General features: G+C 39.1%; 3 protein-coding genes and 1 long non-coding RNA gene across 4 annotated transcripts; 1 reads left to right on the forward strand and 3 right to left on the reverse strand.

Moving 5' to 3' along the window:
- The first annotated feature begins 52,169 nt into the window (after positions 1-52,169).
- Positions 52,170-59,292, forward strand: SNN (stannin). The gene is made up of 2 exons (XM_082490502.1): positions 52,170-52,195; positions 57,657-59,292. The coding sequence occupies exon 2, from the start codon at positions 57,736-57,738 to the stop codon at positions 57,997-57,999; it is 264 nt and encodes an 87-aa protein (XP_082346628.1). The 5' UTR covers positions 52,170-52,195; positions 57,657-57,735; the 3' UTR covers positions 58,000-59,292.
- Positions 59,293-60,052: 760 nt separating this feature from the next.
- On the reverse strand, positions 60,053-91,312 carry TXNDC11 (thioredoxin domain containing 11). Its single transcript, XM_082490503.1, has 10 exons — positions 91,260-91,312; positions 90,462-90,559; positions 81,000-81,093; positions 78,367-78,479; positions 76,992-77,192; positions 74,085-74,868; positions 71,487-71,632; positions 70,075-70,184; positions 68,093-68,173; positions 60,053-61,133 (listed from the first exon to the last, which is right to left on the reverse strand). The coding sequence occupies exons 2-10, from the start codon at positions 90,516-90,518 to the stop codon at positions 60,509-60,511; spliced, it is 2,211 nt and encodes a 736-aa protein (XP_082346629.1). The 5' UTR covers positions 90,519-90,559; positions 91,260-91,312; the 3' UTR covers positions 60,053-60,508.
- Positions 91,313-91,457: 145 nt separating this feature from the next.
- LOC309677656 lies at positions 91,458-93,138 on the reverse strand. The gene is made up of 3 exons (XR_014269700.1): positions 93,013-93,138; positions 91,763-91,837; positions 91,458-91,476 (listed from the first exon to the last, which is right to left on the reverse strand). It is a non-coding gene; the product is annotated as an uncharacterized lncRNA (long non-coding RNA).
- Positions 93,139-97,631: 4,493 nt separating this feature from the next.
- ZC3H7A (zinc finger CCCH-type containing 7A) lies at positions 97,632-121,118 on the reverse strand. The gene is made up of 23 exons (XM_082490575.1): positions 121,038-121,118; positions 119,711-119,814; positions 118,522-118,561; positions 117,454-117,651; positions 116,745-116,903; positions 115,001-115,081; positions 114,874-114,915; positions 114,004-114,037; positions 113,200-113,480; positions 111,173-111,380; positions 110,151-110,215; positions 109,195-109,387; positions 107,324-107,485; positions 106,509-106,705; positions 106,174-106,271; positions 104,933-105,114; positions 102,978-103,054; positions 102,291-102,424; positions 101,827-101,932; positions 101,150-101,258; positions 100,201-100,334; positions 99,654-99,817; positions 97,632-98,329 (listed from the first exon to the last, which is right to left on the reverse strand). Exons 1-23 carry the CDS (start codon positions 121,077-121,079, stop codon positions 98,140-98,142), a joined length of 3,000 nt encoding a protein of 999 aa, XP_082346701.1. The 5' UTR covers positions 121,080-121,118; the 3' UTR covers positions 97,632-98,139.
- Between the last annotated feature and the right edge of the window lie 16,354 nt (positions 121,119-137,472).

Raw genomic sequence — 137,472 nt, forward strand, 5'->3', positions numbered from 1 at the left:
TTTACTTTTGTGCCTTTTTTTTGCCTACAGCTGTCTGATCACAACACAGATGGCATTAAATTCATAGACTATTCAGAAAAGCTTCTTTCCTCTGGGGTGACAAAAGCCTCATTTCTAGTGCAAGTTTAATGCACTCTGTAGTCTGCAGAAGAGCTGTACGCATTTCCTTGTGCATCCATAAAAGCTGCAGCTAAGAGGCTGAACCGAAAATCCAGAACATGACCAACGAGGTTTGTCTCACTGTCTCCCACTTAGAGTTCTGTGCTTTAGAAATGAGCCATAACAGTACATGAATGGCATATATTTGTTCTGTTTGTAGCCAAGATTTACTGTCCTGGGAGGCGAATAGTATCTTGTGGGCATTTTCTGTGTATGGCCCTACGGCTTATACAATATTGCCATATTGGCACAAAATCTTTTGAAATAGACCCAAAATCACCATATCGAAATGTTTCTCCACACTAATATTCCACGTGACAACTGTTAACCACACCCTTTGACATCATAGATGCATACAGACACTACTGGACACATGCCAGAGACATTAATGAATCACAGGATCATTTAGGTTGAAAAAGACCCTTAAGATCATCGAGTCCAAATGAAGACACTTAGATGCACTGTGGAATATGTAAACATCTCTCAGTCTAAACTCTCTCCTCCAGTCAAATCATAAAACCATTGAAACTCAGGTGGAAGGAAGTAAAAAAGGAAGGATTTTCTCCCTACACATGACACCCCCAGATATTCTTCATTAGGCCCTCTTCTGGGGAGGAATGAACAAAGCAATTGGCGCATAATTGACACACAATTGACATAACTCTAGGAAGTACCAGTCACTAATCTATCATGTTTCTATATATGTGTATGTTTATATGTACATATGTATAAACAATGTATCTGCCCCTCAGTTTTGTTATGCTGACATAGCATGTAGGTACACTAACATAGCAAAACCAAGGGGAGCTATGCTGCCAGAGCACAGATATCCCAGTTACGTGTTAGTTCACTCCTGTATTAAAAAAATCAGCAAAAACATCACAGAAGTTCTAATATTATGTGCCCACACACGGTCTTAGGTCTGTAGTTAAAGCAGCAAAATAGGCTCTGTTGATGTGTAATTATTAAGGACTCACAGTTTCCACTCCAGCTGCTTAGTTTCCACTATGTATTTAATAGAGAAATGACATTTGATTGAGTCTTGGAGTGCTCATACTGCAAATACTAGTTTGGATTCCCTGGCCCCACTACCTCCAAATACATTGGCATGAATTCTTATATAAAAACCCCAAATGCCAAAGTATGGAACAAAAGATGTAACAGGTTTGTATCACGTTTTAAAGATAAAGACAGAATCTATCAGTCAAGAAGGACAATATTAAGTCAAGAAGTCCCTTAAATAATGTGGAGCTCCAGCACAAAATAGTACTATTGCTACTTCATTTCTATTTTGTCCAGGTATCCAAGACAAAGCAGATCACAGGAATCCTTGTGACTTGAAGTATTAGTCATAGCTTTATTCGGGGAAATCACATCTTTGATCTCTGCATGTGAGATGACTATGCTGCACAACTGTTTTTTTCTTGTAACATGGGGGTGGGCGGCTGTTATAATAGCAAATGATCGCTGCCTGAAATAACATGAAGGAAATAGGTCTATGAATCTTTTATTCTCTGCTGTTGGGTCAGAAACTGGTTTTCCTTTTGATGCTTCTTACCAATTGGGAGATAATGCTTAGGGACTTATTTCAAGGTATGTTAATATCTTAGAGTAAGGCACACGTGTCGTCAAACTTGCAGTAAGGTTTACCTCGCGCATAATTCTAACACTGCAAGCACTAACCTGGCGCGGGTGGCAGCCTGAGACGTTTACTTTCATGTGAGAGCACGAACAATGATATTTGCAGAAATCCTGACTGCCTTTAGGCCACAAAAGATTAAGCACCAGCAAGAATGAAGACGTGTTTGCATAGGCCATTCACTGTTAATAACCTGCCATTAAGCAACATACTAACAATAACTCTTTGTCAAGGCGAGAGTCCATCAGGGTTTAATGAGGGTCAGTAACTGCAAATGGTAAAGCCGTGCTGTGGAAGTGGGAGTAGCATTTTAGAGATTATCTCAAAGTTACCACCAAAGTTTCAAAGAAGGGGCTTTCTTTTAATGTGGGATTCTGGAAATTTGTGCCCGAGCAACTAGAAATTTTTGAACGTGAGTATTTTCTACTCCAAAACTTTCCCAAATGCTTCTGGTTAGGGAGAAAGAATGACTTCCCCAGCACACCCACTGTGGAAGTGCAACCAACTGTCCAGCACCTATTGTTCTTTACTATGAATGTGAGAGTGACCTCTCACATGTGAGAGTGAGTAATCTCCACTTATGAAATCCACTGCCCTAGTCCTGCTGGCCACACTATTCTTGATGCAGGCCAGAATGCTGTTGGCCTTCTTGGCCGCCTGGGCACACTGCTGGCTCATATTCAGCCAGCATTGTATGCATTAAAAAAAAAAAAAAAAGTCTGCTTCTGTTAGAACTAGTGTTAGGCCAGGCCTGTTCAAATCCACTATACCGACATGAAAGGCCAGAGCCATGGAGGGGTGACAGAGTACCCAAACGCACAAGTGCAGACAAAGCCAGCTGCTGCCATGCACAGGCAGAGACTGCGGGGTCCCCCGGAGGCAGCAGTTCAGAAGCCAGGAACAATGTCACCGTCACTTAGGGCTAAGGCTAGTCAGTTATGTCCTCCAAGGATACATGGATTAAACCAACACAGCTGTGAGATACTCCCAGAAATAAGTAGCAAGCCAATCTGAAGAAACTCAGAGCATAACTCAGAATCCTAAAGCCTAAACTAAGTGTGCAAGTGGTACAAATTTTCTCTTTTCAGAAAACCTAACTGGAAGCAAACATAGGGATATTTTTATGTGTTCTTACAGACATTAACTTAAATCAGATGATTCTTTATTCCTTCTAGACATGACAGCTGCAAAATATGACTATTTTATAATTCAATTCCATCAGTCAGTCTATGCCTGGTCTCCATTAAGGAATCATAATTCAGGACAGATACCAGAGCTAAGCAAGATTTAGCATTTCTCACAGAGCTCTCAGTCGTTCATATCACAAGGATTTAAGCTGTCTCCTCAATTACTCCTGTGCCCCCTTACAGCACGTAGGAAAATGTTGTTTATTCCAAAATCTTAATTATACAATTTCCAACTTGGTTTGATATAAGCAAAGTTAGCATAAAACTAATAATAAGTGCACAAGAATTTTATTATATCTTTTTATAATTACATAGAAAGATTTTCCTCTGAGATTAGTCATGTAAATATATCTCCAGGGAGAGAAGGTTCTGCAATCAAAATTCCCTCTTACGGGGTAAAAATTTAAGTCTTGCTAAATTATTCCAATTACATATTATTCATCTTTCTCTGAACAGTAGACCAGTGAGTGCTACATTACTACTACTAAGATTTTCTTACTATAATACTGCAGTCTTCTTCAGGTGAATGCCAGAGCCTCTGTGTGCAATACCCCAATTTCATTTTCAAGCCAGAGAAGACAAACTGAGCAGTAATATTAATAGGTTTTTAGGCAAAAGACCTTACAGACTAAGAGTGTTTAGCTGAACCCCTTAGAAGCCTTTAACATACAGTGAGTTCCTCCCAGGATTTTCCTCCACCTGCCATAACTCAGTTTTGTTTCTGTCAGACCAAAAAATCTAGACTCTAATCTCCTTCAGTTGCATAATCAGAATAAGGAGTCTAATTTCCACACTATTACGCTGTTGTTTTTTTTTCTCCCTCATGCCTGCTGCCATTCCTGGTTCAGACTTCAGCTTTGTCACAGCTGCTGCAGCAGGCAGGAGCACTTTCAGAGTCGCGTGGTTCTTGTTGCTGTTGCGGAGGTGCTTCATGACAAAGAGAGTAAGTGGATAACTGAGCAATTCAAATTATACAGAATCACTTTGATTTCTATTCCTATCCCCCCGTTGTATTAAGAAGGCACAACAGCCACCAAGCTTATCTTGATTAAAAGAAGATATTTTTTCTTCTAAAACCATTCTTGATCCTTCTCCAGAAAAGCACTAGCAGCTGCCCTTTCCTAACAGCTTTTGAAAGCAAGATGAGAAAGCAGTAAATTATTTTCAGATTATCTATTTACCATGGGCATTTAAAAGGCACTCACTTCACGCTTGTATATTAAAGACTTCTAATATTATTCTGAGTAATTTATGCATTGTGCAATGCCAATATACAATCACCTATAGTGTGCATGGAGGGCTATTAGACTGGTTACACCCTTGCAATTATTTAATCCATTTTGCATTTTCTGAACCAGATTTTTCTGCTGAAAAACAAATTGTTACAGTGGAAAAAAAAGTGTAGTTGTAGCAGTAAAAACTTTGACCATCTCTGTTCTAGCCCTGGAGGTTTACCTGCTGTAGCACAGAGCAAAACCACTGCGTACCATCCCTGTGTGCAGGTGAGGCAACCAGACCCCATAGGTTTGAAAGGTGACAGTAAACTAAAAAACCCAGAAGCCACTCATTCCCCATTTTAGTGTCTACAAACCACAAGCCCTCATAACACTGCTTTTTACTTTTACCGTCTAATCATTGCTTGCATAGCTGGAAGCTAAGTGTATTTTAATCTGTAAAATCTTTCTTTTAGATGCTTACATACATTATATTAATGAAGGACAAGATAGGAAATGGAATAAAAAATTTAGAAAATGCTAGATATATTATACCATCCCTCTTATGGGATTGCTGGATGTAAATCAAGGCCATTCTTAAGAGTATTTGCAGCATGTTTTTGTTCCTTAAAAAAGTCCTGTGTTGTGCGATTTACGGTCTACATTATTGATTCAATGAAACCACAAACTGCCATCTGTTACGATTCACGTTGCATTCCTGAGGATGACTGAGTAATTGAGACTGACAGAGGTGTTGTCAACACTGGAGTAAAGTATAGCTTGAGCTCTGGTTAGAATAGTATGTCTTACTGAAGTTTCAGATAGTATGTCTGAAAGTGTACCCTCCTGCAAAGGAACTTTTCACTTTTTTCAAAATCAAGATTTTTGTTTCTGGAGGATTTGCCATGGCTCAATTTCCTCCCTCGGTATACTCTGACAGTTATCTAGTTAAGACTTTTCAGAATATTTGGTATTTACAGTACATCCTTCTGTATTTCACACATACTCCAAAACATTTATTCCTAAGGCACTGATACAAAGGTTGAAAAATAACCCTTTCTGTCATTGGCTTTCTGGTAGAAGGTAATTTTGACTATTTTCTTTTCTTTTTTTGTCCTGCATAAAGGAGGCAGATATCTGTGGGCCCTGTAATCTTTGCAGTAACTCTAGAATGTTGATGCAAATATAGGAAGAAGCAACAAACTCAGGGGGCAGAATATCTTAGAAGTGCTAGGAACTAATACCAGAACTTTGCTGTTTTGATTTCAGATATTGTGATGATATGCTGCTCATGGCATTGGTGCAAGTGCCAGACAGCAAAAATATGCGGGACAGAGAAAAAAAAACCAAAACAACAGTCTTCCGGTTGAACAGACAATGCTAGTAGTGCCTTAGGCGGTCAGTATGACTGCAGTGCATGCACGTCAGCCTGGGCTCACAGGGTACTGCAGACTTAAGCTAGTCTCCGTACCGTTTACTATTTATCTTCAAGAATCAGATTTTGGCAATAGTTGTTTTAAGACTTGTTGACTACAGTGGAACATGGACATTAAAAAAGGATGAGGGAAAGCAATTACCATTTAAATTAAAAATCATTGCAATCAGTTCAAGATTTTTAGGAAGAACTAAGACAATTGTTTTACCCAGTCTGAAATGCATGTTTCAAAACGCAAAGGAAGCATCGAATTTTATTCAAAGGCAAATGCTAAATAATTTTTTTGCTGGCTTTACATTTTTGTCCACAGAATAATGGATTAAAAGAAACAAGTGAACTTTGTTCTCCTCCACAGTACAAGATGGCCACAGTGGCATGGGCTGCATACAGATGCTGTACATGGTTCGGTACATGCTTATACCAAAGTTTAGCTTAGCTTTTGGTGCAGATGGAGGACAGACCCAGAAAAGCAAAGAATACCCTTCAAGCAACTGGGCATTTACAGTGTTGCATGTAATCATCTCACAAGAATGTGTACACTGCACTTTATATGAAGAAGATTCAAATGCTCAGCAGCAGAGCTATTACTAGTAATTACATATTCGATGCAGTAGTGGAAAATGTCTATTAGAGTCTTTTTCAACATGATTTGATCTGCCACATTCCTACAAAGGCTTATTCACTGAAGTAAAGCAATGCCAAAAACTTGGTTATTTTAAGCTGTGAGGGTGAATGTTATGCTGTTCAAAAGGGGAAGCACACTTTCATATCCTTTGCCCATCCTTTGTGAGATACCCCAATCTGCTTTACATTATCTGAAATTAGCTGCCACTCGGGAGCCATAAAGAGCTATCAATTACTTTTTCTCTCTTGTATTAAATGAGCCGTGGTTCTTTATATTAGCTGAGGAGTAAGTTTATATCAATGCACCTCTTTCGAGATGGTACATATTTATACCTTATGAACAATAACCTGGCTATGACAGTTTGGATGCAAAAATCTTGCTAGTGTCAAACAAGTTGATACCATAGTGCACCAGCACCTTTGATATCTACTCATCATTTATAGAAGTTTTGTCTGAAATCTGAAGTTCAGCATGGCTTCACACTGATCTTGGACAGTTAGACTGGAGATGAAGGCTCTTCAAACTCAGAGTGTGCATTTATCTGTACTCCAGGTGTACTGATTACACCATGTCCCAAAACAGCCTCCAGATATTTCATACAGTTTTCCACAAGCATTCAAAGCAGAGGACCATTCTGTATCTCTCTTGGCAAGTCCCAAAGTTTATTTGGGGAGCATTTGCACTAGAAGCATCATCACAAGTGTCATGTTCTGTCAAGTTAACTTTTTAAAAGCAATAAACATGATGATGGACCTATGTGCATCATTTAAAAATGGAAGCCTCATTTAAATGAAAATGTACTTTCAAAATTTTGTTAATGGAAAAATGTTGAAAATCTACACAAAAGTGCTTATGCTGTAGATATAATACAGTGGCGTTAATTTTTAATTTTCCTTCCACATCTGGAAAAATTAAACCTCATAAATGAAGCTTCAACAAGCTGAGCAGATCTTTTCTAACCTTTAGAAACAAATTGGCAAGTTGTTTAAAAGCGTTAATTATCCTCGGTCACACCATAAATAGACAGTGAAGGCACTGTCCCTTTAGGCACTGACTGGAAAGCAGAGTGCAGGGCCGACGCTATTTTCCACAGAAAGGAGACTACACAGTGATAGTACCAAAAATATATTTCAAACTTTCCCCGCGGTTTAAGAGACTCTAGATTTCTTTGTAGCATGGCAAAAATAGAACAAATATATTGATTCTACTGCCTAATCCCCTCTGGTGCTAAATTTCTGATTCCTGTACAAAGCAGGGCCAGGCAAGTTCTAGGCACCTTCTGCAGACTGAACACTTTCTTATCAAGTTCTATGGAGCAGAAAATGTAAATCCATTCTGCTGGCTAGGATATTTTAAGCAGTGGACAAGGAGAGGGAGGAGAATAAAAATAGCTTTATTATCACAGCCCTTGAAAGGCCAAAGTGACATGCGGTGGGCTTAAAAGTGTTCTGTAGATAAATTAATAAAATTCAGTCTTTTACTCTTCCACACCTATATTTTTGGTGGGTTTTTGTTTCTGCTGAATATTTTAAGGTTAGTCTGGAAAACAATGCATTTCACAGCAAAGGTAATTCCTTTACACTTGCAGAGTCTAAATTCACATCAATCTGGGGGCTTTTCCAGGAATCCCATGGAAAAGGCAGACTTGTTCATGTGTCTTGTGGACAACATGTCTGCAGTGGACTCCACGTTGTTCCTTCCCCTTCCTTTCTCCCACCCTCCTCTCCCCTCCATCAAGTTTAAAGGTAGTGATGACTGTCTCCAGTCACAGACTGATTAATAACATTTCAGATCTGCTCTTTCCCCATATTAATGCAGATTGTATTTACAGTTCTGATCTGACTTGACTGATTGAGAGCTATACTGTGCAAACAATTTGTCAGCTCTAGTACAGTATTTTAGATACTTATCATCAAGAGAGTCTTCCTTACAAATGTGTAAAATTAGATATTAAATCTACGTGTAGATGCTCCCTAAAGATGCAAATGAATCATTTTTATCATTTTTATGTGAAAATGTCAGCATCTGTTGAGACTGCAAAATTAACGTTTAGTTTGGAACTGGTCCAAGCAAAATAAATCTTTACAACTGAATATGACAGCAGAGGTAAGTCTAAGCATTAGGAACTAAGTACTTCTTTTTCTGGAAATTACACAATTTTAGATCTAATGCAAGTTCTTATACGTCTGGCCTTCTCAATACAATATCTACATTTGGAATTAAACATTATGTAGAAAAGAGAGGAAAGGGAAAAATATAGCTAGTCTTTGAGATATGGTGTTCAAAAAGGCAAAGTCATTATTATATTACCTAAAATACGGAATTAAAAAACACTTTCTTGACAAAAAAAATAGAATTATAGAACAATGCTTGAAATTTGCACTTAAATTACTAGTTTATCTTTAATTACATACCAACTTCCAGAGGCCAGCAAATCATTATAGAGTCGCTTAATTAAAAACCTCTCCATTGATTGAGTGCATGAAGCGCTATGTAACACAATATCTATATTGGTAGAGCCAATATAGTTTGACCTACCATCTCTGTATAGGGTAGATGGAATACAACCAAAAAGCACATTAGAACAACACAGCTCAATAAATATTGGATTCCAAGTCCAATCCAGTCCCTTCTTCTAGCAGGTAGTCTAACAAAACTGAAATTTAATTTGCTTAAAAACAAATAAAATGATGCATTCTAAAGGGGAATATTTTACAAATACAAATCCGCTCCGCTGAGGACTGGACAATCTTCACAACTATTCCTCTAATCACCCTGTTTTTTAATTCCTCCAGGCAGGATTATAATAACAAAGAGCTGATCAATGTAATGCATTTATTCACATCTGCTGGTCATTAAGGAATAAGAGTGTTTTGGAGCTCAGAATAATTTAGGTTATTCACATCTTACATTATGTGGTCATAAAAGCATGTGTCCTTATGATGCCTATAAAGTCAGCATTTCAGTTTCAAGACATTCTTAACATACAGAAGGAACATTGGGCACACGTTTCTTGAAATTACCGATAAAGCAGTAGGAATACACCTTTCACATTTCATGCTTTTGTTACATGGATTGACAAGACGAAAACAGTAAACCTCTACTTAGTACTTTTCATCTGACAGTTTGAAAATAAACATGCTAGTTTATTTTTAATAGAGCACTTTGCACATTTCTAATTGCTGTTTAAACACACACACTAGTTTATTAACACCTCACAATAACTCCAGGAAAGGGGAACACTGGTGAACAACTTGCTTTAAACTGAACCCATGGATGGTCACTTATAGTTTGTGATAGGGACAGAATCAGAAAACTTGTTCTGCCTGAGTGTTAGCCCAGAGCCAAGAGCTATGCCTCCCACAGAACCGAACTGGGGTTCCTTGCCATTTGCCACGCCTATAAGAGAGTCAAGTTAAAACATCTCATTGATGCATCAGAAGTAATTTTGTTGACAGTTATTTGTGGACAAGCCCCATTTAAGCTATACTTTCTGGAAATATTTAATAAGAGAATAATTCGATTGGATGATGTGCAAACTAGTACCCATCCAAATGAAGAGAAGTGACCTACTTTCGCTTTTATTTCAGGCCCCAAGGAAGGATTATAATGTTCTAGCAACAATATGCCATGAACAACTATCTTTCCCCTCTGCTAATACAGTTCTGCTTTTTTTTAGTTGAATTTAATGCTTTCAAAGGTCATGGCTTAGATCCCAGAAGCAAATTTTGTTGCCTCTTACTTTTTCATTCCTGAGGAATCTACGCTCCAAACCATCTCCCTTCCCTCTCACCCACATACTTAACTATTTGTCCTAACTGCACATTAAAGGACTGACTGGCCATTATGTCCGGCTAAGATTCAGAATCCCCGTGCAGTTCAGAGCAATGCCTAATCATCAGCTCCTTGCACATAAATAAAGAACATTACTTCTTTTATCCTGTCCTATCTCCTTCTATCTACTCATACCTACCATAGATTATGTCAGTTAAAGTATGTTCGTAAAGACTGAGCCATCAATTGATTAAGATTCATTCAAGACTGGTCGCCTTAGCAGATCCAGCCACATTGTTCTTTGAGGGTGGCTTAAGTGAAGCCAGATTCATTATTGGCATTATTCTACTGGCTTTGCTAAAGCCACAATGTGGGTTAGTTTAGCTGAATTGAAAAGCATGTTACTAACAAATGTTGAAGAAAACTAATTAATACTGGCACGCACACAGACAGTGCGAAGGTTTACATCATGAGGACATATGGTATCTCCTGTTTGCTTTGGTATAAACAGACACTTTAAAAGAGTCATAGTATTTTCTTCATCAAATAAACATGGAAATTATCTGTCTTGCCACTTTTATTCTTGCTCAACTGTTATATAGATACCACTGTAAAAACAGAGGTGTAAGGTTAGCTAGTGCAAACTAAAACTTTAGAACTTCCAAAGTACTTGTGCTTAGCAAAAGTTTTTCAAGTGGATTTGAGTAGTATCTAATCTAGTTAATCCAGCCTCACATCTTGATATTATTTTGGTTTTGTGGAATTGTGTGAACAGAATTAATTAAGATAATGCAGCACTAAACCTCTCGTTACCATACTTTGGTGTAGAAAAAGTGTCCAGAGAAATCCTAAGTTCTTAGAGGACTCAGACCAGAAATAACACCCAGATACTCTGAGACCTAGTGCATTTTTCTAGCCAAGATTTTCCTGCTCATAATTTAATGCTTCTATAAATTTCTGCCTTTCTGATGATGGTGTACACATTGCAAAGCAGCTGCTTTTCCTAGGGCAAATCAGCTCCCCCTGAAGACTTAACCCCCTCCCCCCCCCGCCTTTTTTTTAAAAAAAAAGCCTTTGCTCTTATTTTAATAAGGACAGAAAAATCCTTCACTGAAAAAGTCTACAGAGGGGAATGAAAAGAGCATATAAGCATTTTTGAAGGATACATTAAACAAAAGAGATACATAGAGCAGTTTTGTGGAAAGAATAAGCGTTTGTTTACTTTTCTATATTAATTTTTCATTCTCTTTTACACCAGAGAGCTTCAATCATGACAAACCGAATCCAGTTGGCACAGCAAAAAGAAACAAGGCATTAATAAATACCAAATCCAGAGGAAAATCTTCTGGCTTTAAAGACAATATTATATTTGTTGGCAGTGAATGCTTTTGTATCAGTCATCCTTTCTTTTTTGCTAAAAGTAGCTAATTTGCTACTAAATCAATTAGATCGCTGGCTATTATTCAGCAGAAAATTACCAAGGCCCTACCAAGGCACAGTGGACTAGTTGGCACTAGCCACCGAGAAGAAAGGTCAAGCTTAAATCGACTTACCTCCTGGGGAAAAAAAAAGGTAAGGAAAGGGAGATGAAATGTTGGTAAACAAGTTTTCCTCAATACTCCCTATACACAACCACTACTCTTTGGACATTCAAGCCCAGACGCTGCCTTTATTCCCTTCAGTGAGCACTGTTACTGCCCCAGAGGAAACTGCACAATATTTTATGTGTATTGATAAAAGAATGAAACTGATTAAAAAGGTCTAGAGGAATGTGTAGGTTTTTTCCTCTAACCCTTTTCTGGACTGACTTGTGCACATTGGTTTTTTTCTATGCAATCAATTTAGTTTTAAATTGCTTCTAGCAGTTATTTTGTTGCTATAGGAGCTTCTGCAGTTTCTCTGAGCTATACTGATGCGTAGTTCATCTGACTATTCAGCTTCTCCTGTTAAACCCATGACATTGAAATCACCTCAGTCCAAATGTTTTCATTTCTCTTACTTTCTTTGCCTGGCCCGTTGCATGCAAGCACTATAAAAACCTCCCATGCACAGTAGTCTTATTACATTCTGGGCTTTTCCTGGTTTATTTACTGAGGTTTTCTTTACTTCTGTTTTTCCCTTATTACATTGGTGGTACAATTAAAACTGCTACTTCAGCCTCTTCACACTATTGACTTCTTTCAATGACACTTTTTACTCTGGTAGCTTTTCATCTAGTCAGTCAAAAACTGTTTCAAACCTCCTTTTCGGGTTTGCCTAGCTGCAATGGATCTTCATTCCCTAAAACCTTTCCTGATCTACCCCTACCTTATTTTGAACTCATATTCTCAAATTGCATGCTCCTACCTCTGAACTGCCAATTGTTCATATTCCATTGTACAGCAAGCTTCACCGTTCACCTCTGCAGCCCGGTGTTTTCCTTGCTTTTGGCCATCATGAACAGGAAGGATTCATACAAAATTCTGCAATGGAATATCGTCAAACATTTACTTAAAATTCTACCGTGTGTCTTTAAAAAACAGCCAATTGATCTATATAGTTGCATTCAGATCATTGCCCATTATGTTGATCTTTCTTTCCTGGTCATCCTCTGCTGTCTTCTGCCTTCAAGAACAAGTTGGGGGCAGCCGTGAGTTTGTCTGTCCAGCACCCAGGATTTATGTCTGAACCTTTTGAAGCCACCAGAAAACCAGTAAATCACGAGCATTGGTACTGTTGGTTGGTGAGTGTGTACCAGCTGGGGACAGTCATATTCTCTTTCTCCTCAAAACAAAGATTTGCTCATTTTCAGAAACGGTTTCCTGATATACATTATCTGTTTAAAAAAAAAATAATCTCTTTTTTCCATGAAAACAAAATCTACCTTTTTTAATTCTAAACCCAATATTTTTGCTCAACATATTTGCAGAAACAATTCAACCAGTTCCAATAATGCTGTACTTAATTAAAGCCTTAAGTATGTAATATAGGGATAATTATGAAACAAAAGATTTTGCTGTAATAAGACCAGCTGAAGTACTTGTCAAGTGCAAACAAAAGCATAAAATCCATTTCATGCCACTTAAAGCTTTTGCAGCTCTTATAACACTGTGACTATTTCCTCATTTTTCCCATTCAGAAGATCTTTCTCTGAGCTAGGAAAATGAGTAAAACTCTATCCTGGTTTGAGGTAAAACAGAATCAATTTTCTTTTCAGTAATTTCAGTTAAGCCTCTTCTAACTAACTGAACTGTCTGAAGTTAACAGCATATTTTTCCAACAGTATCCGCTTCCAGAGTGATAAGACCTGATTGTTCATAGTTTATACCAAGGAATGGTATGCAGAGAGGCTCTTGCTTGTACGTATTGCTATAACAATTGGAGGGTCGGAAGCAGAAAAGCATAGAGGGGTCCCACCTGCGGGGAGGAGTGGACAGGACAGGTGACCCAAAACTGACCAACAGGGTATTCCATCCCATCTGCCTCATGCTCGGTATAAAAGCTGAGGGATCAAAGGGTCAGCCCTCTTTCTTCAATGGCCAGCGTCCAAGTCCATTTGTCTGCCTTGATCCTGGTCCATGCGTTTCTGAATCCAGATCTAGAATCCAGTTCCCGTCCGTTGATGACTCCAGTCTGGGACTTTCCCGGTGCCAGGCGGTGACATGATCGTCATCCTGGGAGCTTGATACAGTTCTGTATACATTGTATATATTCATTATTTTCTTGTTATTATTTTATTTTCATTAAGGTAGTTTAGTTTCTTTTTAAACTCATAAGTGTCTTCCCTCTCTCATCCTGCTCTCCCTGAAGGGAGATGCTCTCCCTTCTCTGAAGGGGAAAGAAGTAAAAGAGAGCATCTGTCATTCATTTTAGCGGCCAGCCCAGCCCAAACCATGACAAACTCAGGCTTTTGGGAAAGGGTATGATGTGCATGCAACTTTCACTACACTATTTAGCAGGACAGAATAACTCTGATACCTCTTGTTACAGAAGAAATTAATATTAGATCAAACAAGACCTGATTTTGAACAGAATCTCAAACCAGTACGACGAAGTCTACAAACAGTTCGTGTTTGAACTCTTGTTCGAACCTGCAAATTACGCACATAAATGTATATTTCAGTTCTAAAGAGGGAGCCAAATCAGTTAAATGCTTAGTAATAAATGCAGAGTTATTGACAACATTAGTGTTTGTATACATGTGGCTTGACGGGGCCTTTTACAGGTGCATGCAAAGGAGGCAGAATAATAAACAGCAATATTTACAGACAGAACATGTGCCATATTGAACTACCAGTATTTCAACCTTGACTTATTTCCTGTACAAAGGAACAGAAAACATGATTCTCCCTTCCTCTCTTGAGGTGGTCAGCACACTATTAGCCTGAGAATCTTTTAAAATGAGCAATCAAATGGTTAGTCTAGAACAAAACAAGGAAACATCTGTCAAAATAACATCTGCAATACCCACTCTTTGAAATTAATTAGCAGACTTCTGGAAACCTAATGAGTTCATTATTCCCTGCTGTTCTGCATTCTTCTAAAGGATCACAGTAAGTAAGTTTAATCAAAATTTAAGGCTCTGCAGTGGATATACTAACTGGTGTTAGGCTGCTTGCTAGGTATGGAGCTCTGACATGCAACTGAGGTAAAACACATCATGCAACTGTGAGAGTGGCCAAAAACTACAGAAGCACAAGAATCAACATTCACAAGTTGCAAAAAGGAAAATTTCTGTTAAATCATTAAAAATAACTCTTCACGGTGAGGGTGAAACACTGGAACATATTGCTAACGGAGGCTGTGCGATCTTCAGCCTGGAAGATATTAAAAACTCAACTGGAAAAGGCCTTGAGCAATCTGCTCTGATCTTGAAATAAGCCCTGCTTTCAGAGGTGGGTTGGACTAGAAACCTTCCAAGCTGGTTGTATGTCTGTTATTGAGTAAAGGAACCACCTCCTCTGTTTGAGTTATGATATTCTTTTATATGCTCTAGACTGAAATTTGTCTTTGTAATCACTTCTTATTGTCTGTTCTCTCAGCCAGTGATAGACTATAGACCCATCTCCCTTTTCTGCAGTTCTGTTGCCTCTTAGATGCTTCCTATTTGCACATGTTTATAAGCAAAGTTTTTAAACTACTGTGACAGATGTCTTGATTTCTACCACTTACACAAGTGAACAGAAGCTGAATTCATTTTATTGGAATAACAGAGATAAGATTGTCATAAGAAAGGTGAAGATATATTCACATTCCTGGGGGCTATTCACACACTGAACAAGGACTCAAGTATTAAAAGCCCTGTATTTGCACAAGGACTGTCTCAACTGTCTCAGGAGTATAATTCAGTCTCTTTGTCTATTTAGTCTATACATTCTTTGCTGACATTATTACAAGTATGGGAATTAATGCCCACTGTAATGCAGTGCTTCTTTTCCGGTTATAATTTAGTTAACTTCAGGATCCTCCTGAGTGAAGGAATAGCATCCTTCACAATAACAGAATGCTGTATGGGCAGCCAGTTCTGGAGCTGCTGAGATCCCTGGCTAGAAGGCACTAATTAGCATTGTTCATTTGATTTCAACTTGAAGCCAATCCTGCAGCATTTTCCTTAATACCAGTTCAAAACAAACTGTCTGTATGACTCCAAATGTAGCTGCATGAAAACTCCTCACCCTTTGTACTCTCTATAATAATTCTGAAAATGTCACTATATGCACAGTGCAGGAAGTGAATGACACCACTTTCCCCTTGCTTGGCTTAGAGAGGAGGCAATTATTGCTAATAAATTTCTCTCACTTTTCAAGTTTTTAATGTCATTTTTTACTTTGTTCTTCTGCAAGACTAAACGCTTGATATTGCAAGGGTCTGGGTGACCACTTACCTCTGGTCAGTGAAAAATGGTAGCTAAAGTAGGGCCACAGCGCAGTAACCATAGGAATGTCTCAATCATATAGATTGGCCAGTGATTTTCAAGTAATTATTTCTTGCCTTTCATACACAGAATGCCCTAGTAGCACTAAATGATTAGAAGGTGGCAACTGCAGGTGTTTATGTGGCAGGGAAACAACAATACAAAGAATTCTCATGAACAGGTTACTGGATGGGGATTACAGACTAAAGCAGGAATATGTGGAGGGCTGGCCTGTTGGAAGGGTTTGGGCAAAGGAGAGCAGGAGTGAGAAGAAAGAATGAGAAAAGCGCTTCCTAGACCTACCAAGATGACATTGGTAGCGCCCATTTACTGGTTGAAAATAGTGAACTTTATAGAGTTTTATCCCAGCTATCTCCCTTCAGGCACACATTCCATTTGTCAACTGTTAACTTTGCACTGAAGAAGCAGGAGCTTGCTTTCTTGCCCACAAAGTGCTGTCACATTATTCAGAATTCCAACACAAAACACAAAAGTGCCAAGATTTCCCCTTACAAAGGTCTCCTTAGGCTGGCACACTGTTGCCCATGGAAAGCTGCAGCAGGGCGGAGGGCACTAGAAATCAGATGCATGTGAGAGAGGATGTTTTAACCATTGCTAGAAATAGTGGTGAGATTCCAAAGCTCATATTCGCCAAAAAGGAAGGCAGCAGTGCAATGATCAATGATTGCTGCTAGCCTCCTGCTAAGTGAGTATAACTCACTGGGGGAGACAGCAGGACTGCTTGTCAGCAGCCTACGGTGAAAATGTATGTCATCATCCTAGCTAATAGGCAGAGTCACTGTCTGTCTGTTGAATTTAACAATGAAGAGGTTTGTTTTTCACTTTTCAAATGGTTACCTTTCACATCCTGTGCTAGTAAGCACTCATTTTTCCTAATACGTAGGGGTTTTTAAAAAAAAAAAAAAAATTTCAGCCTTGACAACTTATTACACACATAAAGGATGAAAACACCTCTCCTTGAACAGTCCCTTCCATTGGTTGTCAGCCTAGTCATTTGAAACTCTTGCAGCTTACATTACCTTAGTGAGCTTAATTGTTCTGGCATAGTTAGCTTTAATGTGGATAGGAAATAAGATCTGACAGCCATCAAAACCACCAGGATATCTGCATTACCAATAAAGGACTGAAAAACCCAGCTCTGTTCATTGTGGAAGGCTATGACATTCCAGGGTATCATACAATGCTGCCACAGTACATCCGCATAGCCTCTTGCCTGGTTGAATTGCACAGCCATTCACTGAATTATCATAGAATCATAGAATCATAGAATCATAGAATGGTTTAGGTTGGAAAGGACCATGAAGATCATCGAGTTCCAACCCCCCTGCCATAGGCAGGGACACCTCCCACTAGACCAGGTTGCCCAAGACCACGTCCAGCCTGGCCTTGAACACCTCCAGGGATGGGGCCTCAACAACCTCTCTGGGCAACCTGTTCCAGTGCCTTACCACCCTCAGAGTGAAAAACTTCTTCCTAATGTTCAATCTGAACCTGCCCTCTTCCAGTTTAAAGCCATTCCCCCTCGTCCTATCACCACATGCCCTAGTAAAAAGTCCTTCCCCAGCTCTCCTGTAGGCCCCCTTTAGGTACTGGGAGGCTGCAATAAGATCTCCCTGGAGCCTTCTCTTCTCCAGGCTGAGCAGCCCCAACTCTTTCAGCCTCTCCTCATAGGAGAGGTGCTCCAGCCCTCAGATCATCCTCGTGTCTCTCCTCTGGACACGCTCCAGCAGGTCCATGTCCTTCTTATGTTGGGGACTCCAGAGCTGGATACAGTACTCATCCTCCAACTGCCGTATCCCACTTCAGAGCCTTGGGAATAATTTAATCACTGTCTCTGCCCACTGAGGGCCCAACATCAATGAAAATGCAAAAGCAAATACTAAAGAATAAAAGGGCAAGTCAGCTAAAGATGACTCACAGACAGGAAAGGCAATGCTAATCTTTCCTTAGGAATTGTCAGTGTATCATCTCCCTTTCTGCCAGTGGCAGTATTTTACGCCTTTCTTCAAAAGGGTGCTCTGAGTATGAAAATCCTCACGCTATTATCAATTTCTTTGTCATTAACTGAATGCCTATTTGAGCAGTTTCTTGCAAGTGCGGAATCAGACATTGGACTATAATCACAGGGGCACAAGATTGTCTGGCTCACTGCACACTGTTGATCCAACACAGAATAGTCACCTTAAAGGTTTCTGGAAATATCACTAGACAACTACTATTTTTAACCTAATTACATCCTCTACTCCATGTAGTTACTAATGCAGGTAATAAGAATATAAGATGAGGGCCTTGGTATTTCCTTAAAATAAATAGCCTATTTAAACGTGATTATAATTTGGTTTTATGAAGCTATACAAACAGCTTCTGGACAACCTTGGGATAAAAGTGAAACCAGTTAGTTTGTTTAGTGCCAAAATGCAGAGATGTATGGTTAGGGTTGCCATGCCATCCTCAAAAGGTACCAGCTGCAGAAATATACAGGGTTAGGTTGGTGTGTGCATTCTCTTTTTAGGGAAGCTGGCAGATAGCAATTTTTCCGCTCCTGCATGTGAATTTCTTCACTTGATAGATAATAGAACTGCTTTTTTAGTTTAAGAAGCAGCAGCCCGTATGCTGAATTTAATGCTACGTAATCTCTTCCCAGTGCCCGTTTAGGTACGCAGTTATCCAAGGCAGCCATGAGTCATTGCAGGTAGTCAAGAGTTAAGAGACTTAGCAGAGCTGAGTACAGAACAGTCTAGAGAAAATCAAGTAAATCCAGATGCTCAACTTCTAACATTTAAAATGAAAATACCGGTATTGTGTTATTGTAGCAATACTTAAACTCTTCATTATTTTCAGAGAACTTTAAGTTCAGTTCCTTCCAGTTAGGTCATTCCAGTAACATTTATGTCAGCATTTCTATTCTAGTAGCCTCCTATTTTAGAGGTTTTATAACTCACCTACCTATAAAAATATACTTCAGACTCAAGAAGTACAGTCTCCTTCTCCTGCGATTACTTATGAACATGGCACAAATTTTATTTTAACCCAATTCCACGTTAGTTAACAGGTGAGTTACAAAAGCAGAAGTCTTTAAGATGGCATTGAAACAGTATCAGTTGAATAGAGAGGGAAAAACAAGCAATGGAAAAAAGGAATGAAAAGGAAAGTAATATCAAATTAGGATGGAACAGACATAAAAATAAGTGGAAAGGAAAAAGCTAGTAGATGAAATATTGTTCTCTACATCTTCAAAAGTAGGGGTTTTTTTTTAATCATTAACTAGTCTTCCCAGTGTCCTCATGCAACAGATCATTATTCCCCAAGGCAGAAGAGAGAGAGGGCTTTCTGTGTGTTATGAACAGTGTGGAACAGTCAGTATTGTGTTGGCAAAGTGGTTGGTTCCTAAGTCCTCGCCATGCATTAAAGGAAGTGTACACTGCAAGACTTCCCAGAAAGAGCCTGCATTGCATCCTGCTGCCTGAAGGGCAATTAGGCTTAGCTTTCTACCTGGCAAAGATTTAAACACACTGATTGTCTGTTACAAGTGGCTGAGGATGCTCTAATAACAACAAATCACTTTATGGAACTCGAAACGATGTAGAGAAAAGTCTGTGCATCAACATGGTGTACTAGTTGTGTAGAAAAGAAGTAAAGAACTTGCAAAATCCACAAATTACAGAAACTTGACTAAATGAGGGCACTTGAGGCTTCCAAAAGCACTTGCCTAGTACTGAGAAGAAACAGAAATCCAGGCCTAGCAGCAAGGCACCAAAAAATTTGGAAGCCACACATGAAGTGAGAATAAAATAAGAAAATAAAGTACTATTCCAACCATTGGGGTTTTTTGGCTGACCTATTCAGAAAAAAAAAAAAACCAAAAACAAAAACAAAAAAAAAAGGCAAAAAAGAAAAAGCATAATTTTATCCTGCTACAAGGAACAGTACACCTTCTGGGAACAGACGTATTAAAAGGAGCAAAATGTATCAACCCAGATTCTTTCTCACTGTTTCTGGACTTTCTGGACATTGGTGTCCTCCAGGACACAGATCTTTGCCAATTTGGTCTAAAGGGCTTTTTCTTTTTTTTTTTTTTTTTTTAAGAGACTAATTCCTGTAGGAAGGTCCATATAAAATATTCCCATCTATCAGCTTTGGCTATACTCCAAACATCATCTGGAATGCAGAATTTGTATCCCCATTCTGCCTAACTCTAACATGCCTTTTTCGTCTCGCTCTATTTTTACTTTTCATGGTATAGCTTAGCCAGGCAAAACTGTGTGCTGTTCTTGTTTTCCTCCAACAGTCAGAGTGCAAGTGTGAAATATAAAATACCTAACCCTCATAAACACAACAGAAAGAAACTATGTTTTCAGTCTTTGCCTTTTTACTGTGTTTAACTGCATCTTAAAACATGTCAAAGAGCAGGTTTTATACAAAAAACCTATAAATCTTTTTTCCAGCTTAAGGAAAACATTGTTAAAGTGGGATATTATGAAATCATTAAGAGAGATGCTGCTGACATGAAACCCTCACTTCATACTTCCCATTTTAGACTTCTCACCCATTGTTCTTTACTCTGCATTTATAGGACAAAGTTTAAAATATTTGTTACAGTGGCTTTTTTTACCCTGAAACTAAATAGTCAGAAATTTCTGTACTTGAAGCACCAAATCTGAAAATGAATGAAGTTTACAGTAACATGATAATGACAATATCTCTCTCTGACCTGTCCCTGAAATGAACATGAAACATTCTTTGGACTTTCAATTAGTCTGTTATGATGCCAGTAACACACATTCTTCGTGAGGTCTGGGGCTCTGGGCTATCCCGGAATGCAGCCTGCCTGTTGGCTCCTGTGCCATCTTGCAAGCCAGCTGACTCAGCAATCTGCTAGCTATAGTCCCTTGGTCACAGCAGACTAAGCTGTCCCTGTTGTTTCATTGCCTGGGAAACTGGAAATAAACAGTGAGTATTTTAACTGACATTAGAAGGTGCCCTACTGTTATACTGCTTTCATCTGAAAATACATTCAATCTAAACCAAGTCCAAACATTACAAATTTTCTAAAATCTGTCATTTTGTTATGTAGTAGACATAAAGCATTAAGAAAAAATCCCTTTACTTCTCATCACATGGAAGATAATCTGCCTGTATGTTCCACTGTCTGGACTAGGTTATTCAAAGATGTTGTCCTGCGAAGGAGGCCTCAGATTGCAAAACAACGAGAGAAACCTCACACAGAAGCAGGATACTGAGTCCTATGTTTATAATACCATAGATTTAGCCACATTTCAGAACCATGTATATTCTTATTAATAACACAGATTGCCTATTCAGGCAAGAATTGTATGGGTCTTTCAAAAAACAAAAAATCGAGGGTGGTCAATGATAAAAGGTGCCATCAGCTAGCGTTTTGTTTCTCCTAGAAGCTTGGAAAGGCGAGTGTGCATGCTGACAAGGAATATATCTCTATGTTAACTAACAAATGCCTTTTATTTCAGCCCCTCCACCCCCTCAAATACTACCGGCTACTGATATTAAGGGCAAACTTTAGTCCGTGATCCCAGTTCCTTTCTTCTGTAATGAATGAAAGTGAAATCTCTGCCAGTCTTTGAAGAACTTCCTCCCCTCATTTTAAATTGTTTTTCAGCCAATAGGAATTTGACAAATTAGTCAATAGATCACACTGAAAAAGTCTTCATTATGTAAAAGGCATGATAAGGGTAGAGACATATTTTAGATAAGGATGATAAATATTTCACACTTGAATTGTCAAGGAAAACAATTTTAAGTAAAACTCCTTAGGTCTACGTATGAAAAGATCCTAAGCTTATTAGTGGTGTTTTGGGGCATTGTGTTGTCTAAGGCTGCGCTATAAAAGACGTCAAATTAGATGGTGACGTGGTCCCACTGGTATTAAAAATAATAACCTACGAACATTTCTCTATAAACATCTATCTAACAAACAATCTACAAATGGCTTTGAGGATGATCTGCTGCTTTCTGCTTTAGGGCAACACATTCTTTCCCTGAGTACAAGAACAGACATGAACAAGTAGTTCCCTCCCTTCGTCCTCAGCCAGTGCCGCTGCACCCTGAGAGTCAGGCTAAGGTGAGTACCACTGGAGCAGGGGATAAGGAGTGAACTCTGCCTGACAAAAGACTGAATGGAAAACTAAATATGGATGGGTTTGGTTTTTTACTTGCTGCAATCATCCTCAACTGTAGCCCCTTAGGGAGACTTATTTCATAGAGTTTAGCATTCTGCAGTGTCCATTAAGCAAAATTATTTGAGCAGCAATTTATTTTCCAAGTTCCCTACGCAGGAGATTATCAGTACAAGTGAACTGAACACACAACTTGTTTAAATACACATCCTTGATACTTCTGTATCTTCCTAGCCTTTATGACTCACTAAATCTAGAAAGAAAGTTACCAAGCAGGATTGTCAGCTTTTGCCCATTTCTTTTCATGGAATCATGGAATCACGGAGTTTCAGAGTTGGAAGGGACCTCTAGAGATCATCTAGTCCAACTCCCCTGCCAAAGCAGGATTGCCCAGAGCACATTACTCAGGACTGCATCCAGGCGGGTCTTGAAAATCTCCAGAGAAGGGGACTCCACAACCTCCCTGGGCAGCCTCTGCCAGTGCTCTGTCACCCGAACTGTAAAGAAGTTTTTCCGTGTATTTGAACAGAACTTCCTGTGTTCTAACTTTCTTTTTTGATCAGTTGAAATTATGCTAGTTAGAGATGCGTATAATCTGAAGGGAAAGCAAACAAGTTACATCTCTGCCTCAGGCGACTGTTCAGAGTGACACCAGCACTTCTAGATAGGCTCTCCTCAATCTCCTCAATGGAAGGAATTCCAGTTCATCTAACTAGCTAACCTAATCAGTACACTTTGAAAGTCCAGGATCCACAAACCGCTACCCCGAACTTCTTTCTCTGTTTCAAAACTCAAAAAGATGTCATATCCATGGCCAAGCACGTTTAAAAATATAATTAACAACCTAATCAGTGTTGATCTGGCTCAAGCAATACTCAACTGTTAGTTAACCGAAGGTATGGTTCCTCTATACTTCAACTCTTAGGAGCTTTTTAAAGCACACTATCGAGTCCAGGATATAGATTAAAGTTTTTATAAACTTAGTGCTTGTCACTTTATTTTCAAAATGTTTATTGGTGGGTCATGGTGATCGGGCAAGCCACACATTGGCTTATCATCTGAAACTGATACCCAGTTATTCAAAATAAAATCTCCATTTTCTTTTGTTTTAAAATTAGACTTGCCAAACACATAAATAATTCTTTGTATGCATATTATTCATGAATATACAAAAAATATTTTCTAGTGCTTCTACTAGATATGTCACATGCCAGCCAGGTTTTTGTTTACTAACTCCATAAAAAAATAGCATTCTAACAGAGTCTTCTAACATAGATTTACTAACTCAGGACTCAGATTCAGGTGACAGTGTACAACACTCAGTACAGAATTGTTGCACACATATCAATGAAATGGCTTGCTGATATAATCCCACAGAACCAAACCCTCTCCATTTCTGGAGTTGCTGAGCCCTCTCAGCTCCCCAGGCAGCCACTGAGATCTCCAGGTGCTCAGATTTTCTAGAAATCCACCCCACTGCAATGTGACTCCAAACCACAACACACCCCTGTTCTGCATGATATCAGACACAGATTCCAGTTACTTGATCCCAATTAGAAGAGTATGCATAAAATCATCCCAGCCGTTACCACTTTCTACTTCTTGAAAGGAAGTTATTTTTCTTCTTTGTTTCTAACACAGAGCATAAAAATAACTCTGAACCCTCTCTACTACTAAAATGACTGAAAGAGAATGGTTAAATTTATGGAAAGTAATTGGCTCCATAGGAAATGTATGTTGATTTCTGCAACATGATAGGCCTGAATGCTTGCAGAATTAGGAAAGCAAATACTAACATAAACAGGAAGGAAATTCAAAGATCAGTATTTTGTGGAGGGGAGGGAAACACAACTTTTTATTTTCACCACAGTTGTTCAAACAAAATTGAAACACAAAGAAACCGTGAAATTTGTTTCTTTCTAAAATGTGCAATAAGATACAAATGAATAGCGTCAGATTACTATCACAGGGAATGAACTTGTGTACTGCTGTGCCTAACAGATATGGTAGACTGCTGACATCAAAAGAAAAAACACAGTAAAATCATAGCACTTATGTGCTGGATGAAAAATGATTAATTTACGACTCTGCAGCTTTGAACTTCCTGACTCTCTTTGAACTGTCAGTTTTCAAAATGCTTTCCAGAGTGCTGCTTTTATTTAGGCTACCCTCTCTGCTCTGAACACCGAGTGCAGAAGTGCTTTGACTTTTCTCCGAAACATGCCTCTGCTGGGAGGTATGGGGACATGAGAGAAGTAGAACTGTTCTAAAGGGTCTGTACCAGCTAAGGAAATGCCAAAAGGCCACTTCAGACAGTTCTGCAGCCTTTTCATCCTGACAAGCCCAAGAAGAAAGGCTAATTCAGGAACCTTAAATTCAAACTTTTCTTTCTAGCTTTCTCTTCATGGGAATAATCGTTTTTTCTCACCACTACTCACTAGTCTGTAGTTGCCTGTACTTCAATTCTTTTCTCAGATGTAGCCACTTTGTAGTACATAAATTCTTTGGAGCAGGGGCTATATTTACAGCATAATTTGTACAATGCTTAGCATGCTGGTCAATGACACTTCACATTAACTTTTTACACACATCATACCTAATAGTTGAGATATCAAATTTAACTCCCTTAGAATCCCAAAGTATTTTTTTTCCACTTAAATAGCTAAAATTACTTGTTCATATTGAAATTTCTAAAACATTTCACTTAAAACCTGGGTATGATTTCTATGAAAACCAATGGGCTTCTCTGTATTTTGCATTCGTAAGGTAGCTTACAAACAGTTCATTTATGACTGCCTTTACCACTTTTAAGTTATATTATTCTTAGGGGAAATCTGGGACCATCTAAGTTTGGACTAATACCCAATTATTTTCACTAGCAGTAACTCCCCTGAGTAGTTGTGCTGAATTTCACAGTTAATATGCACAATCAAGGATGTTCATGTTCTTTAAACGTTATATGTGTTGCACGTTGAAAACAATTAGTTGGTTTGTGTTTTTTTAAAAGTTGGTGCTTATATTTTTTTCAATCTACAGCTTGTCTGGAAATTTCACAGAAATGGTATAAAGTTCTTAGAATTTACACTTCCTACAAGAAAGGTACAGTGTGATTTCTTCTTTGAGTGACTGCTATGAAATAAATGTTTAAAATTTAACATGTTACCAGGTCCAAAATGTAGATGCAGTTACCCTGGGAAAGTCTTACTAAGACCATGGCATGTTTTGCGTATGTGGTAAATTTGCTTTTCCTCACTAATGATGCACACTGAAAAGATTATTTAAAGAGTCGCATATCAATACCTCACATATGTCACCAGACAGTATCACAGACAAACAGGGATCTGCTTTCAGTATGACGCCCTTGAAGAGAGAGGTTATCAAAAGGGATATTTCAGACCATGACATTAATTTACACTTCAGTTTCCCTTTATAAAATCCCTCATTTTTGATTTATAACCATGTTTACCTCCAATTTCCTACAGCAAAATCTAGAAAATTTATCCCTGATGCTTTCCTGAAGGAAGTAAAAGAAACAGAGTTACACTCATACTGTAATAATCACTTCAAAAAAGGGAAAAAGCTAGCTAGTGCTAGTGCTGTAGCTTTCTGTTGAATTGTACCTATGGCCACACAGTTCTGCTGTATTTAATATAATCATGATGAGAAACAGTGTCAACCAGTTTTGCTCATTTGGCATTTCCTGCCATCATCTTCCTGTCTCCTCCCCAGAGAACGGGGGATTAAATGATGACCAAAGGCTCTTGATGAATATAACACACTTGAATCTAATCTCTTGGAACAGAAATATTAATTACTAATACATTTTATGCTGACATGCAGATGGTATTATAAATACACTATTTTGTAAAGCTATGAAAATTATCTTCCTAAATGAATAATTAATTATTCTTATGTGTTCTAGTAGTGAAAATTGTGGAAAAGTCTGACTTCATTCCCACATAGTTATAATTCACTGTTCATACGTCAGATAATCACGGCATTGGTCTCGTTCCTATTCCAAACATAAAAATGCACATATTTCTCATTATTTAAGCTACTGCTTTTGAACCTCTCCATGTTTAGTCACATATAGCAGTCATTACCTTATTTGCTTAACTCATCAAACTGGAAGTCTGGACAAACTAGCACATGGTATATGAATATAAAGAGATATTCATTACGCGTTTTAAACATTTCCTATATCAAAGAATATGATGGAGTTACAGCCCCATTTCCCAGAAAAATCAGTCTAAAGATCCTGTAGAAGTTCTCTCTTCTGTGTAGCCTATAGAGATTAACAATTCATTGGAACAAGATAGTTTGACTAAAATTTTCATAAACTCTTGTTAAAAAGCCAAGTTGCCATTTAGCTAAAACTACTTTAAGTTTAGCACATTTGAAAAAAAAAAAAAAAAGTGTTATGGTAATGTGTGTTTACAAGTGATTAAAAGTACCCCCACAGATTGTGCTGCTGCAGGCTATTTTTAGGTAGAAATTTAAGACTTAGAACACTCAAAAAAGCAGAAAGACTGTGACTCATTTCAATATATAATGAACCTTGCCTGCCTATAGAGAGGTCAGCAGGAATCAACCCAGAACTTTCAACATGGAAATTGCAGGGTTCTCCCATTAAAGTTAAAACAAAATGCATGTTGTTACAGTCACTATGGCCAGATTATAGAAGGAGACTCAGGATTGCTGACTGACCACAAGAGTTCTAAAATCATGAGTTTTTAAATGCAAAATGATAGAATTCTAAAAGTTATAATCCATTTAACTTTTTTATTCATCTATGTGCACCAATGGAATTCCTGCCTTCCTTTCAATCTTTCTTTGAAAAACATGACATCCAACAACCTGCTTTGCATTTATTACCTGAGTTTTAAAGATACACTAAATGTTGCAAGAGTGGCAACAATCACAAGGAATTGGTACAGCTGTCTCTTTTTACATCCAAATGGGGTCTAACTAATTTTGGTATAAATCCAAAACCATTCCTAAACCAGGGTGTAGCACATACAAATTCAGCTATTTTTCTGGTGACACACACAAAAACAAACTGCTGAATGCACTTGAATAGCAAAAATGGAGGCAAGATTCCCCTCTAGATCCAGTCATGCCAAATGAGTACCAAATTATCTGCAGAGAGAATCCTTTACCTGGCTTTAGTTAATTGTCCTGTTCACTGGAGTTTGAATCTCCTGCTACCTGTAAGCAATTCACGTTCTCTTCTTTTTCCCGTCTTTTTTTTCTGAAAATTGATCCAAGCAAATGGCTACCTCCAAGCAAGTGTGAGCAATAGTCGGAGCGAAGGGCTGGAAAAGAAGTCAATAAACAATTTAAGCCATAGATAAGGACTGCAACAACTTGCTGCTTGCCCAGTATACTAGAAGGGTCATAAAGAGTGCTCGCATATCCTGTAGCTTAATTCAGCCTAATGATTATAAGCAAGACCTTTTCACTGTTGCAGACATGACTTGGTTTGTTTTGAAAACAGATTCACAAAACCAGGAGATCTATCACACGTCTGATAGGCGATGTGGGACCTTCTCTTACAGTTCCCAGACCATGGTAGCAGTGGATCCCAAAGGGAGCTCCACTACACTTAGTCCTATGATAGCTTCTTCTCTTGAACGTCTTCATTCCTGGATATGTCACCGTTTCGAAAACTGGTGAAATGCAGAGATAGCTGGAAATAGATGAGTTATTTCAAGTTCCTGTAGCAGCACAGAGCTAAAGCTTCCCACAGAGAAGCTTGGACACCTCTAACACTCGGAACAAAGTAGAGGCAAGCTTGCTGTTATGGGAGATGGCAGTTAGGAATCTCATGTTAAGCTATATTATGTAAAAAACCCACTCATCTATATTTGCATGCATCATGTCGTACACTGTCTCTCATGCAGTGAGGAGAAATTACTAGCTTCACTTTTCAGACTAAGGCACAGAAATGAAACCCCCATGGGACTTAGCGGCAGTTAGGCGCCTGAAAACTCTTTGGGGTAATGAAATACTTCAGTGACTGTGTGCAAAGTCACACTGAGGCAGAACAGAGAAATGAGTGTCCATGCCCTGACCCCAGTTTCTGAAGTTATTGGCACACTCTGTGTTTCTACAGGTTCATGTTCCAGTGAAGTACTTTTTATAAAAGACTCATTGATAGTATAGATTATTACAACCATTTGAAATGGTACTTCAGGACACATCTTTTGTCATGTAACATACACAGATCTTCTGTTTATATCCATAATTTACCCCCCCCCCCAACCTATCCGAATTACAAATGGACCCAAACAGGACTTTCAGATATGAAACCCTGTAACTCAGTAAATCCAAATAAGGACTGCGACCTTACTGCAGTAGGGAACTGCAGATTCTGTTCATGTCTGTAGCTAAACACAATCTGTCTTAATACTTGCCTATGCCATGCCCATATGTTGCAGAACTCTTACTCCAACTTCAGTGACATTATATTATTTGTATTATACCATGACCAGTTCTCTGCCTGCTTCACAGGCTTGTGTATGTATTTAATTTTATTTCTACACACATAAGGAAACATTTTCTTCTAAAAATCCTTCTCACAGTTTTGCCTTTAGTCACACTTAAAGGAAAAGCATCTTAGCAGACATATACTGATTAATTGTATTAATCTTTCAAGTGGACAAATTAAAACATTTAATTTACATTTTATATTAAATTCTGTGTTTCTGCTTCAAGAACTAAAGTGAATCACTCAGCAGCTGAACTGTTTTAACAGAAGCTACAGAAATATATTAAATGTCTAATCTCAAACAGAGTGATATTTACAGGCTTCTACTCCACTATTCGTTGTTCTTCTGCATCCCTCTGTGTGTAAGTTTAAAAGCCAGTATTCGTTCCTCTTCAGTATATTAACATATGGCAATTCCATTTCTGTAAGTGCTGGTGCATAAATAATTCATCTGCCATTAAAACATAAGCTCTCCCAGAAGAACTGTGTATTTTATTGAGACTTTGTACACAAAAAGAAATGCAGCAGCAGAGAAAGACATCTCATTCTGACTTACAGGCTGGAAAAATATCCATAGTCACCAGACACATCTGGTCAAGTATTGTTTGGCTACAGGTGTCTTCAAGAAGGGCTTTTTCAGCGTATTAGAGAGACAACATTTTATCTAATCTGATAAAAGTTATTAACTTCTCATAGAAACAAGGTTAATAAATATAAATGTGAATTTTCCTAACAAAGACACAAAACCTGTCCCTGAATAAAATCTGAAGATAATGAATAAAGGATCAGGTAACTTGTCTTACACTTACAATTTCACAACTTGAAAAAAGTTTCATTTATCTTTATTTACACAATATCCAAACAAGATGAAGACATGTTTACCATAATAGCAAATTGATTTGTTCTGTAAAGTGTTGTGCTATGGAGAGGAGTGATGGAACAGGTCAGAAAAAAATACTCTAATTAGGCATGCAGGAACACCTGTGTCTTTTCAGACAGTTTGCAAACACTGAACATAAAGAACAGGAAACAGAAGAAAGTTTTATAGCTATATAGGTAATATTGCCTCATTAGCTTGTGAAAAAGTGACAAGTTAAAAAAATAGCACTGTAAAAAATTCCATTATTTTGCCAAAAAGATTTTCTTGCTGTTTGTTGCAGGCTCTGTTCAGTCCAAAAAGGTCTCTCTGGTCATATTAACCTTCCTCACAGCTATTTCTTACTGCAGGGAGTAGGTCCCATTTAGAAGCCTTGGTAGCATCACCAGTAATTTAACTTTCAGAAAGTCTCCTAAACATGCCCCATTTCCAGACGTATGTTCTCTGGTCTGCCTTGAAAGCACCACTAAAAGGATATGCTTTGGGAAGCTTACACTTTTGTGTGTGTTTTATTGAGGAATTCGTACTGCTACAAAAATTCTCTGTGCAGTTGTCCAATGTCAGAAACTGCAGGTGGAACACAAGAAATGAATGCAGTTTCAGCTGGCCAGTTTCTCTTCCTCTGAAGATCATATTCAACATGAATTGCACTGCAACAGCTTCTATGGCTGCAACCACAACTTTCCAAAGAAAATGCTGGCAAAACTCTTCAAATGCTAAGTATAGTTTTGAACATAAATATTTTCCAAAAATAAGTAGTGGACTGATGATACAATTTCTGTCAATGCATCAGTTCTAATATTCGTTCCAAAGATTGGAATCGTCTTGTGCAAAGACTGGGAAGTTCCCAATCTAGCCTAGCAAGCATTCCTCGACTTTGCCCTGCAAAGATTCAAAGCAGGATAAGCTATTTTTATTCATTCTACATAATAGCATTTTCAATAGTACTTAAATATTTTGGTCTTCTAGGCCAATTAATTTGTCAGATTGACAGTTACTCATCTGCAGCTGCAGGTGTATACATAATGTGGCTGAGGGCTAGATATTTTCTTCTCAGTATGTATCACATCCTGAATAACAGGGAAAGATCTCTGCAGGATTAGACCTTTGAGGTCGCTCAATGAAATATTGCTCTGGCAGCCAGTCCATATGGCAGGGAATGCAAAGATCCTTCCCCCGAGACAGCAGATACCAGGTTTGTCATCAAACTATGAAGCTACTTTAAATAACATTATGCTGCAGCAGTGTTTCTACACCTTCACTTTTTGACATTGTGTTGTTGGCTCTTTGTAGTCTCTCTTTGCACTGATTCTTTACCCTTGTTTCACTCATTGCATATGTGTAGTAATCTCTGCATTGGTATAGTTCATGCGATTCCTTTATCTCACATACTAAACTGTTCATAAGGAACACATCAACAGCAGAAAATGGAGGTATCATATAAGGTATTTTCCAGAAGAGATGGGGTCTTTGAGGGGAACCCTCAAATGAAGAGCCTAACAAAAGCTTCCACTTATAATAAAAGGGCTGAAGATCCGATTTTAAAACTGCCCTAAGATGATTCAGCAACAACTAAAAAAGCTGAGCCAAGATGGACTTAAGGTGCCAAGTTCTTGATCTCTGAATCTGCTGTTAAATGTACCTAGTAATTTGGTGTCCTAATTACAGCTCTTTCTCTTTTTTTACAGGCTCCTCTGCCTATTAAAAAAAGAAAGACGATGCAAAGACTAGGAGGAGAGGGACGTGTAGAGTCTACGAAGAATAAAAACTGCTTAGGTTCATTGGCATGATTAAGTCACTTCAGAATTTACTGGGTAATTAAAAAGGGCAACCAAACCACATTTAACACAGGAATATGTTTAGCCTGCCGTGGAAAGAGTAGAACAGAGCAGGGTCAAGACTCCTCCTACAAAAGAGCTCAATTGTACTAAAAAGAGTTCAATTGCACCATTTGATAAATGTGCTATAAAGAAATATAAATCAGTGATAATTATTACTGGAACGACCATGGAATGACTGGTTCCATTATGGTCCATTACTGGAACGACCATAATTTTTACTGCAGCGACCATGAGATGGTGGAGTTCATGATCTCGGCTGGTGGAAGCAGAATAGCAAGCAGAATTGCAACCCTGGACTTCAGCAGGGCAAACTTTGGCCTTTTCAAACAATTACTAGGGGAAATCCCGTGGACAAAGCTGTTTGAAGGTAAAGGTGCCCAGGATAGCTGGTCAGCATTCAGGGACTGCTTCTACCAAGCTCAAGATCAGAGCATCCCGACACGTAGGAAGTCAAGGAAGGGAGCCAGGAGACCTGTGTGGCTAAACAGGGAACTGCTTGGCAAGCTCAAGTGGAAGAAGAGAGTTTATAGATCATGGAAGGAGGGGCTGACCACTTGGGAAGAGTACAGGGCTGCTGTCAGGGGATGTAGAGAGGCAACTAGGAAAGCTAAGGCCTCCTTAGAGTTAAACCTGGCAAGAGGGGTCAAGGACAACAGGAAGAGCTTTTTCAAATACATGGCAGATAAAACTAACACCAGAGGCAATGCAGGCCCACTACTGAATGGGGTGGGTGCCCTGGTGACATAAGATACAGAGAAGGCAGAACTACTGAATGCCTTCTTTGTCTCTGTCTACTCTGTCGGGGGCTGTCCTGAGGAGTCCTGTTCCGCTGAGACCCCAGATGAAGATGAAGTCAAGTCAATGGATGAGTTTGCCTTAGTCGATGAGGACTGGGTCAGAGACCAGTTAAGCAACCTGGACATCCATAAATCCATGGGTCCAGATGGGATGCACCCGTGGGTGCTGAAGGAGCTGTCTGAAGTCATTGCTGGACCACTCTCCACCATCTTTACCAAGTCTTGGGAAACGGGCAAGGTGCCTGAGGACTGGAGGAAAGCAAATGTCACTCCAGTCTTCAAAAAGGGCAAGAAGGAGGACACGGGTAACTATAGACCGGTCAGCCTCACCTCCATCCCTGGGAAACTGATGGAACAGCTTATCCTTGGTGCCCTCTCAAGGCATATCAAGGATAAGAGGGTTATTAGGGGCAGTCAGCATGGCTTTTCCAAGGGGAAGTCATGCTTGACCAACCTCATAGCCTTTTATGAGGAAATAACGAGGTGGATGGATGATGGCAGAGCGGTAGATGTGGTCTACCTTGACTTCAGTAAAGCATTTGACACGGTCTCCCACAGCATCCTCATGGCTAAACTGAGGAAGCGTGGACTGGATGATCAGATAGTTAGGTGGACTGCGAACTGGCTGAAGGAGAGAAGCCAGAGAGTCGTAGTCAATGGGGCAGAGTCCAGTTGGAAGCCGGTAACCAGTAGAGTGCCTCAAGGGTCGGTACTGGGGCCCATATTATTCAATATATTCATCAATGATTTAGATGAGGGAATTGAGTGTACTATCAGCAAGTTTGCTGATGACACTAAGCTAGGAGGAGTGGCTGACACGCCAGAGGGCTGTGCTGCCATCCAGAGAGACTTGGACAGGCTGGAGATTTGGGCAGGGAATAACTTAATGAAATACAACAAGGGAAAGTGTAGGGTCCTACATCTGGGCAGAAACAACCCCAGGTTCCAGTATAGGATGGGGAGCTACCTGTTAGAGAGCAGTGTAGAGGAAAGGGACCTGGGGGTCCTGGTGGACAGCAGGATGACCATGAGCCAGCACTGTGCCCTTGTGGCCAAGAAGGCCAATGGCATCCTGGGCTGTATTAGAAGGGGGATGGTTAGTAGATCGAGAGAGGTCCTCCTTCCCCTCTACTCTGCCCTGGTGAGACCGCATCTGGAATATTGTGTCCAGTTCTGGGCCCCTCAGTTCAAGGACAGAGAGCTGCTGGAGAGAGTCCAGCGTAGGGCAACTAAGATGATTAAGGGAGTGGAGCATCTCCCTTATGAGGAAAGACTGAGGGAGCTGGTTCTCTTCAGTTTGGAGAAGAGGAGACTGAGGGGCGATCTTATTAGCGTTTATAAATATATAAAAGGGGAATGTCATGAGGATGGAGCCAGGCTCTTCTCAGTAGCAACCAATGATAGGACAAGGGGTAATGGATTCAAGCTGGAACACAAGAGGTTCCACTTAAATTTGAGAAGAAACTTCTTCTCAGTGAGGGTGACAGAGCACTGGAACAGGCTGCCCAGGGAGGTTGTGGAGTCTCCTTCTCTGGAGACATTCAAAACTTGCCTGGACGCCTTCCTGTGCAACCTCATCTAGGTGTTCCTGCTCCAACAGGGGGATTGGACTATATGACCTTTTGAGGTCCCTTCCAATCCCTAGCATACTGTGATACTGTGAACTGCATAGCATCTACTTTATGGCATTGCAAGCTATAATAGTATATAATCATACACTCTATGATCCCCACTTCGTTTCCCTCCTGCCTTCCACTATGAAACAGAAGTGACAGCACTTAGCGGACCATAAAACGTGTGGTGAAACTACATATTATCTCAAATACAACAGTCTCACAGAACACTTGTGCCCTTACCAAGCATCCCTCTAGGGCCCCATCTGCCCAGGGCATTGCTCCACAGCCAGGTGCAGGCTGGTCTTCTCACGCTCCAGGGCTCCCAGCCAGTTCTGACTGTGCTGGCCTGTTTGTGTGCAGAAATAGTTTCCTGACCAGAAGTCCGTCATGATTCACAAGCTCAGAACCTAAGTAAGTCTAGTAATATGTGACTGTCTCTGCTTGGCACTATAAACATGTCTTCAGCCAGCTTTACTTCTCAAGTCTTGAAAGGCTTAAATAGGTGAATTGCTCAAAAGTTTCTGTCCACACCAGGGTAGGATGGCTTGCTGCCTTGCAGGGGGAGGTAAGTGTTTAAAGCTGACTCTTCCATGCTGCTAAGGAATCTCTTTGCTGCACCTTTACTTAAACATAGCTCCAAGCTTTCAATTTGCTGTTTGGATTTGTAGAGCACTGCACATGCCATCTGAAGAAGCATCATGTCAAAGTATCTTTACCTGAACAAAACTGTGCTGAATGGGAGCAAGCAGTGACCTGGAAGATGCAAAACTGAGTAAAAAAACCCATTGCTCCTCAGTTAGACAAGCTTTGAATCTTTTCTACTGGTTGCATGGACACCATCACCTTAGCCTCATAAAGTCATAGCAAAGGTTCTGGCTAAGGAAAGGGAAAAAGAAAAAAAAAAAAAAAGAAAAAGAAAGAAAAAACAGATTTATACTAGCTCACTTTAAATGTGGCCTTCACTGGAAGACACTCACATGACTTCCACTTACTGATTTGCCTTTTCAGTACAGTAAATTAATTAACATAAGAGTGTGGGCCACGGTTTCTGTCACTGGCGGCTGCTATGTAGACAGAGACAGGCGGTGGTGTTTATTTTTACTAGGCTATGTATTATGTAATCAGAAAATGAATGTAGATTTGTTTTTGCTTAAGTGAAAGGATAGGTTTGGAGAAGAGGAGAAGAAAAAATTAAAATCCCTAATACTACATATATGATCAATGGTCATCTAATACAATAGGAATAGGGGATTCTAAAAAAATCTTATTTGTGGGTTTGCATTCATCAGTTTGGCTGCAAAAACAGGATTCTGTCTAATTCTAGGGTTGACTAATTATGGTAAAACTGCATGCTGATGCACACAGAAAAGGGAGCTTGAACGCAGAGTCGAGTATTGTCCAGCTGGTGCCAAAACTTGCTGCTTTGCCAATTTTTAGTGTGAACACAGGATGTGCCTGGCTCAACACAGTCCACCATTGCAGTGCTATCTTAGAAGAAGTGAATATAAGTGTTGGGTTTTAACACAGCCTGAACGTGAGTGTGAACTGTTAACGTTTTGTGGCTGCAATCTAACATGGTGCGGCTGCTGGGCACAAATGCAGGAACTGCACCAAGCCCAGCCGTACACAGCTAATGTCAAGCAGGAGGTGCTACTTCCACTATAAATCCATCTGTATTCACACATTTTACAAAACAGACTAGCAAAATTATTTTGACAGCTACCAGAACATGTGAAGATGTTTTGCAATCTTGCTGTTAATCTTCCAAAAGTGTGACAATCACTGCTTTATTTAAAATCAGTGCAGGCAAGGATTCCACTTTTCTCACCTTTCTGACACATGCAGAATTGTTTGCAAGGCAAAAAGTCAGCTTATTCCAGGGAACACAACCAGCCTGCACTGGAACAAAAGTGTTTCTGGCAGGAACATACAGGTCTGCAGAGAACAGCCTAAGGAAAAAATGAACGGCCTTTCTAGAAGTTACCAGACCATGCCAACAGATCCCTGCACAGATTTGGGTGAGACTTTTGATCACAGTCCAAGGAAATGAGACCAAAACAGACCAGCAATGGAACCAATGTCATCGCCTATTTGCCTAGTAGTGACACAGCTGCTACCTCATCCAAAGTCATTCATGCTACACTTGGGTCAAATACCTGCGAGGACGGAGGCCTGTCTCACCAGAGTAGCCTACTCACTCCCTATCAACAAAAAGGACAAAGCATTATCTGTTGATTGGTTGCAGTTCTTTTTTTTCTTCAGAAAGGTTATCCTCCAGCTACAGTCTAGGCCCAAATCTGCCTGAAGTTAACTATTAACCTTATTTTACAGAATGAGCAGCCTGTAAATAGTGCTGCCAGATCCAGTTAAGAGGAAGGCTTATGTATGAGTCTGATTTGCTGTTCTGCTCTTTCCTTATCTCTTTTTTCAACAGTTTGCCCAATAATTCCTAATATAGACTTGTTCTCTAAGAAGGAAAACCTTAAAGTTGACTGAGACTTAACTCAAGGGTTTTTAGACACCGCTTGAAAAGGTTTTCTGAATTCCCTATGCAAGAGTATACTTAGTAAAATATAATCCTGAACAGAAATTCATTGAGCCTTGAAATTCATTGCAGTAGTTAGATACCAATGCCTGATACTGAAATTGAGAACAACTTGGTCACATTTGATTGAAGACTAGGATCTTTGGGAAAATTTAGTTTAGCAGCTCAATTTAGAATTGTGGTCTCTTGCTACTGTCTTGAGCTCTCTAATACATAGTCTTTTCTTTAAGCCCAAGCCCTCGGAGAAAGAATCTCAGTTTTCATTATTGTTAATGTACTCTTCCAATCTTCCTGGTTACAAAGGAAATTTTGAAAATGTATTCAAGCTAACTCTTTAAATGGAAGGAAATAACCAAATATTTTTTCTATTTTTTTGGCATTTTAATCCCCTCTCTAGCGGCATTTGGCAAGAACACATTGACTCATGGGTTTCAGAGGTTAGTAGTACGAACTGAAATACACTCCTATGGGAATACATACAATAAAGCTGGAGATGGATTGTCTAGTTCCTGGCAACTTTTGAAATTATTTGGAGCAGTACAGGTCAAGCAAATCATTATCTTTCTACAAAGGCAAGTCAGAGTAAAGGGCCTAGATACACATAACAGTAATGGAAGGAAAAGTCAGTGGCTCTGAACAAACTACTTTAACTGTTACATGCTGCAAGTTACTGGCCAAAACAGTGATGTAAAGGCTTTTTGGTCATCTTCGAGTCTAAGAATAGTTTACAGAATCTTGACTCATCTTGACTTTCTGATTCCATCTTCTTCCAACCTACAAGTGTCACTGCTGGCCTCTCAGCCAAGCCTGCAGTGCAGGAAGGCTGGGTCTTAGTACTACTCACACTAGAGGTACCAGAGGTTATAAGACTGGTTGCATTATTACAAGACCTAAAATGCTTATTAATCCACAGCATGAGACAGTTTCCAAAAGGTTTCCAAAATGATGGGAAGAACTGACAGCCATTGAGTGTAGCATCACTGGGAGCATTTCAGCCCTCATTTCCTCAATAAGAGAGTGGGTAGATAAAGCTGTTGGAGAAGGCACTTAACCAAAAAGAGAAGAAAAAAATTGCTGCAAGGTGTTTATAGCTTTTCCCAAACTAAGCCGTCATTTATTTGAGCTCTTAATGGGGCACTACAAATCTCTACGTGAGATTGAGGAATTAAGATGAGGCAAATGCTGAAGCTGAATTTTTCGTGTTAAGTGTCAGTCAAAAAGCTTGCTTGGGCCTGCTGCTCTTACAGGAATATCTTAGATAGTCCATGAACATTTTAATAATAGATTTTGAGGATATTTTCTTCATCAACAATTTGCTAGCATTACCACATTTCTTATGTTGTTCATCTCCTACAACTCAGCATTCAGTAGCACGCACAGTTCTAAAGGATATAAGACTCATAATTACAGTTCAAATAATAAAGGGGAAATAATAGTCTGCATATTTACAGGAAAATAGGAATCAGATTTGGATTCTGTTGCTAGATCTAGCACAGATTTCCTATGTGTCCTAGGACAATTTGCTTATATAAAAATATTCAAGTGTTGCTGGGGAAGTCGTAAACCTACAGTAGGCCTGGTTTCTAGAACCAAACCCCTTAGTACCATATACTTTTTTTCAGAAGGACTGAATACCTACAACTTCTCTTTGTTTCTGCCATCACATTCAGCATCTCTGGCACACAGTCCTACACACCAAGTTGGATTACAAACGATTACAAACACTGATAAGCTTGAATAGTTCTATAGAAATACAGTTTTGATATACCTACATAGGCAGCAGCTATCCATAATGTGGTTAAGCAATTTAAAACCAATTAACTGCCAAATGTACTCTGCACATATGCCTAGGTAATATATTTAACCATACTTTTATAAATTAATTTTTAAAGCAAATAGATGCAGGAAACTGTAACTACCAGGAAAGTAATGCATAAAGAAGCTGAGGTTTTGTATGTTCACATAGTTTACAGGAACATCAACAAAAAGCAAACTACGTAAGATAAATAAATATGGTACCGCTGCACTCCCAAACCCCCATAGAACAACAGATCAGATGATTCAGTTAACTGCAGAAGACAAGGAACCATGAGGAGTCTGGGCATGAGGGAGAGTAATAGAAAATGCATATTCAGTAGACCTAGGTATCTGGGACATCTCACTAACAGCCTTGTCAGGCATCTTCCTATCACAGAATAAACACCTTCCTATTCTTGGCACATCTACACTACGGATATCTACAGGTGACACTCTGGATGTCAGATTTCCATTTACAAGGCTTTTTTTATATTAACTCAGCAGTAAGAAACAGGTGTCTCTAGAACGATCTGTTCACATTTCTGCCCAGCATTGTAAAAAGGAAGACATCAGTTGTGTCTAGGAGGCTTTCTAAGTTTCTTGAAGTTAGCTGGGAACCTGGTCTAAGTGCTGTGTTGGGTCTGTGATAATCTTTCGTGTCACTTCCAATTTGATTCTTTTTGGAACTGGCTGTCGGAGTCTGCTCTGCCACAAGCTAAAGATAAAACCACTGGATTCCCTTGTGTCTTTAGGTAACACACTGATTTCTATTCTAAACAGTTCTTGGGTTTGTTTGTTTGTTTTAAATAAACCCAAATAGCATTTGAATGGCTGAAGAGCTGTATAACACAGATTTCCCCAACAGTTTCTTTTAAGCTTTTCAGCTCTCTGAACTGTACCACCTGCTAGTCAGGAGATCACACTCATATTCTCCAGTGTTTTGACCCACTATCTACATTTCATTCCTATCGGCCATCTGAGAACATTGTACATCTCTCAGCTACAGCTGCTAATCTGTATTTAGTAAATAAGGTCCTATTAAACAATCAGAAAATACATGACTTGGTCACACACCAAAGGGACCACAGAAAGAGCTTTTCAGGCCCATCTGCATCATAAGAGGCTGGAATACCGAGTCCATCAAGGCTGCTAATGTAAATTTTTCCTCTATACTAGTCAAGATTCATAGCTAGGTTAAATGCATTTTTGAAACATGCACTTGAACACCAATGGGTTGAAGGCACTCTGCACTGTTCTACAGCTTGAGTAACAACTAATAATCTGAACAAAACACTGAAAAGCAATTTAGGCTATTAATACAATCTAAGCTATATATGTAGACATGCAGTTTATCTGGGTACACATTGACACTCCAGCAAAGAGAAGTAAGCTGTCACTACTTAAAATGGAATTATGAGATACAAATAATCACACTGGTCATAGCCCTACCCAGACATCTGATAAGAAATAAGCTCCAAGGGAAACCATCCACTATATAAAGCAAAACTGTTCACAGTTATAACTGTGAACAGATGTAAATTGCACCTTAGTAACATTTCATATTTGAATACCTAAAAATTTTGTTGCCTTTTCTGTTAAAAAAATGTGTAACTAATGCCAGAAGACTGTTTCCAGAATCACTTCTTATCTGATACCCTATATCCCACCTGAAGCTACATTCAGAGTGTTTCCATAGTTATGATGCCCCAAGAAGAAGTAAAATGGAAAGGGGCTATAATGTTTGGGATAATCTGCACGAGTCACTGGGGTGGTGATGTCACTGTCTCCCAGTGCTCTGTATTCTTCTTTAGCTTTTTAAGCATTTTTCTTGTCCTTCAGCTTCCCTGTCCTCTATTTTTTCCTGCTAATATTCTCACCATAGAGTTCTTGACTCTTCACAAGCCTAAAGGAATTAAGGGAACTGCCCTGTATTCATAAATAATTGCTCTCTCCAGCAGCACCATTCCCCGTATGCTCTGTTATTCAATTTGCAATATCCTACAAGCCCCAGTACAGCGTGTTGTCTTTGCTAGCACTTAGCCAGTGCCATAGGCCAGCTTCTAGCATGAGAACAGCTCTGGAAATGTCTAGGCTATTCAGACTATCCATTATTAGTATAGCTGCAGTAATGAATAATAGCAGAGAAACTTCACAGCAAAGTCTAGTAGAGACGAAACTCTTCAAGAGAAGCAGAGGTCTCTAAAATGGAGAGCAGGTATTCAGGCAGGGTGTAAGAGCATCTAGGGAACAGACAGGAATAAGAGCAATGTCTTCATTGTATTTAAAGGAGAAGAGACTTTTCAATGTAGTAAATTGATCTGATTTTTTACAGCAATTAATATTAGCTTCAAAGAATATGCATTTCCAGTTTTGGAATTCTGAAATACAGTGGAAGAAAAATGTTCAAATATTTCCTACAAAAGTTGCCTTCCAGGGAACAACTGCTGACTGGAAACCTCACCATAAGGAATCCTATATAGGTTTTCTTTTACAGAAAAATACAATGCTGTTTTGAAATCTTGTGCATTCACCCTGGGGAATCTGCAGGGCACTTTGTATTGTAAGAAAGATATCTTGTCGTTAATGACTGATGACTGGTGGGTAATCCTGCAGCACAGTCCCTTTATCTGACAGGACTGCACACATGGATGATTTGCAGCAAGATTACCCTAGTGTGGTTGCTAGGTGGCGAATGTAGTGCCTAGAAAATATTTGATGCTGACAGCTACTGTAAACTGCTTTGTAGGGAACAGCTTTACCAGGGCATTAATTCTGCTGCAATAAAGGATTTTCTGAACTAGAGCTATTCAAAACAAAAACATCATAAAAATCAAATTTACATTTAACTTTTGACATATACAACTTAACCTGCATTTCCTAAAAGAAAGAGTTATAAAACCAGAATTCTCTAAGAGCTGAGTCAACAAAACAGCTAGGTCACTGGAGAAAAGGCTGTTCTGCTCCTTGCCCACAGATTATAGGCCTGGATCACAGGCACTCACAGGTCTGCCCTCCCTAAATGGAGCTGGCACTGCTCAAATAAGCATCTTAGCTGATGAAATGAGGATGTAAAATTTCACTTGCAAAACAGTCAAGCACAAATGTACGCTTATTGTGCACTGCTCACCGTGCAGGGTTAACATCTTGAATTCCTTTGTCTTCAGACCCCCTCTCCCCTAAGGATTTGCAGATGTTGGTAACTACAGTACAGCACCTGTCTGTCCCTAGATTCCCACGTTGAACTCTGGTAGCCTTGCGGCTTTCTGGCCTTCTTTGGGAGATGTGGTCCTCCACACAGTGACTGGTGCACGCTTTACCACAGCTAACTTCTATTTAACACCCTGCTACCCCTGTCTAAACTGGTCACCGAATACTACCAATAATTATAATGTAGCAAAAGTCACATACTCTGGCATTTAGGATTTAACATAGCATAATGCAGTTACTGCAAAGCAGAATCAGTTCAAATTATGTCCAGCTACAGACTTTCAGAGGGAGAGAACACCTGATCCTAAAAAGGAGTTAAAAATGTCTTTACTTGAGACTTGAAACAATGAAAGTAGAATGAAGATGGGAGAGTTACGGATAGATTAAGTTGCAGGAATGCGAAGCAGAATGAAGGCCTTTGCACAAACAGCATCAAAACAGCTTATGGCTCAGCTTCTACCATAGTGGGTAATTGCTGGTATTCAGGAAATTAATTTGAAGATCTTAATTGCAACTAAAACAATTACTCATAATTGGACTACTATATTTAATAGTCTTTCCTACTAATAGATAAAATAGCTACTTTGTGTATTAAATATTGCCTATGTTGGATGTTCTGATTGTTCTGATGCAATATTCCTGTCCTGGGTTTTATAGGTCATGGGTTGCCTTCCAGGATCCCAGAGGAATAAACAACAATGTCCAGGCAAAACTTACCAGGAAACTTGCAGAAAAAATTGGTGACCAGAGCTATCAAGGGACTAGATGGAAATGTCTGAATTGATTTGTCAATTTGCGTTTAGGTTTCCAGATCATTTCCACCTTCCCTGTTTACATCACTGCAAAACCATTTTGTCTCTAAATCACGTCTAGCTTCTCCGCTAATATCAGGCAGTTGTAATCATTAAGTACAGTAGCAAATGTTTTCATTAACTTTCTATTCTTTTGTAGGTATCAGCCGTATAGTGTTTTCTGGTTTTCTGTAATGGCTGACACTTCCAGTTTGAACTGTTTACTGTGATTTTGTTTCAGGAGTGCTTCTAAAATTCAAAGCAAAATAAGGCAAGTTGGCACAAATGTTGAGATAACAAGGGATTTCTTTGTCTTTTGGCTACAGTGGGGAAGTTCAAACTAGGCTTCATCTGGAGAGATGTTCCACTGCAAGGCACTCTGCCACAATAACTGCAATACACTGGTGTAAACTACGATTTGCATTAGTGCACTTACACTGTTTCAGGAAGTGCTTGCTGTAAAGAACAGAGCCATGGTGATAAAATTGAGTAAGACTGTCAAGAAGTTACTAAATATTTGACTACCCAGCCTCAAAACAATATCACTCCAATCTGAATTTCTAGCTCTATGTGAATATAGCTCAAGTACATTGTGAAACATATGGGCAAAATAGATCATTCTACTCTGTATACTGAAAAGGTAAAAAATGTGTTTTAAACATGCAAACTAGCAGTCTAAACAGATTTTTGGGGGGTTTTCCCCACATTCAATATGTGTCTTGAAGACCAGCCAAGAAATATGGCCCAAGTAGGGGAAGCAGTAAACAAGGATAAGGCTAAAATCCTCATAAATGTTTAAAAACACCTTTTGTTTATTTGATCAAATGCACTTATAGTGGTAAACTTGAGAGGGAAAAGCTTTGGTTCCAGATGGGGTATTTACCTGTCCTTACCTCCAAAACTGGCCAAGGACTTATTATTAACAAGAACCACACATATATACACCAGGACTTCTTTACAATTGGATTTTTTAATACTTGGAAGAAAGAAGAAGATATCAGTAAAATGTAGGGGTCCATAGTCTAGAGGCCTTGGGCTCTTAGTGACAAATGTGTTCATAGCACTGCTCTCCCTGTACTGCTCTCCTCTTTTGGATTCACTTTAGAACGGAAATCTATTGTTCCCTTTCTCCTTTCTCTTCTCACTCATAAAAATAACAGAAAACTTGGAGCCTTTATAATGTGTAAGCGAAAAGGTGGAAAAATGTGACTGCAGCTTGGGTTTGTTGTTTGTTTTTTTTTAATACAGGTAATTTTCTGTGGGTTTTTTTGTATAAGACATTCTGCTATTACTTACAAAATTTTCCTAGGGGAGTCTATGGTGGTCTGGAGAACTGGAAGAGGCGTAACATCTATCTGGGACTTGTGCAAAGCATTTGACTGCACAACATCCTTGTACCTCAATTGGAGAGACATGGATTTGATGGATGGACCACTCGGTGGATAAGGAATTGACTGGATAGCCGTGCTTAAAGAGTTGCGATCAACAGCTTGATGTCCAAGTAGCAACCAGTGATGAGTGGCATTCCTCAAGGGTTGGTACTGGGACCAGCACTGTTTAACATCTTTGTTGGTGGCATGGATTGAGTGCACCCCCAGCAAGTTTGCTGACAACACCAAGCTGTGTGGAGCAGTCAACACACTGGAGGGAAGGGATGCCATCCAGAGGGACCTCGACAGGCTTGAGAAGTGGGCCCATGCGAACCTCAAGAAGTTCAACAAGACAAAGTCCTGCACCTGGGTCGGGGTGACCCCATGCACAAATACAGGCTGGGCGGAGAATGGTTTGAGAGTTGCCCTGAGTAGAAGGACTTGGGGGTACTGGTTGAAGAGCAGCTCAACATGAGCCAGCAATTTGCACTTGCAGGCCAGAAAGCCAACCGCATCCTGGGCTGCATCAAAAGAAGCGTGGCCATCAGTTGGAGAGAGGTGATTCTGCCCCTCTACTCTGCTCTCATGAGGTGCCACCTGGAGTACTGCCTGTGGCTCTGAGGCCCCCAACATAAGAAGGACATGGACCTGTTGGAGCAAGTCCAGAGGAGGCCACAAAGATGATCAGAGGGCTGGAGCACCTCTCCTATGAAGACAGACTGAGAGAGTTGGGGTTGTTCAGCCTGGAGAAGAGAAGGCTCTAGGGAGTTGTTATAGTCCCTTCCAGTACTTATGGGAAAGACTCCAGTGCTTATGGGAAAGGGAGTGTAGTGGTAAGATGAGGGGTTTTAAACTGAAAGAGGATAGATTCAGATTAGATATTAGGAAGAAATTGTTTACTCTGAGGGTGGTGAGACACTGTCCCAGGTTGCCCAGAAAAGTCGTGGATGGCCCATCCCTGGAGGTGTTCAAGGCCAGGTTGGGTGGGGCTTTGATCAACCTGGTCTAGTGGGATGTGTCCCTGCACATGGCAGGGGGGTTGGAACTAGATGATCTTTAAGGTCCCTTCCAACTTGTAACCATTCTACGATTCTATGATTCTACGATCAGAAATAAAACAAACAAATAAACAAACAAACAAACAAACAAACAAACAAAAAAAGAAGCAGAGAGAATGAAAATGGAAGAGATTTACAGCCAAACCATTTTGGTTGTGTTAAAACTGCAATTATCTGATTTGAACAGATTAATACTTTTTTAAACCTATATACCTGCTTCTGTTCTGGAAAGGGTGGGGATAGAAAGAACACAACAAGGAAGTCCTTCAAGAAGATTACCTGGGAAATGTCTGTAGAGAAAAGGAGGAAGAGAAAGCCTGAAGTTCAGAAGTATTGTAAGCCTCTGTAAGCTTTAAAGAGAAAGGAATTAATAGATGAAATTTATGCCCAGATGAATAAGAAGCAAAACCAGAAAAAAAAGTATTTCAATTTCTTGGGAGGGGGGGAGGGGAGGGAGTCACATTTACTGATTTTACAGTCCTGATAAATCCACCATGACATTAATATTGTCTAGTAAAAGGAAGGCAATGTCCTTTCTCTGTACATATTTCCATACTATTGTGCAGTAGTTCACGTGGTCAGCTCTTCTAGAAAGTAGCTCAATCACCTCATTTATCAGGAAATGTTTGTTCATTAAAAAACAACAACAAAAAAAAAACCCAAACCAAAACCAACCAACTAACCAAAACAAAACCAAACCAAAAAACACCCCTACACTTAATGATTAGCAATGTCATTTTTTAAGGCAATTTTTTACTTTTGGTTCCCGCTCTGAGTATCTGCAGGCTGAAGGAGGCTAAGCTCTTGCTGATCTAGTCATACCCATTTTTGCAGTCCTTCAGTTTCATACTAAGAAAACAGTGAGGAGCTGATTGCAGACTGTTTGTCCCCCCCAAAAAAAAAAAAAAAAAAAAAAAAGAGATTGCTTTGCCAAAGTAAAAGTTTATTCTGGGCCACACTACTGATGACAGAAGGAAATAGGAGTGTGCTAGGTTCATCAAGAAGGGGAAAAGGATGCTACTTACAGGAACATAAAATATGTGGTCTTTTTCCACGGGTGAGGGAAGGAATTAAAATGAAAACATTGTGGCTCTGCCTTCAGTCTTGGAACAGGGAATACTTTTGTTGCATATGTCTTTGTGGTAAAGTTAAATTGGAGGAAATGCTGAACAACTCTACCAAATGTGGTTTCCAAATGTATATCAAGTAATTTATTTTTCAGCATAACAGTTACCTGTAGTGCCAAGCAAACACTGTTCCTGCAAAGTGAAGTTTATTATACTGTGAGATCTTTCAACTAGGAAACTGTCACCTCTTATGTCTCCTACAGACAGTTCCTGCAGCCTAATTACAAAGCAACATTTGATTTCGCTAAAACCTGTATGGTGTCATATTTAATATAACATGTTTTAAGATAACTGTTGGATTCAAAGTGGTAACCTGGAAGGATGGGAAATTGTCTATACACCAAGACACACTGAGTGAGCCTGAGATGGTGGCACTATCATCAGAGGCCTTTTCTCAGTAGGCTTCACAACTCTGGTATAGAGCGTTATAAATAACTGCTGCAGAATGCAAATGCTTTGTATCTTGCTCATCAGCCTTCAGATACAAAACTAGCCCCAAAGCGTGGGACAAAGATGTTTCAATACAGCAAAAGACAAGAAATTTTTCTTGTTGCATATTTGGAAGCAGTAGAAGTGGAGATAGCTGTGTTGCAGCAAAATAAAGATGAGACTTTTCTGTGTTAGTATGATATATAGCACTGTTTTCACCTTTCTAATCATCATCTGTGTAATTACATATAAAAGCTGCTCTTTCAAGACAGAAGGCAAGGCGTGCAAGCAGAAACACCTCTTGTCCCAAGTTAGGTTCTATGCCAAAAAGGGCTTCAGCCTTCAGAAGCCTGAGGCCAAGCTTATGCTCAAACGGGTTTTAAGCAATCCTTTTTTCCTGGCCTGGATTCACAGTCTGTTATCCTGAAGTACCACTGACAACACTGATCGGAATAAGAGAATTCATCATTGCTATTACTGCTGCCACATAAGAACTATCTTTTGAGGGTTTTCTTTTAAATATATAAGGTGGGTATTCCTAAAGGTGAAATTAATAAAGTGAATTGATTCTACGACTCAGATATACAGTGAGTCTATTCTTACACTAATCTTAAAAGTGCCTTTACACTTTGTGAGTAACAGCAAAACGAGAGTAAGGTGCAGCACGGACATAGGATATATATATGTGTAATTACGAATGGATAGTCAGAACTTCACAGGATAACCAGTGCTGTTACTTTGTAATGACTGCCAAACACTTTGAAACAAAACAACATGCTCATTCCCCTATTCTCAGGAGTATCAATTGCCTTCATTTTCTTGTCACCGGAGAGCAAACACACCACATTTTCTGAATGCCATGTAAAATCAAAATAGTGGGTTTAGTGGAACCTGCCTTTCTTTTTTCTTTCCTAGAAAATTGGAAATTAGTTTCCTTAACCATGGACAAGTACTCAGCCTTGGACCTCAGAGTTTACCCACTTGCTGTTTAATGCACTAAAGCTGCAATGGCATCACGTCACTCAGTAGCTTTAGCCTTGCAGGCATGAAAAAAATGCCCCAAGTTTAGTGGACTTGATACAGCAAGCAAACATAAACAGACAACTTTCTAATATACTAAAGAGATCAACCAATATTTTGTGTGTCAAACAGCTGAAAGGTAAAAAACAACCTCTGACTTTCAGCCAACAGTTGGAGCTGTGGAGATCTCAGCTTCTTCCATGACTGAGTACAAAAAACAACAGATGCTCTCTTAAGCACAAGGCTATGGAAAACTGGTAGGGTTCCATAGCAGAAGAATGCAAGGACAGCTTCTGGGACATGTACAGCATGCCCTGGTAGAGGAAGCAAGACTTGCTTTAGTATTAACCTGAGAGTTTTATAAAACTTTTGAAAATTAAACTTTGACCTGGACAGACTCTTCATATACTTTAATTCCTCTTCATGTGCAGAGCTGGATCAATAATTTCTCATTCCCTTCTTTCAGGTGAACTAAGAAAAGATAAAACTTACCTGCACAAGCTGCTGAAGAGATTCAGCTTGGTCCATTTCTTCTGTGATATGTGCTCTTCAGTGGGCCTGTAAGTAAAGGTGCAAGTTGTCACTTATACATCCTTCAATAGAGAGAATAGCATTTTGTCCTTTTTAACAATCCCTCTATAGACTTGCAAAACAGCTGTCCCTAAGTAACAGTCAAAACACACATAAGAAAACGTTCTGTGTCATATTTAACATAACATGTTTTAAGGTAACTGCCTAGTTATCTTAAAACTAGTCTGTTTCCCCAATATACTTTCTAGGGTGTAAAGATGATTACTGAACACATTTTGCAGCAAGGAGTGCTATAAAACAACAGAAAATTGAACAGGTATTATAGGTGTAATATATATCTGCTGCATATTTGTTGTCTTTCCAAGTGGGAATGGAGGAAGCAAGTGGTTTGTTTTACTAGTTACCATTTCAGAAGTAACACAATGTATGCCTCTAATTAAAGGAACAAATATTGGCAGTAACTGTTCAAAATTTAAAGTTAATGGATATACAAAGAAAACACTTAAAGGACACAGGGTGTAACTGACAGAAGGAAACTCCAAAAAGAGGTATGTTTAAAATAGCCACATTAGCTCTCTGAAAGCTGTTGAAAGGCAAGGAGAGTGTGATGTGAATTTGCAACAATTTCTTTCTAACAAAATAAAACACAAGCAAATCTTAATCTGATAATTAATTTCTCTGACAGTGGTATAGTCCCTGAAGAAAAACCAAAGAAACTCTATAATTAGTAACTCTTAAAATCAACATTGCTGGAAACTATGCTAGGGATAAGAGTAGCTCCAGCAGAGAGAGGATGACTGTAACAATGATTACAACCGACCCCAGAATTCTTCAGCAGATAATTCCCAGGGAAGTCAATAAGCATATGTAATGGTCTAAAATGTTGAGTGCTGTGATGTGAAAGCATCAAAGCAAGAGGGTATGCTTTAAATGATGGTATAAAATTCAGAAAATTGTTAAATCTGCTTATATACATATATAAGGGGGAAATATCTTATTGATAAACTTTTTTTTTCTAGGAAGAGAAAACTATCTCCTATACTAGCATGTTGCATGTTCACAGTTGTATATTACTTGTGCACAGCTAAGGAGCAATAGTAAATAAATGAGAGGAAACGCTGAATTTTTCATCTCTAGCACAGAGGAAGAGCATGTTACTCGATTGCTTTAACTGAGTCTGCCAGTATGCTTCACAAGCTCCTGGTAAAGTATAAAGTGGGTCCTTTCTGCTTCCCAGCTGTGAGGATCAGAGGTCACTAGGGTCTTGCCCCTCCTATAAGCCTTAGGCATTAACTGGGGACAGGTAAAGGTGGCAAAGTAAGACGAGTTTTTAAGCAATTCTGAAAGATTAACAGCAATACAGCTTTCTGCACAGAAGACTGGAAATTTCCCATGCTATAAGCCTACACAGATCAAGCAGCCCATTTGCAAAGATAAGAAACTTATGTGAATGAACCTGCTTTGTTCTCCGTTTATTTTACTAAATATGACTTACAAAATCACTATAAAAAGTTTCTCAAAGGCAAAAAGTTTTCAAATTATGCCAGAAGAGATTGCTGGTCTTCTCTTAAGGCTGTGCTATTACTGGATGGTTTTTACCAGTCAGCTCTGTTGTAATTGCAGTCATGCTTTTTGTACAAAAGGGCATGACCCTTCTTGCTGAAGTGGATTAGGACAGTCATAGACAGTGGAGTCTACAGCCATGGTTACATAACTAAAACAGGCATCTCCGTAGAGATTCAAATATCTAAATGGGATTCAGACATTTTATTAAAGTACTGGCACAAAGGCTACCTCTGCATCTGGTCACTTGACAGAAAGATAAGTTACTGCCATGGCCAATATTGCTTTGCCAGACAATCCAGACCATTAGCGACTAACAGTGAAAGTAACACGGTGTCAGTGCTTGGTCTTCCATTTCCTTTCAAAAAAGATTCTGAAATTTTAAAGATGTGTTTAGTAGTACTTTATCATCTCTTCTATGGTGGCTAATGCATAACAACAATAGAAACTGATGCTGTGCTACACTCATTAGATCCAAAGTTTAAATAAAACATTAACTTTACATTAAACAATGACTTTTCTAAAATATTCTTAATTGGCTGTGGTATCTCAGGTATTCCATGCCACCATGCATTTTTGATTAAACAAAACTACAAGATGGTGTGCTTAGGGCAGTCTGTAGTATGAGACAGCTTCTCTGCTAATGCTGCAAACTGGCTAGGTAGGATTCAGGAGAAGTCCAGACATACCTGTCATCTGAGGAAGGCCTCTGGAGACACCGAAATGTGTGAGTGGGGCTGTGCAGCTTCCAGGCAAAAGATGGCTCATGTCTGGATGGTTTTGAGGATGAGCAGGGGAGGTGAGACATCCACTTGGGTACTGGGCCATATTTAGCTTTTCACTGGATAAGAATGGAAAGGGACAATGCTCTTAGGATTGTCACAGGCTAAAGGTGGATACTGCATTAATGCAAGGAAAAAATACTTTTACTCCCTAGAAAACTGTGAGTGATATAAACCAGCATCTATATTGTAAAACAGATGTTTGTATAAAGCCGTGGTAACTTCTGAACTTGATCTTCTGTCAGAGTCTATTCCCTCAAAACTCCTTTTGCCAGAAACCTCTTAAGACTTCAGATGAACCTCAAACGAGTTGGGATCTGTTTTGCCAGCAACTATACCACGTCAGAGGAGTTGCAATACTCCATCATCTTGTTGCTGTCTGGCATCAGTAAGGACCAACTTCAGCGGAAAGGTGAAGAAACCCTGTATCGGGCAACTTCCTAATGCATTTACATAGTTGCTGTACCACCACGGGGTGAATTACTAAGGAGGAAGGACAAACTGGGAATGAGATCATACAGGACCACTTTGAGACAGACGACCTCAGTGACAGCCAGGGAGGCCCGTCACGCTGCCTGCATGGAGCCCCCCAGCAAGGCCCGGCCTGGGATGGCCGGCGGCCCCCGGTGTTCTCCGAGCGCCACGGCGGCTCTGTGGGGGCCTCGGTGGTAAGGGCGAGTCTGACAGTGGAGAAAGGGCCTCTTAAGACACCAAGGCGGTAGCTGCGGGGTTTTAGCGCCGCAAAGGCTGGAGAGGGGAGCGCCGGGGCCGGGCCAGAAACCTCCGGCACCCCCTGACCCTTCGCGGGGGCGGCTGCCGGGCTGCCCAGCGCGGGCGGCGCCTGCTCCCTCACGCCCTCGCCTCACCGCGGGCCCTCGCTGAGGCGGCCGAGAGCGGGAAGGGGCGCGCTCCCTCAGAGGAGGCCTTTACCTCAGCTTCGCCTTCCTCGGGCCCCCCGGCCCCGCTCCCCGAGTCCCGCCGACCCCTGGCGGGACGGGCCGCCCACCGCCGCTGTCAGGGGACGGGCGGGGCGGGGAGGGCCCAACCGCCGCCGCCGCCGCCCCGCCCGTCAGCTGTTGCTGGCTGGGCCCTGCGCGCCGGGCGCTGATTGGCCGCCGCGCGGCGCCGCCCGGCCCCCCATATAAGGCGGCGCGGGCGGGGAAGAGGCTGTCGCGCCCCGCGGTGGCGTCGGTGGGTGCGCGCGCGGCGGCGGGACGGTGGTGCGGCGGCGCCGCCGCGGCCGTGACGGACGGTGAGCGGCTGGGGCGGGGGGCGCGGTGGGGCCGGCCTCGGTGGGAGGGCTGGGCGTCGTGTGGGGGCCTGAGAGCTGCGGTGGGGGGGCGGGCGGGCCCGCCATGCTGTGAGCCGCGGCGGCGAGGCGGGGGAGGGTCCCGCCGCGGGAGCAGCGGAGGGGCCGCCTGTGCTTTCCTCCCCCACACACACACCCGGCCGGGGCCACCCCTTCCCGAGCGCCGCCGCAGCGGAGCCCCTCTTTGTGTCTGTGGCGGCCCGGCGGGAGGAGTCCGCTCCCGGGTGCAGCTGGGGGGGCCCGCAGCCCTCGCTGGGCGACCCCCGGCGGGGCCCGGCCCGGGCGGCGGGAGCTCGGCCCCTTTTTCCCGGCGCGGTGGCGGCCGCCGCGCTGCAGTCACAAGGCGATGCCTCACGGCTCGGCGGCGGTTGCTCGGTCTGTGCCGCCCCAGCCGGGCGCCTCTCGGTCGGCGAGGCTGGTCCCCGCTCGCTCGGCGGCGGGAGGTCGGTGCGTGCCGCCGGGCCAGACCGAGCTGAGCGCTGGGCGGGCGGCGCCGGGGGCGCACGGCAATGCGAGTTGCTCAAAGGGAATTCTGTTCCTGCCCCCGCGCAGCGCACCGCGCTGTCCCGCCCTCTTCCTCTTCCTGTCGCGACTGCAGGTGTAGACATCTGTCAGTAGATGTTGCTTTTGAATAGCCCCAGAGAACTCGGAACAACTTCTGAGACTCTTGCCTCGGTTAGCAGGTAGGCAAAACAGTATCGGATCCTCTGTCCCTGCCCGCCTGTGCCAGGAGCCAAGGGTTAGACATCATTGAGTAACTCTGGAGAGCCCAGAGCAAAAGGGGCTTGGGGTGCGGAGCATCTAGAGACCAATGTGATCCCTCTCCACAGGGAAGGAGCAAGGAGGAAGACTTGCCAGACAAGATCCAAAACCACTGTGAGCTTCACTTTGCTAATCTGATTCTAAAACTGAGTAGAGAACTCCTGGCCTGAGCTGCTCGGTGCAGGTATGTGATAGACTCTTGCAGTCTGAAGACTTGAGCTGAGTATGATATTCAGGCAGTTATTAGAAATGTATGGGCACTATCTAGCTGCTGTTAGACAAAGTCATTAAAAAAAAAAAAAACAAAAACCAAAACAAGTGTTTGGAGAACTACCTTGAATGTGTAAATAGAAAGAGGGGATTTTATCAGCAAACTTAATATTGCCATCTCAGCAATTTTTCTAATTTATCAAGAATTAAGCTATGCTACAGGATATACGCAGCATGTTATTTCTGATAACAGGGTCACTTCTGACATTCAGTTATCCTATTAGGACAGACCTCTCAGTAGAGCTCCATGTGGATGCAACACTGATAAGTACAAATCTAGACTGTGGCAGATACTTGAAGCAAACATGGTCTTAACACTAGAAGCCTGCTTCTACTGGCTGACTTGCCTGATAGGCAGTTACCTACTCCACTTGCTATGCTATTAGGAAGGTCTGCCTGCCATTGAAACTGTGTCACTGTCTGGGAAACTTCCTAAACAGCTGCCATCCTCTCTCTTCATCTTACAGTCTTCTGTAAAAGATTAACTTTTGTGTGGTTTAGCATGGTGTAAAGCTTTAAAAGTGATTCTTGATCAGGTGTAAGGTACTACTACACCTCATGTGGAAACTAACTGCTGTTCCAGTTAAGACTGTTGGGTATTGGTTTTCATTCTAGCGTTTGTAACAGTTGCTTGAATATTAAGTTGTTGGAAGACTGTCCATAACTAATGAGCCACCAAATAGCCTTTTTTTAGCTGCCTTCCCTGCTCTTCTGTTCCTCCTCACAAGTATAATAAAGGTTGGGCGGAGAAGCTTTGCATTGAAGGATTCTACTAAATGGCTCCCTGCTTCTAAAATAGCCCCTGGCCAAGCCCCAGTTTGTGCAAGGTAACTTGGCTTTAGCAGAAAGAGGTGGCATTAACTGGAGTTAATTAAGAATAATGGTGTTTTCACTTTTTTTGGAAGTGGTGAAGTCTGAGCACTCTTGTATTGTAAAGGCCTAACTTTCTATGGCTGGGTAGTGTGGCTGCTATATGCGCTTGGGTGCCAATGATAGAATTACAGCTCTAGTTTCCCCAGAGGGTTTTCCCCTCATCTTCCATTGGCAATAAGGAAGTTCTTGTGCTGAGTGTGCAGCATTCCTGGCACATACAGGAAAAAACACTTTTCACAATTAGCAGCTTGCACTACATGCTACTGTTACTTTGTCTCTTAAAGGTCTTACCACGGAGACTTTTTAACCAAGCAGTCACAACTAAATTTTTTTTTTTTAGCTTTTTAAGGTGAAGGCACTCTGGTAGTTTGATTCTTATTTCCTTTGCCCTGCTCCATACAACTTGCTTTAGGTGAAATACTGTAATAGAAAGTATACCTGCCCCTGCTTGAGGACTCTGGTATATTTGTGTGACCTATACTAGATTTGCTTTTGAAGCCTCTTCCTACAACTTTGGCTTCTATGGTAGCAGTATTTCTTTTCCAAAACATGCCTGCAGGCATTAATGATAGTGAACTTAGCAGCAGAATGCCTACAATCATGGAAAAACTTGGTTTAGAAACTAATGCCAACCTTGCATTGAATTTGTCCCCTAGCAGCCTTCTGCAATTTAAACTGTCTTTCTGTTTGTCCTTTACTTACAGCTTCTGAATTGGATAATAAAACTTCACAAATGAAGTTCTGAGTAGAAGCTGGTATTAGGCAAAAAAGAAAAGAAGCAGTTATTTATGGAAAAATGGTTTATAGTTTATGTTTTTACTGCTTGATTGCTGTAAGAATTGAGATAGGCTATTTGCAGCTCCCACCAGTGAATCTGACTAATCTTGCTAATGAGCAAATATGCTTAGACGCCTGCTTTGATAGTATGTGTGGTGGGAGGGGATATAGCTCTAGAACTGCTACCAAGTATATATGGATGGTGCTAGCAATCCCTTTGAAAATCAGGAATTTACGGCATTTAATATCTTGCAGTAAAAGTGATAAACTTGATGCTGCTCCTGGTATGCTCATGGACTTTTTTAGCTCGGGTATGCTTTAAGGGAAAAGTGAGTCTGAAGGCTAGTTGTAAGCCCCTTTAGATCGCTTTAAGGGGATCTACAGAATGCAGTATTTCTTTCATCAAGAAGTGGACTTTGAAGACAGCTTAATCTTGATTTCAATCAGTTGCTGGTGGAAAAAGTAGGGAGGTTGGAGTTCCGCATCTAGAAAACAACACAGAAACCAAAGGCCTCTCTGGTAGTTCTACATAGTTAACAACATGCAAATATACTGTGCTAAGGATAGAATTAGGCTGCAGGAAAGCTTTAGCTCTAGGTATACAGTGACCTAAAGCCAGGAAAATAGCAGCATGAGTTAGCAACAATGTAACTTTCTGTGCCAGAACACCTCAGGTCTTTGAAACAAAACTATCCAAAGCTAATACAATAACAGTGCTACCATCCCAGTGACTATCACGCACCATTAACTAGCTGTTTGTACCACTCTAAATCTGTACAGATGCTTAATACCTGACTTTATATAGGGTGCTGGCTCCAGGCTCCTTGAGTGGGAAGGAGAAGAGGGTATGCCTGCAGAAGGAAAGGCTTCTACACTTTACCTTTATCCCAATGAGAAGTGGAACTGAAGTGCTTCAAGAAAGTGACCTTGAATTTTATCTAGTTGTCTTTTTTCCTAGAATGTGAATGACCATGGAATAATTGTTCCAAAGATATGTAGGCTTCCTTTCTCCTACAACTCGGCATTAACTATGGTATGGTGGAAAGATGTGATGAGCTTTCAAAATAGAAGCTAGAAAGGGCTTCTTGATGCAACCTGATTATCTTGGCAGTGTTAATTGAGATCGCACTCCTTTCTGTGCCTAGAGAAAGGGAATTTACTGGGCAGTACCTCCAGAGGAAGGTGTGCTCTTTTCTGTCCCAGAGTTCAAACTCAGTGCAGATCCTTTGAATTTTTAATCAAATAAAAAAGCATTCAGAATTTTAAAGGTAAAACCTAGGGATTTGGCCAAGAAAGATTTTTAAGAGGAATCTGTAAGTGGTTGGGTTGCACTCAAATTTGGACTGGAAACTGTTTAATAAGGGTAAATGAGTCTTGTGCATTCTGGAGGTCCTAGTTCTGAATCTCTAACGCATTCTACCATGCCATATCAAAGCAAAATCACTTGAGACACAGGAGAGCTACCCCAGCTAGAAGTAACTTTCTAGTGCAAACAGTGAGCATTCATGTCTAACATCCTGCCTCAAGGACAGGTCCTGCAACTTTCTGTTCTATCTACTACTGTTAACATCTCAGTTGTATTAAAGAACTCTTAGAGTTAGTTGGTCATAATAAATACAAATGACCCCTTAGACTGGAAGAATAAGTCTGATAATATTCTTCATCGTGTGTAAAGTTAGGAGCAAGACTTCTACAAGAAAAGATGATCTGGTTGTTAAATCCATCCTTTTGTAAAGGATTTGTGTGAATTTATTCTAGAAGGAGCAGTCATGACTAAGCTAGGTTGACTTGCTAGAGCAGAGGATAAAGAAACAAAGCTGTCATACCCCAAGTAATTGGCATGCTCTTCCTGGCCAGTTCTGCACCTTCTAACGCTCCACCTATGCTCCTGACTGGCATCTGCTGTAGAACTTCATCTGTTCTAGAAGCACCAGCTGTGTGGGAGTTGCCAGTGACTGAAGTCACCTGCTCATGGAGTGTGTGTAGGCTTGCAAGGTTTTGCCAGTGCCTACTGAGAAATAAGACTGATGGAGACTTGGGTCTGATCTTTGTATAGTATAATATCAGGGTTTTCCAAAAGGTGGAAGTAGGGCTTAAATTGCCTCACAGCTTCAAGCAAGCAGTAGCAGTGATCCTGGTGATACAGAGGATGGTGATGTGCGGTTTTATACCTATAGCTGATGCTGCCTGCTCACTTGAAAGTCTAGCAGAGGGGAAGCACGCAGTGCTAGTTTCCAGTATTAAAAGCTATTTTTCTAGGTGACAGTAACTGCTTAGTTCTCATGTAAGGTTATGTGCTGCACCAAACTGCTGTAGAGAAACAGTGCTTGTAGATTGTCATTGCTACTAGCAATTGTGCAAGCTGCAGAAGAGGGCTTAATGTGGGCATGCAGTGCCTGCATGAGGAGCAAAGTAAACCACCTTTTATGCTGACACTGTACTGTTGTGGTTAGATCATACAGTCCTGCAGTTCAGACATGCCCTGTGGAAAATGAACTACATGAAAGTCACTCTTAATCACCCTCAGCTGATCACCCTGTGTTGAGTAAGCATTGCAGAACCAAGATGATCATGACGGAAGTCATAGACCTCTCTGGCTGCAGTGGGCACACAGCTCTGCTGAGGGGGTGTGGTGTAGTTAGTTCCGCTTTTTCTTACTTGGGCAAAATTGGGTCTGCAGGATTTCATTGGCTGTATCAGGTACACTACAAGCTATTGATTGCCCCTGTTTATAGGGCTGGAAATGTAGCCAGAGTGCGTGCAAGTTAGTTATGTGACACTGAACCCTAATGACACACATGCTGAACTTCTCGTTAGTGGATGCACCCTTGCTGAAATAGCTCTGTGGCAGTGTGCATGGGTCTGCTGTTCCATGAGATGTTAGGGAATAAACTTAGTCTCTAGCTTGAGTTCTGTCAGTAAAGATAACTACACTATAATTGCCTTTACTCTTCCATGTTGAAATGCTGGTGAGAATTCAAGTGCAGTGCATAACATTCACAATAACCTAATGGTTCTGGCTCAAGGTTGGTTAAGACTGACTTCTGAGGGGTTTGTATGAAGATCTGTTCAATGAACAACCCATTAGTTACTATGTAGTCAACCCCTATAAACAGTTTAGTGTTACGGACAGGCTTATAATAATGCATTAGCATTGCAATTACCTTTGCTGTTAGCTTACCAATCCTGGAACTATTAGTATGTAAGACAGATGTTTGTAAATTACATTTTAGAAAGGGCCACACTTCTGGCTCAAATGCACTGTTTAGGAAAACTAAAAGTAGCTGAATTACTACCTTGTCATGGATTTGAGAGCTCACCCATGATTTAACATTTGTGTTAAACAGTCTTAAATCTCTCTATAAGAAACGGAATAACTTCCACACAGTCTATGTGTCTGTGTCTTGTCTCATTTTCTGTCTCCTAAGAAAAATTGTTACCTCATAGCAGGCTGACCATGTGCTATCTTGACAAGCGTGTCAAGGGTTGAAATAAGTTTAGCTTTCATTTGCTTTAGTTTGATGTAGAAACCTGCATCTTCAAAGCCAGTTCGCTGAAGAAATATCTTAAAATGAGTAAGAACTGTACGAGTGCAAGAAGTCTGAAGCACTGAATGCAAGAGGGCCATGTGCCATTGTGAAGGATCCCAACCATGAATATAATGTTGTTAAACATGTTAAAACTGTCCGACTTCATTAAGTAAGTGTCTATTTTTTCCACTGCAGGAGTTTGAAGATGCAGCAAGCCTGAGAGTGAAGACAGAAGAATCTCCTTAAAGAAGCCTGACAATCTAAAATATTGACCATGTCTATTATGGATCATAGCCCCACCACTGGAGTGGTGACTGTTATTGTTATTTTGATTGCTATTGTGGCTCTTGGTGCCTTGATACTGGGCTGCTGGTGTTACCTGCGTCTGCAGAGGATCAGCCAGTCTGAAGATGAGGAAAGCATTGTGGGTGAAGGAGAAACTAAAGAGCCCTTTCTTCTGGTGCAGTACTCTGCTAAAGGACCCTGTGTAGAAAGGAAAGCTAAGCTAACTCCAAATGGCACAGAAGTACATAGCTAACTTGGAGCAACACATGTATACGGACTATGCTTATGATGTGTGTAACCAGCAGAAGAATCTCTATACTGTGAAGAACCTGGTCACATGCACAATACTCATCAGAGAACACCCTGATGAGAATTAAATAAGCTTTGTTTGCAACTGCATGCACTGAGAAGTTGCACTTTCCATCAACTGTGTATCCTAATTCCTCTAGGACAGGAGCTGACTCACCTGGTGTAATGTCCATTGCCGGCAATGGACACAGGGATATACTCGTGTGAAGAGACTACTAGTGTTCTGTTACTTGAATGTTTAGCTGAGCCTGTTTTGATGGAGCTACTACTGTAATGTGAACTACTTAACAACTGTGAACTGTAAATAGGCTGCCAGAAGCTTTTTGCTTTGTGTTCCACAGCATATGGGAATAATATGATGCAGCTGTACGTAACACACAAGGGGACTCCTGAACCACAACTGTAGATGGGATTCCAGACCTTCAAAACCAAATCTGCAGTTAAAGCTTGCTTCTGCTGCTAACTTGAGTGCACAGCCATAAAGTCAGAACTCCTACTCTTAACATTTTATTGGACTGATGTAGAATACTTTCTTTGAAAAGAAAATAATGCCCTCAGTAACACATTGAGGGAGGAAACGCAGGAGCTGTAAGAAAGGATGTGATCTCCTTTAGTTGCAGCTGGGTAGGTTAAGCTTTTGACTGCTAGAGCTGAGTTCGTTAACTATGTAGCTACTGCAAGGAAACTGCCATTTTGATGGATTCCAACCTGGAAACTAATGATGGATACTGAATGCTCAGGGATGGTCCAGAAGGTTTCCAGGAGCTTGAAATGGCAGTAGAGCAGGCTTTTCTCTTCTGTAGGTCTGCATGCTGAAACTGCAGAAGTGGTTACCTATTAAAACTGGCATAAGTGCAACTAGTATGAACTTTTCCTTGAACCCGTTTGTGTACTTAGAGTTAGGGTATATGTGAACAGCCTGTTGTAAAAAGGCATTTTAGTCTACAGACAAACAGTCAACTATAGAATTCAGTAGATCTTATAGATAATGCTCTTGATTAAACTGTACTACTACAAGATAAGCTTCAGTCTTTCCTACAGAAAAAAATGTTGATATGGGGAAGGGAGATTGCTGGTCAGTTTGTAAAAGTGTTTTAGCTAGCAATGGCAAAGTCCTTCCAAATAAGGACATCCCTTTCATTTCCTACTCTGTGCTACAGTTCAGCTATAGGAACTGTAAAAAGATGCATTAACTGGGGCGTTCTGGACCTCAAACGTTTGGGGGGTAGAAGAGGGGGCAGAAAGGGGGGGGGAAGGAACACCACTGAGCCATCAATGGCAGCTTAGGTATTCTGAAACTCTTAAGGTAGGCACACATGGTTTGAGGCCACTCGCCTGTTTTCTATGACTTCATAGGTAGCTTCCTTTGCCTACTGAAATTCTTAAACACTTAATTGCCTAGGAGAGAAAAAGCTACTGTAAATCTGTTCCCTGAAGCCCAAGTTCATGAGCTCTATAGGAAGCATTAGACTTGCTTCTTGTACCTGTATGTATGGAATAATCAAGTAACATAGGCCTAGGAAGCTTGCTTGAGAATTGTAACTATATGCAGGACAATAATGGCCTAGTCAGTGGAGTGTTGTCCCTTTCTTCTACAGTCAGATGTTGACTTGGATTTTTAGTGCCACAACTGCCTTTTTTTTAATTGAAGGCTATAATTTGAAGCGAAATTAATGCTGTCAGTAGCGAAAAGCTCCTACTGTTGCCTCTTAAGTACAGTATTGGGGTACAGCTGATAGAGGGCTGTTCTTACCCTGGCACTTTTTTTTTTTTAGTTTAAGATAATAGTCTCATGAGACTTGCATGTATAGCCACTTAACTGCTGTATTCTAGACCTCCTACAAATCAAGGAGAAAAGGATTAATTCAGTAAGACTTCCAGTTTTCAGTACAGAACAGTTCACACATGGTTCTTGCAGGTTTCAAGACAGGTAACTGGTATACAAAAGTGATACAAAGTGCTGAAGTTCTAGAACAGAATAGTTGTAGCAAGATGACTTTGTCCATTCAAGTTTACTGATTACACAAATGAAATATCTCTATTTTAATTCAGCAAAGAGAATGCAGTGTAAAGGGCAAACTTCAGAAATCATGGAAAAGTATAAATCAAAGGTCTAATTTCTCTTCTAGCAACTGTAAGAAAAAGCCAGTGAAAAATAACTGGTCCTTAGTCAGAGGTGTTTCACACTGCTGCCCCTAAAAACCAGCATCTTTAATTTAAATGGATAGGTGTGTTTGCAAGTTAGTGCAATAGTAAAGTGCAGAAAGTGTTTTCCATTCTCCTCTTCTTTAGATGTGGGTATCTCATAAGTTGTTCAAGTATACAAAAAATATTCCATATGAATTTTCTTTTTCTAGATCATGTAGGGGAGGAAGTCTTTATTTACAATAAATTTCAATAAAATTTGCATAAATACCTACCCAATACTGCATCATTTGACTTTGTGTAAGCAATCATTCTGTCCTGTTTCCACTACTGTGCTCTGTCTCTATGGTATTGATATAATCAATCCTTTTTTCATCTGATGTGGCAATAGCTGTTGAAATGGATAAGTCATCTTCAGAAAGTGTTTGCTCTGACTGAAGGGATTCTTTAATTTCATCTTTGCTCTGTAGCTTTCCTTCACTTGATGCCACCAGGATTCTCAGTAAAGTATTCTCTTTAAGGAGATTTTCTGATGCATCAGCTAATTCTTGAAGCTTTTCAGCCATTTCTAATAATTCTTGATTCTTGTGGTCAAATGTGGCCTGTAACTGCTCACTGTGAAGCTGCAGCATCTTGTGCTGCTTTTCCAGTGTGTGTTTTTGCTGCTGTAGTCTATGTTCCTCTCTCCTAGCTTCAGAAAGCTGTGCTTCAAGCTGGTCATGGGCCTGATGAAGGGCACTGATTTCTGATCTTAACTTCTGAATTTCTCTCTCTAAGTGGGAGATGTGTCCTTGCTGTAGAACTGTCTCTTTATGTAGACATTCTTTGGTACAGGGCTCTGATGAAGACAGACTTGAGTGATATAAAATAAATTTAAGGAGATTAGGAAGGTTAACTGAAAAGTCTTCGGGAAACTTCACACTTTGTTCCTTCCTAGAAAGAAATAAATTAATATTAAAACATTCAGGTAGATAAGCAATAATAACTTTATCTACGCATCTGCTGTTCAACTCCAACTTGGTATCTTGGTTTTTTTATCAAGAATAGTTAATATAGCAGCTAATAGAAATCCAAACTCATGTAACAAGCTCAGTATGTTCTTTTGATGAACCCTTTTACCTGTACTCCAGTCCAGGTGCTGTATGCATCTCTGCACTGGATTGGTATTTGTCTGAGAACAAAATTTTCTGTCAAATTTCAGGAAACAAGTTTTACTCAAAAAAAAAAAAAAAAATCTCAATTACAGGGTATGAGCCTAAATTATGTATGGTACCATCATTGTTGGGCAGGTGTGATTGGAGAATACTGATACTAACATTTGTTAATAAGCTGAAGAAAAGCATTTAAGTGTTTCTAATTCTACATACATTAGTAGAAATTAAGTCCAGATGTATAAAGCTATCTGATGGGAAATGACTATTTTGAGCATATATATGTTATCCTGGAAGAAGTAGCTTAATGTGTTCCAACATCAGAAGGGTATTGCAAGGAACAGAAAAATACAGTTTGCTTTTGAAGAGTAAGCCATCACTTTAGTCAGAAGCAAGGCCCTTTTGCTGTCAGAAAAAAAAAAATCTTTTAATTGTTCCTCATACTACTTAGATTTTATGTCACTGAGATGATCAAGAAATCAAACAAGTTTAGGTTGTGGGTTTTTTTTTTTCTCCTGAATCTCGTTATATGGCTGCAAATACAAAGCCCAGCTTATGAAGAGGTAGGGCCATTGCTTTCTGCAACAGCATAAAGTATTACTCTTAACCTGACAAGAGTCCAAGCTGCTTGAAGACCAAACAAGTACCACATTTCTTCCTGAAGACTACTAACCACCAAAAGACATCCACAACCTCCAGTTGTGTCAAACATTAAAATTATGGCCCCTTTTGGACCATGTGCATACTTTATCACAAAATCAGGAGGCTAAACTGTCCTCTGAGGACTAGACAGGAACTAACTCTTAACCTTCTCTTTCTGAACCAAGTAAGTCTTCAACTTTCACTCAGTGTGTTCCAGTATAACACAAGTTTGCTGCCTCCTGACTATTGCAGTAGAGCTACTTACACATCATTATGTTTAAGTAGGAAGCTAGCTAATAGTTTATCACTTTGTATCATCTTTCGCTTTCTCTCTTTCATTAGGGAGCCATCAAAACAGAGAAGAAAAGCTTAGTTTACTTCCCTTTAGTTGCTAAATTCATAACCAGGTTAATGATACATCGCACGCATTCAGACACAGCTTCATTACACATATCAGAAAAAGGACATAGGATAAACCAAACCAAAAATTATTCCAAAGCAAGAAAGCCAGATTCAAGTATAATGCCTAATGCCTCAAAGTTTACCGCTGCTGCTCCTGTACACACGCCATGAACAACTCCTATGTACCCACATGTGACATTATGTTTCTGAATTACTTACACTGTGCATCTGGAACAGGGGAGTTACTTAGTTACCAATTACAGTTGCCTCAAAAATACTTGCTCTGAAATCCAACTCATTACCATATGGGATATAAACATATGCTAATTTCATTTACTGAGAACTATGTATTGTATTTCAGGTATAAGACAGATATATTTTATCAATAATTCAAGAACTTCAGCCAGATGAGGCTCCTGTTCATCAAAATTAAGCTATTTCTGGAAGCATAAGCAACATGATTTTTTTTTCCACTGCAGACTTCTGGTGATCAACCAAGTTAGTCTTGTAATTACCATGAGCAGTTTCTCAGATGACAATCAGCTCACATCCAAGTTTAATGAATCAGTACATGATTTAGGCAAAAAATAGTCTAGACTAAGACAAAATTGACTTATACAGTGGTAACATTTTACTATGTCCTCATCCATTCTTATTGATCAAAACCACACTATGTATCAGAAATACTAAAAGGCTATTTAAAACAAAAAGCAAACCAAAATATTAACAGTACGTGGTAGAAAGAAATTGAGAACAGAGTTAAATTGCAAAAATTGTCTCATAAGGCAAATGCATAAGGACCTACCCAGAAAGTCTTAATGAAGCACCTTTATATCCAAACTTCTTATATGACTACTCTAGTAATGCTACTAATACTACTAATACTATCAAAATCTAATTTTCTTAATTACCTAGATGCAGCAAAATATAAAACGCACCGGAGAGGAAAAGCAGGAGAGAAAATTACTAGAGGTAAGGTACCCTTATGAAACCATTTGGAACATTACAAAAGCAATCTTACTAAAACCATTATGTCTGTCACCCCAGAGACAGCCTAGAGCTGCTTTATAAAACAGACCAAGGCAAAATGAGTACCTGTGAAAAGAAATAGGGAACACCAGACTTTGTAGTAACACGGCAAAGATGGTAAGTATTACAGGAAGTTTCACTTACCATAAATTGTTTTACTGCTTTAAAACCTGTTTGAGCTATGCTTAAAATAATTCAAGAAAAACCTTTTCTTCATGTTATACGTGACACTCACTCTATCCCTGAGAAAGCATGGTTCTGCAAACTACATCCTTGTTCAAAAGTGGGCAGAAAGTCACTTGAAAAAAAAAAAAAAAAAGTTTCCAAATAGTATGGTGGGGCTTATGAACTAGAACCATGGTCTTAAAACAGTAGCCACAACAATATTTGGAAATCAGTTTCTAACTTTTGCCAGCCCTAAAATTAATCACATCAGTATTCCAATGGTTGTTAATATGGTTAGATCTAGATCTTCAGCTTATGCCACTTGACCTAACAGAGTATAGAAGACAACCACATACTACTACTACTACTAGTCTCAATTGTCAATAGCACATGAAACACATGTGGCTCATCTCAACTAAAATTGAGACTATTCATCTTTAAACCAGCAGGTCCTCTGCTCGTAGCCACTCAAGCCATCCAGAACTAACAGACTGTGCAGCGATGAAGAGTCTGCTGGAAAATGTGCAAAAATGAAACCCAGTGGAATCTGCGGAACTTGATGCGTAACTGGACTGGGATATTGGCACTGAAAATGCAGCTTTTGCTAATCAGCAGCTGAAGTTAACACTGCCTTTATGTAGGCAGATACACACCTTGGAACTGTACTCCAGCTAAATTCCTGCCCAATTAACCTAGGGAGCAGAAAAGGACTGGAACTGAGCTGGAGGGATGTGGCAGAGGGAGTCTGATCTGAGGCTGATTTGCAAGGCTTACTGCACAAAGTAGGGGAGATGATGAGTTGGAAGTCGGGGTGACTCAGAATTCATATAAATGAAGCTATTTCTGTACTGAATTAAAATATTAATTTAGAATTGCACAAGTTTAAAGATTTTGTGGTAGGTAACACTGCACAGTACCGATAGTCTGAATTACCATTTGCTGATGACGGAGGTCTTGAAGGAGAAGGGTAGAAATCAACATTTTTATTTTACATTGCAAAGAGGTAGGTATTTATTGTAGTGCTTGTTTTCACTTCCTTTCTATAAAACCTGTAATTGTGTAAGACCGAGTATATTTAAAAAAAGAGAAAAAAATTCTCAAGGTCAATCAAATCTAATGCATAGGGCATACATGTAACACCAAAAACATATCTGAAACAACAAATTGAGCACTTTTGAAAGCTTGTGGCTCTCTTGCTTCTAATGTTCCAGGTCCCATCCCAGTCCTAAATGTACTCTCCTGCCCTTTTACAGCCTTAACTTTAGAGTTCCTTTTTTTCCTGACCCACCCTTTGTGCCTTTCTCTACCCCACCCTTCTTTGTCTTGCTTCTTTTTGTTCACCCATTCATGAATCAATTCCCTTCCTCCCTCGCTGTTTTCTATTCTCAATCCTAGTTGTCTCCTTGAAACTACACTTCCCTGTCCTACACTCTTATTTCTTGCCTCTTTCTCTGAGGTCTTGCTATGTAGTTTCACTTCAACAGCATGTACACCTTGTTTTACTGCTAATCTCCTTTGGATGTTTTCCTCTGTAGGTGTCAAAACTGCTACTGAGGCTTCATTTGTTTTCTCTTTTAAAGAAACAGTGCAAGGCTTCTACAATGCCAACAAATCTGCTGCTACTTTTCTCCTGTGAAAAGTCCAGCACTTGTTACTGAGTCAGAATGAAAGCCAAAACATTCTGGCAATATTCCCACAACCTAATTCTATAGTATCTGTAAAAGTAATTCTCTGTAATTTTTTATTCCTTTTTTTTTTTTTAATTACTGCTAAAAAAAACGAGTCAATAGCATTAAGGACACTAATGACAAAGTATTTGCTTATTTCAGCAAAAAGTTTTTTTTGAACTTTGAAAATAATGTACTTTTGCCCAAGTGAAATAGTTAAGTAATAAATGTTGTTTTAAGAAAAAAGATATTTCAATAACTACCATGTTAGTTTACACAGGAAGTTCTTACATGAAATAACTTTACTTTCAAGCATAGCTTTCACTTGAAGACTTTATCACACCATTTGGAATATTTATAGTTTAAAAAAAAAATATTAAAAAAATTTATGTTTAAGAAACATTGCAGTAGAACAGCTCAATTAAAACCCCCAATATATTTGCAATAGGTTTTCCAGTTTCTCTAGCTATGCAACATGACAATCTTTCAATAACTTTTATACAATTTCCAAACAATTTTTAGAATGTATTCATTTCAAGTACATCTCCTTACTGTGTCATGCTTCTGCTTCTTCAACTACCTTTTTTCAGTCCATCCCATATTCTCTTTCTACTTGATCATAACATTTGTAACAGTTGTTTGTTTGTTTGTTTGTTTTCACGGAATCACTGAATCACAGAGTTTTCAGAGTTGGAAGGGACCTCTAGAGATCATCTAGTCCAACTCCCCTGCTAAAGCAGGATTGCCTGGAGCACATTACTCAGGATTGCATCCAGGCGGGTCTTGAAAGTCTCCAGGGAAGGGGACTCCACAACCTCCCTGGGCAGCCTCTGCCAGTGCTCTGTCACCCTCACCGTAAAGAACTGTTTCCGTGTATTTGAACGGAACTTCCTGTGTTCTAACTTGTGCCCATTGCCCTTCGTCCTGTTACTGGGAACCATTGAAAAGAGCCTGGCTCCATCCTCCTTCAACCCACCCTTTAGATACTTGTACGCCACAATAAGGTCTCCCCTCAGCCTTCTCTTCTCCAGGCTAAAGAGTCCCAGCTCTCTCAGCCTTTCCTCATAAGGGAGATGCTCCAAGCCCTTAATCATCTTAGTTGCCCTTTGCTGGACTCGCTCCAGCAGTTCCCTGTCCCTCTTGAACTGGGGAGCCCAAAACTGGACACAGTATTCCAGTTGTGGCCTCACCAGTGCAGAGTAGAGGGGGACAATGACCTTAGACCTACTGGCCACACTCTTCCCCTATGCAGCCCAGGATTCCATTGGCCTCTTTGGCAACAAGGGCACATTGCTGGGCCATGGATAATTTACTGTCTACCACAACCCCCAGATCCTTCTCCTCCGAGCTACTTCCCAGCAGGTCCACCCCTATTTTTTGCTTCATATTCTTTTATGGCAACACAATGATGTCACCAAACAAGACTAATGATATCACAAAAGCAGGAAAAAGGAAATAATTGTATGATTCTGATTTTATCAGGAATGAAAACACCTCTTATTTAACATACATTTTAAACACTGAAGTTTCTTTTAATATGAAATTTCTTCCTTGAATATGAAACTTCTCTCACTATGAAAGGGAATAAAGTTGACATATAAATGAAATATAAAACAGGAAAATTTAACCCTTATTTTTATTACTTCAGGACAAGATATGAGCTATCTCTATATATAGTGCCATTCCTATACTATGTAAGGTCAGATAAAACAAAACAAATTTAATTGCTTTAGATATTAGCATCTCCTTTAGAGAACTTCTACAAGCCAGAAGTATTTCAAGTCATTCTCTCTGCTACTGTTAGACTAGTTCTTAGCTGATGGAGCACTTCCATGGTTTATGCAGATTGCCAAAGAATCCCATATCCAAAATACAGGTACAGCTAGACACACAGACATTCCCCACAAAAGCCAAACATTAGAACAATGATAGAAACACAACCTGAAAGAACTTCAGTTTGAGCAACAAACATTCTAACGTCCCTCTGATTACATTACACTCATTCTACCACAGAGGAGTGAAGGAGAGAGAAAAATTCACAGATTAGGACCACTGTAATGTTTCCAAAGGATGCATAAGCCCTCCTTTAGTACTCAGATTCTCTGTGTTACTTTTGTGGTTTTTTTTTTTTTTAGTTTGGTTTTTTGTTTTTTTTTTTTTTTTTTACTTTACAACATGTAACAATCTACCTCCTCTCCCTCTGTAATGTCAGGTTTGTTAGTTTGTTCTCTTAAACAAGACTACGCTTGGGCTGGATTACTTACTCTCCATCTGTGCTTATTATTTTTTATTTTTCTCCATTAAAAACACAGCAAGAAAATCCTTGCATTGTACTGCAAGAATCCGTTATAATATTGAGATCTCTCTTAGTTTATCCAATTAGAAGCAGTTAGATACAACTTGCACTAGAGCTATGTTGCACCACCATCTACATCATTTCTTCCCCTTTTCCCCCTCCTGTAGTCATTCATTAATTTATTTGGACCATACCAAAATAATAATTTTAAATACAACCAAATAATAAGGAAAATTAACTGAAGAATAGGGTTAGTAATGCTGCTGTTCATACATGAAGACTTACAAACAATTAAATAATGACCTTTGGAGAGAACATTCGCTATCTGCATACCATCAGCTATCCATGTCTCTTGGGGTTTTATTTGATGTTGTTTTGTTGTTGTTGGTTTTTTAAATTAGAACGTGCATAAAGTAAGAACGCGTATATGGAAATGAATTAATGCTTGGCCTTTTTCCCTCTAGCGAGACGTGTAACCAGATAAGTATTGTAACTTAGTAAAATGAATATTAAAAACCACAGGGAAAAGAATTACATTACCTCTGATGAGGAAAAAATAAAATGGTTGGGAGACGGTCTGTCATAAATTCCCATGGAAGGTCATTTCGCGTGATATCAATTCTGTTAAGAAAAGACACACTGATGAAGAGAAAAGGCACATGAACAATCTCTATTTCCTTGTAAAACGCTGTTTCAGGGATTGGGAAGAAGGAAATGCAAGTATCTGTGAAAGTAAGTCTAAATGTGTTATGTCAAAAATATGTTGTGCATATGAGTCAGCAGAATTAACTACCAATATTCAAGATAATAAGGAAGAACAAAGGGGAGCAACATTGTTTATTGCCAGACATCTCACTTCAAACAAAATGCAAAAGCCACCAAAGGGATGTACTTTTTGCTGCTGCAATTTTCTTTAAATAAAAAATAATTACACTTATTGAAAGTGAAGAGAGAAAATTTCTGAAGAAATAGTTTGATCAGTTTGATCTTTCCAAGGACAAGCACATTCTTAAAGTACATTTTTTTCTAAAACTCTACTTAGAAAGAACATAAGATTTTGTGCATGAAACACTTGCTCAATTGCTTGTTATGTTTTTCTCTACATTTTTAGATTTTCTTCAATTACAGATAAAATCCTTATTTATTACACTTTTATTATAGAAAAAAACAGACAATCACATCAGTAATACAGCAATAAAAATAACAGAGCAAACGAGAGAACTTCAAAGTCAGGAAAAATAATTGGTATAGATTTGAGAGTAGCATTACATCTGTAGGAATAAAGCCACAATTATAAAAAGGTGACAACTCCAGGCTTTTAATTGAAATTTCTTCCTAACACATCTCATGCTGCCTCCTGGAATAAGCTCAGTCAGAATGAAACAAGGATGCCATCAAAGCAGATGTTAATATATTATCAGATACATGGACAAGAATGTTTAGGTTGCACTGAAACATTAAAAACCCTGGAAACACCAAACAAAACCATGTCTTTTTTACATATATAAAAATATATTTTAATATATATAAAAATATATATTACACACATGCATTCATATATAAGTATATGTCTATAAACTGGTTTTGGCTGCGACAGAGTTAACTGTCTTCATAGTAGGTTGTATGGTGCCACGTTCCAGATTTGTGGTGAAAATAGTGTTGGTAACATAGGAATGCTTTGGTTACCACTGAACGGTGCTTCCACAGCACCAAGGCTGCCTGTTTCTCACTCTGCCCCCACAGTGGATACACTGAGGAGTGGGGACACAACCAGGCAGATGACCTGAACTAACCAAAGAGCTACTCTATACCATACGAGGTCTTGCTTAGCAATAAAAGAGAAAAGAGGGGGCTTTACGGGGGTTAGCCATCTTTTACTTGGGAACCGTCTGGGCATCAGTCTAGCCACAGGAGGTGGCGAGTGATTGCCTTTGTATGACTTCTTTTGCTTTCGTCTCTCTCTCCTTCCATTTCTCTTTCACTTATTAAACAATTAAATTTGTTTTGTTTTATCTTGACCTCAAAGTTTTCTTGGTTTTATTCTTCCTTTCCTCTTCCACCATCCCACTGGGGATGGCGTGGGAGCAAGCAAGCAAGTGGCTCTGTGGTGCTCAGCTGTCCACCAGGGTGACGCAAAAGGCACATTTTTGTGGGTTATCTCAAACAATTTCTCAAATACAGTGCTACAGGATATAATTATTTGCTACACATTATCAGAGAGAGAGGTAAAAATAATTTTCTGCTGCTGTTTTATTGCTTTGCTTCCTGAAATTAGGAAGCTTTGAGGTTAACTGCACTGTTTAAAAATTCATTTTAATTAAACTGCATAACTACTGCAGTGAGATTGAAACCCATCAAATTTATACAGAGGAAAACAAAATAATGCATTCAAAGAGAAATGAAACAGATGACATTCACATCTACTATTGCAAGATTGTAGAGAGAAAAAAAATTATTTTCTAGGCTGATGATCTCAATGAAGTTACATTATTCTAGAGAGATGAAATTAGAATCTTTTTTACCTTGCCACAGTGAAATTATCTGGAGGCAAAAGCCGAGCAAGTTGAATAAAGATGTGATTAAGAGAAGCACAGAATCCACACCACTGTCCATAATAGAGCAGCAAGACATTCTGGAAAATTAAATGGGGAAGACTTTGATTATCTATTGTAGTTAATCTGCAGTAAAGGAGGACTGGTCTTTATAACATCTGAAACTTGGAACCCTTAAAATGTGACAGGAAACTAAAAACTTTATTCTAAGCTATTTACTGATGCCCTCTGTCTACTGAATCAACACACAACTCTTGGGGAATTCTCTTTCCATAAAGAAAAAGACAAAATGAAGGGGATTTTTTAGATTATTTAGTTTAGGATCATTCCCTCTAAGTGAAAATGCACCAAACCTTACTACGCTTCCCAAGATTCTTTTGCAATCTTAAATTCCTATGTATCTAACAGTGACTATATACTTCATACTGGGGCAAGGGGGGAGATGATAGCTAGACTTTCGCTTTTTGTCTTTAACTAGGCAAAGCAGGAGGTAGGGCTGCTGAAAACCAATTACTGGAGATGTATACATTCGTTGCAGATCTCAAAGACAATAAATATTAATCATTACTATCACATCTTTAAGAAATCAAAGTAATTTAACCACTGTTCAGGATGATATCTATGTAAAGCAATTTCATGGCATGTAATTTGAAAGCTTTTACCTGTGAGAGTTGTGGGTTTTTTTGCTGTGTGCTTTCAAATAATGCCTGAGGTTTAAAACCTTCTCTGTTTTTTTCCATTATGTCTACTTTCCAATAATTTTTAAATTTCTTTAAAGAAAGTTTTTTTAAAAAATGTAATATAGAGAAAAAAGTTATAGTATATTTATTTCCTTTGAGGTATGAAGCGCAGCATTCAGAATATTCTTCAATGTTACCTCAAACCCTATGTATTTAGCATGTGGTCGTGAGGAAAGGAAAAATCAAGTCACGGACTTTTTTTTTTTTTTTTTTTTTTTTTTTTAATTAAAACCTGTATTTCAAACACACAGGAAAAAAAGCACACCTCCACCCCCCCTAAAAAAAAAAAACCAAAAAAACCCCACAAACAACAAAAAACCAACAACAAAACCAACCCCCCAAATCCCAACAAGTCTTGAACTGTGGCAGAAACCTGTCAGGGAATCAGTTGCACTGACTTTTTGGTTATTTTAACACCAGAAGATCTTTTGCAGATTTACTTAAGACTACACTGTTCTGAATTGCCTTTTTAAAAAAAAACAAAAAAAAAACCAAAAAACCCCCAAACACTTGCATTGTAACAAAATAATATATTTTATGTTACAAAGAAGCAAAGCACATCAATGTAAAAAAGGAATGAGACCCTCCCCTCAAAAGTCTCAGCCATGATTTGCAAGAAACATTTTCAGTAATGAGGTGTACCTTGTCACTCAAAAACACAGTATCATGGAAGGTATTAGTAGTCACTTCAGTGATTACACGCTGTTCATGAAAATGGACTGAAGGGTCGTCAACAAGATGCCTTTTCAAGGGACTGTAGAGAATACTGAAATTTTTTATGAAGTTCTCTGAAATGAAATTGATACATAACAAAATTATTTCAGTTTCACCAAATACATGATTTTGGCAGTTTTTCTTTGAAATTCAGAAGAATCTTGCTTCTAATCCTATCCAATGTACTATAATAGTAACTCTCTTCCCTCCTAATCTAACCACACACCTGGTAACTCATATATAGTAGCCTCTCGCTATTTTTCACTTTTGACGTAGCATTGAAGCATTTGGCCCTTATCTTGAAGGCTCCACTTAATTCCACATTTATTTGCATTTATTCTTTCATTTTTAATTACTTTCCCTGTAATTCTCCTTTTGCTTTAGACCTTTAAAGACTGCACTATTCCCATGCCAATACGACCTGCCACCTTTTGTTTACCAGTGAACACCTTCCTCTTCATTCAGCTTTCTCTTTAGTTTTAAGATATTTAAAAAGTTGCTGGCCAGTGGTAAAAAATTTAGAACAAGCTCCAAAGACCTCAACTACACTACTTCGAGCCTGGACCACGTTCTTTAAATTGCTGCAAGATATCGACTGTATCCTTCTTTTCAACTTAGATAGAGAAATATTATTCTATGCATTATAGAATAAGAGTATTCGATAATCAAGACAAAAGACATAATACCAAACACACTAAAAATTATTTCATCAAATAGAAACATCTTGTGCTGCTATTTACAGTCCAAAAACTAGGCCCAAGTAAAGCTGGCACTTTTGTACATACATACAAAATACCAGATTGTCAAGTTTATCTCTGAAATGCAAACAGCAGTACATTTCATCTTTTATTTACTGTATTTTATATATATTTTTATATATATACTATATTTTATATAGTATATATATAAATATATACTATATTTTATATAGTATATATATAAATATATACTATATTTTATATATAATATATATATTTTATATTTACTACTCAGCACTTCATTAAATTCTCACACCAGATCAAAACAGTGTTTTTCTTTCTAGATATTCTAGATGGAATATCTATGCATGATTAAGTAATAACTGAAAGGAGGGGGCTAACTAAGACATATAGTCTTGAATTTTTAGAAACCATCTGTAAAAACTGATATCTGTTAAAGGTATTGAAGACAAATCTGTATAATTATTTTAAAATATCAAAAGTTAAGAGGTTTATGGAAGTAAAATAAAATTTTAAAACCCCCACAAAACCCAAACATAAATCACAGTTACTCCTTGACATAATATGTAGAAGCAAAAGTTCTCTGGAAGTTCAAATGACTTGGAATAGAAATATACCAAGTGTTACTCAGCAGAGAAACCCTCGTCATGCTCAGGAAATCCTGTGTCCTGAAAAACGTTTGAGACAGAAAGTACTGGGATCAGAAAGGGGAAGGAAATTTGTATCTCCTTGCTAGGATCTGAATTTTTCCTAAGCCTGTTCACTGGGGGTTTTGTTTGTTTTTCCGGAGTGTTTTTCTGGGAGGTTGGGATACAGACAGGACACAGGCCTGGATGGGATCCTTAATAAGAACATGGCTATTTGTTCTATGCTGTGCACACTTTTGTACTTACAGATTTATGGCAAAATATAAATTTGATTAATGCTATAAGAATTATATTGATATACCTTCTTGAACAATTTATTTTAATACTATGTTCACCTGAATATACTTCCAGGTTTACATGTTTACTTACACTGCTAACATTAAAAACCCCTGCATTTTCTGAAGATGACTCAGTTTTGCACATAATCATGATAGGTAAATGCATGTGGTTAGGCATGTTGTGTCTTATTCAATAACTTGCAAACAAATCAGAACTGCAAACATTGGGTTAGTTGGGGTTTTGTTTGGTTTGTTGGCTTTTTTTTTTTGTTTTTTTCTCTCCTCCAGTTCATCCAGGAAAAAGAGTATTGACAGATTTGGCCAAAACCACTTTAGAGCTCTACCTTGAAAACACATATTTTTCAAAATAAATTTAAAACAATTTATAAATTAGTTTCAGAGGACAAGAGGAAGGGCTAGTTGTTGCTGATAACTGGGCAGTATCTCACAAAATTCTACTTCAGTATTTTAGCACACAGAAGAGCTGAGCAAACACCAACACCACCATTAATGTACAAATATCTTCTGTAATATCAAACGTGTTAAATGCATAGTAATTATTTTTTTTTCCACAAGCAAATTAGGTTAGATTTTACCCATTTCTTCAATGCATCAGGCAGTCAAGAATCGCACATTCTGAAGTTCACTTCTTTTAAAGCAAATTACTTTGGGTATATGAAACTTCGTTCTTACATCATCTAGAACACGATTCTACTGCTTAGTTAACTACTAAATAGAACAGAATATATTAAGATTCACAATGTTGACTATAGTCTCACTTTAAAAGCAGTAATTTTCAACATGGCATTAAGTTTTCCATTCATAAGCTTACTTGCAAACTTAATTTTCTTATTTCAAGCATTTGTATAGCGGATACCATACCCAGGGTAGATCCAACAAGTGACTGATTTTGATCCAGGACATAGTGCACTTCTTCTTTCAGGTCAACAATAGCAGCAAACTCCTTAAGATGATTAGATCTCGATGCTCCTAGTCTCTCTGCATATATCCAAAAAAGATTTGAATCCAGTAGATAGAGATTCAAGGTTTTATTGGTCCTGCAGCTCAGACCAGTAATGTTAGTGCCACTAATATGAAGGTCAGGAATAAACCAATTCCTATCCTCAATGTGAGGAATAGAATGTTGGGTGTTAACTTTCTTCCCATGGGAAGAAAATGCTACTTTGGGAGTCTGAAGGATGGTCTTCTCAGAACTAATGAAACTTAAAAAATGCCTGTTTACCGTCCTGCAACATGCAGTGTAATAGCTAAAGGGACTGTAGAAACTTAAGAAATTGCTGCACTCTATGGTATTTGATACAACTTGAAAAAAGGTATGTTCCTGGAGGTAGAAAGAGTCCAAAGCTGCTTCTATCTCTAAAAAGTTACAGTGTGGCACATGGACCTTATTTGGTTTGACACCAAGTGTCTGGTTAATGCAAAGCTCACAGACATTGTGAGTTCTAGATATTGAATGCCACTGTGGAAGCACCACGGTGTTACAGCATGGGTACTTGGTTATTGAAAATGTTTCTGATAATTTCATATGTGCATCTGGTACAGAGGAATCAAAAGCTGGTGAATCACTGTCTCCTAAATGTTGAAGATCTGGCTCAGCTGCTTGGCTTTTATTACAGTTGTGGTATTCCAAGGCCACTTTGGTAATCTGGGGGGGGGGGGGGGGGGGGAAGAAAAAAGCAAGATTAGTGGTACATAGTTCACTCAAATGCAGTTATCTGTTGCACGTTTAACAACATATATGCAATTAGAGATAGTATTTCAGAAACATGAAGTTGACTACTCTTCACCTTCATTCTTACAAAAAAACCATAGGAGGCTCTGACTTGATAACAAAGTTAAATTTTCAGGTATTTCAGCATGTAAGAATTAAATGTACAGAACAACAAAAAGCCACTTTTTTTTTTTTTCAGTCCACTACACGATCTCAAGGTCCTCTTTGTGTCATATTTATCACAGTGCAATAACACTACACTTTAAGGCTAAATCCCACCACATGAAGCCATTAATCACTACAGATTCCTGAACTTCCCTGTTTTCCAATGCAAGGAGAAAACAAATAAAAAAGCCCGCCTCTCAGTGCAAACATTCCTGTGCTGCATCACCATTTTGTTTTTCATAACCAAGGGGAAACGAGCAGTGAGAAAGGCATGCGTATGGACCATAGAAGGAATTCCCTTTCTTGGCAACAAATAACAGAACATAGGGGAAAGGAAAAGGAAAGTTTCTGTTCATCCTCATTCATCACATTAAACATAATCAAAATACAGAACACACAAACATTGCTTACACAAGAACACTTTGATAGGAATCATAATTATCAAAGGGATATTGAAGCATCACATCTAGGAGAGCTGCTGTGTCACAGGATTATCAGTATTAAGATGTGACCTATAGCAACAGTTTGTTACAGTCTTTAAGAATTCCTTGTTAGATGTTTTAATCCTGAAAACACTCAATTAAATACTTAAAAGAAACTTAACTCCTCATACTATAATCTAGCCTGAAGATTTTGACTACCTACGTAAACATGAGAAGTTATTATAAACAGAAAACCAGACTTGCAATAAGAAATCTCGTTTCAGTGAGATCATCAGAAAAAAAAATTGCTCTGAGAGCTTTCAACATACAACTTGACAGCCTTGTTCTTTGCAACTGCCTTACAGTCAAGGGGTTTCGTTGCTTGATGAAACCCACAGGATGGCTGCAGTAAACATCTCTTCCTATGGTGAACAAGTTGCATAATATCTGTCAAAGTGAAGCTATACAAGATAACTGGAATATTTTGCATCTCATTTCACATTTTGATATAGATACTCTTATTGAGTAGAATGAAAGCTGAAACTGAACATCTTATGTTGTACTGATTTGATCTAAGTAAGTGGTACCTGTTACTAGAATGTTTTATCTGTGACAAGCATCACTGAAGTCTGCCAAAAATAAGATGGGTTAGTACAAGAATAATTGCAGTTCTTTTCCAGTCTTTCCACAAAGATTTTCCCAACCCTATCTTGCAGCAGACTAGCTTTTATTGTGTCTATTTCTAGTTTGTCCTTGGTGCTATGCAATGACCACTATGATGCACAGCTGTGTGATATACTAAATGGGACAATGGGTTCCAGATGAAAAATAGCCCAAGGAAAAAAATTCTTTTTCAGCCAAGTTAATTTCCCTATCTCATTTACTGCAAAGCTACACAAACTCCTGTTCTAGGCAGTTCAGAAATGGAAATAATGGCAGAGGAAGAGAAAACTGGAAGGCGACTAAGGAAAGCACAGGATATAAAAATCAGATTAGTTCCGAGGAGTTTTTCAATTGGGCTGTATTTTAGAAAAAAAAGTCTGGTTTATTATGGTCCATTCTTCCTTACATAACCACCTCCGGAAAGAAGGAAGGAGAGGAAAAATAGAATGGGGAGGACAAAACAAGTCCTGCAGTACCCAAATACATTCTTGCTCTTTCATTTGAGCTCTGTCAGCTGGAACAGAAGACCAAAGATCTGCACATCTCACAGCATTCACCACAGGAAAAAAAGAATCAAGGAAAAGACTTAGGTGCTTGTTCTAAACAACTGTTAACATGAGAAAAAGACATATTGTGAGGGGTGCAAACCAGTTGTGATAATATGGCTTGAGAAAATGTTTTTAAACAAAAATGAATACTTGGAACAGTGAAATAAAAAGAGGTATCTGTCACAATTAAGCTCAGAACCCGGACTAGAGTTCTCACGTTCCAGGATTTTTGAAGTAAAAAAATAATTATTTCACTTACTTGATCTAAAAGAGGATTAATTTCTGCTAAGGGATTGTAAGGTATAAATATGAGAAGTGCCGGTCCTTTCTTCAGCTCATTGTTTAGAAGAAGGCTTTTCCCACCATGTGGTCTCAGCCAGCGTATGAGCATCTCTCGGTTTTCTAGAGCCCACTTGCAAATGTTCTCAGCAGTATAGTTCATGATGTCATTTGGATAGATCTTGAAGGGGGAGGGAAAAATAATTATTTGTTCTCGCTTAAACATATGGTTTAGTAATGAATGCAGTTCTCAAATGTGGCATGCTTTGTTACTGCCTAAAACTCTTTCTAAATTTAACTACTCAGAGAGCTTCAGCATTTCAAATACCCTTTTCCCCTTGGGAAATCTTTCCAAATACTCATCAGTTCATAGTAACACACACAATCTTTCAGGCAAAAAGTATTCTACCAGGGAAGCTCCTCTTTCTTTTAGTACATCTTTATAATTTTTACTTTTCTCACTAGAATAAATTTTCTTTATAAGTGAAAGAGCTCAGTCTCTGAGTTAGTATCATCATGTATCTTGATTTACAGAATATTAGAAAACTTTTCCCAATACTCATTCATAATACTAACTCATCTTAAATTATTCTTTTAAGACCCCAACATCAAGACTTCATTAAAAACTGGTATTTCTTCTTATTGAATGTAGGGAAAATAAATGCATAACAAAAAGCACTCACAGCTTCTAGGGTAATTTTAATAAATAAAGGCAAGTTAATCTTAAATCATTCGCACAGACAAAATAGTTTTATGTATTGACCAGTGATTTAACCTGAGAAGTCAATGTTTTCCCTAGTCTCATTGAATGAAATACACTACAATACTTTTTTTCAGAGTTTCCACTCATGGTAGCAGTTTAGATAGATAGGGTCTCTACGCCAAATAGCACATCTGAAAGTTAGTATTTTCATTCTTAGTCTTCCAAAACCAAGGCACAAGGGTTAAGAGTTACTATCAATTTTCAATTGAATTAATTTGCATGTTTTTTCTAATCAGTGTAATATCATACCTTTAAACTGAAATGCAAGTTTTCACTATTTCCATACCTTCATTCAGGTAGCCTTCTAATTCTGACCCACTGAAAGAAGTAAAAGTTTTAGGAAAAAGTCTTTGTGTATCCATTTCTGAGTTTTGGGGTTTTGGTTTGATAGAGATGATCACCTTGCATCTTAGCTGCTGTTTAGAACAGCCACTGACTGACAGAATGAACACGTGTATTACTGTACAAAAATACTGTTCTTAACATCCTACATCCCAAAGCTCTATGAAACACTTATTAATAGTCTGCTAGGCCAGAGCTGCAATCTCCATGTATTGTCTCAGAGTCACTGCAACATAAATACAATACTCACAAGAGATGTGTTGACATGCCTGTGCAAATACACACTGCCTGAATGCATCAATGAAATCTCCTCTGCAACATGTTTATCTGTGATCACTCCAAAGCGTATAGTTCCAAGGTAATCTGAAAGGGCAAATTTTCAGATTTTAAATACAATTGTACACACTGAACTTCTCTCCTGAATGCCTGAGAAGGCACAGAAATCACAGTATCACAGTATCACAGTATGCTAGGGATTGGAAGGGACCTCAAAAGATCATCTAGTCCAATCCCCCTGTCGGAGCAGGAACACCTAGATGAGGTTGCACAGGAAGGCGTCCAGGCGAGTTTTGAATGTCTCCAGAGAAGGAGACTCCACAACCTCCCTGGGCAGCCTGTTCCAGTGCTCTGTCACCCTCACTGAGAAGAAGTTTCTTCTCAAATTTAAGCGGAACCTCTTGTGTTCCAGCTTGAATCCATTACCCCTTGTCCTATCATTGGTTGCTACTGAGAAGAGCCTGGCTCCATCCTCATGACATTCCCCTTTTATATATTTATAAACGCTAATAAGATCACCCCTCAGTCTCCTCCAAACTAAAGAGACCCAGCTCCCTCAGTCTTTCCTCATAAGGGAGATGCTCCACTCCCTTAATCATCTTAGTTGCCCTACGCTGGACTCTCTCCAGCAGCTCTCTGTCCTTCTTGAACTGAGGGGCCCAGAACTGGACACAATATTCCAGATGCGGTCTCACCAGGGCAGAGTAGAGGGGAAGGAGGACCTCTCTCGATCTGCTAACCACCCCCCTTCTAATACAGCCCAGGATGCCATTGGCCTTCTTGGCCACAAGGGCACAGTGCTGGCTCATGGTCATCCTGCTGTCCACCAGGACCCCCAGGTCCCTTTCCTGCTCTCTAACAGGTAGCTCCCCATCCTATACTGGAACCTGGGGTTGTTTCTGCCCAGATGTAGGACCCTACACTTTCCCTTGTTGTATTTCATTAAGTTATTCCCTGCCCAAATCTCCAGCCTGTCCAAGTCTCTCTGGATGGCAGCACAGCCCTCTGGCGTGTCAGCCACTCCTCCTAGCTTAGTGTCATCAGCAAACTTGCTGATAGTACACTCAATTCCCTCATCTAAATCATTGATGAATATATTGAATAATATGGGCCCCAGTACCGACCCTTGAGGCACTCCACTGGTTACTGGCCTCCAACTGGACTCTGCCCCATTGACTACGACTCTCTGGCTTCTCTCCTTCAGCCAGGTCGCAGTCCACCTAACTATCTGATCATCCAGTCCACGCTTCCTCAGTTTAGCCATGAGGATGCTGTGGGAGACCGTGTCAAATGCTTTACTGAAGTCAAGGTAGACCACATCTACCGCTCTGCCATCATCCATCCACCTCGTTATTTCCTCATAAAAGGCTATGAGGTTGGTCAAGCATGACTTCCCCTTGGAAAAGCCATGCTGACTGCCCCTAATAACCCTCTTATCCTTGATATGCCTTGAGAGGGCACCAAATCTTACTGAATAGCAACTGCCAATATCTGTGATTAAGTGAGGTAGAAGAAAGATGACAAAAGCAGGCAACGAGAACAAACCTGTTCCTCTTCTGCACTCAACATATAGAGAATGTTGACCTGAATTGTCCAATTTCCTGATGTGCTTATTAAATACAGAATCTGGTATTGCAGATGCACCTTACTACATGTCATGGTATCTCAAAAGCCAAGCTGGCATATATACATGTAAGGAAAAGGTATGAACATTGAGTATTTAGATTATGTACATTTACAGTAAATATGTATTATTTAAATATATATTTTAGTATTTCTATATTTATAAATATGTACACATAAGGCTGGAATGCTTCTAATCTTTACATTGCAAGAAACTATCCCAACAATAAACAGGGAAATTACATAATAAAATATAGGAGAACAGGCTCTATATCGTATACCAAGTCAGAGGTACAGTAAAAAATCAGAATAACGGTATCCATTTCCTTCATTTGCTGACAGGAAGAAATATCTGTAAAATGCGCTAATCTGAACTTTAAGAGAGTTCTATTCAGAATTTATGACCCCCCAAAAGGTATGTATCATATACAAAGTTTGCATATTTAAACACAAGGGGTTTTTGTAGTTTAGATTATTAATGCAAAACAACAGGGGGGAGAAAGCCCTTCTCATCATGTTACCTTGTACCAGCTCTGTAACTCTGTCCAGGAAAATTGAATTCAGTTACTGTTGAATTCAGTTACTAACTACTGACAAAGCGAAGTTCATCCCAATGCCTCTGAACCTGACATTTCAATTTTTGCCCAAGACAAACACTCTTAGATTCAACTTAAATAAGTGCTAGTCTGATTATGGCTCTATAGGGGTTGCAGCTACACACTTAGCTTTTTTAGGAAACTGTATCTTAATGTATCCTTGAATAGCATCCTGTCATATACTTTATTCCCTGATGGCCGATCACGAAATACATAATAAGCCTCTTATGTAAACAATCCTTGCACTGTAATGAAAGTCTCATAACTAGATCAGCATCAAGAAACACTCGAAAGGGATTAATTCCCAAGTTACAAAATATTGCAAAAAAATACTGAAACTCATATATGTAACTCATTCACGGCTGCCTTATGAAAATGAAGCTTTTACCTTTCTTTAATGAATGTAATGCTGACGTGAAGAATGTTAAATAACCAGGCGGCTGAGGTGAAGCGTTGAACTCAAAGTATCCTAGAACTCCAGGCTGGAATCATAAGAATTAGTGCTAGTTAAGCTATTTTCAAGTATAAATATACAGGACAGAAATTATTTCCCTACAGTAAAACACAACAGATTTTAAAAAGACAATGTTTACTGAAGAACAGCCACTTTATGCTGCAAGAAAAATTTTAGTATTAAAAGAACAATTGGAAATCAGTTCTAAAGTTGACATTCAAAAGCTATGTATGAGAGAAGGTTTTTATGGCTGCAGATGTGTAAGTTTCAAACCGCATATTTCCCATGATAGCTATTAAAGGTCACTAAAAACAATTAACATTTGCTTTGCAAATATTTTATGAGTCAGTTCCAGCACCAACGTAAGAACCACAAGCATCATAAAGACTTTTTTTAGAATTGGAATATAAAATATGATTTTTCAGAGTATAAAGAACTTAAACAGTAACACTTTAATTGTTCACTATGTTGCACATAATTAGCAACTACATATGAATTTGTGCATGAATACTTGAACCGCTAAGCCAATTTATCATCCCATCATTAAGCTATCAGTCATTGTAAATTCTTTCAGTATATCCTGCAGGAGTCAGTGAGAGACCACTTGCACAAAAATAATAAGCACACCCCATATCCCACCTGCATATCCATGAAGTTCTTCAAATTGCCAAGCAGACAATTCAAAATTCATACTCATCCCTAAATAGGCCTATTGAAGGTATGAAGCCTTCATATTAAATTCGGGAAGAGAATCTGGGAGAAGCCGACTTGGAACAGAGAGGTGCGTAGTCTTTAGACTTCTCTTGTTCCAAAATTTGCACTAAGTTTTGGTTCTAAATTTTGCAAAATATAATCCATTAAGAATTGTTATTAAGTATGGTTTTTAACACATCACTCAAATTCGCTTAGTAAACTTTCAGGACAGAGCAAATGATGATTATTTGTGTTATTCGTTTCCCAGTTCCATCAGTGCATACAGAAAGAACATTTGACACTTAAAGCAAGAGCACTTTAGGGACTGCTGTGGAACAAAAGACTCCAGACTCACTGATCACCCATCTGTGTGGCAAATATATACTCACATAAGTATTTTCATTTGGTATTTTGGAGGCTGCTTTATTTTTTTTTGTTTTACATATAAAATTTTTAATTTCTTTTTAAAACATGACCATATATTTTGCCTGTTATTGTCATTAGTGATATGAATTCAGTTATTCATACCAGCCATGTGAATTGAGGCAATTCAGTACAAATTAGCGATCTCAGGATGTTCACCAATAACAGCATTGCTCATTGCAACTAATGACTTGCTCTTTTTAGGCAGGAATTATCTTTCAAGAATGAATGCTGAACACAAGACTCTCATTAATAAAGATTCCTTATGAGATACACCAAGAAAATTATCAATAATAAAAGTAAGATACAAGCCATTCATGAAATTTCTGCAATATCAATTGTCAAGAAGGAAATAAAATAAGTAAAATAGAAGTGAAAAAATACAGCAAAATAATAGCATTCATTCTTCTTTTTTAAACAATATACAGGTTAGTAATTAGCGTTCATCTTTTTCTCCTAGTACCAAATTAAGACAGTAAAAAGAAACAATCCCTTATAAAAAACATTTAAAGCATTCAAGTGAACCAAAATAAGGAGAGAGGCAATATGATCAAAATTTTAGTTTCCTGTTTTGTAGAAACATTTTTGAATACCATTACTGTACAAAGCAAACTTATGGCACCAAATAGTGAATGAAAGAAGAGTCAAGTGACAGTGAAGCGTAACAAGAAGCCAAAAGTCAAATCTAGACATATTTATAAAGTTATTAAAAAAATGTGATGTTCTGAACCTGACTGCCAGTTCTGTTGTACACTAATAGCAGCTTAAGACTTCCAGATAGTGAAGAATAAGATGTTTCCATGAGACATTTTTTGAAAGTATTTTTTCAATAAGAAAAAATTGTAGTGGGACAATATACATTAATGCTATATGCCTAATCAGTAATCTGGTTAATTAATGCCCTTCTAATGATCATCCCAGAATAGTTAAAATTTCCTCCCTGTTACAAACTGCAATTAAACAGACGAGGAAAGCGTATACAATACTGTGTAACTCCTCAGGTACCACACAAATTTTCCTGTTCTTCCGTCAAAATGAAGAGATTCACTTGCTAACACCAACTCCTCTGTTCATTTTAACAAAATTGAACACTTCCAGATGCTAGCAACTAACAAGGAATCTTGCTCCATACAAGCGAGATTCAAGTCTTACAGAAGGGATCTCAATGTAAATAAGAGGTTCCCAGTTTTGAATACAAGTATGCTAAAAGGAGCTTGATGGCAGCAACTCCCACTTCCTTTCATGTAACAACCTTCAAAACAATAACTGATGCAGCAACAGCTACCTGCATGCAGTTTACGTGGGCACCTACATACAAGCTGTTATTGATGATCAGCTGCTTCCAGGCAACCATCTGTGTGGAGCTATGGTTAAATATCTTCACATAGGCAGTTAGGAATAACCAGTTGAACAGGCTATGACTTGCTTTATATACGGCTGAATGATAAAATAATGGAATAAGACATAGGGATGGATAGTTTGAAGACACTTCATTAGGAGTGTTGGTGTTGCTAGAGTGGAACTTACTAGAGCTTTTCCTTCCATGAAACAATTTTCAGCATCTGTCTCAAACGGACTATGTGTAGGAAACGTTTTGGAACAAAGCTGAGGGCATCAATAGTGAAGAGTCATTAGCACCATCTCCTAATGAAACTCATATATGGAAATACAAAATCATTAACTGTAGTGTAGCCTACTTCTTGCTTGGTCTCTTCACCAGAGGAATGGAAAGTTATGTGTGATGCCCATTAAATCAAACAAATAACAGACTTGACAAGAATCTCAACAATTACGGAACAGCACGTTCATAGAAGCTTTAAGAATTAACAGAGATCTTCAGGTCACTAATTTCTATTGGAGAACAGTCAGCATGGTCTTATTACTGAATCACGCCTCGAGTCTATCACAGTTCTTTGAAGGAATGAGCAAGCATGGAGGTGACTGATCTACTCAATGCAGCAGCCTGCAATTCCCCAAAAGCCTACAAAAAGTTACCAAACACACTGGAAAAAACTAAGGTGATAAGGAATAGCACGGAAGGTCCTTTTCTACATTAGCAGAAAAGATAAAAAACTGCAGGTAGAAGTTACTGGTTTTCCGCAAAGACAGACAGCTGGAATGTGTACTGAATGCTCATAACAGTTCAATATTTTTATAAACATTTTAGAAAAGGGAGAGAAGGGTGAGGAACAAAATTTGCAAAGGTTATTGGGAATCACTGAAACTACAGCCAATAAAGAAGAGTTGCAGAAAGACAGTATTAAATGACTGTGTGAAGAGCTCTGAAATTTAAAAGCCAATAAATGGTAAGTAATGGGAACAGAGAAGAGAAAAAAAAAAACCCACAGCTACTGATTAGCTTTTACAATTAAACACTTTTACTACTCAATTAAGTTATTTCTATCCCAATTTTTAATTATTTTTTTTGTGTGTTTTGGCTATATTGCATTGAGATAAGGGAGATATCTTTTTTCAGAATCTCAGGCTTGTGCAGGCAGGCAATTCCTGCCTCATTTTATCTGTGAGCACAGGAAAGAAAACAGCAAGAGGAAAGGAATGTGCTGTCTCTGAGGAACTGAAGAAGCAATATTACATACCACTAATTCTATACTGTAGAAATGCAAAGAAGAAACTGTTGATTGATACTATGCTAATTAAATTTACAAGTAAAACATTTCTAACAATGTTAAAAACATTGTGTATGCAGAACTCAAAGCAAATTCTTGCATCATCATTTAACATAGGCACCACAGTACCCCACACAAGAGCAAGCTATTAAGTCAAATCCACTTCTGGGTCAGATCCTACCTGGCTGGTTAATGCTCAGGAAGCATTTCTACACAAATAGAGCAAAGAAAGCTAACACCATGTTAAGGCACATGCCAGCTACCTCCTAGAGAGGTCGACTCCTCCCCCACCTCTCCTGAAACCAGAAAAATGAGCTCCTTAGGCACATTTAGTTTTCCTATGTGAATGAAGCTTTTTGTCTAACTACAGAAGCTGTATGTCTTCTTCCTCTGTGCCTCGGAAGGATGAGGCCGTTTCTAGTAGCTGGGTTAGTCCCATGAGGAATGAGACGTGCCAGTTTGGATCAAAATGAAACCGTTACAACTCTGCAGTTAAGAAAACAAAAGAAGTCTGATAGGTACTCACAGGTACCTGGAGTTACAGTAGGAACTGTGCATCTTTCTCCTGGTGTGACTTAGATCTTCCTATACCTTCCAAGATTTTAACTGCTTTCCAAATGGGATTTTTTTCCTTGCTCTCAAAAATTAAATTCTAATTCTTATCCAGCTCTAGTTTTGCACTAGTATCATTCCACAACCACAACAAAAACCCCTTAAAAAATATCAGAAAATACATATTCTTAACTTTCGAGCCGTCAACCACATTTTTTTTTTCCACGGGGTTTGAGCGCCCTCTTGTGAGAGCAATACAGCATCTCACGATATTCGTAATTTGGTTGAGCAATGGATACAATAACACCACGTGCTCTTACATTTAGCTGGATTCGGTTCATCAGTATTTCTTAGAAATAAAAACATGCTAATTAACATTTGAATACAGGATAAAAGACTGCTAGATTTCAGTATCTCTTGGTGTGATTCAACTTAATGCTTTGAATGTTTATCTTGGTACGTTTACAGTACTTGTTAGTTCAGGTGTGCTAACACGTTTAATGGATTTTGATATTCAGTTCAGTGTGAGTAGAGCTCTTGGTTTTCTTCCCTAGATGTTTTTTCTGCCAAAAGCTGTCTACTGGAATTTGAACACAAGATTGAAGCAGGAAAAGCTTCGCAGATTGGATGGAAAAGGACAACTATGGGCTTGAAGTTTTGGCTATCAATAAATTAACAGACAACAACAAAATGCCCTTCAAACACAGTAAGAAGGGTGCAATAGCTCATTTAAGTGTGAAAACACATGCTGAGCAAAACTTCAGCTTGACATGATGCCCTGCAAATGAACTAATCATCTACTAATAACTTACCAACCTATTGCATACTCCAGATTATACATCATGCTACCCTTGGGCAGAGAAACAAAACAATGAGGACCAGAAGTGACAGGCAACTGCTCTGCAACCTACTGCTTCCTTAACATGGGAGGCCTTAATACTAGAGTAGAATGAAATAGCCAAGGACACGAACAGAATGGGCACTGCCTAGGTGCAGTGTGGGGATCAGCTACAGAGAGGTTCTTTTCAACTGAAATTTTCAAGTCTAAAGGTAAATACCCCTAACATAAGTTTGCAGAACCCATTCCCTATCAGAACACAGAACTGAAAATTAGATACTGACGATGCCAACTCTTTCAAAAAATATTCTGAGCTTCAAATTAATTAGCTTTTCACTGAAGAAACCACAAAAACCTGGTAAGGCAGCAGACAGTGGTCAAAATGCCCAGTGATCTATCTTTTACAGTCTTCTCTCCTTTCCCTTCTGCCAAAAATTAACATTTTTAATATCTAAAAGATTGAAAATCAAAGGAAGACACTAGCCAAAGCTCTCAAATAGCTATCAGTTTCTGCCATGCATGCACTTCCTGTAACCTACTCTACTCCTCAAAGTTTCTCACTTCTTAAACACAGGAGTCACCTCACAGATTGCATCTTCTTCTACAAAAGGCATAAAGTACTTTGACTTGCATAGAAAACATTAGAAAATTTTCACATTTCCAACTGTTTAAAATGATAAAACAATGTGTTTATTTCTGGTGTAAAACTAACTCTTCCCTTCTGCCTGCTTACGTTTCCCTCTCCATCCATCTTCATATACAACACTTTGTTTCTTAGGTCTTCTCTGTATCCCAGCTTCTGATCACTCAGCATTTGCTTTTCTTACTGCACTCACCTGGACTTGCACTAGCCAATGCCCTTTTCCCTGAATGGATCTTACTGCATGGGTTGGCTGTTATTTCTGTAGCCCCTTCGCCCCCTCTTGCTTAACTTCACAGAGGCAAGACACTGAGCACCTAGTGCCAGTCTGGGAAATAACCTCAGCCTTAAATGACTGCAGGGCAGCATAACAGATCAGACTCTATTCTTAGTCCATTTCAGAAAACAGAACCAACAAATGCTAAACATAAGCAGAGATTGGGCATTTAGAGCCACAGAATTTGAAGCACAGGAAGGGGGGAAGTTTGAACAAATCTCTATAGGAGGCTAAAAAATTAAGAGCTTTAGAATGGCAAAACTAAAGCAGTAAAGAGACAGCAGAACTGCTTGTGATCACAGAAAGTATCAGCATCAGAGACAGACACACAACTCTACCCCTGACTCACAGTCCCCACTTAAAACACTGGAAAACTAAACCCAGGAATAGCTCCTGAGGGATAAACGTGAATAGTACAGCACCTATCCATGGTAACTACTAGTGTGCATCCCCTTATGCTGTGGCAGTTTTCATTTAACAGCACAGGTCATGCTCCCTCCTACAGCAGGGCCAGTCATTAGAACATGTGCTAATTCAAAGAGGAACTCTGCTTCATTCTGAAACACCTGAAAGCCCCTCATATGTTTTGGCCACTGTTACAGTATCAATTTGTTGATCAGATTTTCCGTTCTGCTCTAATAGCTTAGGGTTTAGCGAGATTATGGTATCTCTCCATTGTACACTACAGAAATGAACAGTTATAAAGGGATTATAAATGGTTCTGTTGTAAGTGCATTTTATCTAATTGAAGTTATTAATCCACTAGTATTGCTACCAATCTTGGCACCTCTGAACACAACAGACTGAAAATTAATAAAACGCAATGCACCAGTGGATTAAAATCATGAATTTAGAGGATACAAAGTGATTAGGAGCTGTTATTTCAACTGATTTCACATTTGTTTTTACTTAACAGACTTATCTTATTACAGAGATTTAATATTCCTTTAAAAATTAAAGCAATGCTTATATATTTCTCAAACGCTTTCCCAATAGAGACTGCAAGATTTTTGCGAGAAGTTTTCTCCCTTCTTTCTCGTTTATGTAATTTTTTGGTAAGGTAACAACTTTGATTGTTTATTCTACATACTAAAGTACTGTAAATTAAGAGCATCACTAAGTCATAAGAGTCACTATACAGGGAGCAAACATTCAGAATCTGTCATTTCATATTTTTATGATTTTAACAAATTTACAGGGCACTGATTTCAGGATCCTGGAAATAAACTAGTACTTCGGAGTAGATCAAATTTAATCGTGAAACAAGTCAAACTCTTTCTGAACCACAGTGGTAAAGCTAGAGAAGAGAGACAAGTACCTCATAATTTGAGAGGAAATCTAGTAATTTTGATCGAGACGAGATGTAGAGTAGTGGTGTCATCACTCGTCGAACAAACTTTTCAATATAAACAGCACTCATAGGGCCTTTGTATTCAATTGGTCCAAAACTAGTACCAAAAAAAATAATAAAACATTAAGACTTAAATTAACAATAGAGAGAGTCCCTCCTGGGGGTGGCAGAGATAGGAGGTACACTGACAGCATGCTCAGCCTCTAGGGAATTGCTCTCTGTGTTAATTAACAGTGGTTTCTGTAACTGATAAGAGGAGTTGTGTTACCAGACTCAAAGTACAGTGCAGAAATTGCAGTGACTCTAATGCAGTGTCTATGGGTAGGCACAGGGTGTTGGTGGGGACGAAGGGATGGAGACCTCCTCTGAGCCCCATTAAAGAAGTTGGTAAAATGCACGTATGAATTATATGATCATATACATATCTTTCTGCTTTGTCCGAAGTAAATACATGTGACTTAAAAATACAGATCTGAAAAATGCCACTATTGTCACTTGATTTTTTTAAAACTTTAGAAAGTTCAAAACTCAAAGCAGGGACGAATCCAGTCGCACTGCTGATAAAACAGTCTACAGTTTCTCCCCCAGCCATCTGATAAACCAGGTCACATCACATTAGGCAGTGCAAAAACAGAAGGTGGGCCAGGCCTTGCGGCTACAAATTCCAGAGTTTCTCCTCCATCCCCTTGAAATCCTGCATCTGATTTATTATCATTAGGTTCAACAAAGCATCACAGTCCAAAATGAAATCAAACACAAAAAGCATGAGGAATTAGCCCATTCCCACTGAAGAATTTAACGTGATGCATTTTTTAATATAATTTATACATACAGACACTCTGAAAAACATCAAACTTGCACATATATTCAGATGCTTTGGAATTCTAGAGCCCACTAAATTATTCTGCGTCCTACACTGGTTTATTACAAACCTTTGTCTTAACAGCAACATGCACTGCTTCAACATCTCACATGCCCAGTATGCAACATACAAGGTTTAATATCTCAGGCATGAGGGGGTTTTATGAAGTATCGGTATGAATTTACATCTCATCTTGTTGCAGCTTTGGTTAAGGTTACTGATAATACCCAAGTGTATCCAACTAATGTGTTGTAATTTCAAGATCAAATAAGTTTAAGTCAATGTACATCCAAGTGGGACCGTTGGGGTTTTTTATTATAGTTTGAATTATGCCAGTGCCATCTGTGTCTATTCCAAGTTCAGCTGACAAAGATCAGGACTGTTCCTCCTCAATACATAAATCCCCCCCCCAAAAAACCAAAATCAGACTCTGTGATGAAAGAGAGCTACAGTTCAAGATTGGGGTACACAAGTAAAATGCAAGTGATAAACTACACAACATCCAGCTCTATTGCACCTAGCATTAGAAGGTGCGTTTCCTTATCTTCTGCTCCACACACAGAGGAAAAAAAAAAAAAAAAAAGGATAATACATACAAATACAAACAAAAAAAATAAAAGTGAGATTATATAAAATCTTATACAATGATATCTCAACGTTTGGAGCATAGAAAAAGTGACTGTAAAGTTCAAATGTAGAAGAAAGTCTTCAGTACATCGTGCCATTTAAATATGGACTTAAATTCCACTAACTTAATAGCCCTTAAGTACATACTTTATTGCTGTCACAAATTGGGACCAGTTGATATAATCCACCGACAGAGCAAGCAGACAACTGAAATTAACATATAAATCTGAATTAGTTGCTTTTCATTGGAGGCAGAACTTCTAGGAGATTCATGGGCAAAAGAAAATTTCCTCAAAGATGAAGAATTGCACAGCATGTCATTTAACTGACATTTACAGCCATTCTTGACACCTAAGTAGCATACAGAATTGAACTCCACCCAGAATCTCCTCCTCTATGACTATTCACTATAGCCACAAATATAACATTTTCAAAACGCAACCTTTTGCACAACCTGTTTCCCAAAACAACAACAAAAAACCCAGACTGTAGGTATGAAATCTTACCTCCGATGGTATAAGTGTATCACAGGAAAATAAAAGAAATGCTTCTGCTTCCTGCATTTCCCCTGGTTCCACCAGCAATTTACAGCCACAAACAGCACCTGCAAAGCAGGTAAAAATTCACAGCTAACAAAGTACACTACTGTGACCTTCTTTATGTTACATGTATTTTTCCAAGCCATTCCATCTGCTGTTTTCAGTGTTTTTTCAACTCAGTATTCCTTTTCTGCTCCTCTTAATTATCACTTTTTTTTTTTGTAATTTTGCAACAGCAGTCCTTTTTGTCACTTTTCTTTCTAGTTTTTAAGCTTCTTAATCTAAAGTCTTCAAATTTACTAACTTAGTCATAGTCCATATTAATTACTTTTTCTGCAGAGCATAGGTTTAGGACAGGTGTACCTGTGAAGTGTCTATAGGTAACCAACTGCTAGAAAGCAGTGCCACAGCTGCAATCTTATACGATTACCAGTGTCTCCAAGTATCCTGGAACCAGAAGCAACCTCCCTGTAATTTCTGTCTGAAGGCAGGTGAATAAATCTGAGAACACCTTACAAGAAGAAATTTGTGGAGCTCCCCGTTGAGTAGCAGAAATAATGGACAACTGAGCAGGAATCACAGGTTTTCTACTTTTATTCTAACACTCTCTACATCAAATTAAAATTAAGACAACTGGCTAAGTTACCCTAAAACCTGAGCATTCAAGTCCTACTGGTTCCCATGGGATGACAGAAATTAGCATCAGCTTGGAGATTAAACAGCTATCAAATCATGTTTAAGATTCGTTATCTTCTCTGGAGTTACCTGGTCTGACAATTTGCTGGCCACATGTTCTATTTCTTCTCTTGCAGCAATGGACTGGCCACACCACGGCGCATAGAAGAAATACAGCACAATTTCTGAATCCTGACGAAGGTGCTCTGCATAGTCTAATTGTCCTCGAAAAAGATCAATGACTGGAGATCTTGTGGAGAAAAAATTCACTGGAAGCTTCGCTGGCATTGTTACATCTTTTGCTCTGCTGCAGGAAGGAAATTAAGAGTGATTATTAAGACCGTACAGCAATAGTTAAAAAAGTGTGCCCAAAGCCCTACTGTTTAGTCTTAGGAAAGGTCATGCAACGACAAAACTTTAGAAATGCAAATGACTACAACTTATATTGTCTGAGTTAGTTTCATGAAATACCATAAAAATCTAAAGATCACCCTTAACAAGCTTTAGAAAGTCACGCTGTGATACCATGCACTATGTTTATGGGTATGTTAGCTCACACTCTTATTGCTGGTTGCTATAGAGCATAAAATTACCAGGAAGAGTGATTTCTTTGGATTTCTTCCCTGGCCTCATCCTCTTTTAACACTTGTACTTTAGGTAACAGCACCCTGATGAGAGAAGAGACACTGGTCATGAAGTTTTGTGATGTGATGTTTATATAAACAGAGACTAGTACCCTGCCTTACGCTTTGCTTTAAAGTATTCTACACTTCTATTCTTTTATGCTGTACTAGGAAAAAATATGTAAGTGTGTGTTAGTTTATTTTACTGATTAGAGCAGGGACCGCAAACTGTTCAGGGCGCATTTCTTCTTCAATGTAAGTACAATACCAACAAATAGAGAGTCTCGATTTAAAGCTATTATGACAGATTTTCTTAAGAGAAATTAGTTAGACCAGTAATACCAAGAACGTAAACCAAATACTCAGGAAACCATTTTCTGTCAAATCAGCAACCAAACAATCCAGAACTTGGCATTTCCAAGGTGTTCAGAAGTTGTTGTGGCATAAATTGCCTTAAGTGCAAGTGAATGATCATACTCTCTCTTTTATACTTTCTTAATTCCAAAATTTTCCACTAGCTGTATTTACACTAGAGCAAATCTGATTAAAAACTAGACCACACCACTGTAATGCTCAATTTTGCCATGGTTCCTTATGTGACAGGAAGTTTTAGGAAAGACACCACACTCCTTTAACTTATATCACAATAAAAAGCTAACAAAAAAATCTTTTTACCTGATATATCATCTTTCTCATTTTAGTAATTATGCTAAAATTATTGAGCCCTGAACACCGTCAAACCCATACGTTAAGCAACCTCCTAACAACGCTGCCACATTTTCAAACTTTCCATCATTCCAGTTTGTAAGAAGCACCTTTGTTTTTACCACGCAGACCCACAAAAACCACAGCTCTTCTCTCATTTCCATGTTACTAAGCACACGCTTAAAGCTCAAGATTTAAGAATCGATTCCAGTATATTTTCTAAAAGTTATGGAAATTCTTAATTCATATATGAGAGACAATATTTGCTTCAAAATCCAGGATTTTAAAAATATTGACTGGTCCCTCATGTTTACAATTCATTAATTCCACTACTCAAAAAATTATGTTTTCACACAGATGGCCAAAAATCTAGTTCCTTCTATGGACTTCTACCTTTGTTCCTTCCCTTCTCCTCCAATCAGTAACCCAGCACCTCCTCCCCCAACTGTTGAGTTCTTATGTCACCTCACAACCAACACCTCCAATTCCCTCCCATTCCTGCACCCCGCGCTTACCCAAACTGCTAGCTTCTGCCCATGATTTCTAACTGCTAGCTGGACAGGACACAACGCTGATAACGGCTACGGCTCTAACTCACAGGTCAGCACACACGCTGACTAGCTGCTGAAAGCAAAACACAGCAGTTAAGTGTTGATCTCACACTAACACATACTTCTTTAGAGACATCAACTAGAATTTCTCTTCTTTAACTAGTTTAATGAAAACGAACAACCCAAATATGTTTAAAACCTCTGCTTCCTCTACTGAATTAAATTGAAAGCAGACAATTGGTTCAAGAGTTATGGTGAGTGAGCGGACAGATGGATACAGAACATAACAGCATAAGCCTTAAAAATGAGATATAAAATTGGCTCTAAATTGCAAGGAAGTGTAAAACAGATCAACATAAGTCCCATGACATGAATGAGTCAGGAACTACATGGCTACTCTCAACTATGAAAAAACCTCTAGTAATTATTAAAAAAACAAAACACAGTAAATCAATAGCTACCAGCTTCTTAAGTTGATCTGCTCAGTAGTGTCTCCCTCTGCAATACCAAATGCATAACAGAGTACTTTTACATAATTCCCAGGTTTACAAAGAGAATAGTGCTCTGATACCTTAAAAATCATACAAGTATAAACTGAGGATTACATAACACACGATTATACAAACATAATAATCACATACTGTTTATTAAAACACTTATTTTCTTGTTTACCTGCTGCACAGAGCCTATAAAAACTTAAAATTCATCAACAGAACAAACAGGTAACAAAGGAAGGCATATGCAAGTGCCTGTAGGATCAGCAACTGCCTTTGACTGCAAGGACCTTAGAGTGGGGTTGTCTTGAAAGACATTTGCATAGTGCCAGAAATAATTCAGATTCCAAACCACAGGCTTTCCATAATAACACATGTTAGCTCAGGCTTCATTTTGCTATTCCTTGAGCCACTATAAACCTGCAATACCTCAAACCCCACCAACAGACTGCCTTACAGTAAAGGAATTTTCCCTTTCCATACTTTTTATCCATTGGTCTCGAAAGTTACGTGTTGTAAGTGTAGTGGTAGTAACTGTACTCCGGTACTGAGACTTGCTTGCAAACCGTACCGACTTGTGGTGAGAAACTATGTGCATAGTTAACACGTGCAATTAACTATCCTGCAGACTGCATGTGGAACTCTTCCGCTTGAATTTTCTACGTTTCTGAAAGCAACAGAACAGGGAATACTTTTTTGATATTAGTTTGTCTATTTAACCACAATCTGAAAAGCCAAACCCCTTTAATCAAACTTCCTGTACAAAGTACAGGGTGGCGAGAAGCACATTCCAAGCACATTCCATTTGTGAGCTTTCAAACACAGCCAGCAGTCAAATGAAAGGAACATGCAGGTTTTAAATAAAGGGGAGGAGAAAGAAAACATAAGCATCACTGTAAGTTTAAAAAAAAAAAAAATATCATTTAGTAACAGACAGTAGAACAAGGAGGTGATTAAGTTCAGAAATCCTTCACTATACATTCTGTAATACAGCAAAAGCTTTACAACTTCATCTAAATTATCTGGTCACGGAGATATGGACTACCGAAACAGGAGCACTGCTGCTCACAGAGCAACTCATTCATAGACTTAAAATTCACCCGATTCAAATAACACATCCTCTGTGGACAGGCGAGAAATGAAGGCCTTAGTATATTTCAGAAGGAGTACCTGTGAATCAAGTGTTTCTTAGAATAAAAATTTGTGAGATTCTGCAGAACAGGGAAGTAATCAGATCCTTGTAGCCTTCTCCCCACTCCCAAAACTAAACCCCAAATGCAGCAGATGGTCTTAAATTAATATAGTATGACTTGAAGCACATCACAGTCACCTTGACCTAAAACCCATCCAGAACATTCAGGTCCCAGCTTAGGCTCCACAAACGAGCTGCCCAGCATTTACACGCCTACCGCGCACCACCCAACCCTCCCCACGACAAACACCGCCCGGTTCCACGCACACCGGCCTCCCCGCAAACAGGAACCGGAGAGACTTTTGCAACGAAGCAAGACCCAGCTCCCAAGAGGAGCACCACCGGACTGGGGAGGCGGGGGAATAAAATGCGCTTCTGTCAGAAGCAGGTGCGGGCGAGAGGGGTGCCGACACCAACACACGAGCCACAAGAGACCCCTTTCCCCCCACTTCGTGCCCCCACGGCGGCGCGGCGGGCTGGGCGCGGCGGGGGAAGGGTCTCAGCCCCCTCAGTGCTGCTGTGGCCACGCGAGGTACGAGCTGGAGCTGAGGAGACACAGTTTTCTCAGCAAAGCGCCCGTCCCTCAGGTGCAGCCAACGTACCCACCGCCACACCCCGACGCCCTCCGAGGAAGACACGTACGTGTCTCAAAAACACCGCCGCTTCTTCCCCACCCCCGCACCACCGCGGGGAGCGGGGCCCTCCCCCGCCCTGCCCCGCCAGCCCCCGCCCGGCGCGGCTCACTGGGCCCGTCGTCCCCCCCGCCGCCACACCGCCCCGCTGGCGACGGGGGTCCCCCACGACAGGAGAACGGCCGCGGTTGCCATGGGGCTGGTATGCCGTCGGGGTCGGGAGGAAGATGTCCGTCCCCCGTCCCCCGCGTTCCTGACGCGACCCGGCGCCGCGCTCCGGCCTTACAGCGCCCGACCATAGAGCGCGGCGAGGCGCGCGGCCAGAGCGGGCACAAGGGGCCGCGCGCCGGGAGGACCGCCGGCCCGGACACCCCGCGCTCCGCCCGCCGCCCCCGCCGTTACCTGCAGGTGACTTTGAGTGCGACGAGGAAGGCGCAGCCCAACACGATGGCGGCGCCGCACAGCAGCTCGGGCCGCCGCGCCATCTGGGCGGCGCGAGGCCGCAGCCGAGGGGCAGCCGCGGGACCGGAGCCGCCGCATAACGACATCGCCCCCGGCCGGGGCGGGGAGGGGCGCGGGCCACCGGGCCGCTCCCGCTCGCACACGTCTGCCTACCGCCCGCCTGTCAGCCGCGGCGGGGCGGGCGGGGAGGGCCCCGCCGCCGCCGCCCAACCCGCCGCCGCCACGTCGCGCCGCCCCGAGCAGGCGCACAGGCCCGGGCGGGCGCGGCCCCGCGGGGAGGGCCGGGGGGAGGCTGGGCCCGGCGGCGGGCCTCCCTCGGTAAAAACGCGTTAAGTTGCTGGCCTCCTGCTGCCCGTGCAGGAAGCGGTTAACATTCCCTCCGCCGGGATCAGGAGGTAAATAATCGCCCAGCGACTCCCCCGCTGCTGCCAGCACCGAGCCCCCGCTGCAGTCATTAAAGATTTCACACCGTCCGTAGAGAAGAAGGATTTCATGTTTAGTTTTGTCTAGAATTACTTCCAATAATTTACAGAGCACTTATATTGAACAATGAAAGCATAAAATTGAGAAAACCATTCAGAAAGGCACACGATACAATCAGGTTTTGTCACAGAAATAACAGTGTCCGTAGTACTCTATTTCAAGCTCCGTTTATTACAAACAAGGTAAAAATCAGCATTGCAGCAGGCGGTACTTCAAGCCCCAAGCTCCTTCCCTACGCAGCCCGTACGCGGTACTCAAACGCCCTCAGCCCAGCCTGCGAGGAACGCTCACTCTGCACATTCCCCTACGGCTGAAGCGTGAGGCTTTGCTTTAATATTCGTTGTGCTTTTATTCCGTGAAGTGGAAGGGACGCAGCGTCCAGGCTGGGCACGCGTATGGGTACCACCAAACTTTGGTTCAACACTTTTTACATATGCAATATATGGCCAATGACTACATTCAAACTACCGACGTCATTCTGAAAGCTCTTCTAATTACATAAGGTCAGCCAATAACAGAGAAAAATAATCTCGAGGGAGAAGAAAGTCATGGGGAAAAAACCCCAAAACTAGCTTTACATCTTTTGGATAAATAACTGAAAGAGCTCAGTTAAAAGAAAAAAAAAAAAAAAAAGGAACACACAAAGCGAGCTGAAAGCACCATTTGCAAAGAAGCCGAAATGCCAGAGAAGCTCCAGCGACTGTAAAACCCAAAGGTTCGTCAGTCAGAAGCCATTTCAGCCCGTGAACGCTCTTCCATTTTCCCATGGTCCGCAGGAAATGGAATTTGAAGTGCTGTCCGCCTCGCAGCTGAGGTGGTGGTTCATGCCCAAGTCAAAAAGCTGAAAACACATCCCAGCACCACGCAGCTCCAAAACATTTGTCTACTTCGCAAGTTAGTTGGTCACTGTTGTTATTTTAGTGATGCAATGAGGAAATGACAATACAGAAAACTGCAAACAAGCAGCTGGAGACACAAATACCAACTTATGAAATTTTTAGCTACAGGTGCTCAAGCTTTTGCTAATCAGCAAATCATTTGTTTATTTTTACAAAAAATCTCAATCCTGAGAGGCTACATGCAGAAAACAGCTTTGTGTAAAGTTCTCTTTATTACAGGCAACATTAGTCCATACAATAATACACAATACTGACATACAAGTGTAATCTTTCAAAATCATCATTTAAACAGCAAAGACCAAGAAACAGAATTTTAACTACTTCATTTTCAAAAATTAATACTTTTTTCCTCCCAAGATCCTTTTTCAGTAAATTATATTGAAACATACAAATAGAGAAAAAAATACCCATTCAACATATATTGTAGTTAAATGGTTATTTTGTTTAAAATCTTTAATAAGAAAATCCTTTTTAGCAACCTACATATAGATAAGTAGCAAACTTTGTTTTAAACAAATCCTCTCCATTAAAAGATCTGAAGAATTTTCATCCATCATTTTCTTCTTAGCCCATAACACTCTGTTTTGTAATACCTTGATACCTTAAAGTTTTTCAACTGAAGGACTGATACTAGGGGGGTTCCTAGACATTATAACCTCTCTTTCCCCCCTTCTATTTCCTAACTTTCTGTCCAACAGAAGGTGAGTAAGCACGTAATACTTCAGATTTTTTTAATCACCACTCTGTTTCATGAGAGCATAGACAGGTCTGCTCAATCCCCCTAAATCTACTATATTTTGCTGTTCAGGAGGAACAATATATGCCAATAAAAGCAGAAAACCTGCAGCTTTTCTGTCACATGCTTTTGATTATTGTCAAATTTTCTGGTTTATGCTTCCAGCTGATAACATGTATGTGTCATCTCAGTATTAGTTTAAATCTTTAAACAAAAAACTATATTTTCCAAAGTCATTATCACTGGGAGCAATCAAGTGGTCTTTTCGTGCTTTGCTGAGCTTCATTCTTAAAACTTGTCTTCGTTCTTCCCACTCATGGAGTTCAGCATTTCCATGGGCAAATTTACAGTTGTTTCCTTCAGTGCAAGTACCAGCCATATATCTGTTAAAACAGATTTCATATAGCGTTTTTATAGAATTATCATGAACACTATTGTATCTAGGAATTTGCTTCTGGTCATGTTTTTCAAATACGTTAAAATATTAAGGAAAAAAATATTGGAAGAGTATTTACTTTTTAAGTAAGATAATACTAACTCTGCTTAGCATTTGATTATATTTTTCTTTCCCAGCTGTCAAATATGTATAGAGGACAAGAGATGGCTCTTTCTGTTCTTCATGCTCCTACTTTACTGAGTCATTTCATGCCTGAAACCTTTAATTTCATCAGGTCAAATTATCAGGTAAATCAATACTGTATCATTTAACTTACTAAGTTAAAGAACTACTATGTTAAAAAATCCAACTAATAAATTACCCTTTGTTAACTGAAGTTGGGGTTTAAGTACTTAGTATGACTTAAGAATCTATTTTATCCTAGTACTTTTATATTATGTTATAAGCATGTCAGTTTGTATTCACTTTATACTGTATATATGAGGTCTGGTAGTGTTCAAAACATCAAATACATTTAGGACGTTACTTAAAAATTTAGTAAAAGGCCACGTAAGCTTCCATGCAAAGACCTCAAACAAAAACTAACTTGCTTTATATGCTGTGCAATTTCTAAAGATTGCTAAAAAACGTGCAAAATCTTTTACTTAAAATGGAGTAACAAAGGTATCCATACCAGCAAACTGAATCTTTAACTCCAGAATGCAGATTCTGAGATTTTTAGCCTTCCAAGATGATTCCAACAGTGGAAAGAACTTTCAAGAGATTTACAAAAAAATCTACTGCTGTCAGGTAAACAGTCTGCATTTGAGAATTAAAAGGAGCAGCAAAACACACAAACAGTGCTGGGGAAAACCAACAGGTCTTGGAAGTTCTCTTCCACACTTTCATAAATGATCCCCAATAACAAATACTTGATTTTAACAGATTTGTTTTCACGCTAACAACATTTCTACTTGCCTTAAAGCTCCAATATCACTGTCCAGCTAGGTACTGTTCTTGTGTTCCATGGGTAATTAATATGCAGATGCCTAGGTAAACTTGTAATAATACCAACAATATTTTGTGCAGCTGCAATAAACTTGCAACCCTTTACTAACATCAAACAAGTCATTTGGTTCCACAATTAGGCACCTTGTTGCTCCCCAAGTTCTAAATGTTAAAATCCTGTTAATTACTTCATTTCTTGTTGGAAGATGTATGCAAAGCAAGAAATGCTAGAAACAATGTGCGTCAAAACAAATAACCACCTTAATTATTTACACTATGAACTGTCATTTTTCAGCATCTTTGACATCTTAAAAACCACATACCTATCACAAATGCTAAAATATCCGGTTGGAAAGCGATACTGCCAGCAGTTTTGATCGTCCTCAGTGTGGAAAACCTTCTCTTTATGCTTTTCAGAAGAAATGTGACCCTGCCATTGCTTCTCACTATTACAGTTCTTCCCACACATCCAACAGTGAAAATCCACCTGTTTTACAGGGAATTGAAAACAAAACATGGAGAATTCAGTACTGTAAGCAAAGAACTGCTCCTAATACATTTTAAATGTTTTCTTTATGTTGGCCTGTAAATTGTTGTTTACCTAAACAGACATAATTATTTAAATAATCACCTGAAGTTTATGATCTCCATTAGCCTTAGAGGATTCAGAAGAACTGCTTTACAGTGTCAGTTAAAGTTTGCATTTAGCAGAGCTAGCTATGATCTAAGGAAGCACCGAGAAAATAAGGACAACAATGTATATTACTGACTGAGGGGGCAGGGGACACACGCCACAAAAAAACCCAAAAAAAACCAAAAAAACCAAAACCAAACACGTTTGAATTCAGAATTACACCTATGAATACTTACTGTAACTTCAGCATAGTCAGTTGGCATGTGAATTTGCTTCCCATTTTCTTTGTTTGCCTGAGCAGCTGTATCATCTCCTTTTTCTGGTTTTTGACTTTTTAGCCATATGTCATACAACTGCTCCAAGTCTTGAACTAATGAGAGCAGAAGCTAAAATAAGTAATTAGCAATTAAAGCAAGAGTTTGAGAATACTAAATAAATGACTGACACTGCAAGCATAATTTAGTCCCCACCTACTGTAAGAAGAAAAAAGGAAGGACACAATGCAGAGAGTTACAGAGTTTAGAGATACGAGCCAATAGCAATATGAACCTCTGGCCACTTACCAAGACCCATTTCTGCTTATCTAGGGGAAAGATAGATGTTACGCATTTCTGAACAGGCACCCAAAGTACAGGTAACAACTGTGCCACTAGGTAACAACTGTGCTGCTGTGTATAATATCTGAATTTTGAAGTACTAATATAAAGTGTGCTACAATTTGGTGTAAATTTAGTCTGCTTTCTTGCAGACCATGGTATTGTCGCTCACAGAGAGTGAATAGCAATTCCCAGTATATACACTGAGGGTAGGGGGAAAATTCTGCAAATAGCTTGCCCCTGTACGCTGGTAACAGAATCCTACTGTGTGCATGTAGCAATACAGACTATAAATACCAAACAATATTGCTGCGTGGATCAATATACTATTTGAAACACATCTAAAAAAATTGATACAAACGACATTATTGTTAAAGAACACATCAAACAACAAATATATAATATATAGCTATTTTTATTTAATACTGTTTTTGAATACCCAGTCTGGACTTACTCAAATGTTTAAAAAAGGCAACTGCAAAGTTTACTACAAAAGACATTGAAAGAAAATGGATTACAAAGTAATTGAGGAACAAGAATGAAAAGAACAGTTAGGTTTACAACATGTGAAGTTTGCTCTCCTACTTACTGCTGTTCTCCTTCATATAGGTCCACATCTCTCTTTCCTCAGGACTGTGAGCAAATGAGCAGTTTCCATCATACTGACATTTCTTGCCTGAAGCAATATGATTGCACAACTGGAACGTGAATTAAAAAAATATCCTTATGAATATAAAGTAAAATGGAGGAGAGTAGAAAATGGGTGGAGGTGTTCAGTCTTGGCTAATGTTTCCCCTCCCAATCAGACATTTATATCACATGAAAAATAAAATCATGTTTATTTTATAAAAAACTCATATATTGTCGTTAGAAAAAGCAAACTTTTGGAAGCAAGTATTATAAGTCCTTTTTGCCTCCTACCACATTACCAGACCACAGATATGTTTAAACTATTTCAGAGATATTTACTGGACCACATTACCAGACCACAGATATGTTTAAACTATTTCAGAGATATTTACTGGAAATAGTAAGAACTTAGTTAAATCACTTAAAAAGTTATTGACTTCCACTGATGAGAAAGGGTTTCAGTAATAACACGTGAGATCAGTACTTTTCTAAGGCTGAACTCTGTAGAAGCACTATTAACATATTCCCACCAACTCCCATGGGAATTTCTGCAGAACTTATGAAAGCAGCCCAATTACCAGTATTTTCCAGTTACCCTATTTTCTTAACTGAAACATTAGTTTTAGGTTAACATACATCAAATTGCAGAGGCACTTGTTTCTTTGCGGGAAGAGGACGAATGGTCATCCACTTCTTACGTTCATTAGACATTACTAGCACCACACGGCGATCTTTGGTCCATCTGAAAAACAGATGCATTCAATGAAAGAAAATACTATTAATAAAGACATACCGTGTACACAAAGAAGAACCAGGAAAGCCCAGAAAGGTTCTTCATAAAGCTTTCACCATGTATTTAACTAAATTCTACTGAAGCTTTACCATAACTGATCATTAAAAAAGAAACCAAAAAAACCAAACAGCCACTAAAGTGTTTCTCATTACCAATTATTAACATACTACAAACGACTGTGTTCTGCTTCAATGTGTTTTTTTTTAAATCCTTGTGTGACTCTCTCCTAAGCAGTAACAAAGTTTCCCCAAAGAGGTTTTAAATGGCTGACAAAAGGGTAAAATTTTCACTGTTTGGTCTTACTTACGGGTGTCTTGCCTTTGCGCTACAGTATTTTTTGTTTCTGTCTGGCTCATTAACTTGGCCATTTCTCCAGCACTGACCACAAACAAACTTCATCTTCAAATTAAGTGATCCATATTTCGTTTGGTTCCCAAGGATCTTAAGCCAAAAAAATAACAACAACAATAAAAGGTATTTTGTATCTGCAAAAAAATCCATACATAATTAGAAATTAGCCCCTACGATAAAAGATTGCAACACATGTTGGGAGGCAGATGTTACACTGCATGCCTTGTAGTAGTTTAGCTTGTAATTTCAAACTAGATATTTCTTAACAAATGCATTTTGATTTAACTTATTTCTGATTTAGGTATATGTACCCAGAAGTTGTGATAATATATACCAACTCAACACATAGAAGTCCTACATATTGAAAAGACAATTCATTGCCCTATGGCGGCTGACATGGAAATTATATTTAGGTTTTATGTTCTGCCTATGACAGAATAAGCAAAGCAAAAAAGGAATTGCTTAGAAGCAAAGTAGGCATTTTAGGGTAAGTGGAACAAGCCAAAGAAAGCCTACGGTGAAAGAGATTATTTGAAGAAAGCATTAAAAAAGTAATTTCTAACATAAGGTGCATTATACAGAGACACAGAAAAAGAATTATCAAAATCACTATAGAATTAGTTTAATGGAAAAATGAAAATACCTGTGATCCATGTGCACTAGCTTCCATGTTCTGCCAGTATTTCTTTGATTCTTGAACAATAGTATCATGTGAAATAGCTGTAAAGGAAGGGAAAAAGGTCTTGAGCACTTACGACTGTTGTAGAATTTCAGACATGCTCAAATTGGAATGCTACTGAGGCCCCAAAGCTTTTATCTATTTTTCTTTTTATATATTGTATACATATACACACAGTCACGGATGTGGGTGTGGATATACATTTACATCCATACACACACACATATACATACTTAAGAATTTCATGAGGGCCTTTGAAACAGAAATATTGTATGTATCATCACACTGAAAAGCAAACAGAAAAGTTTCCTAAATTACAGATTGCTCAAATAAGTTAAGATGCATCTTTGAGTATTTATTTAAACAATGTACTAAATCTCTAATGACAATTTAATTAGAAAAGCTACATTGTATTATGGACCACAGAAAAACTATCCAAAATGCAAGCTGACAGGCACTAGATTGCCCCTGCCTTCTTTACGAAGATTTTAAACAAGCTCTGTTAATCCCATTTTGTTTCAGAAAAAAACATTCCTATAAATACTTTGGCTAAGGTCCCTATCGGAGCTATACATTGTTCACACACACTGTAATATTTACTGCTCTAATTTCACACAGACAGTCATCTATGTTTGGATTTGAGGGTTGGTGAAGGGTTTCTTTCCTGAGGGAGCATTCCTTTACTTCTCACATGCAGAAGAGGAACCTCGTCCAAAGAGCAGAGGCTGAGCTTTAACTGACTTTAGCTAAGCATGAGGGCAGCATGAACCCATCATAAAATAAAAAATACGCTGTCCTTGGTGAATCCAGTTTCTTGGAGAACCCAACCCTTATTTCAAAATAGAAATTATACAGTAAGTATTTGCTATCCTTGACTTTGCAGGGGCAGCTGGTAAGAAAATAACTGTTTTACTTTCACACAGAAGCTTCTAAAGGCTCATCCCAGGAGAGAAAACAGGAAATCAGCGAAGAAGTCTCTCTCTATTTTACTTTCTTCCTCCAAAATTATCAGGTTGAGTCAGTATGACATCTTGTGCCAGTACGCCTGTATGAGAATCTAGATAGAATGCTGAAGCAACAGGGAGCCTCTTCTTCAAAGAAGGGATGGGTGAGGATAAATCACAGACACAAAGGGGCAAAAATGCCAGAAACACTGTAAGACATCAGGATCGCCACGTTTCCCTTTTTCCTCCATGCATCACAATGATCCAACGTGATTACTTAATATGTAAAGTACTGCTGTCATACAGAGCTACGTAGGAAGAATGAGCAACTGTCATGTGGTACAAATTATTTCCTGCTAACAGTTCCATTGCTTTTTTAAAAAAAAAAGAAGTCATGGAGACTTGGAGTCATTGGAACTCATGATCAAGGAATGGGCTGTAAGTAGAGACATGTCATTATAAAGCTATCAGCTAGAAATGAAGTAGTAAAATTTGTTATCCTCAAAGAAGCCAACAAAAACAAGGCAGATCAACAAAAAGCAGCCAAAATGTCCAGCGAAAGCAAGAAAAATAGTTACGTTTTATCAAGACATACACTAATGAGAAAAGAGTAGCAAACTGGAAAGATCTATTTTCTGGCTCACTATATAAGAATATTAGAATGGCAGTAAGCTAAAAGAAAGGTTTAACTGTGAAAAAACTTGATTCTTGTACTGGGGGATGGAGGGAAACAGTGGTGTGAATATTTCAGTGTTTCTTTCAGTGCTCTGTGAAGAAGAAATTTGACCAAGATCTTCCAAACTTTGAAGGTTTAAAAATAAAAAGTTTTACTGTTTATTGAATACGCTGTGTGAAATACTCCAGCAAATTGTACGTGAATGCACTGATCCCAAGTTGCTAATTTCAGAAGGGAGTTGAGACAAGGAAGAAATGGCATTACAATGAAGAGTAAAGGGAGCATTTCACAAAACACACCTGTTTCCTTTTGCATTATCCAGACTTTGAGCTCTACCAGACTGTGGGCATAAAAGCATTTATCCTCTCGTAAGCAGCCATAATGCACCTCATGTCTGCACAGGTCAAGCTGACATCGAACTTGAAAAGGGCGGATTTTGGAATATTTCACCATAGTTTCTCGCAAAATGTGGACAAGGCACCTGTTTTGAAAACAGTCAATTTTAGAGATTCCTTAAAATGACTTTGTTCACGCGTGGAAAAACACATAAAATAACCATCCCTCATGACAGATTTTAAATGTATTTTAAACACTTTTTACTTGAAATCAGAAAGCCAAAAATGTTTCCAGAAGGAAGTAGCATCTAATTATCATTTCTAGGCTGAGTAAACCAACATCATGGAACAGTACTCTTGCAAAATCCAGAGGTCTCTCTTCTGCAAAGCATTCCTGAATTTAATCCAACTGGACTGGTTTCCAAGAGGGAAAGCATATCATGTCCACTTTGGAGTGTATATCCTGATCTAAATACAAACACAAGTACTTACTTTTTTGTACAACACCGCTAAAGAAAGAGTTATGCATCACAGTAACAACCTAGCTCTTATAGCACCGGCGTTTCGTCAATATAGGGAAGTGGAATACAAACAAAGCAATTCAAATGCTCCCACTTGCGTATCCATCATATAAAAATGTCTGTTAATTCTCCAAAACTTGTTTAACACTATCACCACTACGAAGTCCTTGTTAACTTTCAAAGAATAATTTAAGACACTTTCCTCACACTGTTTTTTATCAACTGAATTAATAAGGACTATGGTCTATTTCAGACAGAGTAATTAAGTTAAACCTGTTCTTAATTCACCGAGTCAAAACTACAGCAAAATAAGCAAAACAGACCAAAGAGAGCAAACTTATGAATTCCTATATTAATTTAACATCACACATCTGTTTACATCAATGCAGCTCACCAGGTAGATAAGCTATCAACAAACTGACACCAAACTCAGTACAATTCAAATGTGAGGGTGGATACCACTAATTTTGAATGCATTGATAAATAAATCGTTCACTTTCAATTTAGTTATATGAGACAATCCTTGTTCAGCAGGTTTGTCTTATCAGTACTGCCAAAGCACAACAGTCAGTTAGCAAGGAAGAGAAGTTAATCAACACATAAGAAACGAAAGTCAGTATTAAGAAATGCCCTGAAACCTTTGCTTTTAATTTGAAACTTAAAGAGATGGTATTTCGGACATACTTGTTATCTTCAAAGTCATGCATAGCAGGATGAGAACAAGATGATGAGTTATCCTTGTTCCTTTTGCTTATTATTCTGGGTTTGTGATCAAAACATTTCTGGAATACAAAAACAGGTAATTATAGAGTATGTATTTTACAGATTTAAAAATATGCCTTACCCTAAAGATTTTAACAGGGACTTCAACTAGTCTCTAATCTAAAAACTAGACAGACTATTATTGAACATGTATTTCAAAGTTTACAAAATAGTCATGCATGAACCAAAGCATTTCTTTCCAGGTAATTTTATTATCTATTATCATTTTTATTGTGTCATTAGAAATAAAGCAGCACCTCACAAAGAAACATAAATAATCCATGATGTTCTTGAAGAAGTCGGGACACAGTCAAGTTGATCTTTCCGTTTCCTCCAAAAAGAGCTTCTCGACTAAAGGCTCCTTTGCGCTCCAGTGTCCACACATCTATCTCCTCTTGGCAATATGCAAACGTGCAATGACCTGGATATCTGCATTCCTCTTCAGCAGCAACATCTAACATGATAACATTGAATATGACATTGCTTTTACACAACATTTATTGGAAATTCATCTTAAAACTTCCACTATCTCCATTTCTAATGTTTTTAATAAAGAAGCTACATCTGTTGTAGATAGGTCACTTAGTTCTAGCAGACAGAAGCAAAACCTTATGCCAAATGACTTGCTGAAAATATAAAACTCCTCCAAAAGACTGATGCACACCTCCATCAACTATCCTTTTCTCGTCTAAGGCAACAATGCTGAGAACCCAGAATACCCTTTGCTTAAATACAGTCAGATATAGCTGTTAATTAATCCACGAGTCATCTTGCTTACACCGTATGTAGACGTCCGTACTGCAAAAGTCTAAGAATGCTTTTTTGTTATTGTTTCGAACAGTAATAGCCCAGCACTCAGAAGCAACGTTATTCATGATGAAGAACAGTAGAGAAGTACAGTGCATGTTCTCTTAATAATCACATTAATGGTCAAACATGGCTCTGCTTTCAGCCTTTGAAAATATAAACAACCCAGCGAACTTCCTTCTCAGCCTCCCATGAGCAAGAATAAAAACTCGTTCTATACTTCACTGTGGAAAAGCATTAACATTTTACTACCTATCACACTTACCTTTACATATATAATATGGTCCCACATACTGTGTCTTTGTTGGTCTCGGACGTATTTTTTTCCATGATTTATCTTCAGAGTTTTTTATTCTACCAATTAGAATGTCCTTCTTACATTTATGTTCTAAACTGGGATGGTAAGCATAATCCAGTAATTTGGGACCTGTAACAATCACAGAAAATTGCTTATATTTGCATAAACTGCAGCACACTTTTAGCATTTCCATACACAGACTGGCACATAAGCCCAAAAGCAAAGTACATGAACACACTGTACAGAATTCCTATTTGCACCAGCAACTCTGAAGAACCAAAAATCATTAACAGCCGTGTCGAGCAGAATAGAAAAAAAACTGAATACTTACAAAAGGACCAGTCTCGGCAAGAAAAAAAACCCACAAGTTATTTGGGGAGGGATGCTGTGTTACAACCAGATTACTTTGGGACAGCAACAAATTGCTGCCTTTTTTCAAATTCCAAAGTATACGTTTCTGCAACACTAACTTAAAACTTAAATTGCTTCTTTATAGTAAGTCAATGCGGATGAATTCCAAGGATCAGTAAATGGCTCTCAACCTTCAACTTTTATTGTATTAGAATAGTTACTATGTTCAGAGACAAAACACGCTAGGTAAGTACACATGTACTAAAAATTTAAATGCCAATCCCAGAACTTTGTGATTTTAGAAACAAAAATATGCATAGCTTTAAACTCTGTCTTTAGGATGACACTGAAGTGAAGATTACATTACCACTAAAACGAAGAAATCGGGGAGAGAGTCTGAAGATGAGCAATGCTCGGTGAATTTGGTATTTAAGGGACCACAAAAACAAGAGTGTGACCCAGTTTCCCTGGACAAGAAGCTGATGGAACAATTTCAAAAGTAGGTAGCAAAAGCAGGAGACACTTAAAGGCTTTGATAGAGATGCAATGAAACAGAAGAAATAGATGCTTTGATACAAAAAGTCAAGATAGGAATGTGCTAAGTACTCCCACCAACATTTTATAGCTCCTGCTTTTAATAGCACACGTTCTATGGTTTTCCAAATATCGTTTCATGGATTTTTCTTGTAAAAATAATTTAAAACTAATATAAAAGTTCTTAAAACTACAAGAGTCATCTCCTAAACATCTTGATACAATTCTTTATAAGATCCATTACTACACTGCACTTTATTAGTATATCAATATCAATGACACCTATGACTTGAAGGACAATGCGTATTTTTAAGATTAGTCTTAAAACCTATTGCCTCTAGAATACGGCTCTGTTTAACAGCAATAGCTCAGGCCTAAAAGATTAGTTCTATTAAAGCCCAATACTGGTTAAGATCCTTTGAGTCAATACGCTGGAGTTAATTATTACTAAGGTTTGGAAGCCTCAGGATTATGATTTAGAATTAGTTTGAAAGAACAATAAAACAGATGGGATGTGAAGGTTACCAGGTACTTTGAACTGCGGTTCAATTCCCCATGGCCAATCAGAGAGAGTACTGAGAGTTTTTTTTAGTCTTGAGCAAAGGTGTCATTCTTCACAGTACCCTGGGGGTTGGGAGGAAAGCGAATACAGAATGTGAACGACCTTACATAGTAAACCTACAGGTTGGGAAAGCGTGTGGTGATTTGTGGTGGTTTTAGGAATCAATCTATTAGGGCAAGAAATAAGGACAAGAAGAAAGAAGATAAAATAGTTATTGAAACATTTTACCAATTCCTTGATCATAAGACCGTACTACATCTGCAAAGAACAAGTCAGGATTAACACTGTTTAGAAGCCAACAGTATTTTAAACTTATGAACACTAAAATTTTAAATGTATGCTTTTTAATCTTTTAAAAAAATCAACCCAATTGAGTCCAAAAGCTCCTTACCTTTTTTGACAAAACATAACTGACAGGCCTGTCTTAGCTCATGTGTGCCTTCTAATGGGTTTCTTCCCGCAAGGGCTGAAGATACAGGTGTATTAGCAGTTGTACTGCTAAAAACATTTGAAAAGTCATTTCTAGGTTGGCCTGCAATTCCCATGTAATTTTCAGACCCAAACAAACTACTAGGGCCATTTATCTGTCGGAAGAAAGCATATTTTACTTGATCCATATAATTTAATTTATATACAATTAAAATTTAACCTACTGAACTTATTCTTCAAAGCATAAGAAAGACTACGCACAAAAAATTCAAAATACAAACTTCACTATGTGTCTGAGAAGAGGACACAGAGATTTTACAAACGCTATATACCCAGCACCAACTAAGCGTATAACAAGACCCACCCGGTTACAGGGAGTACAACAGCCCTTGCCAGGCTAATTATTACTCCATCCTGGCTCATGAGGATACCATCCTTCATGCCACCCTTCCCCACAAAATCAGCGGCCAGCAGAATGATTGAAAATACACAGCACAACTAGATCACAAAGATCAGATAGATTCTCAGACACAAGGCAATCTCTGCTCTGTTCCTCTACTAGGACAGCTCTCCAGGACTTCTAACGTTTGGCACTCAGGCCATAAGAGATTTTCTCTCTCTTAGGTTGGTTATTTTACACTTCCACAGTATTCCACAGCAAGTCCCTCAAAATGGAAAAGTTGCTTTGACAGTAGTCAAAGTTTGCATATATAAAACAACCTTTGTAAATATTTGTGTTCAATTACTGTTGCTGTGAGCTACTGTACAACTGTTTTCCAAGCCAGATTCATATGTTATTGGTAGAAGTGCCTCTTTTTTAAAAAACAGAAATGTCTACTGTAAAAATTAAGATCTATGTTAAGCCTTCAAGACGTTAACATTTAGACTGATGTGAAAGACAACGTGAAAAATACTTACAAACAATGGGGAATTATTGCTGCTAAGTGTTGGTGTTCCATCCCTGGAAGCTGAACTTGAGAGGTCTAAAGGAATAAAAAGAAGGTTTGATTATATCATTTCCCCAAAACACCCTATGCCAAAAATTATTTATCATTCCTGAGAAGTATCAAAGATTTGGGTTTTTTTGTTTGCTATGATTTTTTTTTTTCAATTATGTAAAAGCCCAGTGTAAACATCTCAGCTGAAAAATTACCGGGTAATCATCTTCAATATAAACATCTGATTACCATCAGCAGTAGCTTCACAGGCATATGCTGAAGCAACATGAAGATACTTGTGTGGTACAAAAAGAGTAGGTAGATAAGCAATACCTGACTAGCAAAAATGAGGAGATGAAGGAGGGTTAAGAAGATTCTTCTATTTTTAATTTTATTTTGTAAATTTGGCTTCATTCTAAAGAGAGCATGCTCCTGTAACACTGGTAATTAGAGACAAAACTTTATCTTTTCTAGTTCACTGGCTATTTATATCTTATTATACACATTATTTCACATACCCGATTTCACTACATAATTATAGTCCCTAGAGTTTGAATCCAAACATGTAATACTGGTATCATGTCAGAGCACATAGTTATATTACCCTTTTAGAATTCTTGTTTATTGCCAAATCATCAGAAATGGTTTCAGCTGTAAGAACACATTTATTTAAAAAAAACAAACTCATTCCTTCTTTATCCTTATTTACCTGAAACAAATAATTTACCCAATAAATGCAGAAAAACTGAACAGAGGAAGCCTGGAGCATGCTTATGCAGACCCCAAGTAAACAAAAGCTTTTTTTTTTTCTTCTAAATTCTTGTGTACAACCAACACCGATTACCAATACTCTCAAAAACTGTGAACACAGATCAAACGTTACGTAAGTGCTAAATATTACTGAACAGTTGTGAAAACTCATTTGTTAAAAATAGTAGCTATTTGGCTCATGCACAACTCACTTTCATCATAAAAGGTTAAACATTTAGACTCATGTCTCACCTCTTTTTGGGTCACTGATTGAAAAGGTGCTTAATGGTGAACAAAAATTTTCTAGTGAAGAAGCCAAAGGCTGTGAAAAGATTTCTGAAAGAGAAGGTGAAGGAACAAATCCTGCACTAACTGGCAGCGTCCCCAGCAAAGAGGCAGAGAAAGGTACACTAGGAGCTACACTTCCTGCAGGAATAGGTCCTCTGGCTCCTGTAGTTTGCTGGAAAAAAAAAAGAAATTTAAAAAGAATGTTCACACAAAGCAAAAAAACCTCTCAGGAACAAAATACGCAAGAGTATTTCTTTTAGTAAAGTTCTTGCAAAGTTTTTATATACCTACTGAAAAACAACAATAAAAGGTACACTACACTACTGTAAGAGCTACAGTACACTTGGAGAACTACAGTAATCAACCCCTAAACAATGCCCTAATGCAAGGAATTATCCATGAATCCACCACTTCAATGGTTCAATTACCTGAAGTTTAGTAACTTAGTAACAGATTTGCATTTTTTTATGAATCAGATCAGAGCTGAATTTCCAAATTATGTTAAAAACATAAGACAATAGGAAAGAGTAGGAAGAGTCAGAAATCTACATGATTTTTTCTAAATAAAGAGAACATAATTCAACTTGCAGTACAGTAAAGAGTTAGGAGTTAGCTTTGAAATAAATCCTCAGATATAATCAAATGATACCACATTCTGCAAAGGCCAGATCACGTTTTTTTTCCCCCCATGGAAAATAACATATCCTTCTGCACACCTTTGTTAAGGACATTACCAAGTGGGAGAAGTTTCCCTCCCTCCCTTTTCCCTGTTGCCCCAGAAACCTCCCCCCTTGTCTGGAGGCTGACCAAATTGGTCTGCACAGAGTTGGGCCAATGTGAAACTCCCTCTGTTCCCCGAGTTGTTAGCCTACGACTGAAAAATTTCAGTTGGAAGGGACCTACAACGATCGTTTAGTCCAACTGCCTGACCAATTCACAGAGCTTCCGAGGATCTCTTAAAAATAAGTACTTCCTGCATTTCTGAAATACACTCTACCAAACAAAGTGGATACAACAGAAAATTAGAAGCCAAAGTATTTTTTGATTTAAAGATTTACAACTGCATCCACAGCTGAATGAGGAATTAAAATCACAACTAACTGAATAATTACATATGCCACAGTCTCATTTAACATCGCAATGCCAAGGGCTCCACATGACTGGCAGGGCCACAGCAGAGTCAGTAACCTTGCTAGTAAGTCCAGACCTCTCTGCTCATCAATCAGAGCTCTCATTTCGACTAACAGTTGAGAAACTCTGTATGCTTCGCAGACTGTTCTAGCTCTGAAGTGACAGTGTATTTAAGAACAACTCTTCACGTAACTACATTCTCCAATAATCTCTTCTAAGAAATATAAAAAGTTAGACTCATGATGGTCTAACTATTTCTGGTTATCCAGGAAGTGGATCTGGACAAAGCTCTGCTTGCAGACGCTAGTGAATGTACCAGAAGACCACAGCCAAGTACTATTGTCCTGCAAAGCTATTAGCAGAAGTTTAACTATAGCTTCTACGGTGACAGACTGGGCACTCTAACACACTCTCAGGTTCTGAGAGGGTTTATCTGCACCAAAAAATCCCAAACCCAAACCCACACCAGCCCAAACTTCAAACATCTACTTCACTATTCAGAGTACTTCCTGGAAGTAGAATCCCTCCCACTGCAGTAGTACAGTAGTAGTACAGCAGTATTTCTGGGGAGTATCGGAGTATTTCTGAGGTAGTATCTCCCCCCCAGGAACCTCGCTCAGGTTTTCCAACACACAAACCCAATGTAATTGTCCTTGGAGCTCTGCTGGGTCCTGGCATCTCTGCAGCCACATTTGCAAGAATCTGCACCTGAGAAAAATCATCCCGATCATGCGCAAATACAGCTCAGTGTAACTAGGAAATTTAACTCCCACTTCACTACGAACCCAACTTGATAAAAACACGAGATTCCACTCGTAAGAACAGTCTTTTGAGAAAGAAAACAAACAAAAAAGTCTTACCATTACACTTGCATCCGGATCAGGCACAGAATCAAGTAATTCATCAAGTTCTTCACCAATAATTATGTCTCCATCTCCACAATCTAAACATGCTTCTGGCATAGAGAAAGAAACATTCCCTCCATTTGCCAACACTGCAGAAGGCAAAGAAACCTTTTCCACTTGAAGAGGCATAACAGAAGATAAAGATGGTACAGGTACTGATGACACTTTAGACACTTCAGAAACAAAGTTTGATGAAGAAGCAGCAGAAACCATCTCTTGCTTCTGGTCAGATAAATCTGAAACAGGTAAGATGGGAATGACTGGAACTTTTGTTCAAAGATGTAAAAATGTCTTGCACAACTTTTACCCTGACAATGTGAGGGGTGCAGGAGTGGAGAAACATGAAGAATGTTTAAGCAAAACCACATTAAATGTTTTCAGCTTCCACTAACTTCCAATTCATGTGTACCTATGTCTTGGTGTCCATATGTTACTCGAACTAAAAAAGACAGGAAAAGTTACAGATCTGATACATTACTAAATCTTTGACATATTCTCCCCTCCCTATTTTTCCCAGTTAAAGAGAACAGTGTGAGACAATTGCTATAGGAGCAGTGACAATCAAGTTGAGGAGACTGAAAGGAAATTTGCTCAGCCCCTTAAATGTGTAGCTTTAGAGGTAAACAGATCAGACTTTTTACCACAGATCTTTCAAATGACAAGATCAATTTTCTTAAGAAATTTCGTAACGAATACAACTCGATACGCACGGCATATCTAGCTTCCTAGCATTAATACTGTAACACAACCAAGACTCACCTAACTCAATATCTTCTACAGAAGAAGAAGAATTCTGTAAGTAAGAAAAAAATACCTCTCAGCACTTTGCACAAGAGCCATTAAAAATTTTCAAACACATATTTACAGACTAAGGATTCAAGTCCTCAAATTCAGGTTTTAGAAAATTTGAAATTTATGAAGTCTAATGGAATTTGAAGGTCAAACACTTTTTTAGATAACGCATCCATCTGCAGACTGAAATCCACTCACAGTATCACTAAAAACCTGCAACCAACCATCAAAAATGAGAGTGATACTTCAGGGAACAAAAGAGTCTAAACAGTGTCTTAAATGAGCTGTTCCTACATTTCCTCATTCAGTTACAGCTACATTGTCTATATTCCTTTGAAAAAAGTCCGTAAGATAAAGATTAACTCCTTTTCACTACTGCTATTCAGGCACATTACAAATAGCAAAATAAATGCAAGTTCAGCTGCTAGTGAAGGTCGAATTTGGAAAAAATGCATCAATGAAACGGGACTTTATCCCAGCACCCTTCACTTTGATAACTGTCAACTAAATAAATACATAAATGAATAAATAAATAAGCAAGCACATTAACTATGCCCTTGCCTCAAGACATTAAAAGTAAATATATTTATTGTACTGGATTTAATGTCTTAGCTAACGTTTATTCTACAAAGATAACTTAAATGATAATCTTACATCCTACTCTGTCATAAATATATAGCAAAACTGAACACAAAGATCAACAGAACCCTAAAGTTCAAAATAACATCTTATATCAAATGTCAATTGCACAATTTTCACTTCATCATCATGAAATTATGAAATAATGATTCCCTGTGGTTTAAAGTCAGCTTGCACTTGGAACAAGCAAAACCTTACCTGAGTTGATACATCGCTAGAAACTGAATTTGAGGAAGGTGGCTGCAATGAAAAGATACCTTCATTAAATACAAAATTGATATCAAGAGAGGGAAACCTCATGTAAAATGTTAAAATAAAATCTTACCTTTGCTCTTACATACGCTTTCCTTATTTTTAACCCTAGTTTCTGAGCTAGTTCTTGGGTAAGCTTAATCACACTTTCATCCTAAAAGAAATAAATAAAATTTCATAATTTACATGTACTGTCATCTAGTCAAGACGTGTTTACATCTCAGTCTATATTCTGCAATATCCCTATACGTAGAACGTCTCATAATGCATCTTTACTCTTCCACAAACATACGGGGCTGCAAGCTAACGCTGAAAAATACAGCTACCTTCAAGCAAAATTACTCCAATAGTTGGAATTTTTTAAAAAGCCAGAAAATAGACAGTATCTTTCTCTTCCACTTATTTGAATTCAAAATAATGTAAAAAATGTTTCCAAAACCAGAAGTTCAGAGAAGTGGGTGGGTATTTTTGGGTGTATTCAGTTTTGTGGGTGGGTATTTTTTGTTTGTTTACTTGGGGAGGGTGTTTGCTTTTGAGGGGAAGGGGTTTTTTTGTTGTTTTGTTTTTACACAAATTCAGGGCCACATTTCTGATTACCATAATGTGAGCTACTACATAACACTGATGAATATTTAATGAGAACTCTGTATTTTGGCAGTAATTGCATCATACAACTAGAAAAGTTGAGTTAAAAACCTGGTCCTATTTCACTCTGTCCTATAGTTATAATAACTATCCATTAAAATTATTTTAAGATTTAGTTTTCAGAACATGTCCTATGGCTAGAAAAAGCTATTTATAAAACTTTTATAAAGGCATATAAGCCTTAAGCAAAAACATTCAGATCTGGAGGTGAAAAGTGAGGATCCAAAGTCCAAAGTTACACATTCAGATAAACTGCTCTGTCTTTGGAAACACAACTGAAACCTTCTCTATGTCAAGAGGTAAACCTATGCTCAACAGCTTGTCTAGCAATTTCACTGTAATTTTGACACAGTATTCTGTCCTGTGATCAGTCTATTTTGAGCAAAGCATGTAGTTTCCATCAGCATTTTAGTTCAAGTCAGGAATGCATTTCTGAAGTCAATCTCTTAATCGTCCTCTCACTGCATTTTAGTTTGCATTACGAAGTGTCTCAGAGAGCCAAATTAGATTCATTTCGGATAAAACGAAATCAAAAGTGCTGCAGGAGTGCACTTGGTGCACTCCAACTGTTTTTAAAAAAAACCCAAACCAACAACAAAACAAACAAACACAACCAACCATGGAAATCAGATTCTCAGGACCAGCATTTCAGTCTGCAGAACCTCTCCTATTGCACCACACGCTGCTTGCTGATATAGATATCGCCTAACATTAGAAGTGCATAGTAAGTGATTTAGATGGAGGACAATGCATGGACAGGAATGTTACTAAATGCTTGGAAAGCTAAAATACACTTATCAAAAGAAGCGATATTGTATGTTATAATTGTGTGTGTTTTTTCCTCATCTCATGAGTATTCTTCTGACTGTAGAGAATTTTAAACAATTAATTCAGTGGTTCTAGTGTTTATTGCAAATGTTTATGGCACTTGACCCTCACTGCAAATTGACTGCTTCTTGTGCTGAATGTTAACACAACAAACTGAGCTTGGGTACAGCTCTGCTACCAGCCTTCAGTTCCACAACAAAAATAATTCTTAAAGGAACAAAAAAATATTTTATTGCATTAAAAAAAAACCCAAAACAACCAAAAAACCTTCAATGATCTTGATGTAAATATGTGTTTTCTGTATTAAATCTTTAAAAAGAATCCTCAATATATAATTTACCTACCTGCGGCACAGCAAGAGAGCATTTTGCTACAGCATCATAAGCCTTCTTGTACCTTCCCAGTTCATTCAAAGCTTTTGCTTTCCGATAGAGAGCTCTGAAATTGTTTTCATTCAATCTTAATGCTATCTCACAATCTTCTAGAACTTTTTCATGCAATCCCTATGAGGAGAAAAAAGAAAAAAAGGCGCTAATCAGAACTATTATCATTGGAATACTGAATTTAAACTGTATTAGCATAAGGTATTGAAACACTGTAAAACATTCACCAAGGCCACTGCACACTGCATGTATGAGTTTTGCTAAGTCACCAACTTGTGCAACTAAAAAGAAGCAGAGCCATCATTCTTGTAAAATCCAATAATAGTTATGAAGACAATTTAGCTCTTTCACAAGAGCCACCTTATTCCACAGAGAAAGCAGCAGACTCGGGTGCAATCAGCAGTATAAATGGATAAAAATACTGTTCCATCAACTTCTAAGCCTAGTATGACTCTTTTATGTTAAGATTATAGTATTAGTGACTAAAAATCTCTCGATGGTTACACTTGTAAAAAGAAGAGATTAAGGAATATGCCAAAATGATGCTTTGAAACGTGCCAATTCTCAAACCAGCACCAAGAGCTTTTCATTCGTGAGGAAACTTTCCACGTCTTCATACTCTGTAAGTGCACCGTTCTTGAGAAATCATACATTTTAAACAGAAGCTTACCATATTTGAAAAACATGCTATCCTGTTCACGTGCAGCTTCTCTAAAATATCATCAGAAACATGGATTTCTTCAGAATTAGCATAATCAGCTATATTTATAGCTTCTGTATAGTGACTCAGTGATCCTCTCCAATCACCTTCTCGATACACATCATTCCCTTCATTAAAAAGATTCCTAACAAGCTCTCGTATAAATAACTGGAACAAAGAAAAGAAACACTCATCAACGGCAGTATTTGTTGTTTATTTTCCGTATTTCCAAATACATTTTTAAATAGAAAATTTATACTTGTAACTTCACAGAATCAAAATGAAACGCAAAAACAAAATGCAGAAGTATTTGTCTTCTGATGTTTTCCAAGATAATCTCTAATATTCAACACCACAATACATGTAAATAAAAGAGAGGATGAAGTACTGAGAACAGAATTACTGTGTATAAATAAGTTAAAAATGACATATAATATATATGTTCCCTACATTCTTTGAGCAAGCAGCAGCCACAGCAACTGGCAAACCAGCAGTGCACAAAGGCTGCTTTTGCAGAGCAAAAGATTTTTTTTAATCTAAAATGTGAACGACTGCATTTTTATCTAGTATGTTCTCAAATCCAATGAAACCATCTACCATTGGATAAAAATGCTAAAAAGACAAGTCTGAAAATATACGTAAAAAAAATACGCAAAATAACACGTACAGAAACAAAATACATTATGAAGATTTATGTGACTGAGGTCCTTTTATCTCACTTTTGCTGTGCTACTGTAAACTTTACTCAGAATAGCACATTGTTTCATCCAATGAACGCCCCAAATTCATCCCTAACACCAGTAGAGAAAGAGTTAATCTGAACTCCTATATGAGTACTTATATACGTATGTAGCACATATATATGGTCCCGGACATCCAAATATCTGAATAACTGTATCACAATGTAAGTAGTCCAATACTGAGACATTTTAAATTACCATTCATACTATACCGTTACTTAAATGATTAAAACCAAAAATCTATAAAGATAGGCCCATATTAAAAACCCTTCTGAAAATTCAAAAGTAATTTCATTACCTCATATTGTTCTTGCGTCCCTGGATAGGGCAAAGTAGATCTAGAAAAAGAAATTAAAACATTTACCTATTTTACATATTGCTTAAAAGATGATCACATGGGAGAATACAGGTTCTTACGGAAAGCAGCCTCGCTTGCTGCAACAGGCCAATCGCTAAACACTGTCCATTGTCTGCACTGAACAAGGAGGGAGTGCTGTAGGCTAGTTTCGATTAAACAACTGTGTTTTCTTATTATTAATGACTCGTTTTCATTTAAAGTTACAAAGCGGGTCTTAACTCTGCTGTTCAAAACGTATTAAGGTTTTGAATGCTATGAGTTTAAAACCTCAATGTTTGTTTAAAAACAATTTCCTTCCTCTCCTTCACTGTGCAGAAACATATCTGTGAGGAGAACTGCAATCTTCTTCTAAGCATTATAAAATGACAAATTATCTGTCAAAAGAAAACATCAATTTTAATTAAGTCATACCAATGATAGTACAGGAATTTTAAGAGTTCTTTTGTATGGCACACAACAGAGGTATTTATTTGTAACTTTTCAGGAAGAAAACCAGGAACCCTTTCTCTTCCCATATAGGTTATCTAAGAATCTGTTTCTAAATAATTTTTAAAAGGGCAGGTTTCTTTTTTTTTTTCCCCAAAGAATGCTTTATGCAAGCAGTGAACTAGTGTGAAATTTCACAATTATTTTAAGTTAGCCAGGATCTTCTAGAGAAGAATTTGGCATTGATCCAAATGAAAATTAACTACTAAGATGATTTTTCATTAGGTTAAATTTTAGCTCCAGAGAGTTGAAACACTTAGGCAGCGGTGTTCATCCTTTTCCATCCCTTTCAGTAGCAACTCAGTCTTAGGTGTAGCTGTCCATACGTCTAAGGTGGATTTTCAGGCTAGCCCCATTTTCCACCCAACAAAAAAAATCAATGCTGCTTTTTCTCAAAGGCAGAAAAGGAATACCCTCCCACCTACAATCTGCTCTGCATGGGGACAAAAAGGGGTTCTGTCATTTCTGGAAGACTGCTCTCCATTTCCACATTCATGTTAGAAAATACTCTGAGGACAAAGACAGGTCCTTTCTCCTTCTCCTCCTTTCTCCACTGGTGCTATATTACAAGGTGTTTCCCAGAGCTATCCATCTCATATACACACGTGTATAAACAAAGAAGCATAAAACCACAAAATCATACTCTATAAACTGGAGTCCTTTCTTAATGTCCTGTTGTCTAGTGCTCCTCTCTTCCGACACATTGGACATGTTATCCTGAACATCCACTTTTCGGATATGCCACTCCTCAAAAAGGAAGAAAGATAAATGGCTGTTAATATATAGCAGTTTGCATTTGGACCAGAAGAATCCAATCTCACATCAGCGCTAAGCCCATCATACGAAGATGAGACTGCACCACAGCTTGAGAGAACACGCTGCAGTGCTCCCAGCGATACAGGCAGAAGCCCCAGGTCAGAACAAACCGCCCCTCTGTCAGTGCCCGGGTACACAACACTTGCACAGAAAACCTTTCTTCCAACTTCTGCTTCGCCTTTGGTTTTCCACTTATTTACTCCAGATCATAGAGTCACGTTTGTGAAACTAAGCCAAACTAGAAGCGCAGCTTGCGTGCATTACTGCTAAACCAAGCTAAGGTTCCACCCTGTCCCCCTTTAATAGCTTTATACTTCTTTTATTGGTTTGTTGAAGTAGAAATAAACCCAAGACCCTGGCGTATTTATTAATAAAACCCAAAGTCATTACAAAACTACCATTAAGTCTAATTCTGGAGTCTCTTATCATCACCCAACCGCTAAGGTATAATTAGAAGCAAACTACTACTGCTTTAATAATATCTACCAGTCGACCAAGGTGAAAATCTTGGAAACTTTACCAGTAGCAAAGAAAAACTGAGTTACTTCAATGTAATGCCACATTGTCAACTTGACATTTAAATCCAATTTAAGTAGTCTGAATCAGTGATTTTTTTTTTCCTCATAGCTTTCACTCACTGGATTTACAAATACTCAAGTTAAATAGGCCAAAACGATCCGTATAACTTTCAAGATAAGGCTAATTAAAGTATAGTTTCACAGCTGCATACAGTTGTGACTAACCGCAATATAAGAACACAATTTATTTTTAGAAAAAAGATCAGTAGGACAAAGGTTCATTCTGAAAATACTAACATTCAGTAAAAAGGCTTTTAACTTGGGGATTTTATTTAAGAAAATTACTTTTTGTAGGAATTTATAGTTAAAAGAAAAAGGGATTGCATGCAGTACATTTCTGTTAGTCTCGAAACTAGGCTAAATAAAAAGCCAGTATTTCGTGCCAGATTACCATTTCACATCAACAACAGAAGAATGAAAACAAAGTAAAATAAAAAACAAAATAAGCACCAGCAAACTCAACAAAGCCTTGAATGAGAATAGAAACGGATAGATAGAAGATACCCTACTTTCTCCAAATAATTTGGAATAATGAAACAATCTGAAGAACTTTCAGCTCTATTAATGTTTACAAACCTTTTCAAAGCATCTTAAACCAACGTATGAAGTCCACACCATTTCAGGTCACTGAGAGTTAGCCCTATCGTAACACATTCCTAAAACAAGCAAAAGAAACCGAGTAATTTTCTTACGGTCACTAAGCAAATTAATGGAAGCACTTCAAGGTCCCCATTTCACCTCACCTCCTACTCTGACCTCTAACATCAGCAAGCTTTAAACAAAATAAAAATAAGAATCACTCTCTAGATAAATATCATGGACAGTTACAATAGTTCACTGACATGAATTGTTCAGATACCGCTTGTTTAGGTATATAAATAGCCCTCAGTAATCTACTCTCCAGAGAGGAAATAACCATGAACACCTTTTGTAACTCTTTTTCATGTTATTTTATGCATCATCTTTTCTTCCACGAGTTAGTAATACATACTGTCCTTTTGGCATATACATATGAGAGACTTTTATTATAAGATAAATGTTTTAACACATAACAATAGTATATCTATAAAGAAATCTAAATGTAAATGCCAAGAGGAATAATCGGGAATCTGAATATTTTTTATTAACTCATTTGTGGTTTAGGTTTTAGAATTCAAACTAGGGCTAGTAAGAGTAAGAAACTCTCACACTAATCAAAGACAGCAGCAGTATCAGCATACGCTTTCCCACAAAAATAAGTAAGCTACTTAAAACATATTTTAGTCCCCTGAATTAACAGCTGACAAAGTAATACCCTGCCAACACACAAGTCTTGCGTATGTCAAGATCTGGGCAAGTACTAAGATCAGCTTTACTCTACTCAGCCCCAATACTCCACACCAACAACTTGCAAAGAAATGAAAAAAGTCCAACATAGTAACAACTGTATTTATTTATCACCTCTAAGATAAATGTTAAAGAACAAAATACTATATTGAAACTTGAGGATGTGGAGATCCAATTTCTCCATAACAATAAAGTTAATGGAAATGCTACAAAATGGCATCACGGATTAAAAAATAGCTAGCAAGTGAACATATGTGAGTGGTGTAATTTATTATTCAAAGCGGTTTTCTATTTTTTTCCTACTTACTCATCTGCATCCATAAGATGTTCAGGCAAAAATTATCTTTCCTTAACATACGTTGACAGTCACATTGCCCCAATATTTGATGATTTTGCAGAGGTTTTAAAACTGTTTCAGATAGCACCCCTAACAGCATCTCTCCCGTCCAAATTATTCTTAGATCCTCTTGAGCAACCAGAAACATGTTAGACTCATACAAGGCAAATAATGATCGTGTCTTGGCTTTTAATGTCATCCATCAACTTTCAAAGTTTAAAAAAACTATTTAGCAACAGCTTTTCTCCTCTATCTGCAGGGACAGAATTTAAAATAAATATACGTATGTACATACATTTAAAAAGTCAAAATATTGCTTTTAACTATTACTAGAACAACAAAGCCCATACTGTTGCTTTATTCTTTGTACAACTCACTGAATGAGACAAGCTAAAGGAAAGGAAAGAAAAAAAAACAGTATGGGATCTGAAAAAAAAAAAAAGCAGACTAACGTATCAGTAATTAAGGTCATAGGCAGAACTGATTGTTGCATTAAATGTTGTAGTTCTACAGCTGCTGCTACATGACCAATGCCAGCTCGATTTACTAAATCTAGTAAAGAAAAAAAAAAAAAGCTGCCTAAACCCAAACAAATTAAAAAACAATTTATACTGGTTTACCTTTATCACAGGCTTCAACTCATCACGTTTCACAAAAGCCGAAGCCAAGTGACAGAAAGTACACTGCCAGTAGCCAATGTCACCTTTTCTGACAGATGCTGGTCCAGTTATACAAACAGGAGATATGGAGGCAAACAAGTTTGTGCCAGCTCTGGCAGACAGGAATACCTACACTCTTCTCTTACGCAAAGCCACTTATGCCTCTTCCTGGTTATTTGCCTTCCTTCCAACACAGGGCAAGACAAATTTCTAGTTTTCCCTATTTTGGCACTTCTGAGGCATTCAAGATAAGTTTTAAAGGGCATTCACAAAATATAGGGGTAATTCTTCAGGCGCAAGAGCTTTGAACGCAACACCTGCTAGGCTATCTCACAAAGCAAAACTGATCTTTGGAATACAAGTCAATAAATTCATACAGAATGCAGACAACTGAGATTTTCTGTAGAAGGCCTTGGTTATTCTGAAAAGGAAGGTCACACTGCTTAACCAATTGGAGAGTCTAGCCTTTCCATCTCTAAATTGCAAATCCAGGGAGCAAGTATCTACAGTTTGCCACGCACACAAGCTCCCCCAGTTGAAAATTCAGTCCCAAAGGGCAGGGAACTGGGCAGGACCGGTGCTTTCTCCTGCTGCCTACAGTTGTGCAGACAGCTTATTTAGAGATGGAGAAGAGAGGAAAAATACGTAACATTATTTGGGGACAGGAACTACTACCGCTGGGAATTAATGACCTTCGGCTAACCAAATAATTCTGTTATTGTTTGTTATTAACAACAACAACGGTTCCAGCTATTACAAATACTTTAAATAAGCATTCTCTGCACCTTCAGATCTAAATGCTGAGAACTGGAAGTCAGTGGTCCTCACTGCACCTCCTTCTCCACAGAGCTAAAACTTAAAAACTAAGTGCAGTGTAGAGATGCATTCTTTTAAGATAGATAAGCATATCCTCTTGTCATGCATCACTGAGTTCACTATTAGTGCAATTACTGGGTTACAGGAATCTCAAATTATATCTTTGTACAGTTCAAAGCACATTGAAAATTTTATCATGATTGCTGCTGATAGATCTCTACCAGCCTCAGTGGCTCAGCTGAACCTTGACTGGGGTGCAAGTCTAGTGAAAAATCACACTGAGCAAAGAGATCCCCTTTTGTATTCTAGCATCAGCCTTCTGCCCCTCTTTACAACACAGGCAGGTGAGAAGGTAACAAATGCAAAATATTAAATCAATCCATCATTTACACCACCATATGTCAAAACTTTGATCAACAATCAGAAGTTATGAAAGCACAAGCCTGTGTATAAAATCAAAACATGAACAGTTCACCAACGTTTCCACATAGGAAAACTACTCCACAAGAGAGCAGTTACACCCCGGGTCCCACAATAAAGGGAATACTGCAAAGCGAATGGAGAAGACTGAAACAGAACAGTAGGAGTAACAGTATGACTAAAAGGCAGGCAGTATAAACCCCTTTCTCCTATAAGAAATGAAAGCCTACCTCTGCTTCTACCTCTTGCACCAACAGCAGCAGCAAGCATAATGCGTTCAGGCACCTGGATCCAAAAAGCCATACATGTATAATTCCCACCCCAGGGGCATGGGAAAGCAGGCTCCTCCCTCAACAGAGACAAGTGAGAAAAAGAGGTGCACACACACAGCCATACCCTAACTGCTTCCTAAAGATGTCACTAAGAAAAACCATCTCCATTACTCCCAGCTCCAACCCAGTCAAACACTGGACACAAAGCACCTGCCCAACATAGAATAAGCCTGACCCAAAGTAGATTTCTCAAAGCAACTTTATTGCTCATCCTAGCGATCTGACAGTTTCAATGCATAATTACAGATAATAAACTACAGTGCAAATTAAATCATGCCTCACAGAGACTGTAAACTGCTCAACAGACTTGGACTGTCATCAAGATGAGGAAGGGAAAATAGAAATCTTAATAAAAAACCTTTTTAGAAATATCTTCCTCAGATAGCAAAGGCATAAAAGATTTAATATTCATGCTCACGCATCACTGGGCCATTGCACAGGTCATTTCAAACATGTAACATGCTGGGGAGGACACAGGGAAAACAGTACATGATGCACGTTTCAATACTTTTCCATTAATTCCTCTGCTTAATCTAACACTTCTGGTTACAATCACAGAATTCTGTTATGTCAGCTGAAAAACCCACTTAATAACAATTTCGTATTTATTTCTGTAAATTTCAGTTTTTATTTCTGTAAGGAGAAATGAATTTAACTGTTGTCAAAATGAAACCTCTAAATGAAACAGAATATACAGCAACAGTTTAACATCTACTCATTCCACATCCTATATTTACCTGAAGTATTTAGTTGCATCTCCTCCCACTCGTTCCCTACCCACAAAATAATGAGATACTGTTCAAGGTTTGTTTTCTATTTTCATAGCTTTCCTAGATTTTTTTTAATCCATGAAAGAAACAGGAGAGAACAAAGATGCTTTGTAAAGTCTCTTTGCTTCCCTAGGAAATTAAGGAGCGGGGCTGGAAGACTTTGGGTTATGGTTCCCTTAGATATTTTAGTAAAGAACAGATCCAAAATTGAAGCTGAAGTAGCATCTTATCAACAAATCCAGGTTTATCAACAGAATTTACACCAAGATAAGCTCTGGTAATCGATTTTGATGACCGCAATTAACAGTCTTTGGGGTGGGTTTTTTTGCTTTTACTTCCTGTAATACATTTATGACTTTCTGTAACCGAACAGCAACAGTGCTGCCGAACCCACAGCGCTTCCCCAACAAATGAAAGGAACGGAAAACGGGCACCGTTTTTCCCTTTAGCCGGACGAACGAGCGCACCAGTTGCAGCGTGCACTTCTGAGGGCAGAAAGCCCGAAAAACTCGTCACACGCGGCGGCGGCGGAAGGCAGCGGCACGGGAGGGCGCGGGGCACCGCGGACACACTGGGGGCACACGGTCCCACTCCCGGCCCGGCCCGGCCGCTGTCAGCGCTCCGCTCTCCGCGCCTCCTGTCAAACGCGGGAGTTTTGTTCCGCTCACGAAGCGACAGGAGCGCTCACAAACGCCACTATTGCCGGAGACGGGCCGCGGCGAACGCGCCAGCCCCGCGCAGCGCACCCGCCGGGCCCGGCTCAGGCGCGGCCGAGCGGGCCCCGGACCCGCCGCCGCCCGCACCGCCCCGCGCCCCGCCGGGCCCGCCTGCCGCCGCCTTTGTTCGCGCCAACCGGCTCCTGATCGGCGACGCAAAGCCTCCTCCTGCGGCGCCCGCTGCCCGGCCCGGCCAACTTCTCCCGCGGCCGTGACCGACCGCGCCCGCCGCCCCGGGGAGGCACAGGCGGCGGGAGGGCCGCTCCGCTCCCCCGGGAGGGGCAAAACGGCGGACCCGGCGGCGGGGGGGGGACGGCGCGGCCCCACCCTCGGCCGAGGAGCGGCTGGCCGCCGCGGCTGGGGAGGGGCGGAAAGGGAAAGGAAGCGGGCCGGCCAGGCGGCGCCGCCCGCGCCTGGGCGCCCCTTCCCTCAGGTGGAGGGGCCCCGCCGCGCCAAGGGCAGCGGAGCGGAGCGCGGCTCCCCCCGCCCTTCCCCGTCCCTCCCGGCGGCGCAGCCCCTACCTGCTCCTCGGGCCCGCGGGAGCGCAGCGCCGCGGAAGGCGGAGCCAGCGAGCCGGGCGCGCGACAGCGGCAGCGGCAGCGACAACGGCGGCGACAACAGCGGCGCCTCCCCCACTCCGCCCTCACACCGCCGCCGCGGTCCCCGGTCCCGAGCGCACCCCCTGCTGGTGGGAGGTCGGGGGCACAGCCTGCCGAGCGGCCTGACTCCATTGGCCGGGGCGCGAGCACCGCGGGCTTTCCCATTGGCTCGTTAGACTTGTTTTGGAAATCGGTGCTTCTGATTGGTGGCCGCTGTGAAACTCTTTGCTGCTGATTGGCTGGCTGCCTAGGCTCCTCCCCCCTGCTCCTTTTTCCCTTCAGCTGGCTGCAGAGCCTGCGCTGGGGGTTCGCCATCGTTATGGTCGAGCGGTAACGTACGAGTGGTTGAACAGACAACATCCGCACCATGAATGCGCCCGTCAGCTGCAGGCAGCCCGACACCGTGGACCTTTAAGGCCTCGTATTAGTTCTCCTGGAAGCAGCCTGGCGTAGGCAGCCTGCTCGCGGCGCCCTATGGGAATCCTCGCGTCCACTGACGTCATCCTTCTCCTTCCGCTCCGGTGTAGGGGCTACCGCGCATGCTCCAGGCTGGCGCGGCGCCTTTCGTCGTGCGCGTGCCCGGTGCGCATGCGCGCTGAGGAGCCACCGGCGGTGAAGGGGCGTGAGGCGATCCGCGGTCCGATGGCCTTCGTCTGGGCGCGGGAGAGGCGGCAGCGAGTGGGTGCTACCCCGAGGGTCGGTGTCGGGCGCTGCGCCCTCAGCCGCGCTAAAGCGACCGCGGGGTGAACCGGCGGGTGTGGGAGCTCGGCCACTGCCCTGCGGCTTCTTCTGTTGCCGTGCGCCGGCGCGACCCGCGGTTTTCTCCGTCGCTCGCCTGGGATGAGTACCTGTGAACCCGGGAACTTGTTATATCTTCTGGCTGTTTACGTTGGAGCTCACAAAATACGTTTATGAAAACTCTTTTGCCAAGTGACAAGACAGGAGTAAGCAGGAGGCGTGGGGAGCGCTGCTCGGTGGTGGCGCGCTCCTACCAGCAGCGGCTAGTGCCGCCGGCGGGGGAGGCGGGAACCTGCCCTCAGGAGAGGCCGCGGGGGCGGCTGCGGCGCACGGGCCCTGCCGGGGACCCGCTGAGTTACCGTGTCTACAGTGCTCTCAAATGTGAGGGGCCGGAGTTTTCCTCTCGTACAGTGGAACTGATGTTCCGAGAATGCTACTTCCTTTTTTCCGGTAGCATTAGCCATGGCAACGTCAGTAGTGCAGCTGATCGGTCTTGTACAGGTGTCCCGACAAATAACGTGATAAAAAACGTTTGGCACACTGATGCGGTGTGTATGATAGAGGTCGATAAAGAAAAACTTTCCAGGTTTTAACGAATATAGTCTACGAATTATACTGCTATTAATTGAAACTGAAAGGATTAGCTACATGCGATTAGTAGTTTTATCAGGTGAAGGTATGCTGATGGAAGGTTCCCTGATCTGGTGAAGCATAACTGTATTAAACATTGTTCTAGCTTAATTACTGTGGAGGAACTGTAAGAACAAATTGTTGAAGCTCTGCCTTGAGGCTTTTCCCAGCTCTAAAGGGCAGATTACCTCCAGTTGATCTCAGTCATGTTGATTCTTGAGACTTAAGTGTGGCAATTTAATGGTAGCAGTCAGTTAATGCTTAAGTGTGTAGAATGAAATTTAAAAGTCTCATAGGACCCAATGCAAAATTGGGCTTTTGCTTACTGCAGAAAATAAAGGGAGGTGAGAGAATCAAAAAGAGTAAAAAAATAAATCGTGCATAGATTGAAAACTATACCTATGAATCATAAACTATGAAATAAACCATAAAAATGGTAAGATGTCTTATTCAATTCGAAATTACAACTGTTTGAATACTGAGCAGCTTAAGAGAGCAAGCAGTATGATCCTTCTCATCCAGAGCAACAAACCACTGCTGAGATAAAATATTTTGGCTGGTTGTAGCACGATGAAAACATTAATCCTAGCTGTTAATTCCTTTGATTTATAGGTATTACATAAAATATGTTGCTGATTTTTTCTAAGCCTGTTGTTAGGATTGGCTACATACCATTCACCTTTAGAGAATGGCTTGTTGAGAGTTCTGCTGATGGGCTGACTGCTTTGGGAACACTTCAGATGTAATACAGACTGCAAAAGTGAGCCTGAAAATTGCATCAGGTAAAGTTAAATTACTAAAAAATGTCTATACAAATACCCTACTTATCAAACACTTAGGAAACAAAGTAAATTTTATGTTAGAATTAGAAGGGTATTGAACAAACTGTTCATGTGTTGTAACAAATTGTACCCTGTTAAGCAGCTTGAGAAGCGCAGCTGCGTATAGCTTGGCTATATATACTGTGCTGGAATGGAAGCTGTAGAGTTGTGGTTTCAATGATATGTACAAGGTGTGCAGAATACCTTGAGAATGCAGCAAGATAAATACTATAAATGTCTGACCAAGTAAGTTTTTGTGGAAGTAATATATTTAGCTTTTATATAAATTAAATTGGAAGAGGGTAACAAGTAATTATCTTCCTGCCTTGTTTAAGTTAATTATATGATATAATAATTAACTTCTCGGAGGAAAAGAATAGTAGTTAAACCATCTTAACTTGTCATGAGTTAACAGATGAGAACTAATCCTGTTATGTAAACTCATTACCTTTCTTTTTAAAATATTACTGGTGAAAGCCTACATAAACTTACCCGCTTATATTTTGACAATTTCAACCTAGTTGAAACCCAGTATTAGACAATTTCAACCTAGTATAACTAGCTGACCTAGTTATACTGAGATGAAAAAGAGAACTTCATTACTGTTGTGTGTGAAAGAGCTTAAAATAGTCTTTAAAGGGAATTTGGAAACATCATGTTTCTGTATGAAGAAGAAATTGCCCCTGTATGCTGCTAGAACATGGCTAAAGGCAGCTAGAAAATCTTGCAGTTGCTGTCTTGAAGAATTACCCTTCTGTCATCGTAAAAGCAGTTTTAGATATAACTAGAACTTAGAGACCATTTCCACACTTTGGAGGACAATAGGTGTTCTGTGACAAACTTAGCCACTGTGGTAGACTTGTTAATAACAAGTATATGTTTTATTTGCTTTTATGAGACTGACCAAGAACCTGGTTGAAGTTTAATTGAAGGAATTCTATATCCCAAGTTTCAAGGTGAACAATAGACCAAATAATGTATTGTAGGACAGGCTATGGTGAAATCATAATACATATCACCACATCTAAATTATTTTAGTTTGATAAGTTTATTTTTAAATCCCAGGGAAATTTTGCCATATTTTATTTCTGGTTTTGCTATCATAGTCTAAATTTTAAATTCAGAATGCCATATATTTAGGAGAATCTCCTTTAAAAGTTACAGTCCTATAAAATCTTGAAAGATACAGTCTGAACAACAGTTGTGACCTGTGTCCCATTATTTGCAGGATGATTTGAAAAACAAGCATGAGCAATTCCTTTTTTCATTACTTTTACCTTAAATCCAAACTAGCTATTGCAAATCATTTTTTTCTTTTATTTTTTTTTTTAATCAGAAATGGGAATTTTTCAGGTCATGATGGGATATTTGGCAGTAGAAGTGCTGACTCCATCATAAGTACCTCTTATATTCCTACATCTCTGTTGCCCCCTTTCTTTTGCAAGTGCTAGAATTTGAGGGGGGGGGGGTGGAGTAGGGAAATGACAAAGGAGAAAAGTAGCTATGTTTCAACTGAAAGACTTCCTGATCTGGTTCACCTTGCAGCCATACAAACAGTTGTATATCTTCCAAGCTTGCTAGGTTTGTGTCTGTTTTCAGATTCGGCCAAGCTACAGCCTGAAAAACATGCAATTATAGACTTTTTTTTAAATAGTAGTTAATAAGACTGAAGAAAATACATATTCTATCCTTTCCCCACTGCTTTACTCTACAAGTAGATATGTTTCTTATTGTTAATCTTAAATTATGACACCATCTTAAGATTTATGATTGAGTAGTTAATTTTAAAAAATCCCTCATGAATTTCCTTCTTTATGTAAAGTGGTACTTTGAACTAAGGAAGACTTGACACTTGGAAATTAAGGCATTTATGCAGCTGCCTTTTTCAAAAACATGACCAGCTTTTTAAACCTTTTTTTTTTTTCCTCACAATAAGCTTATATAACAAAACAAGCAAAGGGACTTCTCTTGAACTCCCAAAAAATTTTTGGAGAGGAAACAAAACAAAACCAGTCTGATTTTTATAATTCAGATGTTATAAAGTAAATTGCTTTGGAACCCATATTTATTATGTGCTCACTGATCAGAAGAATTACATAGCTGTGAATGATAGTTTTAGATGAGTGGAAGACAAGTAATTTTTTTCAGTGTGTTCCTTTATCTGCAGCATCTGAAGTCTTTATCATGCAACACTTTCTGACATTAGGATTACAGTTCACTGGAATTTGTGACGTAAATGAGAAGTTATTTATGTGTAGGGATAATTCCAGGAATGTATTCCCTTCAAAACTGTTTTGGTTTTGCTGTTCTGAAAGAATTCTTGATTCTTTCCCAGACCCAGAATTCTATCATATATATGTATGGTGACATTGTTCTCTTTCCTTAACCAGTGGTTATGGACTATAACAACATACAGAATATATGGTTACTCCAATTCCATGTATATTTTGAGAAGGAAAAAAAAAAATCTCCCTGAATAATTAAAACAGGACATTTCAAAAAAGATATTTTTTTTAACATCTGTAAAAACAGTCAGTTTTGGTCAGACGTGAATAATGCCCTATGTTTAAAATAATCATGTGTAGATTAATTTAATGTAATCTGTTCCAAAAGTCAGCCTGCAGTTGGCAGGGGTTTTGCTTGGTTTTCTGGGGTGCCTACACTGTTATTGTTCTATTTTCTGCCACTACTTGACACCCCTCTTTTTGCTTAGGGTACCCAGAGATGAGTGAGCATTGCTTTGACCAAAATAGGAAGACCTATTGCACATTTTTGTAGCTGGCCAGCATATGAAGGAGGACTCCCACTAAAGGTATTACCAGAATACCACTAAAGGTATCTTAGGCTTATTTTCTGCTTTTTTTGTTGGTAGTGATGGATTCTTAATATCTTAATGATAAAACATTGAGTATCACATACAAGTTATACTCTCTGGGGTGTTTTATCTGTCCTGTCGTGTGCATACCATGCTGTTGAAAACCCTAACTCACTGTATTACTGAAACAGCAAAAGCTTTTCCTTTATAAATGCTGAAGAAATTGCATGTTGTCATTTCCAGCAGTTAATGGTAAAATTATGGGCTTGACCCTTGAAAATAAGAGGAACTTTTTTTTTTTTGGAACGGCAAGTGCATCAGTCTATATTCTTTTTTGAAAGCCATGCAAGAACAGAATATCCTCTACCAGACAACACTTATCTCTGTAGAAATAAAAAGTTTTTTGGTGTGGGTTTTTTTACTTTTTTGGTTTATTGTTTCCTAAAAGTCTCTATATTAATTACCCTTACACTTGAGCTAAACAGCACAACAATGTCTTCCTACTCAAACAGCATGTTGCAAAGTTGTGTTTGTGGCTTGGTACTCTTAACAACCATGTTTCAGGTAGAGTTCATTTACCTTTTGCATACGCTAGTAATGCCCTAGCAGAGAAGTGATTTCTGCCATCACTAAGAAATAGGCAGTGGTGGAGGGGCAGCAGAGCATTTAGAGAACAGCTACAAGCCAAGTTAAACTGTAACTTTTATGACGTGAGCCTGATGTTACCTATGAATAGGAAACTACTTAGCATTTTTTAAATTAATTTAAGATTTCTTGCTTGTTAAAACATTGTTGGAAATTGTTTAATCCAGCGAAACACCTATGGGGTTTTGCATAGGAGTTAGTGTAGAAATCTATCAGTCATATCCTTTACATAAAAATTAAGTATTAATATATAATAGAGAGTATCTTGGGTTTGTTTCAATGGCTCAGTTGTAATCTGCAGCAAAAATTAAAAGCTAGTAAACAGTCATTCTGTAATGCCTCACTGTAACTTTTAGATTGTTTTACTAAATCTAAGAATTTTGCCTTCCACAGTAGCAGAGTCACGATCCAATAGCCCAGCAGAGGGCATAAGTCCCACTCCTGTGCTTCCTGGGGTGGTGGCCAGGCCCATAGTTTGTAGGAGCTGAATCCTAGTGGGTAGCTAGCTACAAGTTCATGTCTGACTTGAATCCAACAAAAAGTAGGAAGATAACAATTCTTTTAGGTTGAAAGATTCAAAATTAGAAAGGACTTCTTGAATTTAAAAAGAAGTCAAGCAATTTCAGTGCAGTATTTTAGCACACAGAAACCAAATGCATTAAGCGAGACTAGTTGAAATTTGTTAATGGCAGCCACCATGATGAGCATTAGCTTCAGGCCTCTGAATAGCCTCAGGATAATCATGAGTAAAGTATGTTGCAGCGTGACAAAGTTATGGATGATTGATCTAATGAGGACATGAACAGAAAAGATAACCATTTTTCAAAATGGGTGACCTGTTGGAGATTTTCTGTTAGCCAGGAAAAAAAAAAAAGGGGGAGGGCAGGGGGGAGGGAGAAATCATATATACATTGCTTCAATTCTTGATTTGATGATATCTGATCTATTCCAGCTGATTATAGGCAATTTTGGCCAGGGTAATGAGCAGTCAGGAGTTCAGATAGTTCTGTGGGCAGTTCTCACAGTACCTCATTTCATGTTCGGTGAGCTAAGGACGTTTTCTGAGAGTGCAGAATATATCTGGGAAAATAAGATACTGCTTTATATATATATATAAATAATTTAGGGATTCAATGAAAGAACATCATGAAGGTAATAATTTGTCAACTCTCTTCTTTCTGAGAAGCTTTTAATTTTCATTTTGTTAACATTATGTTAGTCTTTAACAGTTTCCATAAAGAAAAGAATACCAGAACTTTTACTACTCCTTAGAAGGAATCTTTTTCATATTATTTATTGTGGTTAAGAAGGTTTAAATGTAGCAAAATCCATGCCCACTTAATTTATTGGATTATTCTATTTTCTCTATACTGTTGTCTTACTCATTTGTAGGTTATAAACAGGCATTGGAGATTAAGGTGAGGGAAAATACACCTATTTTCTGACCTATTTGCTAATAGAATATTTACATCACTGTTGTAACTAGCTAACCCATTATCATGAGCTTCAGCTGTTTACATCAGGTCTTAATTTTATCATTTTCTTTTCTGTAACTATGGCTGCAACGATTAATTTAACAATGTAAGGTGTGTCTGATTACTTCCTTTGGAAGACAGAGAATGCCACTGCATCCACTGTTACCATGAATCTCAGGAAGTGTCTTATTCAACATCTAATATTTGTTGTAGCTGTACTTCATAGCTACACATTTTTATTAGATTCAATATCTTGTTGTTTCACCTCAGTAGTCCTGTCCTTATTTGCTTGGCTTTATATTTAGAGGTTAACTACAACAGATGTTTAATGCTAGAGAATTCTAGAGTAACTGAAAAGATGGAATATGGGTAAAGTGAATTGATCTCTTTTCTATAACAAGTTATATATGAGGTTTAAATCTGCCCATAAAGAAGATAGATTATAAACTGTTCCCCCCTCCCCTAACTCAGTTGAAGAACGGTGCTCTAGCAAATAACACAGGCAGAACTGAAGAATACCTCTCTACACAGAATTCCCTGCCAGAATAGCAAAAAAAAAAACTTTTTTTTTTTTTATAGCTTTGCAACATCTAGAAGGTCTCAATCTTTTAGTAATGCAAAAGCCAAATTAGTGTGACTTCTAGGAGTGTACATTTAGTAAGAGTTGTCCAGGAGAGGCCAGGGAGCAAGGTATATGCTGACTCTGCTGTCTTTGCACATACTCATGTCTACTTTAGCAGGTAGGCTAGTCCAGAAGACGACCATTTGCAGGGCAAAAGTTGTGTGGATGTCAAATGCTCAGCACCAGTGACCATTTCAAGGGTTTCACTTTGCAATATCTTTTGTCTGGACATACAGGTTGAATGTAGTGGTTGGAGCATACCTTCCTGTCTCATTTTACCCCAGAGGAATCCAGGTCACATGCTCCGAGACAACTGTCTAAAATGAACCAAAGCACAATACATGGGGACAATCAATTTGGCTCACTTCTGAGCCAAACTTAAATGCTAATGTAGACACACACTTTGCCAACTAGATTGCTCTTAGCAGGAATGATCTCTCTGAAGAAAGTTTTGCTGGAGACATTTGCATAAACAAGCAGGGATCAAGGCAGATTTTCTCTTTTTGCAGTTAGGTATCCTAATTATAAGCTAGAGTGTCACTGGTGTATGTTTCTTTCTCTGTCACTGAATAAGAGACATCCTAATTCTTTTCACAATTTCAACAAAAAGAGTAGAGGCAATAGTTGCTTACAAACCTCTTTAAGTTGGCAATCAGATTATCCGTTTTGTAGGTGAGCTAAGTAGGTTAAATATCTTCTAAGCCTCTAAACTGTATCTCTCTGAAAGCTATTAACACATCGGCACTGTGTCTGCTTCCCTGCAGTCTTGGGTCAAAATGGCTAAATGTTACCTGTCTGCCTTGTTTAATCATACCCACGTGGCTAAAATAGAAAGTCCCCAGTCATCATATTGGCTTTTATGAATTCTTAACTCTCTCCGTATACTATGGAGGAAGCTCAGGCCCTTCAGATCTTCAGATAGAGAAGCAGCCACTGCAACTCTCAGTTATAGATTAATACCTTAATTCCTGCAAACAGTATAAGCAGTTATTCATCAGCTGATCTTAACTGTCATCCTTATTCCAAAGGGTCAAGCAGTCATCCAAAACTCAGGTTTATAAGCACTAGAAAATATGGCAAAGTATTTTCAAGCTGACTGCGTATAGAAAGATACCGAAAGAATTCTTCAGGTTTACCTCTGACACATTCTAAGGAATTGGAGTTTCAAGCCCTTAACGGTAGTGTTTGCTTTTTGCTTTATATAATTCTGCTTCATGTTGGAGAGCATATTGAAAAACAAATTCATTTTAATAATCTGTGTCCTAAAACATAGTGAAACAAAAGCCACGTTACAAAACTAACAATTTTACATATACACTGAAAAAACTATGACTGAATGTAAATAAAACTTTAAATAAGGACTGGCCAGACTCGACTAGGTTCTTTCAAAGAAAATACTTCTGACAGAAAACCAAAGGAGAATTAACTGATGCTTTTGATCTAGATTGATTTCTGGTTTTATATTGCTGAGCATCAAACTGATGAGAGGTTTTTCTGTTTTCTTTACAGTCATTACTGAAATACAGGATTCAAAATACAACTTTTTCAGAGGGCAGGGGAGAGAAGAGTCTTCCAACCCTCCCAAAACACGCACATACACACACATGCATGCACTTTTCCAGATAAAATTTGCTTGTAGAATTCACATTTTATTCCTTCCTGGCAATCTTCATTCAAATTCTTGACTTGTCTTAGAGCAAAAACTGTTTTAAAATACAAAAAGGAAAAATACAGGTTTGTTTTTTTTTTTTGTAACTGCAGAAATTACCGATCAGTTATGCTGCTGTCTATTAAGAATTTTAAAAGGGTACAGGAATATTTTGGCAATGCGTAGATCAGTTGTCATCAATGATCATTTCACTAAGTGATCAAGCCAGCAACTGAAACTTCAAAAATGTGTCAAAACTAGATATTAGAAACTTTTGTTTTCCTTTCACTTTTTTCCTCTAAGGGGAAGCAAATTCTTTGCTTCAAATTAGGAGGAAAAAAAAAAAAACAACCAAACAGAATACTTCATAACTGAGATTCTATCAAAAGAAAAATAATTTAAAACAGTATTTAAATTGTTGTTGGTCAAACTAGGATTAGCATTTTAAGGAAATTATAGAAGTAAGAGTAGAAAAGCAGGAGAATGCTTTGGATGGGGCTTTGAAAATCCTGATCTAGTGAAAGGTATCCTGCCCCATGGCAGGGGGTTGGAACTAGATGACCTTTAAGGTCCCTTCCAACACAAAATACTCTTTGATCCTATGAATGCCGCCATAGACACCCTAAGAAAGTATTTTCTTTAATACATTGCATGCCTCTGTCCAGCATCTTGGTATTCAAGCCAGTAGGACTCTAAAATTATAAAATCTCTGGGATCTAATTGATTTACCACTGAAGTTGCTATATAAACAACACAATCATTGGAAGCTAGTGATCCCACCAGGAATTATTCTGGGGAAATTAATATCTGGAAAAATAAGGTTAGCGCATTTTCTTCTTATCTGAAAGAGTCAGTATTTTCCAGTATGCATACTGCTCAAGAATTTTGGGAAGCGAGTGTAAGCTACTGTGCTACCACAGCCTAATTTAGTAGTGCTGACATAACTACAGCTGTGATCTGTATTGTAAGCATCTAGGTATATACAAATTAATTCTATATACACAATTTCAGAAGTGATAAGAGTTCCATGATAGTGGACTAACACAATATACTTAGTTTCATAGGGTTCTACTTCTGAAGTACAGAAGAGAATCCAGATGAATAGGCAGTTTACAGTGGTCATTATGAATAATGGCACTGGTGGAGCAGAAAGACCATTCACAACAATCTTGGTCCACATGGGTATTACGAGGCAGGATATAGGATACATGAAGTAATGGAGGAATGTTTTTAGGAAACAATTGCAATTGCAACAGAATTGCACTGCCATTAACATAGAAGTTGCTACAACAGGCAGAGTCCTGCTGTTTCTCATACCTTTGCGCTAATCAACTTTTCATTTATTTCATGCTCTTTTAATCTGCACTATAAATCCATTTCTGTGCTTCCACAAAATTTGAAGTTTGAGCTTGTATGCTGTAAGATTCAAAACCAAACCTTAGATGGTTGGCTTTCTAACTTGAATGCTGTACTCTAAAATGTGACACCCCACCCATTGGCTGTATGCAAAACGAGGCTTTAAATTTACAGGAGAGTTAACATTCTTCCAAACCTCAGTCTGGAGCATGTATAATTATGCTCAGTCATTGTTAAAAGCTATTTTAAAATAAGGAAACTATGCCTGCCTTTTGAGGTTTTTCTT

Source organism: Vanellus vanellus (assembly GCF_965231255.1).
Source record: "Vanellus vanellus genome assembly, chromosome: 14".
In the NCBI taxonomy this organism is placed as follows: Eukaryota; Metazoa; Chordata; class Aves; order Charadriiformes; family Charadriidae; genus Vanellus; species Vanellus vanellus.

Excerpts from the sequence above, each read along its gene's own strand:
- SNN (XM_082490502.1), top strand. The coding sequence starts at position 57,736 with ATGTCTATTATGGATCATAGCCCCACCACTGGAGTGGTGACTGTTATT.
- TXNDC11 (XM_082490503.1), bottom strand. The coding sequence starts at position 90,518 with ATGCAGGAAGCAGAAGCATTTCTTTTATTTTCCTGTGATACACTTATA. Across the intron at positions 77,193-78,366 it reads GGCATGTCAACACATCTCTT|ATCTATCCAAATGACATCAT; the intron begins GTGAGTATTGTA and ends TCCCCCTTCAAG. Across the intron at positions 61,134-68,092 it reads TTATTTTTTCCTCATCAGAG|GAAGGAACAAAGTGTGAAGT; the intron begins GTAATGTAATTC and ends ATTTCTTTCTAG.
- ZC3H7A (XM_082490575.1), bottom strand. The coding sequence starts at position 121,079 with ATGGTGTGGACTTCATACGTTGGTTTAAGATGCTTTGAAAAG. Across the intron at positions 110,216-111,172 it reads AATCAGTGACCCAAAAAGAG|ACCTCTCAAGTTCAGCTTCC; the intron begins GTGAGACATGAG and ends TTATTCCTTTAG. Across the intron at positions 101,933-102,290 it reads AGCGCAAAGGCAAGACACCC|ATGGACCAAAGATCGCCGTG; the intron begins GTAAGTAAGACC and ends TCTGTTTTTCAG.